Genomic DNA, 124471 nt, shown 5'->3' on the forward strand with positions numbered 1-124471 from the left:
AAAAATAATTACTTTAAAAATTATGTGGGTCACAGCAGGGATGTCCTGTGTGTTCTGTGAAGTTAGTAGAAAGATTAAGTGCAGCCTTCTGAATTAGGAGCTTGAGGTTCTCTTGCCAGCTCTCTTTGCTAGTTCTCTTTGCTAGTGACTTCTAGGATATACCTGGAGCATTCACTTATATTGCCCCCACATGCATATAGTCCCTGCCTCCAAAGCTGCACTGCTCAGACTTGCCTGTGTTCACTTGCTCCCTGTCTGTAGAGATACCTCCACTCAGAGGTGCTCCAGGTTTTGTACTGGAGTTGCTGAGGTCCTGGAAGCTGTTTCTCTAAATGTGCACAAATAGTTAAGTTCTGACAGTTTTATGGTTTTGACATCCAGCTCAGACTCAAGGCTATCCAGGTTCCAAGTTCCTCTGAGAGATTCAGTCCAAGATGCATCTCTGAGGATGCCTAAAGCGTCTCAGGGGGATGCCTGAAGCATCTCAGGAGGATCCAGTTCTTTTTGAAACACAGCAATAGCACTGCTTTCATCTGAAATATGTCTATGGTGAAGCTGTTTCTTGCCACTTCACTCTCCTTCCATACATGGTGATGTAGTGGTTTAAGCACTTAACTAGGATGGATGTGAGGAGCTTTGCTTCAAGCGCCTGCTTCTTGTTAGATGATGCAAGCCAGCATCTCCTTGTCCCCCAGAGAGGCTCTAGCCCAGGGATGACATTGGAGGGAAGCTGCCTCTCCATTCTTCCTCTGGAAATTATGCCACTATACAAAATAAATTCAAATATTTACATGCCAGGAGTACAGAAGGCCTGGGTGAGACAAAGCACTCCACAGGGAAGATCTCCATGGAGCAATGTAGCCTGAGCTCTGACCCCCAAAAGAAGTGCTGCTCATGGGTGGGAGCTCAACACAGATGATTTATTCACAAAGGTCTATGACTCCTGCATCCCAGGGGTCCTGGTGACCTGGCAACAACAGGCTTACTTTTGCCTGTCCTCACAAGAATCCAGCTCTGTCCACAGGACTGCCTATATTATTCTAGTTTAAAGGATATCTCTCTTCAGTACCTGAGTGCCTGTGACCATTCTGTGGCGTAATGGAGCTATGTAATCATAGAATCATAGAATCATAGAATAGTTAGGGTTGGAAAGGACCTTAAGATCATCTAGTTCCAAGCTTCTTGACATGGGCAGGGACACCTCACACTAAACCATGTCACCTAAGGCCTCATCCAACCTTGCCTTGAACACTGCCAAGGATGGAGCATTCACAACCTCCCTGGGCAACCCATTCCAGTGCCTCACCACCCTCACAGTAAAGAATTTCTTCCTTATATCCAATCTAAACTTCCCCTGTTTAAGTTTGAATCCGTTACCCCTTGTCCCGTCACTACAGTCCCTGATGAATAGTCCCTCCCCCAGCATCCTTGTATGGTGATGTCCTATTGTCAATAGGGATGTACTTTTTTTTAAGACAAGGTGCATTTTGGGAACAGCATATACATAAGCATGTCTTGAAAAATCATGGTATTTGTCAAATCAGGATATTGCTTCTCTGAATTCCTATGCATAGAACAGATGAAATTTCCTCAAGTATCAGGAATATGATTTTGTTTGTTTCGACTTTGGTTTAGTCTGAATGAACATTTCCAGTTTGGGCTTCCTGGAATAAAAGCGATGTAAAATACTGTTGGCCAGATTTCTTTCATTTAGTTTAAAAGTAGCTGGCAACATAATGGTAATTGGCTTGAGAATACTTGGGGAGGAAATATTTTCTTCCCTAAATTCAAGATGATTTCATGGACGGATGGAGACAGCTAAATCAAAACTTAGCTAGTAGATGAATGAACCTGGGTGGACCAAAGAGGTTCACTGCACTGAGCAAAAAGTGAATGGCATGTTTTGATCTTGATTTCGGTAGGCTGAAGTATTCTGGTGTATGTAGTAGATGATGCTCCATGCCACTGGTGTGGTCAACAGAGAAGTCTGGGAATACAGCTCATTCAGAGACACTGCAAAGCTAATTATACCTCCATCAGATCTTAAAAGTACCACAGAGCTAGACGAGACTGTGCTGCAACACGTCTTCAACCTGCACTCCCTAAACGTTTACATCTAATTAATTTTCTTAATTGCATAACAGTGCACTTCCTAATTACACTGGGGAACCACTCTTGGATTGTAACAGGGTCTTTATCTATTGCTCAGATTATTCTGGCTGTCGCTCTATCAGCATACTCCCCAGCCTCATTTTGTGCTAGCCCTTAAGTCTACGAGCACAGACTGCTTGGGGAATGCTTGACAGATCCTTCAACTGATGCAGCTACATCTCCAAGGACCAGATGGATACCCTTATTCACACTGAGTTACTGAGTAGTGCCATTGAAATCAATGGGACTACTGTGGAGACACTCACTGCTCGATGTAAGAGTTTGTGAAGAGCTCCTATATACAACAGCCAGAGGAAGCCAACTGCAACGCACATCCACAATTTGATCAGTTCTACAATACCCAGGAGCTAGACTTGTGTTCTTGAGTGCCATCTAATTTGGGGAGTAACTAAGTCCTTACCAACAGATGGCATACTGCTGAAACAAGGAGCGCAATCAGCCCTCAAATTACCCATTTTCACATGATGCTGACAGAAATGAGGAATCCATACCCCCAGATACCTCCATTTATCCCATCACTATAACTGGCATACACAGTGATGCAGGTAGGTATGTAATAAAGCCATGCAAGAGTAATTAAGGTCAAGCAGCAAAAAGACCAAACCAAAACCCCTGTGTGAGGAGTCTAGTTTTGAAGGAAGACACATGCCAGTGCTGCCAAATACATCTGACAGGCAGTAGTGCAGTATTGTTTCACTCGGCTACACAGGTGACTGAGGTTAAATACCTGAACTGTATTCCGCATTTTTCAATGGCACTGGTGTGCTTTAACACAGTGTTGGTGCCTCCAGGTTTCCACTATTAGTGGGAAGTAGCTGGGGTCTGGATCGTTTTTGCCCTATCCCCATATTTTGCTGAAAACAACAAAAAAAATTCATAATAATGCTAGGTCAATTTTAATCTCTTTTCCTCATTTGTTTCCAAATTTTGTAAAATCACTTAGCCAATGGGTTTATCAGGAGCTCTCTCAAAAAACCATCTGCTTCACTCACTGAGAAGAACATGTCCAATGTAATATCAAAGTAATACATTAAAACCTGATCAAAGGAAGTATACGTTACAAAATGCTAAGTAAAATGTGAACTTATTGTCAGTGGATATTGTTGGTCTACAGTATTTGTCAAGATGAGAAAAGGGATTAGACATCTGCATGGATAAAAAGGGTGATCAGTGTTTTAATAACTGTTGCTAACACATCTTTTGGAAACTCATGACCTCTAAAGTTAGAGATTGAGAGCAAACCTGCTGTGAAGTTTAAAATATCTCTCCATCTGTGTGGCTGCTCTGAAACACTTGCTCTTGGACACCTCGAGACGGGATGGTCCACTGGATGGGTGAGTGTTTGCTTCACGTTATATCAAATAGATTTGTAGTCATTTGCTGTGCAATTATCTCTAGTGCTTTGTACTTCACCCTCTGTGTTGCCAGGAGCCTAATGTCAGCTTCTGCTTCACTGACCAGAGAAGGAGTTGACATGTCTCAGAGCAGAAGGAACTTAATGCCCTCTCAGAAAGGTTTCACTTTTCTTCCTCCTTCCTTTGCTGCTTTAACAGCATCCTAAATCAAGGCAGCTGAGTGGTAAGTTCTATGTTTATTCTTTATTTATAGACTTACGAGTCAATGGAGACTGTGAAAGGTATGCGCAAAGCATAATTCTGGCCACTTACTGAATTGGCTGAAATGTGTTTGACCAGTAACAATTACTCTGAAACAGAGGACAACTTATTAAAGTCTAATTGTCTTTTTCTATAAAAATAACTTACAATGTGTGGGCTTGATGGCACTAAGACCTGAAGTAAAAATACTTCACATTATTGCGGTCTGTGCCCATTGTGAAAAACCTCTCTGGGTTCCTAGGGCTCCCTCAGGAAGTGCAGCATGGGAACACCCATGGACCTGGTTGCCAGATAATAATGGTGACTATAGTTCCTGGATCACCTGAAAACATCCCTTCATAACTGCTGTTTTCTAACAGCTCTAGAAAATTACCTGTGGGATTGAATGAAAACCCACTAGAATTTTAAATAGCTGTCCTGATAGAGATCAGTCCCTAAAGGGGAAGCATCTGGATACCCAAAGGAACGAATATTTCTGTCTGAAAACATGCTTCTTAGTGATGATGATACATAAGCTGTATTGCTTCCTTTTCGTCTAGCCCTTTCAACACAATCACAGCAACACACAGCTTTAGCCTGAGTTTTTGCCTGTTGTCCATTCCAGTGACCAAGATCTGAGAGACAAATCTTCTTTCAAATTGGATAAGACGTGTACCAGTGCTGCATCCATGAGCACTGCACAAACAATGAAATCCCAAAATTGCCTTTCAGCACAGCCTGATTAGAACCAGCGTTGAACAGCAACAAGGGCTGCCTGAGCCTCAGGATGTGTCTTACCATTTGCCCTCTGCAATGCTTTTCAGACTGCACTGCCAGTGACTTCCCTATCGTGCTTTCTAAGAGTATAAATGGAGGAATGGCAGACTGTGGAAGCAAATGATGGTTATGCAGTTGCTATTAGATTGGGACTTGGGAGATTCGGGTTGGACTCTCAATTGTGTCACAAATGACTTGTGTGATTTTGAGAAAGTAATTTCATCTTGGGGTCTCCATATTTATTATGGAAATAGTAAAAATTAAATAGTAAATATTTACTATTTACTTCAACAGGTTGTCTCTTCCATCTGCACGAACCAAACATAAACTGCTGCTCAGCCTGCATTTCTGCACTAGCACCATGACTCAATCATCATGTTAGGATCTCTTTCTATGCGAGATCTGCTATACTGGAAATGCAAAACCATGCCCATCTTTTGAAAATGAAAAGTTCCTCTGCATGCAGGCTGGCAGAGCCCTGTGTCATCTGTCACCCATGACATCCATACAAAATTATATACCTAGTTTCCAAGCAAAGTAATTGTTAACTTTCTCAGTGACATCCATCAACCTGGGCAAATATCCCAGACCATCATGATGAATATGGGCTCCACCGAGCAAAATAGGCCTGATATTTTTTTCAGCCTGGATTCCAAATGGCATCTTTTCTTTAAGTAAATTTGCAAAGTATACATGTTTGGGAACTCAGTACATGATTCCCCTGGTGATATACAAGGGAAATAAAATCTGGACCACATTTTTCAGGGTTTATAGGAGTTAACAGGAATAAAAGGCAATAAAACATGAGTTATCACTGGACTCACAAATTTGACTCTAATACAAGTAAAGGTCAGATCAGCTAATAAAACAGTTCATTCTTTCCAGTTCAGATTAGGAGGGTGCTTTAACCTTCAAAACATCCCTGTTGAACGTACTCACATATGCCAGTGCCCGTGGATAGCTCTATGTCCTGGTTTCAGCTGGGATAGTTAATTTTCTTCCTAGTAGCTGGTGCAGTGCTGTATTCGGAGAACAATGCTGATAACACCGAAGTTTTAGTTGTTGCTCAGTAGCACTTACCCTGATTAAGGACTTTTCAGTCTCATTCTCTGCCAGGAGAGAGCAGAGACAGGACACCTGACCTGAACTAGCCAAAGGGGTATTCCATCCACAGTATGTCATGACCAGCATAGAAACTGGGGAGACTCACCTAGAAAGGACCAATCACTGCTCAGGTCAGGCTGGGTATCGGTCAGCGGGTGCTGAGCAACTGTTTTGTGCATCACTACTCTTTATTGTCTTTTTCTTTTCCCCTTTTAGTTTTATATTCTCTCCTCTTGTTATTTCCCTTATCATTGTTATTAGTAGTAGTAGTATTACTATTGTATTGTACTTTAGTTATAAAACTGTTCTTATCTTAACCCGTGGGTTTTGCATTCTTTCAATTCTCCTCCCCATCACCCAGGAATGAGTGAGCAGCTGCGTGGTACTTAGTTGCCAGCTGGGTTTAAAGCACAACACTCCAAAAATAATAAGTATGATTCATTTCATGACTCACTACATGGAGAGGAGTGAAGGGGGTATCACTAGCTCATACTCAGATGAAGGAGTTAGCATCATGTGTTTTCAAAAGCAGTTTCAAAGCTAGAACTGTTTAACTGCAGAGATGCAGTGAATACTTGTGCATGGCAGGACTATTGGAATGATAACATGCCAGCTCCTTTTGGCAGGGACTGGACAGTTTTAAGCAGAGCTTTTCTGAATGTTTTCTTTCCACAGGCTCACAAGCAGAGGAAAACTTCAGCTCCCCTCAGGCCCTGTGTGCCAGGTGCTCTTGGCAGGATGGTGCATAGTGGCACTGGGAGATATAGGATGCTTTGCAGTCCAGAGCAAGCTGTGTCAGAGGAGAATCAAGGTGAAAGACCCTTACAGAAATGTGCACCCCATTTTTAAAGGGCCTCTGCTGAGAAACCTGTTTAAGAAACTTGTTAAGCATGAGCCAGGTGTGTGAACGATGGAGGTGGTGTTGCATTAATGTTTTTTCCTGGAGAGACTTCTGAGTGACTCAGTCTGATTTATCATTGCTGAAATGGTCTCTTTTTGGTTGTTGAAATTCTAATTATTTCAATTGTATTTTTTTTACATGTGGAATTTATGATCTCCATTTTTCTCCTGAAGTATTTCTTTGTCTCTAAAGAGATACGGACAAACTGAAAAAGCTACTAGGCACTGATTTTGTTGACAATGACCTTTAAATTAGAGTTAATTTCTGAGCACACGTAAAGAATGTCGGGAATTTGTTTAAAAATTGAAACATACTACAATTAGTAGGTGTCATTTAAAACAATAACATAAATGTAATAACCAAATTTGAATAATTTGAATAATATCCATATCTTTTCTTTTCCCAGAAAAATAAATAGGTAAAATGCCAGAGGAATCAATACCTAAAAAGTAAATTAAAATAAATCATTGCCCCTGACTTTCCAGGTGGCTGTATCCTTTATTTCCAGCTAGAAAGGGATGCCCCTAACTTCGTATTCGGTGCGGCTGTGCTGCCAGTGACATCCACCTGTGCTTACCCACTGGAATTGTCTTACAGAGATGCTTCAGTGCAGAATCAAACTGTTGGCACAGGACTGATCCCAAACTTGGACCGCTTCCCAACTCACATCCCAACTACTTTGATGCAATCCTGTGCCCAGGCACAGGCTTTGGGTGAACCCTGATGCATGGCTGGGTGGAAGGAACAAGGAGTGAGCCTGGGTGTACTCTCATTGCTGTGTGGGCAACACCAGTCCCCTGGCTTAGTCCTTCAGCTCTGCACCCTATGGCAGGGAGCCAGAGAATAAGAGACATGTCAGTCAAGATCCTTCTTAGAAGGACACATCATCCTATGGGGCATGAAAATGGACAAGGCACTAGAAATGCAGAAATTCATGGTGAGGGAGTAGGAAGGAGTATCATTAAACTAAACCTTAGGATTCTAGTATTGTTTTTTATAAGTGGTTGAATGACAATATGAAAAACGGTTACATTTTGAAGAATGAACAGGATCTTTTCTATTGCTGATTTGAATTCCTTTCTATACCTTTGTAGTCCCCAAAGGCTGACATTTCATATCCTTATATTCAACTTTTAGTCTGTTTTTATTTTGGGTTGGTTTGGAGCTTTTTTTTGTGCTTGTGTGATAAATGTTTTGTGTTTGTGACCTGAGCACCACGAGGTAAAGTTCAGCTGGATAATTTTAATGAAATCTGAGAAGTTGGGAGAAAAAAATCAGGAGGTGTTTGAAGGAAGTGTCAGTATTTCACACTGTGTCTCAACAGCTGAAATCAAATTCTGCTTAATATTGTTCACCACCAGTAGTAAATGACTGTACTGACCTTTGATTGTCAGTAGGTTTTTAATATATGTCAGAAGTCAAACAGGTAAAAGACCAAGGAGGCATGGCCAGGGGGCATGATGTGGAGAAAACAGGGAGGGGGTATTAATGTATTACATGTGGTATGTACACACTTGCTATTTAACTACAGTTTGTTCCTACTTCATACCCTCAGGCAGCCTGGAGCTAATAACCCTGTCATTTGGAGCGAGAACACAACGCTGATCATCACAATTTCACTAAATAAGTAATTTTGAATTAATTATATTGCATCCTAATAAGACCAGCTCTGGTTGACTCCTTGCTTATCTTGAATTACTCTGTCAGGACTGAATATGTGAATTTTACAGATAAAGCTGTGTGTGCTTGCACACCAGCTGATGCTGAGTGTCTCTCTGTGCAGCCTATTATCTGCACCTCCCTGACCTCCTGAAATCCTGATGAATAAGATTCACTGGGCAGGGAAAGCCACAGAATTTTTCCCTTCTCATTTAGCACTGCATGATGCCATCCCGCAGCTGTCTATGCCTCCCATTGAGGTTGTTGTGCAGTCACCTTAGCTATTCCAGTTTATCTCAGGGCAAAAAGGACTGCAATCCAAATGCAAGCCTGGAGCTTGTGACTCAGCTCTCCTACAAGTAACTGTGCTCCAAAGCACCTGCCTCGACCATTTTGATAAGCCCAGAGTCTGCTGGTTGGTCAAGTAGCCCCTTTAGTTTGATATCCCAGTGGTACAAATGGCACTGACAAGCTGCAGGCAGGAGAGTTGGAGTAATGGGCAGGTAGCAGAGAGGGCAGTTGGAAAGCTCTCAGCCTGCATCTGTAACAGCTAATTGTATAGCATAAGAGATCTCTCGAAACAGCAGTTAACTTTATAGTTTTCCCAGTAAAATTTGCATCTATTTAAGATAACTGAGCCTAATTATTTAATTGGCAACTGCTCTTTGATGTTCTCAGAAAGTTTGATCTGAATTCAAGGTTGATAGTAACAGGAGTGGATTATTGACTTGAGTCTCTAATTGAAGGAAATAGGTTTCAATTTCTCCTCAGAAGAAATCTGTGAACAGGCAGTGTAACTGCCCTGTTGATGGGAGCAAAGACTGCTTATATGGGAGGGAAAATAGTAATTTAGCATCAGAATTAAATTGTTATCTTTATTGTGTAGACCAACTATGAAAACTGTCTTACTGAGATATAATAGAGACACATATGTTGTCCCATGACAAGGAAGTATTGGCAAAAGAAAGTGTTTGCTTTCAGATTTCTTTTTAATAAGACTGCCTTCCTTTAGGCAAGGTTACTTTACACTTATTTCACCTCTGTGTATTGCCTTAGTTAAGAGACACATCCACAGAGGCATTGCACGGTTGGCTAAGCCTGCAATGTAATAAAGACTACTTTTACTTCAAGGCTGGGGAAGGATTTTCAAGATAACATGCTTTTACCAAAGCCCCTGAAGTTAAGCAAATCAACACACTCTCAACACTTATATCATGTTGATTTTTGAGTCCAGGGGAGGCCTGAACAGTCTGAATTGGAACTAAAATGGTGTTAGGAGCTGCTCCAACTTGTGTTCTATCTCATGTAATCCCACACGCTTTCTGCATCAGGGAAAGAACTGAAACAGGGAGATGCTGTGACCCTCACTTTGGACTTCTCTCTAGCAGCAGAAGGAGGAGAGGGCTGCCCTGGCCCTATGCTCTGCGGCGGAGCCTGTCTGCTGCCCAGATGCCATGGCAGATGGGCTCCGGCTACAGCTGGCTGCTCTTTGGCCAGCCCCTGGCAGCATTCTGCATGGAGGATGACATTTCTGTTGTAGGCATCTCCAGCTTTGCTTCAAAGAACCCCCAAAAACACCACAGAGTTCCATGGGCACCCAGAAGAACTGGCGAGCCTTTCAGAGAACAGAAGGTAAAATGAGCTCACTTTGGTTAAAATCAGAACTGACTCCCGTGAAGCATCGCCTTTGCTATCTAATACCATGGTGGGATGGAAAGGTTTGCATGCTCTCCCTGAGACAGTGAAAATGGAAGAAACTAAAAGAGAAAACAGGCCTAGAGAGAAGAGAGGGAAAAGAAGAGGAAGAAGAAAGTGAACATGTGAGGGGATTGAAAATAGAGGAAATGGATTCATTTTCATTGGCTCAACCGCTGTGACTCCTGTTCCTTTCCTCTCCCTTCCCTCCGAATAGTTGATGTCCAGAATAAAAAGACCTTTTATCTTTTCTGACTGTGTCTGCATATTCTGGGTTGAGGAGCTGTTGTTTTGTGATGAACACAAGGAGGAGCTGGGGTTGTCCCTTGTCCCAGCATCCTTTCCAGCAGGTATCAGGGCTGAGTTGAGGTGCTTTAGGAGTCCAAGCAAAGCACAGAGTTACACAGAAGGGTGGAGGTTGAAAGGGGCCTGTGGAGGCCATCTAGCCCAATGTCTGCCCAAGCAGGCTCAGCTACAGCAGGTTGCCCAGGACCACATTTTGATGAAGTGGGAGCATCTCCTAGGGTCAGTGCCATGAGGCCAGAGCAAGGACAAGACATAGGCAGAGCAGGGTGGCCAGGAAGGTCTAAAAGTCCTTATGCAGCCACTGTCACCTGCAGCTTGCTATCCCCTGCAGCCATCCTCCTTGCACACTGATTGCCAAGAACTTTCTTCAGACCCCCTCACTCATGGCAATGCTATAAAGTAAACTTCTGTGCCTGGGAGTAGAAATACTCCCCTCAAATGATGTACCCCGTAGTGATTTCAGAGAGCTGCAGCAGGATTTCATTCAGTTTGCACAGAATGTCTGAAGTATGTGTTCTGTTTTCTACAGAGATGTCATTTTAAAAAGGAGCTTTGAAAAGCCATGCTCTTGGGAGCTGCACTAGGTTCTTTCCCCGTGTCGAGAATGGTAATACTCCACGCTTGCAGTGAAGGTTTTCAGCTTGCACTTCATTGTTAATTTTCCCAGGTGCTTGCAATAAGAAATGAATCACTGTAAACATCACTCCTTTCCTGCCTTTGAGAACATCCAGTCAAAATCAGACACGGTGTGGGGAAAAATGCACATAATAGAAACAGAGCAGTGAGGGTGTTGATAACTGGGGACCTCAAAACTTCAGGCTTGTGCTTTTGCACAGCTGCTCAACTTAGTGCTGAGTGAATACAAAATACAGGTGCTCTGATTTTCTGTCATTTCATAGCCATTGTTCGTTTTGTGTTAGGGGCTTAGAAAACAAGAAGCAAGGGAGCGAGTCTCTGGCATGCAGGTGAAGAACAGATATACAAACATGGCTTTGCCTTGAGAAAGAAAAAAATGACTATTGCAAGCAATCAGGAGGATGCATCTGGTGCATTATTAGGAGATGGCTACATAGGATAAAATGAGCCTAGACACATGTGAGACCTTGCATAAGATGGAGAAGCCAATGATTGGTGGAGCAGTTGCAGAGGGAGACCTTCACAGCAGCATTTTGCAAAGTCTTATATACAAAGACAAGGAGAAAGAGGGGACAGGTTTGGTTTTTTTTTTTTCTGTTAGATCCAAGGTTTTTTGTCTTCACATCTGGGGGTCTGCTGAAACCTCTGTGTATGAACATGGAGAGATTTTCATTGGAATGCTGTGCCTTTGAAGTCAACTCAAAGCACAGCCTTATACTTACAGATCTGATACAATGCATAGAAATAACAGACTTTGAGAATGGCCGTAGTAACCAGCCAAAATACAAAGAGTTTCTAAATCCCAGTAGCCCAATGGATAATAATGCTGGAGGTGGGTTTATGCTGTAATTTGTATTCAAAGCCTGAACACTACAGGGAGACTATGTCTTGTACCTGGAATTCAGAACAGACCCACTATAAAGATATGGCTGGAAATTAAAAAATAGATGTGCTCTCTTATCACCTTAATATCTGAGATGAGTCTGTCCAAGGTTTAATTTTCTCCAAATAATATACAGCAATCGATGGGAGGAAGTGAAAATTGCACAAATTAGTCAGGAAAGATTGTTCGCTCTTTCCTATAACACAGGAATTAGCAGGCAGCACATGAAATTAATCACAATAAATGAAAGGAAGAACGTCTGCTCACAATACATAATTAAATTGTGCACCTCCTTGCCACAGGATATTTTGGATACCACAAGTCTGAATAGGCTGAAGAAGCAATTAGACAGAATCAGAGTAGAAAGGTCTCTCATAGGCCGTTAAGCTCCAGAAACCCCTGAAGTGGTGGCTGTCAGTAGATAGAGGGTACAGCAGGGGAAGGAGCATCCTATGCTTATCCCATTTTTCATGCTTTTTTCCTACACATCTTTCACTGTTCAGACTCAGAGGCAGGACGCTGAGCTAAACGAACCTTTGGTATGACCCCGTGTGGCTATTCTCATGAATTATACAAGGCACAGTTCCATACATGTTACGGATGCAATTCACACTCACACAGAGCATCGGCTTATGGCCTCGCAAATCCTGCTGAATATTTACAGAGAGAATTTAAGCAGAATCTAAGTGGCTGAGTTCTTGCATTCACATGATCCCTTTTCACCCTATCTGAAATTACATACTGCCTCTTCTGTGGCTGCTTTTTGGCTTGGGTGCAATTTGATACGCAATTAGTCAAACATCCTCTCCTGCGATATCTGTCCTGTTGTGAACAATTAGCGTTGCATAAGGGAATACATTCTGAGCCTCAAATCCTGGGGATTCCTGTCAATTTACATTGACAGCATGCTTACAAGAAAGGAGCTGATAGGTCCAGCTGGAATTGAGTGTTAGCAGCCACAGAGGCAGGCACACAGGAGCCCACAGATGGTCCACTTCTTTCTCACATTCTTAGCTGTGGCTCCATCCTTTTGTTTATACATAAATGTTATGCAAGCTATCGATTGTGTTTGAATGTCCAGAAATGCCCTTCTTAATGTTTCAGCTATGGGTTAAAACCACAAACATGGTTTTTAGATATTTTAATGTGCAACCCAAGGGAAGGAAATCATCGGGTTCTTAATTATATACAGGACACTTTCTTGTCAGAGAAGAGCGGACCAGCTAGTGGGAGGCTGATGTGATGCTGTTCCTACAGTGGCCAGATTGCCTGAGAGCAAGCTCCACTTGAAGAAGGGACAACCTGACTTCGTAAGGAAGATCAGTTTGCTTTTAACAGTGGTTGTCCAAAAAATTCTGCTTCATGGTGATCAGCTTTTCTCCGCATTAAAGCCTGCTCATGGGTAGCTAGGTATCTTACAAGTCCTTTATTACAAAAGAAAGCAAGATCTCTCCCAAGTCTGCCCTCATGCAGAACCAAATTTTTTGGGGGAGGGCAAGAAGTAATTCTTTTAGTGCTCGGAGCTCACATGTTGGAAAAGCTGTCAGATGCTGTCTTCTCTTAGCTTTGTAAAGCTGTTAACTGTGTTCTGGAAGAGGCTGTTAGTACTCTGGCTAATCAGATCCCTTCTTGGTTTATCCTGAACTAATGAACTCTCATCTCTTCAAATTATTCCCAGTGCAGCTGATCATCTAAAGACTTCCTGACCCTGGGAAGTAGCTGCTGTCCATGGCTGATAAGGTGAGACATTCTTCACCAAGAGATGTCTTCCCAAACAGAACTAGATCAAAATGCTAAGCTGCGCCAGAATATTGTACCAAATAACATTTTGTCTAGCTGCAAGTTTTTTCTCTCCAGGGGATACTGCCTACAGATCTGGATGCTGTTTTCCTATTATACGGGCTGCAACATGTTAGCAGAACACAAGACTCCATGCACACAGGACAGATCACCATGATGAAGTGTCTTTGCCCTTCAGCAAGTGATGATGCTTGTGTGGCAAAAGACCACAGCTCTACATGGGTTATAGCATGCAGAGTGCAACATCATTTTCCAAGCATGGTCAGCATTCCTGGGTTATATGTGCTCATCTGCATCTTTTAGACAGTGGTTTGGATGCAAAGAATGGTTAACTTAGTTTATTTACTAGTTATTATTTACATGCCCAGCATTAGAATTGTCAGTATTAGCATCTCCAGCATTGAAATCAGTTCCTGTTAAAGCCTTGACCTGAATGCAAACTTTCAGAAGGGGCCATTTGTCTGCAAACTATCCCAAAACGCAGATCTGAGTAGCTGCTGCAATCAGAAGAGTCTAAAATTCGTCTTTGGATCTGAGTGTTGCAGCCTGGCCTGCAAATCTGTCTGCTATTAACCTTCCAGAAGGCAAGATGAGGAGGCATCCCTCAAAAGACGTGTGTACAGTGAAATTTTAAGTAATGGTCACTGACCTTTAGAAGCGAGGCATAGATATGTATGTACTATGTCAGACACAGTACATTTTACCTAGAAAACTGTTGGAGTGTTGCAAAATGCCTTTTTCTGAGTTGGGACCTTTTTTTAATAAGATTTCAGTGATCTACTTCAGATTTCCAATGTTGTTTATCTGCTTTTCCTTCAAGGACCCTAACACCTTCTCGGACCTTCAGCAGACCACATCAGGATGCTTGGATGGTCCTCCAATGTAGATTGATCAAAGTCTCCAAATCTTTCATCTAGCTTATTTGTCCCAGGACACCCATAAGATGTTAATCAACTAATTAGGGTTAAACAGAAAGGAATCTGAGGGGACAGCTAAGTGGAAGTTTTTAATCTTATGTTTTGTTTTCTTCTTCACACCCTTCTATTTTTGTGTCATTTAAAATTTCAGTCACAAAAACTACTCTTCTGCACTGAGCTTTATGTAGCTGTTAGGCTTGAATGATGATCTTCCTAATACTCTATTGTTTCTATAAGCCATATGGATTTGAGCACACAGTCACTTTTCAGCCCAAGTTAGTAAGCAGCACCTTCAACTCCTCTCCTAAAGATGTTTATATCATTTTGTCATGACCCCTTGTCATTATATGTTCAGGTGAAGAGCAGTTCTTGGCTGCTTTTTGAGTCAGACTCCTAGTGAAACCCCAGATGCCCAGGAAACTTCCATTTGTTCCTGTGGTAAATAAGCACGTCGGCTCAAATTCCTTGGTCTGAGAGAGCTGGCATTTTCCTCCTGTTTGATGTGGCCAGAGTGTGTCTACTTATTCTTGTGTGGGTGGATATGAGATAACTGTCTGGTGTTCTGACCTGTCTGGAAGCCTGGGTTAATGAACTAGGTCTGTATTATTAAATTCTGCTGAGAGGTAACACCATATCTCTATGCTAGCTTGGATCATGAGTAGAGTGGATTCATTCCTGCCTAACTAAGGACTGCAAAGATGTACTGTACAGATCTCTCCCATGGAGAGGGCACTCTCGATAGCTGCTGGTGCTCCACTCTGCTCTTTGTATGACAGAGGAAGCATCCAGGCTGCTGAGCTGAGTGATGTGAGCCAAGAAGCCCGCCTTTAGAAACTGCCACGTGTCTTCTTGAGTAGGCCAACATAATAGAGTAGTTCAGAGGGTGCTTTTCTTGATTCTATTCCCCGACTCTGCCTTTTACTCCACGTCTTCCAGACATGTCAACTAGAGGGTCTGAAGTTTCTCAAGGTCAGTGGTTCTTACGGTTTTGCTAATAGAAGTGTCCAGACCACAAGGAAGCCATTGGGAAGCCATCAGTCTTGCTATAAGTACTGGGTCGCATGCCAGGTCTGGTGATCAATGTCAAAGAAAGAGGAGGGAAAATTCCTGCAAATGGGCCTATTCCACCTATTCAACACCCACAAGGAGGTACTGGGGACGCTGGAGTATTTAGTTTACAGTGAGCTGCTCCACTGATGTAATTTGCCTTGTGTGTTAGCTATGCAGCCCTTGAAGATGCAGCCATACAAATACGACAGTTTTCAGTACATGATTCCTCTTGACTGCCAATTTCTTGGATAAAACAGATGCAATTTGCACAATACCATGAAGTGAAAAATATACCTGTTCAGATTACATCTAGTTACTTGCAGTTGCAGAAGGCAATTTGAAAACTGGATTTTGGGACTATTACTTGATCCTTAGAGCAGTAACTAACTAGAAGGATCTGAATAGATAAGATTTCAACCACTATTTAGTTATACCCACCAACCTTTGCCCAGAGGGACTTGATCTATGGTGAGGGCCAGAGGATAATTAGGTATCTGATGGCTCAACTTTTGAATTGTTATGACTCAGCATGGCCAGTTCAGCTGAACTGAGTTCCCCTGGTATTTAGGGATTCAACTAATGAAAACTCAAGCTCATTATATAAAGGCAAAGTAAAATACATTGTCAATTGACACACTAAGCTTTTCCACGATGAAAAGGAATTAATAACATGCAAGCTCATCCAGTAATCTTTCTATTACAATGGTTATAACAGTGTTCCTGTTATAAAAACAAATTCAGTTCACCATATTGCTGGAGGGAAGGGATGGGATCCAGAGGGACCCTGACAGTCTTGACACATGGGCCAATGCCAGCCTCATGTTCAACAAGGCCAGTGCAAGGTCATGCACATGTGTTGTGGCAATCCCAAGCACAAATGCAGGCTGGGCACAGAATGGATTAAGAGCAGTCCTGGGGAGAAGGACTTAGGGGTGTTGATTGACAAGAAGCTCAACATGAGCCAGCTGTATGCAATTGCCGCCCAGAAACCAGCCATGTGTTGGGCTGCACCAAAGGAGCATTGACCAGCAGGTCGAGGGAGGTGATTCTCCCTCTCTACTGTGCTCTCGTGAGGAACTTTTTACAAGGACATATAGTGACAGGACAAGGGTGAATGGCTTTAAAATGAAAGAGGGCAGATTTAGACTAGATATTAGGAAATTCTTTCCTGTGATGGTGCTAAGGCACTGGTACAGGGTGCCCAGAGAAGCTGCGGCTGCCTCATCCCTGGCAGTGTTCAAGGCCAGGTTGGACGGGGCTTGGAGCAACTTGGTCTCATGGAAGGTGTCCCTGCCCATGGCAGGGGTTTGGAACTGGATGAGCTTTAAGATCCCTTCCAACACAAACCATTCTGTGATTCTATAATTCTATGATTCTGTGATTCATGCGCACACTGAGTTATCCTTATAGCAGTGGGAACAATTATACACATCATAAGAAGCTGGAGACTTACCTCCAAGTCCAGCAAATCTGCAGGACACTATCTAGGAGATAATGAAGACCAACATCTCAGCACTAGGGTAGAGAAAATATTCATTACTTACTGTAGACAAAATATTAAAGACAGAAGGAAAAGGTTAAAATTTTCCAAAATGCCTAACGACCCTGCATGATTTCAAATTTTGGATATTTTGTCCAAGGTATGTAGAAAATACCTCATTCTCCTCAAGCTCGACTAGATGAGATTGTTGAGATATATATGATGTAGCTTTTTTACTCTTTTGTTGGGATCCACAGTAGAATGTGGGGCAATGTTTTCAGAAGTTATTTGAATATGTATTAGTAAACTGCACATGCGTAATGACATTCTTTTGTACCTGGATGTCAGCTACAATTTCTTTTTAATCTGTTTTCTGATTTAGGCTTTTTAGTGCTGCTGGATATAATAGCTTGTTAAGCAAATCCTTATTTCAGTTAAGTGTATAACTACATACATATTTTGTTTGGTTTGGGGGCTTGGGTTGGGCTGTCTGCTATTATGTGTTTTAGACTGTGGGGAGTGAGTGAAGAGGGAAAATCAGACAGGTTCTCTCTCACAATGAATGCATGCCAGGCTGCTTTGTAGAGGATGACATATTCACTTTGCTGTGATTGATCAGAATCTTCAGTGATTGCACCCCAAACAAGACATAAACCCAAATATTGCCACAAAAGAATGCTGTTCTGTGGCTTGTTGAACTTTCAGTAGCAAACTTACCATTCCACAATTGAGTTTCTTCATTTTCCTAAGAGATTAAAACACTTTCAGCTTTATCTTAAGACTTGGGTATTTGTAGAAGAATATGAGTGTAGCAAGCGGATGTCAGAGCTGGTGCCTTTCAAACACGTTTCTGTGCTGTTTTCTTCAGAAACTGGTGGATTATTTCTATGAAAATAAGTACATAATCATTCCTCCCACAGCTTTCCTTCTCATCAGAGTCAAGTTTTATAGAGAGCAAGACATTTATGAAAGACATAAGCATAAGCACTATAACGTGATTTGTTCTTAATGGATTTCCTCCTGCAGTTTGAATGGGATTGCAGACTATTTCTCCTACAAATACTGTACAGTGGTCAGTATTTCTTCTGTTATGCATAGAGACTTTTATTTTACTGGTGACTATACACAGCCTTTAATTTTCCAATCTGTAATTCTAGGCAATGGAGCAGGACATGAAGCCTTGGGTTTCAGGTGCACTTTCCTTGGGAATGCCCACTCATGGATTCTCTAAGTAGGCAGCAGACTCTCTGACTTCCTTGGTGCATGCAGTGGCAATACCCACTGCGGTGCTGCTTTTCTCTTCACAGCTGGAGTCTTCCCTCAGATCCTTCAATAAATTAATCCGTTGTCACAGGAAAGTAGCAAGGAATTAATTATTGCAGTCTCTGATAAGCCAAGTTAGCAGCAAACTTTCCAGTGGAGAGCAGAGCCAGTCTATATACCAAGTGAGTTCAGCCAGGAGAGACGCTTTCTCAGGACTTTAACCAGTTCAACTTCTCAGAGTGCAGGAACTCTTCTATTTCAGAAATATTGACCAAAATTGCACCTGAAAACCAAGAAATAAGAGCTTATGATGACTGAGGAATGATTATCACAGGTGGATATGTAATTTAAGAGCCAGGGATGACAGAGATACCACAGAGGCTGTAAAGAAAGCAGTTTATTTCTGAAGGCCTATGATGTTGTCTTCGAGAGACATGCCTTGGTCCATACTCCCTACAAAGGCAGCCACACCTAGTAGGGTATACTGGCGTTTTACTTTCAAGTTTCTGTGTACATCTTCTCCCAAAATAGTTCAAACAAATCTAAACTGACTGGTGAGACCTTAGAAGAAGGCAATGTTAAAAGATCTAGGGGGGAAAATAAAACATATAAGAAAATATAGAAGGAACTGGGGATATGGGGATGTTACTCTGGAGGAGACTGAAATAAGGCATCATAACAGTCTTCAGTTACTACATAGAGAGCAGCAGTAAAGATGGTGGGAATAATCTGGTTTCTACTTCTACCATGAATGGCACGAGCTTCTGTGGGAAATCACAGAATCATATCTCAATGATCCGGAGGACCTACTGGGGTTCTTTCCAGCCCTATTTTCTACAATTGCTAGAAGTATCCTCTTTCCCATTAGTAGTGTGTAATTAGCTACTGTTTCCCATATTAGGAGGTGGCTTAATGGTTTTTTTCCATTGAAGTAACTCTAATCACTCACAGGGAGGTTCCTGGTTTGCTCTGCTATTAGAAGATCAGAAGCAACTTTGTATTTCTCCTTCTTTAAAGCCATTTGAGACGTTGCTTGACCAGAGTTGAAGGGAAATCAGTGCTAATGTGAGTGAGCAGCACTATGGATGCTGCTTAGGAAAATACTAAGGCTATGAACATCTTGTTTTCTTAAAGGACCAAAGTAGAGGCCAGATTCAGCAGCAGCTAAAACCTCACTGTTGTACAGTTGAAGTTACAGATCTGTAGGCAGTGTTAAGTGGAGGTATCATTCCTCAACGGTTTTAAACAGTATAGCACAAACATGACAATGATGAGATAAGAGGCAGATATGAGTGACAGTCTAGGAACGAAATCTGCTCTAATCTACTTGAGTGTAAATCCACTTACTTCAGATGCATAGCTCCAGAGAGTGGTTCCAGTGTGGGAAAGGAGAATTTCGCCCCAGTGTACTCTCTTTTGTGTGGTCGTGCCTTTTTTCTTTACTATTTGTTACCTCATAGTCACAGCAGAGCGCAAATAAAGTGAAACTGTAAGCTGTGTATTCTCAGATGGGCCTTTTTGGTTTGTAATGCTGGTATGTAATCAATCATAGGAAGTATAATCAAGCAATACAACCTGTGGAGTACAAACAGGAGCAAACAGAGAACCTACAGATTTCAGTAACGATCTTTTAACTACTGGGGTCAAAGGCAAATCCCCATGAATTACAAAGGACCTCTGACCTTGGTTTCCAGAAGGTACCTAAAGCTGTGTGGCAAACCTGCCTTTGCTTGGATAGCAGTAAGAATAAACTGACTTCTGAAGGCATCAGAAAAACAAAACCTCTCTCTACCTCTCAGTTGTTTCTTGTTTTGTGCATGCTGGATTTATGTGTAGAACCTGTTGCAGGTTTTGTGTGGCACCAGCAGCAATAGCAGGGACATCTGAGCTAGCCACAGCCAGGGCTGCTGAAGGAGGCAGAGAGGTGGGATACCTAGAATAAGGGACACAGATGCAACATCGGTCTCCCTGCTCACAGAACAACTTGTGAGTTAATTATAATAATCATTTGGGATATATTCGGAATGGCCTATACATTCTTATGAATGAAATTGCCCTAGTCAGCACTGCAGCATGTTAGCGTTAAATCACCATGGTATATAATCCAGAAGGTAAAACCTCTAAATCTTTTGAAAGGTTTGTTCTTCTGACTAGTAATTTAACAATCTTGTAAGAAGCTGAGATATAAGAGCTTTCTGGCAGAGAAATAGAAGAGAGGCAATGAAAAAAGTGTCATGTACTCTTCTGAATCAATTGTAGCGTCTAACTTACATTTCTAATGAATTATGAAAGGTGGGATGACTTCTTTCTTTTTCCTTTAAGCTAATCTGGGACCAGACACTGTGATTAAATCTGTAGAGAGCGCTGCTCCTTTACATGTAATTTTTTGTGGGATATGCAGGGTTTTGGCAGGATAAAAAAGAATATAAAATCAGGATTTTCATGTAATGTGTGTACTTTGTTGCATTTGTTTTTCATGTCCTGTGCGTGCTTATGGAGGTGGCTGAATAATTATCAATATTTGATGAGCAACTTATTTTCAGTGCTCCTTTACATATCTCTCAGGTTTTGCTCAGTTTAGGTTTCTCACTGGTTTTGAAGATCATAACCTAAAACCTTGACCCAAAGCCCAGAGAAATGATAAATAGGCATATTAGTTCATCCTTGAATAGCTAAAGGACTAGAAAACAGGTTAACCCAGTGCAGATCCTGGGTCAGGCAGCTTTTCGCTTTGCTTTTCCTATGCTGATATTTTTCCTCGGGGAATTGAGTAAATGTTGCCTAGAAACACCTGTGCCTCAGAAACATCTGAAGCACAGCAAAATAGCCACAGAATCAGGTATGTGAAAGAGCCCATCTGTTCCCACCAAACTGAATTTGGGGAGACAATTCCCATAAATCTATTTGTACTAATCAAAACGCTGTTCAACCTTTTTTCCCCTCAAAGCTATTTAACTGCGGCTTGCATCCCCCACAAATTTACTAGTCAACCTTAAAAACTTAATAAGTGCAGTGCATTAGTATAATATTCTGCTCATTCTTGAATCCGCATAAGTAAAGGTTTTAATTACTAAAATTATGCAGCTCTAGAAATAATTTAATGAAATTATTCTTCCCATTTACATTCATGGACTGCCTCTATTCAGGCATTATGAGACATGGTAAATTGTACTGAACTGTGGAGGAATAATTCTCATGCTGCCTGAGGACTGTGCACCTTAATGGTTTCAGTTTCCAGCAAAATCAAACTGCAGGGAAGGGAGATGTGTATACTGGAAGAAGGATTAAACATAAGGTATGGCTTTTTATTATCCTTTTGTGCTTTGTTGATGGACCTATGACCTAAGCATAGGTAAAATTCTTTCACGGTCATAATCTAAGATGACCGGTTTCTGCTTTCAGTGAAATCCTTTGCACGACATCTTTTGCCATTGCTGGTGCAGGATGTGTGCCTTGCACAGGAAGATTACTGGATGATGCCTTAATTAAAGCGCATCCTCTCTAATCTGAAATGATGTCTGTTTATTTCAGAACTAATTACTTCATTATGCTTTCCTCTGCTAAAAAAATCTTTTGTGCCTGAATGAGACTGCAAACTCTTTGGGGCAAAGACCACATCTAATGAGATAATGTTATGTTTGCTAAATAATATATTAGGAAGGAAACTTGTGAATAAAACAGAGGCTGAAGTTTTGTGATTCAATTTTGGGGTTAGGTAAAATTTTACAATTTATCCCATATTTGCAGTCATAAATAACCTTTTTCTTCAGATTCATAAATAAATCATCAGCTGAAATACAAGCTGCTACCCAAACAGTCTCAAATGTTAGCAAAATAATTTCTGACATGACCATGATGGACTGAGCAATAATTCCTGGATTCAAATCGGTTGCCATAAAAGTTCACATATACAATTCCTGTTTTCTTCACGAGCTTTTTTGTGTATGGAAAGAACTACAATAACCTCAAAGACTATTTTGAAGGTATTATTTCTGAAAGTTACAAGTGTCACACCTAGAACACCCACCCTACACCAAATCAACTCTGGACTTTTCTGTGACAGGTAAAGCTAAGTGGTCAACCAGGAAACATTATTCACTGCTTGCTGCTATTCAAACTGGGAATAAATGAGAACAGATTGTGACACATTTTTGTATGTTTCAGCAGGATGAGTTTCCCAAAGATGAAGAAAAAGGTGAGACTGATAGTGAGAAAAAAAAATAACCAGAAGGAGCAAATGTGATGGAGAACTGCAAGCTCTTTCAAGAAGAGCTCATTAAATAGCCAAAAAGCTGTGATTCCAGTGCCAAGAAAGATGACAGTGTTGCCTGAAAGGCCACCCAGACTCCGTGAAAAAAATGAAAGCAGCAATTAGGAATAAGCCCTAATGTACAATCCATGAGGAAAAGGGTAACATATAGCAATAAATTATAGATGAGAATTTGTGAAGTGGGGGGAATGGAGAGGGGACAAAGCCACATGACAACGAATTCTTTCAGTTCCTTCTGGCTGCACACAAGGCAGTTTGGGTTTTTCATTAGGAGCTTTGTAGGGACCTACCGCTCTGCAGGACAGTGGGGTCCTCAGCAGTGAAAGCAAGCCTGAAGTTTGTTGCTCCAGAGAAGGAAACACCTCCCAAAGGAGGACTGTCCGTTTCTCCCTGCCCTTTCTCCCAGGAGGAGCAAAGCCTTTTTCACCCCAGGGCAAACTTCTTCACCCCTGCACAGTGGGTGCAGTGCCTTGAGCAGGTCCTGATCTCATGGACCACCAGCTCAGGCAGCTATTGATGTGCTATTGATTTATTTGAGGGGGGAAAACTGCAGTTATGAAGGGACTCTGAAGTCCAGCTGAAAAAGGCTCTGAGAAATCATTGTTTGGGAGCTGAAATTGACAGATTCAAGCTGGATAGCTGAGGATCTTTCCCATGGGAAATAACTAGTTGAACAAACTGCCATAAGACAGCTGGATACCTTTCCAGAAACTTACATTTAACCAAACACTAACATGCTTCAGTATTCGGAATATACTGGAGGAAACAAGAGAAATGGAATGATCAGGGACACATAGAAGGTCTAATCAGATCTAATTAGTATTACATTTTGAAAGCGTGTCATCCAAAGCTTGTGCCATCATCATTACCATACACGGTCCCATCCCTGTATATAATACCTGATGCTTTATGCACCACAAATGTGTTGACATTCCTCTACCAGAAAAATTAGTTTATGTGTCAGTTTGTGTTCTACACTGTAAAGAAAACAATCACATACAAATAATATAGCCTTAACACCTAATTACAAAGAAGGGCAAAGCTTTTAAATGGCACTAGACTTAATAAAACGGAGTCATTAATTTTATGGCAAATTAACCTGTTGAGGAAGACTAGACCTAGATGGATTAATTTTTCGTTAGGAAGCATGAAAAACTATACGACTCCCATGGGCATCCAAAAACCTGAAAGCCAGCTTACTCAGGAAAAAGACAAGACCTCCTTCCTCTGTGTAGCCAAGTAGGGTTTCAGCCCTTGCTCTGAGGAGCAGTTGTCCCTGGAGGGTGCTGTAGCCCTTGTGTGGAGAAGGCAGGAACATGAAGAAGAGAAGAAGGTACATAATTTCAGAGGCTTTTCCAGTCCATGCTGATGCCACATGCAAAGTGTTAGCAGAATGCTGCCCTCTCCTTCTCCACGCTATAGAGGGCTTTCTCTCTCATGTTTTTGCTGCCAGATTGTCACAGGGGAACTCACTCCAGTTCCAACCATGCCCTTTTCTTCTCATTCCTCTCCTCGCTTCCCCAATCCTCTTTATTTGCCCAGTGGCTCTCAACACACAGTTTCCCCTGCATGGACTACAGAGGGGAGGGAGTTTTTTTGGCTGTTTGGGGTTTTTGTTTTGACAAAAGGAGAATAGCTTACCTAACCTAATCTAGTTTGGCCTTCTCTTCAATTCAAGCTACTTCTGTTGCTGCTGTGAATTTCAGGGTGGTAACAGCATGAAGTAGTGGTGATCATGGTTTTTCTAGACAGCTTTAGATTTGTTATCATCACACCTGATAAGAGCCGACAGATACTCAACTGCAGAAATGCAGCACCGAGAAGGAAAAAAAGGGTCACATGCAAGGAGAAACATGAACAAACCTGAACTGTTGCCTGTACTGAGAACCAAATGAACAGCCGGTACAACTGACATAACTCAGTGGTAAGGTGGCTATAGCTGAATCGAGTTATTTTTGTGGCTCCATGAAAAAGAAAGTAAGAAATAAACGTGGAAATTATAGATGAGAAAAGCTCAGATCCAAACCTCTGCTTCTTCAAAGGCTGCTAATGCCAGCTACTGTCTACTAAATTTTTCTTTCTGATCCCTTTCTTCTGGTTGCACTAATTTGCACTATATGGTTGTTGCTTTACATTACACATTTTTATTAGTTTTGCAGCCTGATACTGTGGTTTTTAGTATGTGCATCAGAACAAAGCAAGTTACAAACATTCTAGTGTAACAATGACGTAACTATCCTTTTGCATGGCTTTGCTATGAAATGAAGTTAACACAAATTGCTGTATTTATCAAGAAACATAAAAATGTGTAGATATGGAATATATAAGATGCATGTAAATCAGTTCTTCCCAAATTTGACCATGTGTTATGAAGTCAAGGTTTTGCATGGCATTATAAATATTATATATTATTATATTTTATTACATTTTTATTTTATTTTTTATTTATATTTATATTTTATTATCTTTTATTAATTTATATTATTATATATTTAATATATTATTATATATTTTTTAATAAAAAAATCTCAACAACTTAGGTCTGTAAGACTGTGACATTTTACCTTTTCCGTTACTCTGCTTTCAGGATTCTAAAGGTACGGGTATTTGCACTGGAAAGATTCTCAAACAGCAGCTCTATTCATGCCATAGCCTTTCAAAGAATATGCATGAACGCATTTCCTTCAGCTATTTCGTTCTCCTTTCTCATGGGGACTCTACTCCAATTCCTTCTCCTTTCCTTGTGTCCTGAAGGAATATATAAAGCTGCTCTTTATGCAAGGAAAAAGGTAGTGCAGATTTTTTTACTTCTCTACATGGTTAATTAAATGCTTCTAGGCAAACACACTGTGTCCACACAAACCCTGCAGAGACTTGAGATGCAAGGGTCTGAATCCAAGGGCCGTGGAAGCAGATTTATTCTGTACCTGAGTGGAAAGCTCAGCTAGTCAGTTTGCACAAGGGAAGGCACATCCCTTCAGGTTTGAAAGATACCCTCCTGACTGGAAGCGCCATGCCAGCTTTCATGCTCCTGTCAATCCAGCACATGGAGGTACACCACTCCCTAGGCAAGCACAAGATCCCTGCTCCAAGGTTGAGCCCACTCCCTGAAATGAACCCCCAAACCCATGGGAGTTTTTGCTAAGAAATAGTGAAGGGTCTTTGAGTTAAACTGCAGTTGAGCTGGGGTCTGGAGGTTGTGATTTGACTGCAGGTACCCTTCCTTTTGGGGAAGCTGAGTTCAAGAGATGTGCTTGTAGGCGTAAGTTCAGGCAGTGGTAGGAAGGAGTTTGAGTCTTGCTGTCCCTGTGAGATTCCCTATGCAACGGGCTGTGAAGCCCACCCCAAAGGTGCAGTGGCAGTCAGATGTGTGCCTCCTCATTTTGCTTTTGGCTGCCTCTCCCAGGCTGTTGAAACGGGCTGGAAGGTATGATTTGGGAATGTTCCCAGTTGGAAAATGGATGGGGCTGAGCACCTTCCTTTACGCAGACCAGCCTTCAGTGAGTAATGAATGAGCTGGAGGTGAGACACTGTGTCCTTTCATGCAGAACTTCAGGTATCATCATAAAATTAATTGTGTCAAGTGTGCTGTGGGCATAGAAAAATTAATCATGAGTTTACAGTGAAGGGTGATGAATACCACTCACACTCAGAATGTTGCTGCAAATCAAACACTGCATTTGCATTTTGTATTTGCTAGCCTCTTTTTGCACAGGGGGATGAAAACAGAAGCACTCATAACCTATTTGTATTGTTTCAGGTCCTGTAATAGTTTCACTTCACATTCTTCTGCTGGAAATTACTGTCTTGTAGTAATGTAGTCACAGAAGTAGTGGCAAGTACAATTTGGCTAAAATCAGAAAAGTGCAAAAACCTCCATGTGTTCAGCTGAAGAAAGGACCTCCCAGTACGTGTAGTCCAGTTCTCCCATTAGCCAGATAGCCTGTATTCTGTAATCTCCTCTAAACAATGTTGCTGTAAATAAAAACGAAGTATGCCTTTCTGTTCACTGAAACTCCTCATTAGCTATGTAGGCCAGTAGGAAACAAAAAAGTAGTTCAAGCTCCACCTTCCCTATGCTGCCAGTTTTTTTTCTAATGAAATGTAATTAGCGCTAATTGCTAAATCCGCACTGTTGGCTGGTTAGTAGTGTTTGTGTATTGGTCCCAGATGTGATTTTATGGCTGTCAGCGCTAATGGCTGAGTGAAGGAAAAGAATTATCCGTTCATGTTCCTGTCATTTTCTTCAGGGTGCCCCCCATCCCCTTCCCACTCAGAAGGAGTGATTATATTTAGGGAAGGGAAAGCCTCTTCTTAAATCCTGACTTTGCGAGAAACTGAATGCCTTCAGCTCTCATTTGAATCCGGCAGAAGTTGAAAGTTCAGCACTTAGCATCTGCAGAACCAGGGCTCAACAATTTTAGGGCTGCTTTTCTTGAGCCATCATAATTTTTAGTGGTTCAGAATTTATCAAAATAATTATCCTCCTAATTGCATACATGTTCTTGAAAGCACACTTACCAGGCACCGTAAAGTATTCTGTTTAGAATAATTGCTTTCCTGCAATTGCTGAGTGGACTGCTATCACCTTCTTCAGACACATGTAGGTGAGAAAGCTGGCCTTTTTAGACAGGGATGAAATGATGTGAAGAAAACAAGATCCCCAACACAAATCTACCTAGAGATGTGGGAGGGCGTAGCCTTTTGGAGAGTCACAGAGGAGAGGAGAGTCTCCAGGTAGAGACCAGAGCACACTTGGGAATAGATTAGAAAATATTCAGGAACTCATTTACTCCTGAATATTAACTTTAAGACACGCGTATTAACACCTAAGAAGATAAAACCTTTCCTTGAATCTGTGTATTCTCACACGGTTTAATAATGTACGCCTCCCCAGGTCACCCATTGTGCCTTACATGCCTTAGTTTTGTGAAATCTCAGCTCATTAGTATTTCTAAGTTAAAACAGAGATACAGCATACCCCAAGTAGGAAGAAACTGGACAAATGTCTTATCTGATGTATAATGGGGTTTAACAAATGGGTAAAATCAGTAGTCACGTGTTTATTTGAAACTACTTGAAACTTTGAGCCTGTTAATATTACAAGAGATGCCACATATCTTAGGCTATTACCTGCCATAAGGACACAACAAGGTCATTGTTAAATCTTAGCCCTTAACAGTTCTGTGCCTTACAAGGCATTCAGAACTCCCTTTAGCATTTTGTTGGATGATGCTTGAATCATTTTTCTTTACTTTACATGCAGAATTGTGTGTAACAATATGATACCTGTGGGCTGGAAAGCAATAGTTCTTCCTTGTGGCCAATGAAAAAGGAAGCTGGTTTGTGTCCAGGAGGCCTGGAGGATGTATTGCAATATGTACTTACAGCCTGGAATGATGTTCTGCCAGACAAATCTCAATGCTAGTGATTGCCATTTTATATTTTAAAATAATTGATTGCAGACTTCTGCCTTAAGCTCTTCTTTTCCCCATGGACTGACCACCCTATACCCATTCGGCTGCCGCTAACCTGCACTGGTGTCTTTTTTACTGCCACAGATAAATTCTCTTATTACCCTCAGTTACAATCACAACTCCATCCTTTTCACCCTTGCTGGAATCTAGCTAAAGGACTAGACTTACTTACCCAACATCTCTAGGACAATTCCTTCTGACCTTGTTTTTGAGCAGGTAAAATATGGAGAAGGAATACCTCAATGGGATAAAAACCCCTAAACAAGCCAAGCACTTAATAGCATAAAGACACAGTACTCAACATTTTGGATGGGCACAGATAAGTGCTGGTGCTTTCCATCTTTGTCCTGGGGGGTGGCTGCTAAGGAGAGCTGCAATGGCAGTGCATGGAGATGGACGCAGCTCTGTGAAGACTTACAGAGGAAAAAAGATACCAGGTCATTTGGCTGACTTGTTTCCAGGCCCTTCTGTGCCAGTGATGGTGAGGGGTTATTCCCAGGGGAGGCAATTCAGGGTGAGTCCCTACAGGTTTGAGGCAAAATCTGTGACTGTGGAACACTGGGGGGATCGTCAGGGGACAAATCCTACTATATTTTACAGTCTGTGCTGTGTAATAGCAGCTCAGAGCTTTAAGTCCAGCCCATTGATCACAGCTCTGGCCCCACTTCAGCTCAGAAGGATGCAGTAAAATTGATTACAGATGTCAGTTTTGGTCACTGAGCTGTTGTAGCCCTTCAGGCAATCTACCTCATCCAGAAATGAAGTCCAAGTGGAAGCAGAGCACCTCCTTCCACTCTGCCTCTCTGCGGTCAGGCTTGCCTCAGGCTTCACCTCTTGCTGCTCCTCACTCACTTTGGTCTTTCCTGGGCTGACAGGGATGCCTGCCAAACTCCTCCAGCACCAGCGAATGTTGATTTCCTGGTGCTGTCTGAAGCAGCGTTATTCCTGCTCGCTTGGTGGTCCTTCCTTAGGCTGAATGGTGTCAGAAGCATGGCCACAAACACATGGGGGTAAGAAGAAATGGCAAAACCAAGGGCTAAATAGCAGCTATCAACACTGATAGCTCACTCATCTCTTCCTCCTTGGAAGGAGAGGTAATCCCTCCATGCAGGTTGAAGGCAGATTTTTAATCCAGCTCTTTGCATCTGAATTGGTGCAAAACAGAAACGGCACTAGCTCACTGAGGACATTATCTTTTGCTATTTTGATTACAAAAATTAAAGCTATCAAACCAGTAATGTAAAAATAAAGATTCTCTTGTTACAGACAATAGGAATTGCTGCATTATTGCTCTGTCCTGACACTTGTAGTAGTCAACATCTTATTGCCTCTGAAAAATCATCTGTATCATATAATTGTGCTTGTGTTGTGTTTGCTCAGTTTAAGAGAGCTCTTACTAACCTGAACTCCCTCTCTGTGCTGGCTGTGGAGGTGAAAGCTAACCTGATCAGGAAACGATGCTTGGGTGGAAATGCTCTGTAGTTTCCAAATTTTCCTGTATAAAAGGAACAGAAGAGATATCTCAGAGATAAAGCACTCTCTTAGCTGAAAACTGGCCAAATACTTCTCCTTTTTAATGGAAAACCTGTGTTTCACTGTGAGATGCCCATTTTCTCCAAGGGAGAGTAAAGAGATGAAGAACTACGCTTCTTATATTGCTCTTTGAACTGATACATGATGCGCTGATTTGAGGTAAAATCCTTCTTGAATAGCCTTCAGAGTTTTAGCTCATCAGGTAGCTGAGACTTGTACAGCTCCAGCTGTACATATACCTTTACCAATATCAGCTGTTAACTTCAAAGCACCAGGATGTGCTATTTCCACATGCTCTTAGTAGGAGCCCATGTATGTTTGGATACGGGTTTGCATGCAGCCCTGATATGTTTTGTCACAAACAGGTCTTGTCTTGCCCCCGTATTCTTCCCCCCGCTATATCCAGGAGTCTGCTGCACACCTTAATCTGCTTCACAAACGTCATCTCTGCAGCATCCTCAGCTAGAAGACACCCTCTGCTACTGCTGGGCCTGCACTGTGCAGTGGGTGAAGGGGTGATACCCCTAACTTGGTGCACTGTGAATGGCACCAGGAAATACAGAGCTATACCACAGCTGTGCCACAGTGTTTCCAGTGATTTGTGGCAGTGAATTTCACAGATTGTCTAAATCCAGCTGGGTGCTGCTTCCTAACAGCAAAGTGCTTCAGCTGGCAGGCCTGGGCATACAGCCTTTCCCCACTGGCAGCTGATGGGTGAGTACACCTTCTCATTCCACAAACTGTGACTGATGCGGCACCGGCATCTGCAGGGAAAAACCTTACCTCATACCTAACACATGATGAAGCATAGGGGCGTCTTAAAGATGCTCCCTCAGAGCTTTCCCCCACGAACCCCCTTTTTGAAACGAAAACAACCAGAAACTACCAGGGGCTTGAGCACGAACTTCACGTTTCTCAGCCCTTGGAAGTGTTCGGGTTCCCGTGGAACGGGGCAGTGAGAGCCTTACCCCCGCCCCGCTTCCCACCCGGCGGGACACCCATTCCTTGCCGTGCCGTTCCATGCGCGGAGGGGCGCCGCAGCCCTGCCCGCGGCTGCCATGCGTGTGCGCGGCGGCGGGGCTGCCCGCGCTGCCGCTGGGCGCCGGCGGTCCCGCAGCGCAAGGCTCCCCGCGGACAAGGACCAGCGGCCGGGGCAGGTGCGCGCTGCGGCTCCGCGCTGCCCCCCCCCGCAGGTAGGGCTCAGCCGCGCTGCGTGTGCCGGTGTGTGTGTGTGTGCGCGCCCGGCCCCGAGCCGCAGCGGCGGAGGCAGCGGCAGCGGCAGCCGCGGAGGTGCCCGCCGGCTCTGGCTGGGGAGGGGGGACCAGGCAGGTAGCGGCGGCGGGGCCAGGCGGGGGGAAGGCGGTCCGGGGTCGACCGGCGGAGCCCCGGGCACCGGCGAGGCGGAGCGGCTCTCTCGTTGCAGGCGGCGGCTAACCGGATGCCTTTGGCGGGCAGAAGATGTGTCATGGGAAGCAGGCGAGCGGCGGCGGTGCCCTCCCGGCGACGCGGCGGCGGGCGCTGGCCGCGGCGCTCTGGATGCAGCTGGCGCTGAGCATCGGCCCGGGGCCGGCGGCGGGCGGTGAGTGAGCGGCCCCGAGCCCCAAGACGAGCCATTCCCCTTCCTCTACCTCCACAGCCCCGGGGAGGGGGGGAGCCGGGAAACTTCCTCCCCCAGCGCGGTGCCTTCCGCAGGGAGTGAAGCGCTGCTCCGTCCTGATCCCCCCATCCCTCGTAGGGACCCCTGGGAAGAGGGAGCCTCACCCCTGTCCCTGCTAAAGAGCAGCGCTATATGGAAGTACAGCATGATTTTGAAACAGCCTATTTTCTTTGAATTTAAAGAGAAAAGGGCCAAAAAAGAAGCTTTCCCCCACCGCGGTCCGCACGGCCATCTCTCAGCTGACTCGTATCCCCACGCAGCTAGGGAGAGCAGAGATTTGGGAAGGAAGCGAGTGATTTGGGTCTGAAAATGCAACGTCCTTCAGCACTCTCCTCGTGGAGGTGCGACCCAACCTCATTTGGCCTTTTTGTTTTAATTACATTTTTTTAACGCTATCTTTTTAAATTATTGAGCCTGTGAGATATTTTCAGCAGGTACTTTTAATTACAAAATTGCTTTAAATTGATTCCATAATTAGACTTGGGTTGCTGGAAAAGTCTTAAAGTAAACTGCTTTGCTGTAAAATGAACTTAGCTGTGATAATGAGAGCAGCTCCACATTTCTACTCTGGTATGATATTATGTATCTGTGTTGGGGGAATAAGCCATTTTATGATTGAATCGCATCACTAATGGCAGACTGAGTCCAATATAAAAATTGCCTGGGCTTCTTCTCATGCCAAAGACTTATGCCAAAAATTTCTAACTTGAATGCCTAAGCCCAAGCAGCTCTGATCCAGATGTGTTTTCTGTCACTGAAACATAGACTAACAGAAATGCATCTGAAGAGGACCTCAAAAGGTCGTCTTGTCCATCCTCCTCCTGATGTGATTCAGTCCTAATTTCCCATCTGGAGACAATAATGCCATTTTCCAATAGAAATCCTGTGATGGCAAATGTGATTCCAGCTAAACAAGCTTTTAAACTGTTGCAGTATCTACAAATTTCTCTTTAGAAATCAATGGCTTTTCTTTCTCCTCCAACTGCGTTACCCTTGGTTTCCTGGCCAGCTTGCGTTTCAGTGTGGTGATGCCATTCTGCCTGTCCTGTGCCTTCCTCGCAACTGGAGTTGTGTGAGCTCCTGTCCTTCTCTAACCTCCTTCTTATGGCTCCATTCATAAAAATGAGACTGTTCCAAGGCCCCCTCCTCCCTGAGGCTGTGTATATCCCACAGTTTGATTGTCGGCGTTTATTTAGCTGATTAGTGCAAGAGGTTCTTCAAAATGTGGTTTATGTTTCCCTTGAACGTAGTGGTTTTCATCACAGCCTGCAATAAATTCTTGTGTGATGTTGATCATTATCAACACTGCTGCCTTTCACCTTGGTAGCATAACTAATTCTGTGTCCAATTGCATTTGTAAGGCATTTTAGGATCTTTGAAGAATTCTTATTTCAATTTTTTTGGTCCAGAAAAGGCAATACACTGAATGATCGTGCAGGGGTAAAATAACCAGGGAAAAATATTCACTACTCTTCTGAAGTTATTATTGCTATTATTTTCCAGTGTGGTTGTGCTCGGAAGTTAGGCACTATATAAATACCAGTAAATGCACAGATCTTTCATGCAGCAAAATATACGGTCATTGGGGTGGTTTTTTTCACCCTGAGTCATTCAAGTGGTAAAAATAACGAGCTTTGTAATTAGAACAGAGGACTGTAAATTAGGAACCCTCCTATTTTAGGCTCTGTTGTATCTGTGAGCAAGCTTACTGTGCTTATGCAGCTTGCTGTGAAGGCTCAGCTTCTTGATCCCCAGCCCGTGACCCAGAGTCTGAGAACTTGTAGCAGTCATTGACATCGAACAAAGTTGTGGCTTCCCAGGACCTTTGCAAATTTGGTTTCTGTAGGGCTCTCATTTTATGGATTTGTGTATCCAAACAGATCCAGGCATTACTGACTGCTTTGGAAAAGGTAGCCCCAATCTCTTTCTCTATCTTCTCATTATCTGTTAAATAAGGATAATCATACTTCTCTCTGAGATTTGAAAAGAGCTTTGATGACATTTAATGAAAATACTATGGAAGTGGAAAGAATTTGTTTCAGAAGCTTTAGAAAAACAGCAGTGTCAAAATGCTGAAATAAAAACTATCTCACATATTAAAAAATGAAAATGAATAGTTTAGGGTTATTTTTTTATATAAACCAATCCACAGCTTATGCTTTGGATCCTGTTTATGGCTTCCTCCCTTCCTTAGCTGATACCAGGATTTGGCTCCTGTAATAATCCTGTCATGACTTGTGTGACTCCTGTTTTATATATGACTAAGCTCTATTGATTGTCACGTTCTACCATTTCACCCCAAATCAATACTACTTATAACTCTTTTTTTTCTTGTCAATAACCCTACAGAGAGTAACTCTGTTTATTACATTCTGACTTTTTCAAAAGTGAATCTAGCAGAAAATTTGCTGTAGAAGTGAACTCAAATGAACAAACCTTTCAGCTATCAATATACCTCATTCCTCCCTGGTGTATTTAACTCCGCTGATACCGAGGATAAAGTAAATCTCTCATACTTCAGCTTGTGGCTTTCATCTAAGCATCTTTGTTTAGAGAATTATAGAATTGTTAGGCTGGAAAAGTCCTTTAAGGTCATTGAGTCCAACCGTTAACCCAGCACTGCCAAGTCCACCACTAAGCCATGTCCCTGAGTGCCACAACTGCCAAGTCTTTTAAGTACCTCCAGGGATGCTGACCACACCACTGCTCTGGGAAGCCTGTTCCTATGATTGACAACCCTTTTGATGAAGAATTTTTTCCTAATATCCAGTCTAAACCTCCCCTGGCACAGCTTGAGGCCATTTCCTCTTGTCTTATCACTTGTTTCTTGGGAGAAGAGACCAGCCACTGTCTGGCTCCATCCTCCTTTCATGTAGGTAGAGAGTGATAAGGTCTCTCCAGAGTCTCCTTTTCTCCAGACTAAACAACCCCAGTTCCCTTAGCCATTCCTCATCAGACTTGTGCTCCAGGCCCTTCATCAGCTTCTTTGCCCTTTGGACATGAACCAGTGCAGTGCTTTTCTTTCAGTGAGGAACAAAAAAAAGAAAGAAACTAAGAAAGCAGGAGCAGGGTGGGAAGGCTCGTAAGAGAGAAAATGAAATACAGACTCAATGGAGCTGATGACGAGTTATTTTGGAGTTTTAAGGCACTGTGCAGGGTTTACTGTTAAACATGTAGTTTGGAGATAATAGCTCTAAGAATATATTTTTACATGTATTTCAAATTCCTGGAATTGTATTGAAGTTGTGGGGGACTGGAGAAATCTAAAAGGAAAAGAAGAAAAATACTTCAGTAAGCTTCTGGATTTGAAGTTCCTTATGTGGCCTCAGGATTTTGTCATTGTACCCAGACATCTCCCAGGTGTGCTTTTTTGTCCTAAGTCAGTTGGGTGAGCTCTGTTCTTCTGCATGTTTCTGTGGAGAGGCTCAGGGCTGCAACACATCTCTGTAGGCTTGGAGGGGGCTATGGACTGTCACCTCATCTTGCTTCCTGGCCTCAAGCAGGGTCACGTGTAATTGTGGTCTTCTTGCAAGACAGCTGTTTAATCACCTTTAAAAGTTTCCACATCTTTAAACACCCTCCGCCAGTGCTTCATCAACCTATACATGAGAAAGTTTTTCTCAAGGTCTAACTTGAAACATCCTTGCTGCTGTATAAACCTGCTATTTTGCATCTTGTTCACAACAGATGTCCAGCAGAGCTGCTGTTTTCTGGTTCTCTTTGGTGTTCTGTTCCATCTCTTTGGTCTTCTACCGTAGAAATGCTGACTCCAGTTCCTCTAAAGATGGGATGGTTCCAGTTCCTCCAAACTTTTCCTAAGTCTACATCATACTTTCTAGATTTCTGGTCATTCAGACCATGAGCTTGCTCCCATGGAGCCATGTCCTTATGGAATACACTGCCCAGCAGCCTCACCAGTGCAGAACAGAGCTGAAGGATAGCCTTATATCCTCTAGTCCATGCCTTAGAGCTCTGCTCCTGTTCAAACATCCCGGGTACATTTCCTGTCATTATACGATGCTGCTGGTTTCTCTTCAGCTTCTGATTCCCTGTAGCTCCCAGGCTGGTTCCTGCAGGGCTTGCTCCTGCAAGGCTGCTGCCTGGCCAATTGTTCCCATCCCATCTTACTGCTTTCTTTTGGCATTGCAGTCCATTTGCTGGGATTCCCTGGTTGCATGTCCTGCAGACAACATGTCTGCATGTCTGTGGGTGCTTTTAAGATGGGAATTACTGTATGTCATGTATGGCAGTAAAGAAATCTGGCATGTTACGAAGCCTTCAAACATTACATTCAGTGTTAGTGATACCCTGCGGAACAGTGGTGGGTTAAAAAAAAACAGACCAAAGCTGAATTTTTATTGCTCTGTGATTTTATTGCATTTGGTTTAAGTCCTTGTTATGCCTTGGTTGTAGTATCTAACTCTTGCGTTTGGCTATAGTGGCTACCAAAAACATATCCATCAGGTTTCTGAGGATGGTGGACTTGTTTCCTTGGGGTAGTACAATTTTTTGTGTGTGCTCACCGAAAGGTTTACTTTTTGTCAGCCTGCAGTTGTTTTTGATGAGAGAAGCCAGACAAAGATTCCCTGTAACTGCCTTGCATGCACTTACGAGATATGAAGAAGGTTTTCTGAAAAATCAGAACGTTTTCTTATACCTTCTCACTAAATCTTTAGTTAATGTATTTTACTCACTCCCTCTCAGTGCGTCTGCTTTACTTGTCAAGCCAAATAGACATTTCAGCCTTGAGTTCTCTGTACATGTGATGAAATCATCAGTTATTTTGCAGGACTGCTTTTAACCTCCAGCTCCTTGGAGAAGCTCAATATTTTGGAAGGAACAGATTTTTCCCACTGTGACACGATCTTATTCTCTATCCGTTCCTCTCTCTGCAGGCTTATCTTAGCAGTTAAGCACCATTTTGTAGCCATTCTGATTACAAGTGGCAAGGCCAGCAACATCACAAGGTGTCAGCTCATTTATCTTAGTGGCACATCCACTGCCTACAGCGTTGTGAGAGCTGGGCATCTTTGATAGATTAACCTCAAATTAGTACCTTGCAAGTGGGAGGCTTATCCCTGATTTGCCATGGGATTCAGAGACTGAAGTTAACTTCTCTGCTTTGCTCCCTTACTCCCAGAATTACCCAGAGTAATTTTGCTCCCTTACTCCCAGAGTATCTTTGATCTCTGTATTAGGGATGATTACAACTTTAGAAGGATGAATTAATTATGCTTTGCTTGATTTCCTCATCTGTAAAGTAGACAAGCAATGTATTCCATGGACATGTTATGAAGTAGTTTGAGAACCTCCCAGAGAAAAAGTTGTAACATTTGTAAGGAGTGAGAAATAGGGATTTTAACGAAGTTCCCCAGAGCAGAAGGTCCTCTAACATTTGTGATTTTTGTTGCTGTTTTTGTGTGGATTAATAATTAAATATCCTTACCAGAATTAGGAAGATCTTCTCTCTCTTGACTTTTACAGATTCTTTAGGATTTTTTTCTACATTTTCCTTCATGTTTTTCAGTTCTTTTCCAAATATTGTCTACCTCTGAGATTATTTTTAAAACAAAATACACATTATTGAAGTAGAAAACCTTGCACTTGTGTTTGTGTTTCAGTGAGGTTTTAGGCCTGAAAAGAACAACAAAGTGCAACTGAATTCATACTTGCTATATGTCAGTGCAGATGTGAATGAAAAACTGGGCTGCACTTAGTGGCCAACAAAACTTAGCCAGAAAATGAGCTGGAGGGATGTAAGCGATGTAGTGTGTACAATTTGATTCCATAAGTGTAAAAATTTGCTTTGCTAACGTATTAAGGGGACTGAAGGTACACACGTCTCACCAAATTCAGCAATTTAACTGTGACACCAACATCTCCTCACTTAGTTTCACGTCTTCTCAGCTACTTTGACATGGCACAAGGAAAGTGTTATGAAACCAATTACAGACTGTATGTACATCTACTAGGTTTCACGGTGGAGCGGTTTATAGCAGCAGTTTTTCATGTCCACACTTAGCTTCTGACTATCCTACCCCATTGCTTCTGTTGACATGAGTTTGGCTGCCTGTTTTTCAAAGGGGGCTCCCGATAGTGTTTTCTTGAACAGCTGGGCTGCTGATGGGATTTATCCAAATGGAGGTGTTTCTTTTTCCATGTACTAAAAGCACTGGAAGTAGTTGTTGCCATCTGTGCTCACTGAGCTCCTGCGGGGAAAATGTGTTGGATGTGTTTTCATGCTTGTGATGGGTGACCCCAGCATCGTATCAACTTTTAAACTAATTTGCGTCCATCCTGGGTTCGATTTGTTATTATGGGATTATACAAAGTTTTTGCTCTGTAGGGAAGTTCTAGAATTTATCAGGAATATTTCTGTATTAAGCAAGCCTTGTTTTTGTCAGTATGACCAGCTTTAGAAAGTAGTATATGGGGCTTTTCTGCTGTCATCACTGCTGACTGTTGATAAGTAAATCTTATTAAACCCATAGTTTGACAAATATTCTTGCTTGTGTTAGGTTAATAGAAACAATAGTGATAAAAATGTGACCTTTTTTTTCATAAGCCTTTCTCATCCATAGAGTTCAAAACACTTTATAAAGGAAAATGAATTTTATTATATCCCTTCATAGATGGTGAAATGATGATAGAAAGATTAAATGGCTTGAAGTCACTTTTCACGTAAGAAATAGATGTTGCCATAGACAGGGAAGAGATCCTCTGCATCTTTGTCCAGCACTTTCTTCTGTAAATAGAATTTAGGGAAATTCCTAATCCACATTTGTATGATACAGCCTTTATAATAGAATTTTTCGGCTGTGACTGTCTTCAAAATTAAATGAGCAGCAGATTTCCTATTCACATAAATTGCTACTTCAGCAAATCACAGAGGGAGTTTTTTCCAGTGTGGTTTATTTGCTCGACTCCTTTATGTCTGAGACAGCACATAGCATTTTTCCAGACATTGGAACATCATCTTCTGAATAATAAAAAAGATAAGAAAATGTTATGTTAGGGTCAAGCCCTCAAAATGCTATCATGCAGTTTCTCATCGTACAAAGCACATATCAACAGGAATGATATTTCTGCCTTGCTCAGTCATGCGGTTCCTGATCACAGTTTACATGAAACTTAGAAACATTAGAAAAATACTGACTCTGATTTTTAATTAATTCTAACATACTTGAGCAGTTAGAGAGGAGAAGAGCATTGCATGACCAGGTAGCTCTGTGCAGACTGTGGTGTGAGTCCCACTGCTTTATAGCGCCCGTTGCAGTTCAGAAATCAGTGGATGTAAAAGAATGAGTTCAACAACTGGTTGCTTGTAAAAATGTAAGGTGTAATGTAAAGGACATAAAAGGATGAATAGGAATAGTGACTGGTTCCTTACTGTTTCATTTGCTTAATGCAGGTGGAGAAGCAATGCAAAATGCAGAGCTGGGAACATACGAAGGCTAAGGGTACAGCAGAGTTTCTGTGTAAAGCCAAATTCTGCACTTATTAAAAATTGACGAAATCTGAGGGAAAAAAGTTTACTTGTAAACCGAAAAGAGGAGATGGGGCTTTACAATAGACTGAAGAAGAAAATAGGTGAGGTTACTAAGGGTTAGGTTATGTAGAAGCTGGGTTATCAAGGGTATCATGAGATAGTGTTCTGATGATAAACTTTCTTGTACACTGCTAAAGAAAAAGCATGCTCAGCACACACATAAATCAGGGGGATCGTTATATCACTGGACTCCCATTCTGGAGACCAAGAGAATACACTAGAAAGAAGAGGTTGTCTTTGAAAATGCGGAGCCTTCCGATCTTCTTTCTGGTACTGCAGGAAGGCAGCAGCACACATAGTTGTTTATCTGGCAGGAAGCTGGAGAGCACCATACAAATTCAAGACAGAAGCTCTCATATGTGCTGGGAGGGAGGAGAAGATGCTCATAAGTGAAAGCCTATAAACGTGGCGTCCTGTTCTTACTCTTCTCATTAGCACCATAGAATGCATACAATAAAAAAAGTATGGAATAAAAAACTCATTTCCATCTTTCTAGAGGTGGGACAATAGACTTGAGAGAAGCAGCACAGAAATAGGACTGGAAAAGTTCTCATAAGCTCCCACAAATCATCTTCCTGTCCAGAACAGTTGTCATGCAAGACTTTATGTTACAAACTCTACAATATCCCTATCTATCCCAGGGCTTCACTCTCTTAACCACTAAAAAGGCTTTTCTGAAGTCTAATTTGAATCTTCTTTGCTGTAACATTGGACTCCCTGAGGATTTGTATCTCTAGTGTGGGATTCTGAAGAGTTGCTTCCTCCATCGTGCTGCCTGTTGGTGCAGATCCATCAGTGCTGTGTCTTTGGCCATCCTGACTACTGCTCCCTACTATTTCCCTGGGTCAGGGAGGGAAGCATCCTGACTGCTCTAGCCCAGCATAGTGTCTCTGAAAAATTAGCTATTAGTTAATAGTCTGGGAGCTCAGGTTTAGCTCTAACTGCCCTATGTTCATGTGTTGAACCCATATGGAAGGAGCTATTGTGATTCTTCATGGTGGAACTTACATTTTCTGGTTAAGGTCACAGCTAAGTTTGTATTTAAGACGAGACCAGTCATCTTACCAGCAGCTACGAAAAAAGTCAGCTTTGCCTTGCTAGTTTGGAAGGGTGTGCAAGTATTTTCCAAAGTCACAACTGGAAAAAATTGGGAATAACTCTCAGAGCCCTCTTATGAAAGATGCTTATTTAGGCAATCTGTTCTCCTTGAGGATATTAGCCCAGCTCTTTGTACTTGATCATGATGTAAACAGTATGTTACTGTCACACTAAATTGCACTCACGTGAATTTGTGTTTTACTTCTGTAGACTGAGTGAAGTTGTATATACTTAATAGCCCCGTGGTGATAGATTAGAAACATACAAAAGCCAGTCAGCAGCTTAAAGCTTCCATTGTGTTCACAAATAAACAATTTTAACTGGAATTTTAGAAGCAGCTACTTAGGGCTGTTACCTCCAGTGCCTGAGTTCCTGTTGCTAGTAAACCGGGTGCTGATAGTGAGTATCCAGAAAGATTGTATCATTCAGGAATCTGGAGTGGCAGAGGGAGAGGGAGGGGACATTAGAGAGCATGTGGAGAAGAGTTGCTTGTTTAGGCTAAAATAGAAGTTTGAGAGGTGTAGAGCAATGTAAAGAGATGAATTATCAAGAGGAAGATTACGATTGTGTGGGGTTCGAAGTCAATAGGACTACTTGCTTGAGTAAATCTTATAGCTGTAAGAACTTCATGGCATACATTATAGTTTTTATCTATTTCTAATACTCTGTGTAAGCCTACCATGCTTTTCCTGTGTTTGTGTAATAATGATTTGTATTCTGAAAGCCACGGGTACTTACGAGACAGAGTCATTCTTTCTGTGTCTCTCCACTTTGTTGACATTTTTAGGGACATTTTGTACACATCATATTACTCAGAGAAAACACAAATGATACACTTAGAACTGAAAATAAATAATAAATAATTTGGTCTCCTGCAAATTGGACTTATAAAATAGCTTGATTGCAATCACCAGCATTACAATAATCTTGACGGAATTAAGATAAAATGGCATTACCATGAGCAGCAGTAAAAATGAGAATACACAGACGTTTGTCTTGAGCTTGTAAAACACAGAACACCCTTCTCTCTTCTGAAGGGGGACCACCACCCCCAAAAAGTACAGTGACAGCCATTCTGGGGGAGCACCACACTGCTGAGACTGCAACCCAACTCCTGCACTATCCTTCCTTAGATTCAGGGATAATTATGGCAGCTCTTCCATGGCAGTTCTTCCCATTGCTGACTTGCTCAAGCACATTGCCCTCTTTTCGCACTCCTTTTTTGCTCTCTTTGCTGAGACCTGAGGTTCTTCTGTGAGGACAGGGAAGTATGGAGGGTGCAGCCTTTCTTTTCATTAGATGTAACTCCAGGTTAATACTACATAGAGTTATATGGGTGAGCTGGCGTGTACGACGTGGTTGTGACAGCACAACCCAGCTGCAGTTAGGTGTTCCACCTCCCTTTTTGCTCCTCACAAGCCCTTCAGTCACAGCAGCAAGCAAGAAACAGAATGTCTAGAAACATCAGTGGTGTAGATTTATCAGAAGCCACAAAATCCATAATTTACACACCTTATGATTGCACCCCTCTTTTATGTGTGCCCCTGTGCAAATTATACTGCTGCAGTCTGGTCCTTTGACAGCATTCAGACACCTCTCCCACATTCTAAAACTCTCCCTCTCTCCCTGGTATATGATTCATGTATCAGAGAGCAGGGTGGTTGTTTCAGCTTTTCTCCTTTTGAAGAATGGCACTCAGAAATGGTTGTCCAGACAGAAGAATCCATCTTGCAAATCTAGCAGAGCCATTCACTGCCAACAGCCTTTGTGTCATCTCTCACTGTTGCCTTTATCCACTGCGTCTGTCTTAGAGGCCAGTGCAAGAAAGGTACAGTCTAGGACTGATTTTGTCAAGACTAGGCTCATTTGCAGAGGCTAGGATATTATGGCTCAAAGGGAATATACCAGTAAAAATCCTCACCAAACAAAGTATACAAACGATTGCAAAATATGTGTATATGAAGCCCAACTCCATTTGACTTACGATCTCTTTGAAATTGGGTCATGATGGGACACACCACTGCACAGCTGCTGTAAGAGGTGCAGTGGAAGAAATTGCAGGAAATGGCACATGGACTAGTTGATTATAAAGGAGGGGTACATAACTGTCTTTGTATGCACCCATGCACTAATGCACTTAAGCATGCCCTTACTAATCTTACATGGAGATAGAAAGATAAAGAGATAAACAGAGGTGTGCATGTATGTGGGATAAGAGTAAGATACTAAAAAAAACCCCTAGCTATGAAATTGCAAAAAATATACTACTCTCATTGACAGTCATTTCAAGGTTCTTACGCTTGTTCTTAACATTTGCAAGGTTGCTTTTCACACTGAAAAATGGATGAGCGTTGCCTTTAATGCTTCTCTTTGGGTGCAAGAATGATATTGGATTCATGCGAGGGATGGAGAGCAGAACAGTGTTGGGTATATTTAGATTCCATTTCATTTTTATTTCATATGCAGTAACATTACAGAGAAGGACTTCGTTCCTCATTTCAAAGAAATCCGTCAGATAAATTGCATTCACTGTGGGGAGAGAAATGTTGTCAAAACCAAGATGAAAGATGCCTTTTTGCAGTAGCCTTGATGTAACAGGAGGTGTGTTTCCTGGGTGCGTTTTTTAACTCTGGGTTCTGCATGTGGTAGAGTTTTCTTGGTTCTTCCCGCAGACTGTCTGAGAAACCTTGTACTTAGAGCAAGTAGGTCTATGCCGTTCTAACTAACTCGTTCATAACACGAGTATGTCAGCCAGGCCAAGTTTACAGGGATATAACTTGATAAAGCAGACTGAAAAAAATTGCATTTAAATCAGTTTCTTAGAATGCTAGCATTATTAGAATATTAAAAATGCAAGAGGGCACTCATTTAAAGTAGCTCAGGATTATGTCAGCTAAAGAGATTTTGCATTAGTATCACAGGTAAGTGATTCATTACATTTGCCCTTCTGGCCTCTTTAAAGCTGTGATTTAAAAATGCAGATTTTCACAGGAAATGGTTACAAATCTGATCTGAATTCCATGGGGTTTTTTTCCCCCAAGGAAGCAGTGTAACAGCTCCCAGTTGCAACTGTTCAGTCATCTTAGCATTTGCTGTTTGTGGTCACTTTTTGCCATACTTAATCTCAGTTTAATTCTTTGGTTGTTTTGATAGAGAGGAAAAAGTCCTTTGATAATGCATCTATACATATATTGTTAGAAAAGCCTATTTTCCATATGCTGATTTTTTTCTGTCGTTTCAGTGAAATAATTCTGTTATCAAAAAATCTCCTCTGAAGTACAAAGCCAAAGCAGCACAAGGAGCTGCAGCAGCATTTCAGGAGCCAATGAGACTGGCAGCTTACTGTGAATGTTAACACAATGCTGCTATTTGTTAGCTTGGAAATAGGATTTGCTGTTTTTTCCCTGATCCAAATGTCTTTGGAAATATGATGTAGGGATTTTCCTATTCATCAGCTTTCCATTTCTCCTGTGAATTTGCTTTCTTGTTCCAAGGCAGTCGTTCGGGCTGTGGGGGCTCTGATTGCCAGCAGCACTGCCAAATTTCCTTCAAGAGCAAATGTGGATCCTCTGTTTTATCTCCTACACCTGACCTTGGGAATGAAGGAGATAGGGGTGAGTGGAGGTTTTATGAGATGAAGAGATTTGGCCTTATGAAACATTTCTAAAGCAATGCCTCACCTCAGTTGACATACAGGGATGAAGAAAATCTCGCGTTTCTAGAACACAAGATGATGCCAGTTCTTCTGGTTGCATATACAGCCTCTCCTTTCAGCATCTGAAGACCGCTCTTTCTTGCTTCATTCTTGCTCAGAGCCCTGACAGTCCTCTGACCTATTTTCAGAAGTACTTAAATTAGAAGAAAATAGGTGGACTGGTGCTTTTTCTGGGAGATTCTCTGTTCATTTCAATGATGTTTAATATGTTTCTTTTGTAATTTGGCTCCTGTGTAGCCTTCTACAGGTCATCTGCTCTATCTGTCTAGATCAGGTAGTTTTCAAGAAAATTCTTCACAAAAAAATGAAATAGCCAAAAAAAGACAGGAAGAAAAAGAAAAGACAGGGATGTACTCCACGGGGATAAAAGGGATTGAGAGATGGACTATTGAGAGGTTTATGTATAGCTTCCCTTTTCTTCCTACTTGTAATGTTAATTTCAGTCTTGACTCTCTTATTGAACTTGACTGTATTAATTTGATATATTCCTGAACAATCCTACTGAGTTTTGAAACCTAGGGCTGGTTGGTGCCCTGTTCCTGAGTGTCCTTACTATCATTTCATGACCCGTGGTATGATGGAAACAATTCTGTACATATAAGCCTAATGACCTGAATTTGTAAAGCTAAATAGCAACGCTGCTACTGGCATGACTCACTATTATTTTTAGCTCTGAAGGGGAGACAGTGGAGCAAAGGTTCATCTTTCCATACCAGCTCTGTCTTTTGTTGAACAACCTGATATTGCTGAGAGGTTTAACCTTCATGTTTCTGTTTTTAATCAGACTTCTGCAAGATGTCATGCATCTGTTCAGTTTCTTTTCATAATAGGCTCGCTTCTTGAGAGAGTGGCTCTATGCCCTTCTTGTACAGCACAGGTCCTTGTTTAATATTTGTTAGGACAGAGACTTTGCAACTTGCATTGTTGTTTGAAACAGCCAGCCTAGAAAAGGTGACTGATTTAACTGAAACAGCAACACAGAAGTGTTTGGATCAGGTTTGTGCTAGTCAAAGCATAAGTATTTTCTCCCTCACCCTTCAGAACGTTGACTATTTTATGTTTAAAGAACATTTTTTCAGAGGTGAAACGTTTGGGAGTACTGATACAATAAAGGAAGAGTCATATTTTCCTGTGGGATAATTGATCCAAACTGATTCGGTTTGGAAAATTACACTGATTTCTGAAAGCTCTTGCTTCTAGTCTTGCGGAGTGCTGCAAAGCCTGGCAGGTTGCATGGCCTCTGCATTCCTGATGGGGTTACCTGGTCATTAAAATCCCCTGTGGCACCCAAGCTGTTCCAGTTTCTAACGCTGAATTTCTAAGTAAAGGTTAGTGGTAATACTGTCAGATTTGGAATAAAAAACCCATGCTTACGTGTTAAAAATGCAGTTAAGTGGCTTCGGAGGTTAAGAACTGCTTTAAATTTGGCTTAGGCACTAAAGGAAACTGAAAGTCTACAAACTTTCAGTGAAACAAAGGCCCTCAGCTACTCTGAGGGTACAGGGCAGACAGGGAGGTGCTACTGCCTTTGGGATACCTGCTAAAAGTATGACCAAAGCAAAAACCTGCATTCAGATTACTTGGTGTTTAGGTCTTAGACTGTAGCTCAGCTCATAGTGGTGATGCAGGATATATCATAAGGAGGTTAATGCTCGTATGTTAAGCTGAAGAAAAGATTACTTATATTTTTTTTACTCACAGTGGGGAGATACCCATACAGAAGCCTTCTCTTGGGAAAAAACCCACCAAACAACCAAAAAAACCTCAACCACGACAAAAAATAACCCAATCTACCAGTATTTAAATTTAATTTGGAGTATTTCTGAAGAAGAACATATGACGGTGAATGTCAACCGAGCGATACTAATATGTTCTCTGTAATCAAGCCTTGTTCTGCTACATATGGAAGATTCATTTCAGCCAAAAAGGGAAGTAAGGGTAGGGAATAAGGAATACGGGGGAAGAATGTGCCTTGCATTATTAGGGGATTGCAAATTCAGATAAAGTAAGACACAAACTTTTTGTCAAAGAAGTTGAGTATGTAAGTTTAAAGCTTGCTCTAGGCAGTTTTAACTCAGCCAGCACTTCCAGCAGCTGAAAACCTAAAGTGACACTGACTTTGGCAGACTTATAAGGGTAAGCTTTGCACAGGAATGAATTATTTCTTGATCAGTTCCTCAAGTATATGAGGCACAGTCCAGTATTCCTTCAGTATTGATTATGGATGTTTGTTTTATCCCAGAACAAACGTACCAATTGTACATCGGGGAAGTAGAATCAGTCTTTCTATGTATTTGAGCTCTTCTGTACTCATAATATGATATCCTGGGGCACACTGAAGCACTGAGCTTACTCTATGCCTCTCTCTCCTTGCCTTTTTGACTCATTTCTTTTTAAAGCTGTAATACACAGAATAGGAAATACAGGTTTTGTTTGGGAAGGATCTGCACAACCAGCCTTTTGGCCATGTTGGCTTTTTCCTTGCCTTGTTGCATTCATGTCCAGGAATGCTTCATGACCTTTGTTTGTGCACATACAATTGCAATTGTACAGGTAGTCTTCAAGTACCACAAGTGTCTGCTTTGAGGCTGTCAGTGTTCAGAGATAGAGTGGTGGCAATTTAGCCACAACGTCACTATTTTTAATTCATCCTCTGTGTACTGAATCACTGTACCTCTTGCTAAATCTGTCAGGGTCCGTGGGTGTTAAGTGCTGCTAGGATGTAAATCGTTTTTATGAGGAGCTACTCAGAGTCAGGAAATAAAGTGCCATGGTAGGAACAAAGCTTGATTGTACCCTCGCAACACGAATTGTAGTGGTTTCTACTAGAGGAATTGGGCAGCCCTGGAGTCACACCATAATCCAAGCCCTTTTCTGGAAGGTCATAAATTGTGACCCAGTGGACAGAGCCTTTTGTTTTCTTGAACTAACAGAATGCTGTCAAGGTCAAAATTCCCAAAGATATTCTAAGCTTAATAATATTATAAGCTTAATACATTAAATGCTTGTGGTTAAAAAAAATACACAAAAAACAAACACAACTACAAAACCACACCAAAAATGTTATCTGGTACGTTAGAGAACGTGACAGCTGAAGTATCTCTTCTAGCTCTTGTGCTGAGTGACTTGCTGGGTTCAGAGATACTTTTCGCACATGCTACTTTGCCCATCTGTTCTCCCTGCTTTCTCAGATCCCCTGAGCAGGCAGAGAAGCAAAACTCAAAGGATTTCTATTCTCTGCTTGTCAGAGAAAAGAAATGGTGTCAACTGCAATACAATGCTTGGACACAAAAACCTGAGCTGGCAGGAAAAGAAGCAGATAGTACCCCTGACACATGCAAGGCTGGTTCCAGAAAGGCTCCAGCTGCCTTTGTTTTAGCAGTGGTCACTGAGTTACAGACCTGGATGCTACCACTTTTTTGACAGTTGTTCTTTTGTTTCTCTGTTAAACGTTTGAATTAGGTATGTAATACTGTGGTGGGAAATGGATTAATTTATAGCATTTTCTTTAGCAGCACGGCCTTTAAAGCAGTAACATGTTGTAAGGCTCAAGGTCTTTGTGAGCTAATCTCTGTTGACAGCACATGATTGATTCAATTTTGCAGATGGGACAGATTTCCTTGTTGTGTCTCAACCTGTCTTTTGATTACTTAGCCACTGACAAACCAAAAATGTTAATATGGATGAATGCTCACACATATGCCTTACACATATGTGAACACCCACTTCTTTACGAATTGCTTGAGGAAAAAATATCCTTGTACACAATAATCCTGTTCTTTATACATGTGTAATATAGAATGCAAAGTTATGCAGCCAGAAATAGCAGCAGGGGTTGGAGAAGTTGACTTGTAAAAAAAAACCTCCCAAAATGAGGATTGAATGGTTGTATATTCAAGACTGCTGAGTACAACAGGGATTTGTACTTGGTCATCGATCCTTCTTCCTTCAATAAGTCACCACTTGTTAGCTCCAAATCTGAAGTCGCTTTCATCTCAAGGCCACCTTTTCCTGTACTCTTATGGGATACCAATCTGTCTTACAGCTCTAGGTGACTTGACACTAATTTCTAATAATTGCTGAAGGAAAAGATAGCACTGAAGAGGCAAAGATTGTTCTCCTGTCCCTGAAAGTTTTACAGTTGTCACACAAGGCCTCCACTGAGGTCTGTTCTGTGTATTTTCTGAATGTTACATGGTTCAGTGAAGACTACAGGAGTTATGCTTTGGATTGCATCAGAGGTAGGATGTCACAACTACATAGAGAATTCAGTTTCCAAGTTTTCCTGGAGATACTATATAGTCATTGAAAGTGTTTTAAAACACAAGATTTTGTTCAGTATTCAGTTTTCTTAATGCCAATTGGTGTTTCTGTGTTATAGACTTGCTGTGTAGGTGTTAGCCTACTACAACTAGATTTTTCTGCCCTGCCAGATCTTGTAACTTACAAAACTTACTGGGGAAGACCCTTGGTCTCTCTGAAGGCTATATTGTAACTGCAGTTTATTTGGACAACTGATGGCTTGCATTTCTCCTAGGTTTCAGAGTTTGTTCTCTAAGCATTTAGTTTCCCATTTAATGTAACGTCTCTCCCTGTGCAAAAGAGCCATGACACATGAGGTGGCATCTTAAGATCAAATGTTATTAACATGAGAAAAAGCACTGGAGACTATTGGTTTAATCAAAGGACTTCATTTTCAGAGGAGGCCTTCCCCTAATTACTACCATCTTTCAAAACTGGATCCTGACCAAAGACACCTTAATCTTATGGCACCATTAGTGAGGAATGATTTCTGGCCACTGTACTGAAATCTCTTTAAAACGCGACCATCTGCCCAGAGTTTTTCGAAGGCAGGAAATATTAATTACAGGATATTCTGACAGCCCTGGATTTATATACAGCCGAATGTGGCCCATCCTATTTACAAAACTGGTGTTGATCAGAATTTATGTAAATAAAAAACTACATAGTTAAATAGTGCTTTGTTTTCAGAACCTTTACCTTTGCAGAAGAATATTAGACAAAAGGAGTAAATTTTAAAAGCAATTCAGTACAAATTTGCATCAAAAGGGTACTGTTGCTACAGGGTGTGCTATGAACTGCTATATAAATAATCTGTTTTTAAACAGACTCTAAATGTCTGTTTATGCAATGTAGCAGTTAGAAAATTTAGTATGTTTTTTAAGACTGACAGTACTTTATTGTGTTCAGCATCTTCGGTTTGTACAGCAGAACATTTTTCACTTAACATAGCTCAAAAACTCAAAGCAAATACCAAGAGACATACATTGTGTACACACTATTTAAATATAAAGTTCAAGTTGCGTAATGAGTCAGCTACAACCAGGATATTCAATCTGACAGTTTGTTAGTGATTGTTTTCCTATGCCTATATGTTATAAAGGTTATTTGTCAATAGATAATGCTGTATATGCTATAAGTTGAGTGAACTGAGACAAAAAGGTTTCTAAACGGGTACATTTTAAGAATTGGAAGTACACAACAAAGCTACAGTCTGATCCCATTAGCCAAGCCCATGAGAGGACTATTCTTCTCTTCAGCCACACCGCTGGGTTCTCTTACTTTGTCTGCAAACCTGTTCACAGACTTGAGTGCCTGCTTACAAGGGCAGTGCCTATGTCATCTTGCATCTGTGTTAGCATTGCCAGCTGGGAAGGCTCCTTAGGCAAAAGATCTGACTGTTTCAAAATTATAATGGTACAGAATAGATATAACATGTAGAAGATGATAACTTCATCCTTTGGGCATATGTCTGCGTAGTCTGAAGAAATTAGTGGAGCTGGTCTCCTGCCTCAGTTTCCTTAATGCCCTGTATGTATTTTAGTCATCATTCTGGTTTTATAAAGAGCCATTCACACATCTGGTTTCTTTCTGTTCCATTTCTGACTCTTGGAAAGTTCTGCCTTATATAATGGGTCTGGAGTTGTTGAGTTATTGATTTAAATATTTAAATTGCGAAATACCTGAAATAAAGCATGTTTTACTTTAGAAACATCCTCAAAACTCTTGAAGACCAACCCTTTCTATGTCACTGTCTTCTAAATCTCCAGGAAGGAGGATCTCACCACTTGTCGCTTCCAGTCTGTCCTTGTACTGGGTACAGGTCTTTGAGATGCACTGAGGTCATTGGTAATCAATCCTGCATTCATTTTCCAATAAAAGCATTAATCTAACTGGTTTTCAGTAGCATTTTGCATTGAGAACTGTAGATGTGAACCATGCACTTTGGCTTTGACATTTTTAACCTCGGTTTGTCCTTGTGCATCTGTCTAATCTGTACACATGTCCAATACTAGAGCTTTCTGTGAAACACAATATATTCAAAAAAGCAATCTTTGAACATAAATGTCCCTCTTTCTGCATTAAGCAAGAGTGCAACATGGCTAAATATTTTCTTGACACATTTGTTCTCATTGAGAGAATTCCTATAGGAAAAGCTAGCTTGAGATATGAGTCTTCTGTTTCATTCTGGTAACATTAAGTTTTGCGATCACAATCATATTCCATACACGAGAGCTCTGCAGAAGAGGTGAAATGCTGACACTCATTGTCATCCGCATCTGTCGCTGTTGCAGGTCTTGTCTTTGGCATCTTGGAGAAACTGCAGCTGCTGCGGCCATAAAGTGGCAGTTGCAGGAGAGGGTGGAACCTTCTCATGTCAGGATTTGGAAGATCAGTTTGATTTTGGGTCCTGAAACACATGTGGCATGCTGGGGTATGGGGAATGTGTTCTTCTTTCTGTTAGTTATAAATGCTGTGGCTTTCTTATCTGTCACCATGTCTGTGTGATATGGTAGTTGAGACAGAAGATGAGAAAGATGTAGTGTGCTTTTGGCCGTGACTTCACTTCATAACTGACTTAACAGAAGAAGTATTTACAATTACAGAAGCCATGTGGATATCAAGTAAAGAATCCAGAATACACTCCAGACTGCAACAAACTACCTACCACTTGCCTTCGACTGAAAACAATCTTCAGAGTGTAGCAAATTCCTTAAAATATTTTCCTTTCCAAGGATTCATTTCTTCATTGGCCAGACCTGGGAATCAAGATAGCTCAGTAAGTTTCATCTGTGTGTTTAAGATGATGGATGTATAAAGTAGAGGTTCAGTTGTATTTCATAGGAGACAGAAAACCTTGTGGTGTTCACTGGAAATTTATCTTCTCTTGTTATACAGGAGAGAATTGAGTCTTATCAAATTACACCAGGGAGATGTTGTCAGTACATAAGACCAGCTGCCTGTTCTGATCCTATGTGAAAGTCTGAGAGGAATGTTTTAAATCAGGGTAGTGCAAACCAAGCTTTCCACTTTAAGTCTCATGTTTGACTCATTAACACCTGATAGTCAGCTGTAACAAATTTCACTGCCTGGCCTAGCCTAAAGTACCCTTTTTTTTTTGCTATTTATTCATGTACATCGGAGTCTGTTGCTATGTAGGCACACATTTTAAAGGGGAGTTCATTTTCAGGTACTTCTGAATCCTATTAGTTAGCTTGGGGCCAACTGGATGGAAAGCAGCTCTGCAGAGAAGGAGCTCGGGGTCCTAGTGAGCAAGCTGACCATGAGTCAGCAATGTGCTCTTGCAGCAAAGAAGGCCAACAGCATCCTGGTCTGCATTAGGAAGAGAGAGAGGCTGGGGCATGCTTCATGTGAGGAGGGGCTGAAAGAGCTGAGACTGTTTAGTCTGGAGAAGAGAAGGTTCCAGAGAGGTCTTACTGATGTATAGAAATAACCTGAAGGGAGATGGCAAAGATGAAAGAGCCGGGCTCTTTTCAGTGTGGAGATATACAAAACCTGACTAGGTACAGTCCTGGGTAGCCTGCTCTAGCTCACCCTGCTTGAGCTGAGTCACTGAACTAGATAAGAAGGTCCTTTCCAACCTCCACAGTTCTGTTATTCTGTGATATGCCAGATACTATGTTGGAGGAAGCCTCCCTGTCAGACTTGTCTATCAGTCCTGTCCAAGGACATAGGAAGTTTGAGAGACACTGTGACACAGACATCATATAGTTATAGAATAATTGAGTACGATGCACAGGTTGTGTCCAAAGCATTATGGACCTGCGGCAAGTTGGGTGCAAGGCTAGGGTGTGTTTCTAGCATGCAGAGGCAGCTGAAGATCTGAGACACACTATTTGAATTTTTAAGTGTATCCAACAAGATTTGTCTGTATATTACACACATGTGGATTTTTCTGCTCATGTTCAAGAGTCTGAATGATTCCAGCCTGAAACTATAGCCAAAGAAATCTACCTTTCCTCCCCTTCCTTCCATATCTCTTCTAACTTTAGTCCAGAATGAATGTAGAACTTGATCAAAGTGAAGCAATTTAGCAAGCCCTTCAATACAGAGTTAAAGGTCTGTAGTGCGATGTAAGTAAAAGGAATGACTGTTAAAAACTTAACAAACTATAAAGACATTATGTATGGCAGTGCTGTTGCGGTCTGTTATTACTATTATCCTCACTGTTACTGCTATTATGACTGACGTTGTTTTTAACATAGTCTGGGTACTATTCTTAGCTGAAATTAGGAAAAGCTTGTTGAGTTGTTGTCTTTATGAACACACAACATGACCGTATGCTGCCTTGGCGCAAGTAGGACCAAACTGCTTACATTCTTCAATGTCCTTGTGTTGCTGCTTTCATTATAGGAACAGATGGCTTAGCAGGAGTGTTCCCAGCTTGGTTAAGCAAAGATGCAGAAGGTCATATGAACTGGCTTTCATTGGAATATGCTGGCTATTACAGCTAGGTGTTGTTTAACAATCACTCCTAGATGTACTTTCCCTCCATTGCACTGATAGAATCAAGGGTCTCTTAGGTGTGAGAAGCATATATGACACATAAGTTAATTGAATGATTTCAAGAAGTAACATGCAAAATGGCTGATTTTGTAGACATAATTGCATTTTGAGGCATTTCTTCCCATCTCTGATTCTGAATATGTAGAGACATAGCTCTTTGTACAGCAATAAATTGACTGCTCTGTTGGCAGCACCTCACAGTTGATTACATAAAAGCCACGGTGGCCTTGAAACCTTGAATCTGGACAGAGGCATAAAGAAACAGTTGTATTTTAAGGTCCTGATTCAGTGACCTCAGTTCAACAGTGACAAAAGATTGCTGCTATCTAAATAGATACTAAATGACCTTACAAATGTAAAATGATTTTTCGGTTGCTCAGGTGTCTCAGTCACATATGGTCTCCTCATGACTGTTTGCAGTCTCAGCAGAGATGCCAGTTTTGGATGAGATCTTGGAAGCTGAATTGTGCGTGGTTGTAGAAGTTAACTACTTGGGCCCTCAGAGGTGCTGCTGGGCCATGGGAGAAATCTGCAGTCCCCCTCAGTGTACTGTTATTTTACTTTCGATCACCTCACATCCATGCCAAAAAGAAAATCCTTTATATGCTTTCTAGACTATATTCACTGATGTGTGCTCGCCATATTTTGGCCTTGCTACTAGATGTATAGTATATTAGATATGTAATTTATGTCAGCACATGATTGCTTCCTGAACTCATTCCTGAAACTTGAGGCAAAAAATGCTAGGAACGGATCTGCAAAGTGGTTTTATCGTGCTTTCTCCTTTATTGCTTTTTGCATTAGATTGATCTCCATTCTTTGCTTTGTTCTGACACATATTTCTTGGTTTCTTAATTTTCTTCATAAAACTTAAATATTTACTCACAGATCCATATATATATATATATATCAAAAGAGGAAAGAGGTCAGTGAAGACACTAATGACTAGAGGGAGAGGAAAGATGCTTTTGAAAACATGTTTCTAGTTTGATTTCTAGATCTTGCTCCTGGTTCTAACTATTAAATCTTTGCAAACTTTTAACTTCTGCAATCTCGTTAGGTTATATTCCAAATCAATTGAACCTTCTGGCCAGCATGCCGTTAAAGGGACATTTTCTAGTTCATAACTGTAGCAGAGACAATACAGCAGGCTTTGTGAGGAAGGCTTTGTGTGACTGCAAGATGGTCCATTTTTTATAATTATCTTAATTGGTTTAGCAAAATATATTTCTTTTCCCTACAAATGTTGCCTTGGTGTATCCTGAAGGCAGTCACAGCTACAGCACTGTTACTGATGCTCTGAAAGTCACAGCTGAATGTCAGTGGGAGTCAAAGTAAAAGGTGCAATAGAAATGTTATGAATTATTATTAAGATACATGAGAAAGCTCTGCAGGGAGGAATGGGAACATCTTGGGAAATGGGCTGCAGTCAGCCATCTGGGAAAGCTGGAGACAGAATGTTAATAGAAATGTTGTTTTTAAAAATCACCATGACATCAACGTTTATATCAAGTGCTTTGTGCTGGAGCTGGTTATATAACTGTGATTATATTAGGTGTGATGAGCAGCTGTGTAGTTGAGAGGAGCTGTGCTGTGTTGGGGAAGGTGGAGTTGGTAGTAATGCCTGTAGCTAAAGCTGCTTCAGCAGGTGTCCTTGTTTTCAGTGCCCTATGACTTTATAACCATTCAGCTGAAATTTTCCGTTCTTGTTTTATCTCTGGCTACATAGCTTTGGATTTCAGGAAATGTTAGAACAAGGTTTTTAAAATACCTGATTGTGCCCAACATGTAACTTTTTTGTATTAATTAATCATTAGAGTTTGCAAATGCTCAAAAAAGCATTTAGGTGCTTACAAAAGTGTTTCAGTATTCCTGTACTGCATGTTACCCTGCCCCATATATTTGGAGCATTGGGTTGAAGGAGAGAGGTGTAGCCTTGTCTCTGTAACCTAAGGGAAGGAGTAACGGGGCTTGCGTTTTAGGCAGGAACTACTGCTTCGCCCAAAGAGTGTTGGTCAGAACAGAGCTACGTAAAGCATCAGTTTGCCTTCTCAAAATCATACTCAATTAAAGTTAAGGGCATACAAGAAGAGGTTGGAAAGATACTGGACTGCAAACCCCCTCACATTACAAAATGCTGAAGTTAGGCTTCCTCAACAATTATTCCTATATCTTATATGTGAGGCCATTATAGACATTTGTGATCTTTCTCAAGAGTATCATTTATTTTAACCAGGGTTGCCTGTGTAGAGTTCTTTAGAATATATGAAGAAAAATAGCTTCAAATTACCAGTGGTATGGATTCACCAGTAGGATATTCCAGAATGGGTACGGAGTATAACCAGTATGGGTTCCAGGAGGATATTTACTTCAGTCATGGAAAAGAAAAATACAGAACTGAAGTCCCCTAGCATACAAGAGAAGCATCGTGGGAGAGCATGGTAAATACCATACATAATCTAGTAATCAGTCTGGTATGTGCTTGGCAACATTTTCCTCCACTAGTAGGAAGAGAAAGGTAAATGTCCCAGTTCCAGCCTAAGTAAACTAAAACAAGTTCTTGTCATTGTGAAGTAAAGCCCCTCTGGCAAAATTTCTTGGTTAGAAGTATGATAGTTAAGCATAACAACATACAAAGTCCTTATATAGAAAGCATCTTCTCAAAAACAGCATAAGCAACTTAGAAGTAGTTCAGAGACTGGAACAAGTGATGAATATTTCAATAAATGTACTGTTGGAGATACGAGATACAAACATACTATAATCCTTTTTCATCCTCTAAGCAATAGATGCTTTAAGGCAGATTTCTTCTAAAAAGCCACGGAAGGAATAGGATATAAAAGCAACCTGGTCTACTGGAAGGTGTCCCTGCCCATGGCAGGGGGTTGGAACTAGATGCTCTTTAAGGTCTCTTCCAACCCAGAGCATTCTATGAAGACACAGATGCTACTCTGTAGTAGTGTATTTTTGATTTCATATTCCTAACACCATTTTGCAGGTCAGCTGTCTAGGGAACATGAGAGAGTCGAGCAAGATGTTGAGAGGTCTGAGACAGCTCGGCTGTCTTCTCTGAAGAGCTCTGCTTTCATCCATCTGCTTGGCAAGGCAGCCGTGATGCATATAAAACCTGTGTACACACAAGCTTCGTATGTAGGAAACAAGCTATATGTTTTCTTTTGCAAAATCCATTTAAAAGTTTATGTCTATTCTACTACCTTTGTGTATTTATATATTAATATCTGGTTGCAGAAGGCTCTCTTGAGTCATGTGAATTGCTTCTAGCTACTCACTGAGACTGAAGAGTTGCTGCATTTTTAGATGAGGCAACAGTTAATCAAAGTTGTTCTCATCCCAGTCTGGTTCTTGTCCTTCCTCTGCATGCTTTCCATTTTGGAGGGGGCCAGTTATGCCATAAATTAAATCTTTTCACAAAACCTTACACTGAAATAGAATTCGGGTTTACAGCAAAGCTGCTGCTGCTGCTTGGAACTCAATTCCTCAACTGTAATTATTTCCATTAATTTCTGTGTCTGTTTCAATAGTTTTTCTTCTCTAGCAAGGTGTCAGAGGCTCCCTCTGGAGGATACATTAACTTCATTTAGCTTTTGGCTTTTTAAATATAAAGATGAATAAAACAGTACCTGATAAAATTGAAAGCCCAAATCAAAAGAAACAATAATAGTAGTAATAATGCAGCTGTTGTAGAGGAGCAGCAGTGTAGACTCCTACTGAAGAGGGAAAAGGTAATTTCTTGGAGAGATGGCTGAAGGATTTGCAGCACAATGTAAGTTAATTTAGCACATTTGTACACCATTGCTATTGAGCAGTATGCACAGATACGGACAGGACATGCGATCTACTGAGTGAAAACACATCCTCCCTTTTTGATTATCTAAAAAATTAGACCTGTTATCTCAGCACGGGAAACTATTTTGGCTTTTGACCTTGTTTTTTTAATAGAATTGCAATGTGCAAGGGTTTTTTGAAATAATGATGGAGTCTGTTGTGCTCAAAAAAGCATCGCTCAGTTCCCATTAGCTACTTCTTTTGTGTTTATTTTTTTCCCAGGCTTTCCAAGCATATGTAAAATAATTCAGCAGTTCAGTTCTGCTGTTTGTTAGGAATCCATCTGGCAAATAGTCTGGATGCAGGAATTTAAAGCTAATGCATTTCATCTTGTGGTCGACGAGCGTGCACAGTCTGCTGCCGCAGCTCAGCTGCCACTCACTACCTGGGTAAGGCACAGAAGCTTGATTGTACAGACACCAGCTTAAACAAGGCTCCAGGCAGCCTCTGCCAGCCTAGGAGACAGGTTTGACATCTCTCCCAGTTGCTAAAGCAAGGACTGGTTTTAATTAGTGCTGTACCCATTTCCACACAGAGAGACTGCATGATGTCCAGTTCATCTGTTTTCTGTGGGTCATGAACAAATATTAGAAAGGTTTCAGGTTGAAAGCTGCACTCCCTGCTCTTCACATTCTATCTTTCCCCTTCCACTCTCTGGTACTGAAAGCTTCCCACACACATAGCTGTCATAATTCACAGCCAAATCCCTTTAAATGGCCCACTGGGTTATATATCTGGCACATCTCCACTGATTGGTGGAAGTTTGAAGAAGTCTAGTGTCTACAATGTAAATGCAACAAAAATGGGGGGATGATTGCAGGTTATTACTGGGTTTATACACAGCCCTGATTCTCGTGAGGATTTCACAGTTTCACTGAAGTCTGTAACAGTAGGTGACTGTCCTGGTTTCAGCTGGGGTAGAGTTAATTTTCTTTCTAGTAGCTGGTGCAGTGCTGTGTTTTGGCTTCACTGTGAGAAGAATGCTGATAACACACTGATGTTTTAGCTCTTGCTCAACAGCACTTAACCCTGATCAAGGACTTTTCAGTCTCTCATGCTCTGCCAGTGAGGAGGGGCACAAGAAGCCAGGAGGGAGCAGAGGCAGGACACTTGATCCAAACTAGCCAAAGGGGTATTCCATACCACAGCACGTCATGCTCAGTATAGAAACCGGGAGGGTTGGCCAGGAACCACTGATCACTACTTGCATTGGGCTGGATATCAGTCAGCGGGTGGTGAGCAGTTATGCATCACTTGGTTTTCTTGGGTATTATTCCTGTCTCTCTTTTTGTTATCTCCCTTACCATCATCATCATTATTATCATTATTATCATTTTACTTTAATCTCAATTACTAAGCTTTTCTTATTTCAACCCACGAGTCTTACCTCTTTCCAGTTCTCCTCCCCATCCCACAGGGGTAGTGGGGAACAGGGAGTGAGCAAGTGGTACTCAGTTGCCAGCTGGGGTTAAACCACAACAGATTAAAATACTTCAGAAGCTTATTCCCAAAAGAGAAAATATATTGCACAGTATGTAATTTACCAAAAATAATGTAATTCTTCATTACAGTTATAAATCACAACAGAACAATTTCCTCCCTGGTTTGGGTATGCTGTATTTCAAAAGTGAGTGTGACAGACGTGGTTTTTGGCATCAGATTAAGTTTACCTGATTACTGATTAAATGAATTTTTAAAAATGCTGAATTCATCCCACTTCGGAGTATCTGTTCTTGTACTTGCTGCATGCCATATAGAACAGCTGGTAAAGTTGAGACAGTATCCCTTGCCACTGAAGAGAAAACTGAGGTGTTTGAAGCCAGAAATGCACACTGGGGCTTTGAGAAGTAGCAGTTTCCTCAATTTTTCCATTGATTACAGTCATTTTACTCCAATCTTCATTCCATTTCCAATTAGGCCTATGCAGTGGTGTGCTGTATGTGTGATTGTATCTATGACATAGGAAACATGCTGAGTTTTAAGATGTGCAAGGACATTGGTATATACAGTTATTTTCACTAAGATAGCTGCATTATAAGGCATTATATCTAGTAAGGCATCCAGTAAGCTATAGAGTGGATTGTTTTATGAAGTGCTGGACACAGGAGAGGAAATGAGCTTTTGTATTTCCCTCAGAGAATCAGTCACAGTTGATAACATTGCCTAGTTGGCATTTTGTATGAGCTGAAGAAGGTAAGTTTAAACTTGCAATATAAATGAATTAGCTAGGCAAAAAGAAGGGTAAAGTTCCTAGAAGAATCCTTTAACCCTCTGTTTTGATTGTAGCTAAAGCCCAGAGTATGTTCATGTACCTGAATATGTATGTGCCCATGTGGCGTGTAGGCTCCATCTTTGCCTGCAGCTCCTTTCTGAGTTGCACATAGGGTACCCAGAGTTGTGTTTACTGAGTCGAGCCCAATCCTAGCATAGCGAAACCTTCAGGTTGCTCCTCCAGGAGACTGCTTTGACAAGGGATAATAAATGACATTGGTCCTTTTAATGGCTGAGTAATATCAGGGAGAAAGGGGAAGTTGCCTGTCCCGTGTTAAGACAGCTACTAAGCACAAGGTTGGCATTTATCCCTTTATACTGTTGTTCATACATATCCTGTAGCCTTTCAGTTACACTTAACTTTGTCAAAGCAATATAGTTATCATTCCTAATTTCAACATGATGCTGATAGGGCAGAAGATGCTGCATTTTATGAGAGCAGTAGGTCTAAATGCATGGAGGACAGGCACGTTTTGTGAGTGGGAAAGATCTGTAGGTCGAGCCATACACTTGACACCAAGTAGTGATATCTCACTCAGTGTGGGAACTCATTAATACTTGAGGAGGTCATTCCCACCTGATGTGTGATGATTGATGCATCTTTGGTGAGCAGCATGTGGGCTACAAAATGGCTTGAGTTAGAAATCAGCAGCAGGGATATTTCTTTTCATACTGGGGACAAGTATTTCTTAACAATAAGACACATCAGATCAATGGAAGTCTCTCTGTTTTCAGGTACGGTAAGATATTCACAGCAAATTAATTGCAGGTGAAGAAATTCCAGAAGGGACCTGTGGGGTTTTTCCAGAAACATGAAAAGTTAATTAAAAGATGAAAAATTTCAGGCCACAGTTAGGGCAGACTACATAAAAGACAACCAAGTGTGGCAAGATGCTTTCTTCTATTTGGATTCTATAGCCTGAACTCCAAGGCCTCAAGAAGGATGGCCTTTTAAGTGGAAAGCAGCTGGGCCTGGTGAAGAATAAATGAAATAAGTGGGGTTTCGAGAATGTGTTTAAAAGAAATGGGAAAATGGACACAAATGGGGAAAAGTGGGAGGATAGGAAGGTGTCATAAAAAGATAAATTCAAGCCTGAGAAAAACAAAGCAGCCAAACATATATATCTTGGGGAGGATGCTGAAGAGTAGGGCACAGAAAGAACTAAGAATAAAGACGTATAGTGAGGAGGAACAGGATGAGGGGCTTGAACTTCCCAAAGACAAGAAAGGAAAGCAGTGAAGGGAACTGGTGTTGTTGCAAGGGTTGTTATTGTTCTCAGGAGGACAGTAAAACTGGCAATGATGAAGAGCAAAGGGGTGAGATATTGTAATGGTCAGGAAACTGGTGCAGAGACCATATCAGTGTTCTTCCACCAGCATTAACAACATTCAAGATCAGAGTTTTATTTTGAAACTGATTCTGAGTTATCAGAGGCAAAGAATACTCATGAGTTTCATGCATAATAAAACAAGGCTCTTAGTCTTTCCTAGTCCAGCCAGGCCTAAAAGAATTGCCTGACTTTCCTAAAACAGTTCATTTCTAGTCTCAATGAGGTTCATGACAGAGTCAGAGTATGAAGAAAAGAAGTCTTTCTCGGGTGGTCAGAAACTGAAAGCGGCAATATATTTAGGTATAGTCAGCTCATTTTTAACCTAATTTAGTAAGGCATATTAGACAGGGTACTATTAAGTACCCTGCCATTAAGCCTGTGATGTTTATAACCTACTTCTGCTTGTCCCAGTGCCCCTCTTGTGAACTGGTAACATATATGCATGTCTTCATTATAGAGTAATCTGTAGTCTGGTTCTAGGAGTAAAAAATCATTTATAATCCTAAGATTAGTACTGGCATGCTGTAGTCACAATAGCTACGAAAGGCCATGCCTACTTAATAAGCTGCTTAAGTAACTCAGCATTTTGGGCTACATTTAAAGAAAGAGGCTGTAGATGTAAAGTGTAGATATAATAATTAGGAGGAACATAATTGTCTAAATAACCCAACAGCTCTTTCAAGTCAGGAAGCTTGATGTGTTGCTTGTATCAGTGGAGACTGCAATTCACTGAAGATGGGAAGGGAGGCTTGGAAATCTGCGCAGTTATAAAAGGAAATGGCTGAGCCAAATATTTTGTAAAAACAAAGTAAGATTTGAAAAGAAAGACCCTGAATTAAATCAGGCAACCCATTATGTGCATGGCTGGAGTCTATGGTATAAGGAGGGAGCCAGACTCCTGCATTTATTTAAGTCTACTTACTATATAATTCAGGGTAGCGAGGTGAACTAAGGATGAAGCATTAGTTTCAGCATAGAATTTTTATTCCGATCACTGGAGCCTAAAGTTATTAAAAGAACAAACACAATTATGACATCCTAAGGGACTGGCACACATATAAATCTGGATATGCTGCCTGCTTCTCGCAAAGCATATGTATGGATCTGTGTACTGCCTGCTTTTTATTTTAACTAGGTTTGCTGCAGCTGTTGCTCTGAAAAGAGCCATTTAACACTCTGGGGAAAGAGAAGCTGCAGAAATCCTCAAATTAATATCTACTAAGAAAAAGAAGTTTTAAATAAATTGCTTATTTGTGTGGTTAAAACTCCAGTCTCTTAAACAGGAACAAAGAACCGTCACTTTGCTAGTTCTAGACCTTTCCTAGCTCCCAGTTAATCAATTTACAGTACCATAAAAATTTAATAACAGCTTATTCTTCCTCTAGTCCTTCAAAATGATGAGATTCTATTTTCATGATAGGTAAGGATGTGAATAACTCCTGAAGAACAAAAGCCCATAGTCTTTAAATTTAACCAGTATGTGTGATTTTCAGATTGGCTTTTATGAAAATATTTTGAGCATCAGGTATCTCATCATTACCTATTATCTGTGCACATGAATGCCATAACTCTCAATCTTTCAACTGCCTAATAACGATGTGTATATGTTATATAAACTGTATTAGATTTCATCTGACAGCCTCAACTTCAGTGTTGTCAGTGCAGAGAACATTGTGAAGCCTCGAGTTTTTAGAGGTGTCAGCAGAAAAAAAATAAAATAAAATAAAAATAAGGTTCTTCTGGTCCAAAAGGATGGACCGTTAACCCCTGGAAGGCTCTCATAGTGTATTGCCAGCCTCCAAAACTGTCCTGCCAGGAGTCTTTCTGGAACTGATGCCCTGTTCTTGCTTCAGGCACTGCTCATCCTCAGCTCCACTGCCTGTGACTGAGGGTTTCCCTCTCTTTTCCCTCTTGTCCCTCTCTTTTCCCTCTTGTCCCTCTCTAGCTCCCCATTTTAGCCTACTGAGAACTCCATAGAGATGCTTCTTGTGTTTCCATTTCCCTCTCTCTTATCTTCTAGTGCTATCACCATCCAAACAGCTGCCAGTTAGCTTCCAGGCTAACATATGTCACTACATCCCATCTCTGTACTGTTGCCAAGTCACTCCTGCTGTTCGTGCTATGGTTTCTTTGGTTTCTCTTCTGTCCTCAGCTTCCTCCTCTTCTGCATAAGTGCACTGCCATATCCATGAGTGAAAGGGAGTGACTTCCAGTAGTGCTTTAAGACGCTATCTGTACTACCCACAGATTAAAGAAGGAAAAAAAGAGAAGGAATCCCCATGATCTGGGCAATCAGGGACTCACTTCAATAATTCACAAAGTTTTTGATTTTTTAAGGTATGGAGATTAAAAGTCTTGGAGGTATGATATAAAATAAAGCATAGATGTATTAAAGAAAGGTTGTGTCAGACTAATCTGTTAATGTCCTGAAACGACAGCAGGTTTCCCAGGGAAGGGAAATGCAGCAGATACCGTCTATCTTGACTTTCGTAAACTGCCACCAGGGAAAGTATATGTGAAGATTTGGATTAATAGAAGAATTGCAGAATTCATAGGAAACTGGCTAGAGCAGAAGCAGATTGTGTTGAAAGGGGCAATTCTGGGCCAGAGGGAATTTACACATCGATGATTTTTGGAGGATGCCAGAAAAATTGAGAGTGTGCCAGTGAAATTTGTCATTGACATTCTGATGGGATTTTTTTTAGTGGTTTAAATACAATGGCTCTGTAATGGCACAACGTTGTAATTGCAAATGTTTCAGTCTCACTCGCTGGCTCTTCTGTGACTTGGCTCTTTCAGTTGCTTGTTCTGATGCTGTGAGCAATCTGCCATCGCTTTCCAGCTTTGGGGAGGTCCTTGGGTAGGACTGCACCAGGAAAATGGGCCCACAGTGATTTGTAGTGAAGACAGCCCCACAACTGGAGTATTTGTTGTTATAGTCCCGCTCCTGATCAGCTGCTTAAACAGAACTAATTTTAGGGGAGGTTTTACCTTGTGTTGGGGAATTAAATGGAACACAATCATGAATCAAAGGAAAAAATATGCTTCTGCATCATCTTAAGCTACTACTGATTTTCCAGTCTTCTCAGTACAGACTAACTCACAGAACAGAGCATTTTAAATGAGTAATATAAGTAAAAAGCCATTCGGTATGATGACAGTGCTTCATTGTCTGTGCCCAACTGGGTTCTTGTTTCCTCTTAGTGTTTTGAGGGTTTGTCTCATTCTTGGCAAATAACAAGCCAACTTTGTTTAATTTTTCTTCACTGAAGCATTCTCATGAAGGGAAACAACAGACTTAGCTTGATGCTAAGAGTACTAGCAGAACATGAGAGGATAAAATCACTTTTCAACACAGAAGGAAATCAGAAGCTCTTCTTGCATCCAGACTAGGACCAAAATCAGTCAAGGGTGTTTTTTTTCCAGTGAATATTAATCTGCTTTCTTTCTAAAAGCTTTACTTGTGTAGAAATGCTTTGTGGTATGATCTGAAGCAAATGTGAAAGGTGCAGTGGCAGTCTTTGTATGGAAAATAACAGGTGAACCAGCAAAACCACCTTGTCTTGCTTTACATCTGCTGGACCTGGGGGTGAATAATGTCTCAACTTTGCAAGGCTAACCAAAGAAGTACCAGTGAGCAAAATATACACAGAGGGAAAGGCAAATAAAAAATGGATGGCAGCCATGAGGTCCCCATCTAAGAGGAAAGGTCACAGTTTCACGGGTAGGTGCATTTAGAGATAAATCGCTGTAGGGCATAAGAGCTGTCAGAGTATCCAGAAGCATCAGAGGATTTGTGATAAGGATTCAAGTGCAAAAGCTGGAAACAGTGTCTGTCTGCTCTTCTGCTTTAAGTATCTACTAGTTTTTAAAATCCCTTGTCTCTCACTCTTCTCTAGTGTGCCATTTATTTAAAAGTTTAACATTATAATATTCACACGTTAATCCTGATTGTCCTTGTATCCAATTCTGCCTATTCTTGGGGAAGTATAAAATCAATTTCTGTAGCAGAGCTGAAAAGCAGAAATTGCTGGATTACCATACTGTTGTGTGCAATAAAAATATAGCATTGTCTAGGGAAGTCTGTAGTTGATTAAAGCATAAATATCAACCCCCCAACTCATGCCTCTGAGTATTTGATTCCTGCATCTTACAGAAACAAGGATCTCTGCTGAACAACGTGACATTTCATTACTTTGGATTTGTTATGATGAATAATAATATTGTATGCTATTGGCCTAGAAGAAATATTACTATAGTAACTAGCTCATGATTCATTTTTTATGTGGGTTTTTTCTGTATTTCCCAAGGGATGACTGTCTAGACTAAAAATATTTAAACTAACTCATGGTAATGAATTCTTTTTCAGAGTGCTAGAAATGTGGGACAGATAAACAACAATACTTATATACGGCTTTTGAAAAACACAGCAGGCCCATAACATGCTTGAAATTATGGGAATATAGTTTTATTTTATTTGGCACTTTCTTATTAGTAGCTTTCCGTGTTGTTATTAATCCTGGTTAGTGACCTAAGGCTGGATTCCCACATCGACAATATTGCAACTCTAATGAAATCCTTAGACATATAATATGTAAAATGTTACATTTGAGGAGGAAAACATAAGTGGGGTTGGTTGGTTTAAATCAAAGTAATGAGCTCACTTATTCATTTAAATCAGTAAAAAGGAAATCTTGGCATAAGTGATATATTAATATCTCATATTTTGGATTTGTACACATTTAATCCCTTATGATGATTCTTGGGCCACCAATCAACAAGCACATATTGGCAAATATCACCTTCGTTATTCCCTTCCAGCACAAGGAAAAAGAGGATGTGTTATGCATGTGCCCATTTATTGAAGCATAGATAAAGCTTAATGTGTATTTACTGCATCCTTGGTTTTATTGTTGTAAAAGATGTCATTTGGTTATTTTTTAATTAGATTGTTTCAAAAACTCATCATCTATTTCAAAGCATGTTTGTCTATAATTAAAATTCATAGATACTCAGGGTTCAGATAAGAAGCAGGGAACTACCATTTTAAAGAACCATTTTAAAGCAGTTAAAATTACCATAAATATAATAAATATGCTTAAAGGTAAGCTTATTTAAGCACATTTTACATTTCAAGTTCACTTAGAAACGTGAAATATCATCTGTAACGGGAAATTGAAGAAGTCATTCATTCTCACCTGCTTCTTTTTCACTGAACAGAGAAGAAAACTTCATTTTATACTTTTTAAATTCCTGGTAGAGTTTGCAGCTTGAATAGAACCAGGCATTAAACCAAACAAGCTCAATAAATGGAAATGAAGAAAATATTCACCTTCTATTTGCAGAAAGCTGAACAAACTCTCGCATCAGGTTTTTAGTTAGTTATTGAACTGGCCTCAGTCTAGGCCTCAGCATGCAGGTGTTACAATGTTCAGTGTCTTTCTTAGAAAACGAAATACCCCGTTTACGTGTTTAGAAACTAGGAGGGGGTTGTGGGATTTCTTGTGTGATGAACTGGCTTTTTTTCACCCTGAACCCTAGCCCAGGATGCCCATGGTATGTCTCTGTAAGAAAAACATAGAAGAACAGAGCTCTGTCAGCAGAACCACCAGATCTGCTTTCTGCCTTTTGTTCTTTATTTAAGTGATAGGAGGTTCAGAGGATCCCAGAGTAGCATATGACATTTCATAAGGGTTCATAAATTATGCAGTCAGACTTGTTGGATTACAAAAGGCTGGAAGCAACAAGTGCTTCTTGCATTATGAATGAAATAGCTTATTTACAAAGATGACATAGCGATATTAATTGCAAGAAGTTATGATTACAGGAAGAGGCCTGTGCTGTTTAAGATGTTAATTAGAAGAAACTCATTTTCGAGAAGAAGCAAACGCATGTTTTTAGTTTGCTGTGGGTTTACCGATGTGCTCTGCTGATTGTATTCTAAACCATCTTCCCTTTTCAGCAATTTGAAGTGGTTTTGCCTCATGCATTAGCCAAATATCAAGGCAATAAAAGACTCCTCTGTCAAGGTTCTCATTCAAAATTAAAAATGGTGATCACCTCCATGGGTAGAAAACCCAGCTTGTTCCCTGCTGTACAACACTGGTCAAGCACCAGCTGGAGTGTGCTATCATCCATGAGTGCTGAACAGTAATTGGAGTAACAAATTAGAGGCATGAACCCTGAAGTAAAGATGCTGTTATTATGTCTGCAATCATCTATGCAGGGCCCTTGTATCTGCCTTGCTGGTACTGAGGCTTTTCCTCCTTTCTCCCTGGTGAAGTTCCCAGGCAGAAGCAGCTCCAGCATGGCTCCTAGAAGACCCCTTTTGCCCTCCAGGAGTGCTTTTTCCTCCTTACGGCTCCTCACGTTCCCTCCCCTGTGCCCGCTTGGGAGGGAGCAGCAATCCTGAGGCTTTCCAGGGAGATGTCAGTTTGATTTAATACAGAAATGCCCAGGGACTTGTCATGCCTGAGTAGGGATTTTAAGGTTGAGCTCACCCTTGCTCTTAGGAGCATCTCTGAGGGACTGCTCCTTTCCAAGTGTGTGTTGAGGAGAGGAGAAAGATTGGTGGTGAGCGAGGTGGTGGGCAAGACTTGGGAGCATGAAGGACTTAACAGAAGGGTGCAAGATGAGGTGGTGAATTGGCTTGGCATATATTGGGGTGAAGGGGGACGGAGAACACAGTTGGGAGGCCAGAGTTGGCAGAGAAGAGGTCATGAAATGGAAAGATAAGAAAAATGGGGCAACCTCTCAGCCTTTTGAATAATCAGTTGCCTCTCTTGGAGCCTGTTGCCCTTTGTGCAGGGCTTGCATATGAATTTTTTGTTGCACATGGATTTTTTTGGTGCTCGTGAACTGATTTTCTTAGTTTTCAGCTATGACTCTTGAGTGATATGGGGGAAAATGAAGCTTAATGGGTGTTCCTGATTTTATAGATCACCTTGTGGCTTAAGCAAAGTATCCACACCCTGCAGGTCTTATTTGTTTTTCTGTTTCACCTACAAAGTAATTTGATCTTCTTCCTTTCTTCCAGTGTCTTGTTAGGCTGCCCTGGATAAGGCTCAGCCAAGTGAGGAGTGATACCCGACAGTGCTGGGAGCTGGGAGTATGTTTTGCAAGGATAGCAAGGGAGGTTGTGATTCACATCTTAAACAGGGCAGGGGTTTACAAAGCTGCTGCAGTCTCAAGGAAGCTTAAGCATTAGTGACCCCTGAGGGAATAAAGAGAGTTTAAATTTTAGCAGGCATTTCACTAATGAAATCACAGGTTTATAATTTCATTTCACTTCCATGGCTAGATAGTAATCGAAGCACATCCTTCCTTTTCTTGTTACAGGGCTATGTGGATAGCTCAATTAACGTCATCAACAGCAAGGAAGCATAAACAGCCAAAGGCACAGGATGCTGTGCCTGCATGGCTTTCACAGAAACAGGACAGAAACTCTTTAAGGGATGAAAATGACTTCTCCTTTATACAAGACAAGCAAGCCCTTCGGCATGTTTGCACTTGTGGTCCTTCTGCTTTAGTCCTAATACGGCTTTTTACTGAGAGCTGGCCTAAGATGACCTGCTCCTGCAGTGTTTGCAGACTCCTAAAATGTGTATGCAAGCAGTCTGGTCCTCCCACAGGCTGCAAAACCTCTGCCTTCCCTACCCCCAGCTGAGATAGAAAGGACTTGCTGATTTTATGAAGCCAAAATGCAGGTGCTGCTGTACAGGAAGCTCATTCTCCATCCTACTGAAGACAAATACTGAAAATACTCTATATCCTTAATATTATTACACATTATGTGTCACTTTTCCTTCACTTGTGTGTATGTAACAAACTGTAATGAGAGTGATGTCTCTGTTCAAGAATGAATGCAGCCATTTCTGAGCTGACATGCATCAGCGGTGTGTCAGTGAAATGTTATATAGCAGTTTTAGAGGCAAAGAAGTCCATCAAATCTAGATTAGAAATCACCTCACCAGCACCATGAATTTACAAGGAGCTGTAAGATATGGAGGTGCGAGAAGAAAGAAACAAGGAAAACAAGAGAGGAGACTGAGAAAAAGGTGAGGATAAATAGAGAATGACAGGAAGAGCTGAGGGGTTCTGCTTTTTATTAGGCATGTCTGGAGTTCAGTTACGGCTATCATCATTTCTTATCATCACAAATATGTAATTTTCCCATGGCTTCCAATATTTAAAGCTTTTCTTCAGGGATGCGATGAATCATTATATGTTTGAGAACATAGAACGCAGAGTTCTAGAAATACAGTCCATTCAAATGAATTGCAATGGTTCATTTTACACCCCACAGAGGGCATTGCTTATTTTTCAGTATTCTGATTAATTTGACGTCATTTTTATCTGACTGACTATTCCAAGTAATTTACGTAAAATAGGGACCCATATAATAAGCTTGTGTTTTACCCGGGTTAAGAGCATTGCTGTTTTCTGATGACCTCCTGTTGTTGCAAGAGTAGAAATATGAAAATACCACAACCAAACAATCTTCTGTATCAACTGCATGTTTTACTGGTCATGATGACCTTATGTACTTGTTAGCCTTATCAGAAGGTTCATTATATTTCATACAACATCCCTTAAAGGTGCCATGATACAAAGTCTGCAATTTATACTAAATATGAAGCTATTTTGAGAACTGAAATTGTCAGCTCCAGCAGTAATTGTGCAGTCTTTAGGGATTTAAAGCCATACAATAACATCCCCTAAAGTTGTTGCTGGTGATGCAGTGTTGGTTATGGTGATGGCTGCTGACCTTACAAAATTTTTACTATATAGCTAACATGAAAATTCACTGCTTTATTTGACACGTGTGCTGTACAGTTTTTACTAGCTGGTGCTCATGATTCCGCCTTCTCTCTTTGTAACCATAAGAAGAACAGTCAAAGTAAAATTTCATTCTTTTCCCCAAAGACTCATTGAAGGGTTTATAAAGAAAGAGAATCCATTGTAGTTATCTTTCATCTTATTTGATAGACTCTTTCTGCAGAATAACACCTTTCTATTAGAACCAGAAGATTGGCTTTCGCATTTATGTAAGTTTCATGATTCTTTCCAAAGACTTACCCTGTGGCTGTGTCTGAAAACTGTTTTGGCTGGTTTCACCAGGTTCTGAAGGGACCAAAGCTGTCCCATCTGTAATGTGAAATTACTCCTGCCATTAGCGAAATAGTGCATCACAGCTTTGAATAGCTGCTTTTGAATGCATAACTTCAAAAAAGGAAAGAAACTAAAGATCATGGGAAAAACCCCAAACTTAACGAGTTTGGGGAATTTACTGAGGAATTTACCGAGCTGTATTTCATTGAAGACAGGTATTTACTCATTTTTGATAAGGTGGATCTTGACTAGATGAGATTATGTGAAAAAGATTATTATATAAGGGGTCCAAGTCTGATATCATTAGGGGAAGTGGAAGATGGCAATTCTCAGGGATGTTTCAGCATTGTTGTTCTTTAATGTTGTACCAGGAATTTTATACTTAGATTAGAAAGGACTGATGGAATTAGGTCCCAGCTAAATAAGCGGTTGAAATACTCAGCGCACCCCTTGTGCAAAAGAGGAGCAACCATGGTGAAAATCATCTTTGTGCATTGGGAGATCCTCAGCACAGCAGCCGGCCTCACTATACCTTCCTCACATGTGTCCTTGCCTCCTTAGCCAAAGCACAGGGAGGGGTGGCACAGCACTGGCTTCACTGCTTTGTGCCTGGATCATATATATCTTCAAAATAGAAGCTTGCTGTACAAGTGACTTCCACTGATTTTAATAGGACTAAGATATATATGGGCCTATTGTTGATATCCATGGAGGGAAGATGGGGTTGGGGTTTTGTTTTCTTTGCCTTTACAATCTTAACATGTAAAGTTACTGTATTACATGTGTAATCTGCCTAACTGGCCATTCCCTTAGGCTTTTTCCTTCTTCCTTGCTTCAAGTACAACCAACGGAAATGTTGCATGGAAGCAGTGATCCTGTACTGATTCCATGTGTCATCTCTTACTCAGTCGCTGAATAAGAGCTGGCTACTGGCTTTGTAGAAACTAGAGGGTACATAATTCAATTTTTCCATTTGTGTTCCAGTTCCTTCTTGGAACTTGCCCTTGGAGATAGATTTGTGTGCTTAGGAACTGCACTAGAGAAAAAGAACCTAAGAGACGAACTTACTGCAGAATGATCCCTAGGAGGAAAGGAAATCTTAGCTTGTGAAAGGTCACCAGAAAAGTGGCAGTAAGCTCACAGAATTGGGCTGCACCAGGGGAAACAAACATTCTTGCCTTCTATGCTGGGTCCCAAAATCAGTAACTTTGCACGTTTGACTTAATGAAAACTGAGAAATGAGCTTGGTTTATTGTTTTACCAAGCAAATTGTGTGTGACCTCAGCAGCTTTCTTCTTTCTGTTTTCCAAAGGCATAGTAGTAGGCAGTTGCATATTTTTCCCTGATGCAGCTAGTAAGAAAGGACACTGATTTCAAGGTGGGTTATTATAGTCCTTGCCTGACTGCAAATTGAGATTACCAAAGTAACAAAATGGAGCTAAATGTCATGTTATTCCTTGTTTAATGAAAAGCAATTAAGATCATCACTGACTTTATTGAAGGATGTGGGTTTGCTGCCTGAAGCACAGGGAACTCCTTTTTAATCTTCAGTAAGAATGGACAGCCATTCTCTATTATTAAGTATTTCCTACAGCGTGTAATCCCATGAACATAATGACTGTATTTCTCCTTGTTCATGTGTCATGTGAGTAAATGATAGAGAGTCTTCGGCAGTTTGCACTGAAAGTCTTGAGCCATGCAGCAGATGCTCAGGCATGAAGAGGAGAGATTTGTTTGACTTGGTACTGCACTGACAGTAGCCAAGTCTTGTGATAAACTTTAGTTCTCGCGATAAACGTCACTGGATGGAGGAGTAAAACTGCATAAGAGCAGATTCTCTGCTGTTTCAGCAAAAAGAAGGGACACAAGTGAAACCTCTTTCAGTGAGTAACCCTGGTCATCGGAGCACTGCAGAGGGGCAGAGGCTGGGTGTGGGTGATGGTTGTCTCCAGCGCACATGGCACATAGGTATTTAGACTTGGTTCTGGCCATCAGGTCATATTGGGCTCTCTATTTGGCTACCACAGCACCACACTGAGCCCTTCAGTGTAGGAAATTATTTACCCTCAGGAAACAGATCCGTATTGAAAAGTCTTCTACTGTAATCACAGTATCACAGTATGTTAGAGATTGGAAGGGACCTCAAAAGATCATCTAGTCCAATCCCCCTGCGGGAGCAGGAACACCTAGATGAGGTTACACAGGAATGTGTCCAGGCGGGTTTTGAATGTCTCCAGAGAAGGAGACTCCACAACCCCCCTGGGCAGCCTGTTCCAGTGTTCCGTCACCCTCACTGAGAAGAAGTTTCTTCTCAAGTTTAAGTGGAACCTCTTGTGTTCCAGTTTGAGCCCATTACCCCTTGTCCTATCATTGTTTGCCATTGAGAAGAGCCTGGCTCCATCCTCATGACACTCCCCCTTTATATATTTATAAATGTTAATGAGGTCACCCCTCAGTCTCCTCTTCTCCAAACTATAGAGACCCAGCTCCCTCAGCCTTTCCTCATAAGGGAGATGCTCCACTCCCTTAATCATCTTAGTTGCCCTGCGCTGGACTCTCTCCAGCAGGTCCCTGTCCTTCTTGAACTGAGGGGCCCAGAACTGGACACAATATTCCAGGTGCGGTCTCACCAGGGCAGAGTAGAGGGGAAGGAGGACCTCTCTCGACCTACTGACCACCCCCCTTCTAATACACCCCAGGATGCCATTGGCCTTCTTGGCCACAAGGACACATTGCTGGCTCATGGTCATGCTGCTGTCCACCAGGACCCCCAGGTCCCTCTCCCCTACACTACTCTCTAACAGGTCGTTCCCCAACCTATACTGGAACCTGGGGTTGTTCCTGCCCAGATGCAGGACTCTACACTTTCCCTTGTTATATTTCATCAAGTTTCTCCCTGCCCAACTCTCCAGCCTGTCCAGGTCCCGCTGGATGGCAGCACAGCCTTCTGGCGTGTCAGCCACTCCTCCCAGCTTAGTGTCATCAGCAAACTTGCTGACAGTACACTCAATTCCCTCATCTAGGTCATTGATGAAGACATTGAATAATACTGGTCCCAGCACTGACCCTTGAGGCACTCCACTAGATACAGGCCTCCAACTAGACTCCGCCCCATTGACCACAACTCTCTGGCTTCTCTCCTTCAGCCAGTTTGCAATCCACCTCACCACCTGATCATCCAGACCACACTTCCTCAATTTAGCTATGAGGATGCTGTGGGAGACTGTGTCAAATGCTTTGCTGAAGTCAAGGTAGACCACATCCACCACTCTGCCATAATCCAACCACCTTGTTATGTCTTCATAAAAGGCTATGAGGTTGGTCAAGCACGACTTCCCCTTGGTAAAGCCATGTTGACTGCCCCTAATGACCCTCTTATCCTTGATATGCCTTGAGATGGCACCAAGGATAAGGTGCTCCATCACTTTCCCAGGGATGGAGGTGAGGCTGACCGGTCTATAGTTACCCGGGTCCTCCTTCTTGCCCTTTTTGAAGACTGGAGTGACATTTGCTTTCCTCCAGTCCTCAGGCACCTCTCCCGTTTCCCAAGACTTGGTAAAGATGATGGAGAGTGGTCCAGCAATGACTTCAGCCAGCTCCCTCAGTACCCGGGGGTGCATCCCATCTGGACCCATGGATTTATGGATGTCCAGATTGCTCAACTGGTCTCTAACCCATTCCTCATTGACTAAGGCAAACTGCTCCAATTTCCCGACTTCCTCTGGGGCCTCAGGGGTACAGGGCTCCTCAGGACAGCCTCCAGCAGAGTAGACAGAGACAAAGAAGGTATTGAGGTCCCTTCCAATTCCTAATATTCTGTGATTCTGTGATTCAGCAACTCTGCCATCTCTGTATCTTCTGTCACCAGGGCACCCACCCCATTCATCAGTGGGCCTACGTTGCCTCTGGTGTTAGTTTTATCTGCCATGCATTTGAAAAAGCTCTTTGATCCCTCTCACCAGATTTAATTCTAAGGAGGCCTTAGCCATCCTAGCTGCCTTCCTACATCCTCTGACAACAGCCTTATATTCTTCCCAAGTGGCCAGCCTCTCCTTCCATGATCTGTAAACTCTCCTCTTCCATTTGAGCATACCCAGCAGTTCCTTGTCTAACCACGCAGGTCTCCTGGCTCCCTTCCTTGACTTCCTACGTGTCGGAATGCTCTGATCTTGAGCTCGGAACAAGCAATCCTTGAATGCCAACCAACTATCTTGGGCCCCTTTACCTTCAAGCAGCCTTGCCCATGGGATTTCCCCCAGCAATTGCTTGAAAAGGCCAAAGTTTGCCCTGCTAAAGTCCAGGGTTGCAATTCTACTTGCTATTGTACTGGTCCTACCACACAAGATCCTGAATTCCATCATCTTGTGGTCGCTGCAACCAAGGCAGCCCTCAACCTTTACTGCTTCGACCAGCCCCTCCTTGTTAGTGAGGATGAGATCCAGCAGCGCTCCTCTCCTGGTTGGCTCTTCCACCATTTGCATGAGGAAGTTATCATCCATACACTGGAGGAACCTCCTGGACTGTGGCTGGGTTGCTGAGTATCCTTCCAGCAAACATCAGGGAAGTTAAAATCCCCCACGACGACCACGTCCTGTGACTGTGAGGCCGCTCTCAGCTGCCTGTAGAAGGCCTCGTCAACTTCCTCACCCTGATCTGGTGGCCTGTAATAGACACCCACAACAGTATCACCCCTGCCAGCCTGCCCCTTAATTCTCACCCACAGACTCAACCTGCTCCTCATCTGTGCCAGGACAGTACTCAGTACATTGTAGTTGCTCTCTCTTGTAAAGAGCAACTGCGCCACCTCGCCTGGCTGGCCTGTCTTTCCTGAAAAGGATATAGCCATCTATGACCATGTTCCAGTCATGTGAGCTGTCCCACCATGTCTCTGTAATTGCCACCAGATCATAATCTCCTGACTTAACACAGGTTTCTAACTCCTCCTGCTTAATAATCTCCTTCTCTCTGTACCATGGAAGCATTTCATCCCTATCATGCAGTAAGTAAGTGGCTGAGGCTCTCTGATGCTACTCGTAGGCTACAGTGTGATGATTTTCAAATCTTCCAGGCATCCCTCCCACTGGCATTAATTGCCCTCCTGCTGCTCCTGTTGCAAAGCTATTTGCTCTTTCAGCATGCAGTACTTGCTCAGTGCTGCACTAAACCCTTGTTGCTTTGCAGTAAAAAAGAAAGCTTCAGTTTATGCAAATGACATTGAAATGAGTTTGATAAAGTGATAAACAATCACGTTTTATGATTGCAACTGCTGGGGGTTTGTTTGTTATTTTACAGTTAATTTTGTGGAAGTGAAGGTCTTTACAAGCTCCCTTCTGGCATCAATGCGGTAATACAGCGCTCCCATACCAATGTTTTAAGAATTTGGTAGGGCCACCAAACCAGCGTGATAGGGGGATCACATACATCCAACATCAGAGTGTCCCTTTTCCCTATGGTCGAGCTCCCTCCCAGCTCAAAATCTCCCTGTACCTAGCAGTTCTGTTTTAGCTACTATGTCTTTGGGTGGCAGTTAGGTTTCATGTCCTTTTCTTTATTTCCTCTTCCTCTCTGTTGCTGACACATTATTATTCTTTCCAGTGACTGACCACGGCTCCAAAATCCCATAGTCCCCAAGAGTAATTACAGATACATTTCTATGCCATCCCCACTGGTAGCTTGGGTCAAGTGCTTTATTTTTATCCAGGTCAGCTACAGAGGAGTCTGGTTGACTGTGTTGTCAGTAACTGCATGGCAAGACAGGACTATTTCTGTTACCTGAGTGTTTCTGCTGTAAAGGTTGGTTCTCTGCAGAGTCTGGAGTACTCAGTACCACAGTAGTGTTGCTAGTGGCCATTAATGGAAGATATGAGGCTCCTACAAAGATTAAATGTCAAAGGGAAACAGCTAGAAAGAGCATGAATGTGGCTGCATGAGGAGTAAATGAACACAGTTTGACTGTGTCTTTGTCTCCATAGGGTTTGATGACCTGCATGCTTGTGCTGACCCTGGAGCTCCTGAACATGGATACAAGACACCCAGTGCAGGTGTATTCTTTGAAAGCGTGGTAGTCCGATTTCATTGCCAAGAAGGATACAGGCTTAATGGTACTTCAAAAAAACTTTGTGTGAGACACTTTAATGGCTCCCTGAGCTGGAAACCAAGCGATAAACCTGTGTGCCTACAAGAAGGTAAGTCAGTTTCTTAAAGCACTTCACCAGCGTCAGTTCTCACTTGTCCATGTACCATGTCTGTGTGTCTCAGCACAAAACACAAAAGGCTGGAGTTATCTCACTGTGTCTTAGGTGATATATACTTCAGTTTCCCATCCATCCCATCCATAATCCCCATTTGTCAGTTAAATATTTACTGTGAAAGACTGTGTACGTGTACGCATGCGTGTCTTCAAAGAGACATAAAGAAATCTGAAGAAAAAAACATATTTCTCCCCTTAAGTAGTTACAAATTGATGCAGACAGAAGATACAACCTCCAGTATAAGTAAACCATTTGTAACCATTTATTAAAGTTGCACACTTAATACTCCTTTCTGCAATATTTTACTAGGAAAATATAATGGATTTCCAATGCTGCTGCTCCTGCTAATGAGGAGGTCTCAACAATTATATTTTATGATGTGTGCATGATACAAGTAGGAAAATCAATACCCATGGACAGTACAAGTTTACTTTGAGATAATTCAGACGATTATGGCATAAACCAATTTCTTTTTATCGTACCGTGGTGTTGAAACTGTGTATGGTTTTAAATAATTAGGATGTTAAATTACTTCCTGCTTCTGGGAGTTATACAGATGCAGGATTAATTTGAATATCATAAGTGTAAATTTTGGCCAAAATACCTCCAAGCAGCACAAATGATGTACTTGACTAAGTATATTAAAGATATAAATTGTTCTTTTTGTTGATCAATTTCAGTCAACAGAGCTGTTAAAATCAACGGGCATGAAAAGTGTTAGTTAAATCAAGTGTATATGTTTTAGCGTTGTGACTTCTCCACTGAAGTCATTAGCCATTGCCTCCTTGTCTTCAAGGTGGAGCAAGATGAATTCTATTTCAGGATGCCTTCCATCATTTAGAATCAGATAGAATATAAGGATAAATATAAGGAGTTCATTCAAAAGTAGTCGAAGACTTATGAGGCTCATAAGCACACTTACTGCCTAGGATCATGCATCACTCCATGTGTATCAACACTGCAGGTACTTGTTTATGCTGAGCAGGGGGTGGGTATGAGACTCCTGTGCCAGGGCAGGGGTGAATGAAGGGCCGTGCCACAATGGGAGATGAACCACGCTCAGGAGATGCTCGTGAAGGGAACAACCCTAAGCAGTGGTCTGTGTGAAAGTGGTGTGTATTGGAGCGAGTAGCCAGAGGCAGCTGGTAAGTAGCCCATGGTCCTTCAGGTCGCTGCCCTGTTGGCTTTTCAAGTCTCGGTAAAATGTGGACTCCTGGACATGTGTGAGGCCACAGGCTACAGATCTGTGAGGGGCACAGTCTTGAGCTGTTTCATGGTACTCACCGAAACGACAGCTGATGTGTAGAACATAAATGCAATGGGGCCAGTAATGCCTGATCACGATGGTGGCATAGGTCAGCTTCACAGGAATAACCTGATGCCTTTCAAAATAATGTGAGTGTGAAAATCACGCCCTCTCCTGTTACAGCACCTTTCATAGATGCCTTTGTCTCTCATCCCATGGTGATTTAAGAAAAAATACATGTAGAGTGACAGCAGCATATGTCTAAACTGGGCATTTGAACCACCAAAAAAAGCTATAACGCTTGGAATATTTGTTTTCTTAACCACTACAAGTTGCTTCTAGGAATTTTGATGTGCAACTTGTAAATAGTACCTGTATCATCCACTGCAGGTGATAAAATAAGCATTAATATGTTTGATTGAGTATTCATACCTCTTCCCAGTGCCCCCCCAACCCCCAGTCCAGTGGACATCTGTGGATGAAGTTTCTGATCACAATGCTATCAACAGCAAAACTGCCACTGATGTCAGTGGGATCAACACCAAATCCAGGTGTTTTCAAGACAAAAAGAAATGGGAAGATGAGAATGTGATGGATGATGTGGCAACAGTTGCTTAAGAGAGAACCGTTACTTTACAGCACAGAACACTTAAAAAGGATTGGTAGCCAATGCTCTGATCAAGCAAAGCACTTAAGCTTGAGCATAACTGTAATTATGTGATTAGTCTTGTTAAAGTTCTGTGCTCAAAAGATGCTTTTTATTATTTGGCCTGAAAAGTAGGATCCTGATTTGGGATTTAGTGAAGCAAGTGTTTAAGCACTTTCCTGATTAATGGTATAATAATGCCTCAGGTAATACTAAAACAATCCTAGGGTTTAGCAATAGATGACAGAATTTATTCGTCTTTCCAATGCACAATACAGCCACTGATTCAGAAGAAATACCAAGCAAAGGAGCAGTAGCAACCCATGAGACCTAAGCATTTGCTTAAGTGCTTTTTAGAGTGATCCTTTTATATACTGGAGCAGAATCGGGCATGACAGGGAGGGGGAAAGTGTAGGAACACGGTACATCTGGAGAACAGTTAAGGAAGAATTATAGAAGGGTTTATTAAAAAAAAAAAAGGGTTTATTATAAAAGGGTTTATTATAAAAGGGTTTATAATTCTCAGCTGATAATGCCACGCATAAAAGTCCTCATTGCAGAAATTCTGTGATGATGTATAAAAAGAAAGTCGAAATCTGGAGCAACTACTGGAGAAGAAGTTAATGTTTCACCATCCATCATTAGCTATCACAAGGCAAAATAAACTTTAAATTGCATTTACCCATTTAAGGCAGGGGCTGACTGCCATATGTGCTGTGGCATGCTCTACACGCCTCTCATCCCAGTATATGTGAATGTCAGATATTACCAGCTGAGCTTGAACACTAAAAATACTCGACACTTTGGAGTTGATTATAAGTTCATCTCAGGAATTTGGATCCAACTAAGTATGGTTACGTATAGTTTGATGTCTCTATGTTATGTACATTTAATTGTTGTTATGCGTTTACTAGAACAATCTCTAATCACAAATGAATGCTAGTTACCAAAGCAACCTGTTTCAGAATGTAATTGATTTTAAAACTAATACATTTGCCTGGAGCTCTCCATCCAATCAATTTGATTTTATAGGTCTGTCATTTCTTGTTAAGAGACAGGAGATTTTAAGTGTCAGTACGAAAATGAAGTTGCGTGAGTACATGCCCAATAAATGCCCTGTCAAAAATCAGTGTGCTTAGAGTTATGTTCTCATGTTGATTTACAGCATGTTGTGACAGTACCTTCCATCAATTCTAATACAGTTATGCACATAAACACCAAAGCTCTGAGGTAGGAATTTTGTATTTACTGTTTAAGAGCAATATGTCATGTTGTTCACACTTTAATCTAATCTTCTCCCACTGTGATAATGTGGCTGCTGAGACTGTTGCCCTACTTGGAACAAATGCTACCTCTTTCCTTTGAGATTGAATTTAAATTTACAGTCTACAGGGAGATGGCAACCAAGCGAAGAGCCCTTCTCTCCCAGAGCTTCTGCAGGCAGACACCTTCAAGATGTCCTCAGTGCCTCATTCTCCCACTGACAGGGATGATAAAACTGCAGTGAGAGTAGTGAAGTAGTGGCTACAGGTTTCCTGTGTGACATTTAGCACTCATGTATCTTTGCCTTTATCCCTGGATCTGTGAGATGACTGAAATACCTTTATTTCTTCATCTCTTATCTGTCTTGCTCAGTGTTTGCTGCTTCTTACAAGCACTACGTAATGTTTTAGCCTGTGCTTAGCACAATGGCCACAGATCTCTGTGCACTCTTGTAATACAAGCAAAAACAATAAAGAGAAAGTATTACTCAATATGCTCTGAAGTACTGTTTGCCATCAATGGAAATACCCTGCTAACACAGTACTATGGATTTAACACTAGTGAAAAACAAGACACAATAACAATCCTAAATACGTACTTCTAAGAGCACAGAGTCCTGATGAGCTGTCCCTGTATTCAACCCATTCTTCATGCTGTTCTCTCATCCTCTCCTCTCCATTCCAGCCTGTCAGTGCTGTGGTTAGGTATAGCCAAGGCTAATTCACAGATCACTCTGCAGTGAGACACACAAGAGCACTGCACCTCTGCATTTGAGTTTACAAACAGACTAGTAAGCAAAACAGTGCAGAGCAGGGGCCAGGACATTGTTCTTCAATTGTGCACTCTGCTACAGTGTTAGAAAGGTCCTGACATGGTTTTGGCCAACATCAAGTAGTACTCCCCAAGCAATTCCTGCAGGGAACTTCAGGATTAACTTGGACCCAGGACAATTTTTGGAGTTCACCTGCAATAGACACAAGCCATGTCAAGCCAGCTGGCACCCATAGGGATAGTGTGGCTATCTTCATAGTATCCAGGTCATGCCTTCCTTGTGAGTTACCTTTATGGGCAAGGTGCTCTTGGGAGGAGGGAAGGTGGTTCTCCTTCTCCGTGGGCTGGAAGAAACAGTTCTGAGAGATGATGTGCATGTAAACTAAAGCACTATAACTATAGTGTTTAACTAAGTTTACTCTTTGGACCAATATTCTTATGATGGGGGACACACTTGGTTTGCTAAAGCCAAGAACTAATGTACAAAGCTGCATCTTCGTAAAAAGGACATGGAGCTGTTGCAGCAAGTCAAGAAGAGGGCTACAAGGATGATAAGAGGTCTGGAGCACCTCCCCTGTGAAGACAGGCTGAGAAAGTTCAGCCTGGAGAAGAGAAGGCTGCGTGGAGACCTCAGAGCAGCCTTCCAGTATCTGAAGGGGGCCTACAAGGATGCTGGAGAAGGACTCTTTATTAGGGACTGTAGCGGTAGGACAAGGGGTGATGGGTTTAAACTTAAAACAGGGGAAGTTCAGGTTAGATCTAAGGAAGAAGTTCTTCCCTGTGAGGGTGGTGAGGCACTGGCACAGGTTGCCCAAAGAAGTGGTGAATGCTCCATCCCTGGCAGTGTTCAAGGCCAGGTTGGACAGAGCCTTGGGTGACATGGTCTAGAGTGAGATGTCCCTGCCCACGGCAGGGGGTTAGAGCTAGATGAGCTTAAAGCCCTTTCCAACTCAAACCACTCTATGAATCTATGATTCATGAAAGTTAGATCAAGCCCTTGCACCTGGCAGACTGTTTGGCCTGCACCCCACCTCTTTGTGCCTCTTCAAGATCAGGCATGTGTTCCTAACTGTGGCACTCTTTTGGCTGAACTGTTCTAATATTCATAGAGTAGATATAAAGCAGGTCATATAAAACTGCCGGAAAGGAGTGTAAGTCATAGCCGTCGCTGTTCATTGCTGTTAAAGGCCTTGTATTCCCTTAAATGGTTTAGCAGCTTCCATGGATTTGCTGAAAAGTACTTAGAATAAAACAGTTGATTTTCTAGGACAGGACATTTTGAAATTCAATCACTTATTCTCAGCTTTTCCAAGCAGAATTTGTGCCAGTTAATCCAGCTGTTTGTGGAGAGGTGGCTACTGCAATTTATCCCTGACAAGTGCTAAGCAATACAGATTCAGCCAGTGAGAAGGCATTTGCTCTCAAGGTGTCAGGAAAAAGAGCTGTAATACTGTGGTCCATTGATCTCATGTTTAGCAATGGCTTGTAATAGGCCTGTTGTCAAAGACAGCCAGGATGTTACAGGCGAAGAATGGTACGGTGAGAAACTTACCACTGCTCTCTGCCAACATCTGGCTGATTAAAATGATTTGATCTACAGCTGTTACTTGGAATAATGGGGATGAAGTCGCTGTAATAGATCATTGTTACAGAACCAATTCCCCCACTTTGAAAATGAAATCTCATGTTTCACTACACTGTATATATACACACCTCTTTTATTTGTATAGCAACAGAAAGCTGTTATGCCAAGAGAGTGAGCTGTTCATTGACATTATCTTCTGGCATCCATCTCTGATCTCATCCTGTGTGGCCACAGAGCAGGATCCCCATCTATCTCATCCTACCTTTGGGAGTGCCCAGGACAGTCTCTTTGTGACACCATTCATAGCTTAGCACCAGGCATTTCATATGGGACATCCTCTGCTGTCTCTGCTGATTAACTTGCCACAGAGAGACAGAAAACTATTCAGTCATTGAAGGCGGTGTCTCCACCCTCACCACAATGCACTTTATAACCTCTCAGGCTTGGGCATTTATAAATGAATAAATCCTAATCAAACTTCTTGCTGCAGTTTCTCAAGATAGCCTGGCAGACTGACAGCCTTTCCTGTTACAGGCAGCAAGAGGTACCCGCAACAGCAGCCAAGAAACAAGAGAAATGGGAGAATTTTTAAGTAATAATATGCTCAGGCAGCATACTACAAGTTAGCAAAGTGCAATGTATTATAGAAAACAGCCCTGTAATGGGAAGATACAAAGGAAAATATGTTTAACTGGAGAAGCAGCACTCTTTCACTTCATATTAGTAAAATCTAGTGATGGAGTCTCAGAATAATAGATCCCCTAGTTCGCCTAAATTCATAAATACATGCATCATGAAATACATTTGCTGTTTTGTGTGTGCTCTGCTAAATGACAGTTTATCTTGCTTCTAGTTGTGATTCTAAGCAAACAAGTAAGCCGTTGCTATTGCTTTACTTTGTGCTTGTTCACAAACGCTAAATACAAATTTAGAGTTGCCTTTTCCTATTCAGTGAGGATTACCCATGAGAACGGCAGAAACTTTCCCTTTAATGCAAATCTCAAGGGACTTCTGAAACTTCTTCTTTTTAAATAAGTACTCAAGATAACTGTATCTTGTGGTAAAAGTGTTGGAAAAAACCCCAGCATAGAACAGGCTTATAATATTTCTACTGTCTTGCTTTTATTTGAAATACTTGATGGGTTTTGATGCCTGGAAACTTTTATCACCATCTCTTTCATGGATTGGCTGCTGGCAGACAGATGATTTTGATTATATTTTCCCAATATTTAATCTTTTCCTCTGTTCTGTTTAATCTCCCTTTGCATTTACGAGGAGGATGAACTTCGAGTCATCTGAGCTATTCCTTCACATCCTCTTGGCTTGTCTCTTAATCATTCAGTATTAGCAGAGGAATTTTTACCCTGCCTCACCCTTTCCTTCCACTTTCCAGAACATCTTTCAATTTTCAGTCTTCTGGGTTTTATATTTTAGTGTCTTTGGCACTGGTATATGCAGTGAGGTATGAGACTTTCTGATACATATTTCACAGAGAGGTAATTGAGCCTTGCCTGTATATCACTACAGGTTTGCAGCCGTTTTCCTTGCTGAGAGTCTTCTACAAGCACTTGAGATGCTGCTCAGGGCCTTAAAACCCAATCCTATACACACATGAATTCAGGAACATAAAATGATCTGATTTAAAGCAGAATCAATGAGATTAAAGTGAAGACATTCCCATAATGAACTCTGTGGAATGGAGCTGGATAAACCCTTGCAAATGTACCTAATTCTCATCTGTCTCTCTGCTGCAGCTGCAGTTTTTCTGTGTTTCTCATGCCATATCTGTATTTTATCTTTTCTTTCGTCCTGTCCTTAGTGCTGTCAAGGAGTCTGCTTTCACGTGGGTCTTTGCGATAGTCAGAGTATGCACTGTAATGGTGACTATGGCTTCCGTGAAGAGTGGAAGGATCAAGTTAAAACAGTCTTCCTAAATGCTTTTAATGTTGTTTGTTTAAAAAAGCCTGGGGGAATGAGCTATTATCGTAGCGCATCATCTTCTACAGTTCTATAGACTTTGTAACCGATGCTTAATTAGGGAAAGGACATCATTACTGAAATGGGGGTATTTTTCAAACAGTTTAAGCAGAGCACTTACATGACCTGATAACTTTTGCTTAAGAGCTTGATTATTGAATAGCTACCCATGTTTTTTTTAATTAAGTTACTATTTTTGTTTCTTTCATGAAGTCACAGATTGCCTTGTTCCACACGTTGAAGATGCAGAGGTTCATAACAAGACATACAGGACTGGCGATAAATTACTAATCAGCTGTCATGAAGGATTCCAGATCCGTTACCCTGACTTAGACAACATGGTTTCAATATGTCAAGACGATGGAACATGGGATAATCTGCCCATTTGCCAAGGTTTAGTACACCAGCACATACTCTTTTATAGCTCGTGATAGTTTGCCACTGTTATTTCCTATAGTTGTTAAGGATGTCAGTGATCTGATACAGTATTTGAACAGTGCTGCTGCTATGTACTTCCCCACTGCTCACTGCAGGAAAGAAGATGTCACTTTCTGAACACACACATACTTAAAATGCTACTTTAAATATTGCTTTTTGTTAGCCAGCCTAATATCTGACGCAGAGATATTGCAATCTAAATAAAAATCAGAGTCAAATCAGTCAGAAATGATCTGATGGGCAACTGACATTTTAGCCCCATTTCTGGGAAGAGTTAAGCTTCTAACTGCGTTTTACCTTCCTTCACCTTGTGCAGCAGGCGGGGGAGAGGGGAAAAGCTGGAACCTGTTCTTCTATCAGTTTTCAGCAGAGTTGATGATGAGGTTCACAGTCCATTAAACCTGTAGGTATTGACTGAAAATTCAGGATGTGCATAAGAATATTTTGGCCAGAAAAGCCATTAGCTGTGGAACTAGTAGTATTGGTAGCTTGGGATCACAGCTTCGCTTAGACTGCGAGAAATGGATGGGGTAAGCCAGCTTTAGTGATTGGAAATTCAATATCTTTGGGCTGCCACTACCTCTCCATTTCTAATACGCATGCCTTAGTACCATTGACTTGGGTTTAACAGCATTGAGAGATTTTGTCTGTGCTAAAGAGAATACTGGGTTAGTATTAACTGTCCTCAAACCCATCCATCCTTTCCTAAAGGTGACAGTTTCTGTAGGCACTTAATTACACCATCACATTAATTTGCAGAGGCAGGGCAGGCAGGAAGGAGAGCTGGGACACCTCTCAGGAGTGATGGTGGCACGGTGAGAGATGAAAGTCAGAGCCTGGCATTTCAGCTGTAAAGTTAAGAGACTGATGGGCACCAGAGTCAGAAGTTACAGGAGATTAGATTGTATGGGCCTCCACAGTTAGGACCCTCAGCCTGGGGCACATCAAACTGTCCACCAAGGTCTTGTCTTAGACCACAGTACACAGACATGTAGAAATTCACATACACTACAGGGCTAGCTCAGTGCTTTAGATGCACATGTAATTGAATAGATCTGACAAGAAAAGGGAAGTTTTCACAAACCTGTAATAAAGTGGACACAAGTTTTGGGGTATCTTATTAGCAGTATGAAATATACAGCCCATTTTTGAAAGTGGGTGCACCTCACACTGAATTAAGGTAAATTAAGACTCTTGCAGTTAGGTGAGATGAACACTCCAAAGATTAATATGCAGATACTGTGTTTGCCAGAGATCCAGGTGGAAGTTTTGTGTCAGCCAGTATGAACTGGGTAAGCAAAAGAACCTGAAGTACTCCTTTGGCTTTCTTCTGTTGCTGTATTTATTCTATGCAACACAATCAATTGCTGCTGCTCAATATTTGATATTAACGGATTTCAAAATAAAGCAGTGCTAACAAAAGTTAAGAAATCAATTGCACAAAACCCAAGTGCTGTAACTACCAGACAGGTAGAGAACAGGCATTTCAGATTAAAGCACCTGCCATATTTTGCCAAATTCTGCAAACCTGTTCCAAAATTGCCTCCAGAATTTTCCTTTTGCTATGTCAAGCACTAATAATATCAAAGCCACTTGTCTACATGCACTAGGTAGGCGGTCAATTCCATTTCCATGGCCCTTTGATTACAACAGGCAGGGGAGCCTCATGACACTCAGATACCTTTTTTTCCTGCCGGAGCAGTGGGAAAGGATTGTGGAGTGTAAAAGAATCCAACCTCAGACTACTTTTGCCACAAGGTAATAATGATAATTACTGATCTGAAATGATGAGGATTACTTAGCAATAAAAAAAAAAGTCAAAATGAAGTTTTCAAGCAGCTTGAGATGTTCGGAGATGCAGGGATTTTCACAAACACTTGGCTCATACAAATTCAAGCACAAGGAGCCCAACAAGCATTAAAATTCTGAGCCAGCAGGACAAAATTTCCCCTCATACAGTTCAGAGAAGAGTGAGCTTGGTCTTGCTCAGACAGTCTGTGCTTTTTGTCCCACTGGAGGCTGCTTATATCGCCTTGCTCAGTGGGCTGCTCAGTTCGCAGGAGTCAGTGTGCTACGTGTGGGGCATTCTTGATCAGGGGTACCAGCAGTAGGTAGCATACAGGATGCTTGAAGTTTTATTTGAGCAGGAAGATAACCAGCTAGTAAAAGCAGCTATCAAACCATTGCTCTGGTAGCCCAGTGTGCTGTAAAACTGCTTTCAAGCTCTTTTTGTTGTTTTCTTTTGCTTTTGTCCCTCTCTCAAAAGACCATTGCAACAAATAACCACTTGAAGTGGTGTCAAGACTTTTTCTTTTAGATGCTAGTATCTGACAAAAAGTTCTGAGGCTGATTTTAGTTTCCCCCTCAGGCTTAAAATTATGAGCATCCTACGGACATCCTTCACAAATTCCTAGCAGCAGCAAGGTACCCATTGATGGATTGCCATAATGCACCTCCTGTTATTCTCATAACTTTATGATATTATTTTTCATTTCCTGATTACTAATCATCTTTCCTCCACATTATTGGAAATTAAAAAATCAACAGTATTTAGTATTACCAAGAGGGTCATTTCTAAGGCCACGAGGAATTATTCTTTTCTCTAGTACAAACTCTTATCTAAATACCAGCCCAAAACAGACTCTGAATGTGAATGACATGTTATAAAGTCATGTTGTCTATTAAATTCACTGCTTTTTCTTGCACCAAATATGGCTGATGACCATTTAATTGTTACTGCTCAGCGCCATCCATGGTACAAACCCCTCGGTAGTAAATCCAGAAGCAGAACGTAGCCTCTGACTACCTTTACAGTTTCTGATGATAACAGGTACCTTAACTTTTTGATAATGTAATCGCAGACCTCCTTCAGTGTTTATCATGGGACTGCTCAGAGGAAGTCATGTCCCTTTATGACTTCTCAAACTGGAATTTCAAAATCATTAATTCTGTCTGCAAATCTCTTGCACTTTTGTGCACTTTGCGACAGAAGCAGTCTTAATATTAAAGATGGTTTCTATGACTGTCAGTTTTAAGAGGAGGAATAAAACTCATGGTTTATATAAATGACAATCTATATTTACTAAAGATTCTACCTCCAAAAGAAATTGCCATCTGCTAAACCAGTGAATGTTTGTGAAACAAAATACTGTCATTTTCAGTAAACCTTTCCTGGATTTGCTGAAAGTGAATCCCACACTAGCAAAATGTGTGGGCTGAACAACAAAAAGGGCTTGAATCAGGATAAGGAGGTATTTGTATTTGAGGGAGCTCATGCAGACATGCCATTCATAGGAGGGAAAATGATCAATAAATACTGCACTCCTTAATTTAAGAATTAGAACCAAGATGTGTGAAGATAACGGAGATAAGCACCTTATAATAAAGGATACCTCCCTCTTCTTAATTTGCAGGTTGCCTGAGGCCATTGGTTCTTCCTCATAGTTACATTAACATATCAGAGTTCGAGTCCTCCTTCTCTGTAGGAACAGTGGTGTATTATCAATGCTTTCCTGGATATAAACTAGAAGGGGCAGAGTTCCTTGAGTGCATGTATAACCTTATCTGGTCAGATAGCCCACCTAGGTGCCTTGATGTGGAAGGTAAATGTCTTATTATTTGTTTATCTTTCAGTTTTGCAAAATCAGCATGCTCTGTATGATTTTAACTCAGGGCTATAACCATGGTTGCACTATATGTAATGTCTATGCTGGCCATGCAGAGCCTATCTGGTTTCTCCTGCGTAGCTCACTGCACCATTAGCTCTTGGTGTTACTTAACCTTAATGTTTGCTCTCTTAGCGTCCAAAATGCAAAAGGAGAAGCTTAATGATGAGTGCTTTGCCCTTACAAAGCAAATACTTTGCAGCTTTTCTAATAAACATAGTGAGGAAGTTATGGAATTCACATTCATGTGCAGATGGTCAGAGTTTATGGACAGATTTCCATGATAACCTAAAAAATACTCTGTAGGAACTCTTAATTTGGGCTGTGCCAGCTGCAAACATTATTCAGTGCTACACAGTGCTGCACGCTTGAGTATTTGTTATCTATCTATCATCATAGTTAACCTTAAAGAAGGATTTGCAACTCAAATGACTGAGCTAATTTATTGATTAGGAACATAAAAACCGTCCAGCGTGAAACAGAGGTAAACTGCACCAAGCTAAACGGAAAAATCTGTGACTATAGCTGCAGTGCTGGAATGGAGGGTATTGTAGTGCATTTATATTTGCATCCCATACATTTAAAACAAAGATATCAAGTGGATTGCTCCATAAAATGTCAAAACCTTTTGAACTACCTTCCTCCGTCTTCATACTGCATCTTTAATGAAACATCCTCAGAAGCCACCACAATCCAAATGCACCCTCTGCACTTCACTTCCCTAAAAGGACTACATTTTTGCTCTATTTCAAGCCTGTAAGGAAGCTACCTATATGTAGAATGTAGCTAAAAGTAATTACAGGAATTCATGTGTGATACTTATGTCACTGAGCTAAATGCTAAGCATTCTGGAAGTGCAAAAATTTGTCAACTGCATCAACAAAGTGATACACTGCACAGAAATAATACAATGATCCTTGTTATTAACTGACAGTGCAAGTTCCAGAACTCAGAAATGCCTTTGCAGCTTTAGAATGACATAACGTGATTTCTGTTTGCTTGTTTACTTAGCACAGCATAAAAGATTAAACCCAAATCTGCTCTATGTAAGCCACTTTTGGAAGGTTTGTTTGTTGCTGGAAAATGTTGCATGGAAAATACAGTAAATATCTAAAATATACTAAAAAACCAGAAGGGCCCTGTTAGGCATAATCCAAACAGTGTAACTGATTTGATAAAAATGACAATTCTGCAGTTAGGAAGATAAGAGCAGTCAAATACAGAAACTCGTGTATGAAGCAGAAGTTGTGTGTTACTGTCACGTAACACAGGTGAGCATTCCAGCTCCTATCCAAATACCCAAGAAAACTCCTGTGCTCATTGTTTATTGCTTGCTTTATAAAGTCATAGAGAGGCTCATTTTTCTTGATAATTTAAAACATGAGAATTGATGCCCTGACAGTTCTGTGCTTTAAGTAACGTGTCAAAAGTTATCATCCCTACTCAACTATGATGATCTGCAATGGGGGCATCAGTGTGCTCCAGACAGTGGGTCAAGGCCATCTGGAAGGCCTCCTGAGTTTTGATTTTGATCCTGCCTCCCTTTTAATCTCTTTATTATTGCTCTCCCTAAATGTTAAAACTTTCCGTAGTGATTTCGTGTTGGCGCCCATCTGCACATGTGTTGAATGAACCCCAGGAGACCCAAGCGTAGAGCACAATGCTTACGAGAGCAGGTTCTCCTCAGCTTTGGGGCTGTCCTTGCTTCTGTTGGGGCAGAAGAGAGAGCAACATCACTAAAAGCATCACCCTTGACAGCTCCCCTTGTGAACTCTGTTGTAGGGATGCTTCAGCTGGTATACAGAGAACTTCAAAATGATATCCAGATAGGGTAAATCAGCTTGAGATGCCCTTGTCTGAAAGTGTTTGTTCAAGTGATTTATGCAAGGAGTGCCAGTCTCTAGGAATCTCTTACAATCCACTACTCTTAATTAGCAGACAGAACTCCCTCCCTGCATATTACTTTATTCTGTACCTTGCATACCAATGTCAAGCTCATTTTTCAGCATTCCTTTTACACGTAAGGTGTAATCTCGCCAAGCAGTATTTTTTTCACAGAGAAAAATTTGCAACTAAGAAATTAGTTCCATTTATTGATTTCCATGATCAATTCGAAATTTATTCTGATGACATTCCCTGATCAGTATTTTAAGGGTGATGATTAAAAGCAAAATGATTGTTAGGAAGCTTATAGGAAACCACTGCAGAGCTTTTATTTGGCTATAAACAACACTGCTTACAGCTTTCTTATTTTGATGTATGTTCTTCTTGAAGCCTTCACAGAAAGAATTTAAATGTGTGTGTAATCACACAAATGCTATATGCCACTCTCATGAATTCTTCCTTCTGTCAGGATATATAAATTCTGAATGGAGGGTCTGTAGCTCCATTTAAATAAATGGTTACAGCAGGGGTCACTCAGCTCCCATGGTACAGCATGCTTTCTAATGCTCACTCCAGTCTTATTCTCGCTATTGCCAAGTGCAGAGTTTCCACCAGCTCTGGCAAGAGACTATTTTTGCTGATAGGGAAGAAGATTTTTCTGACAATTAAAATCATGGTTGCTTTAGTGCATGAAAATTGTGATACCTGGTACGTGAAGTACAGCCAGCACTGCAGAGTTACACAGCAGCTTCCCAGAAACAGCTGTTTACATCTGATCAGGGAAGTTGTTATAGCTCAGGCAAATAAGGATGCCTCCAGCTCAGATTGCCAAGTATTTACTGGTATGAGATCCTCTTCTTAAATGTTTGTACCTGTGCCAGATTTAAAACATTCAGATTGATTTCTGAGTGCCTGCCTCAAGCTGAATCATTTGGGAAGCTTCAGTTGAAATGGTTCAGCTATATCTGAGGATGACGGCAGAGGAAATGGTGTTGTTTTACCAGTGCTAGAAAATTTTACAGTCATTTTGAGGTTAAGATGAAACATCTTAACACTGAATTTTCTTCTCCTTTAAGCCCTCAATTTACATTTTTAACTTTCTTAATATCCCTTCTTCTACTGGAATGCCATAATTGTGCAGAAGTTTTTTAAACTTCTTTTTGTTTGTACTGAAGCTTGCTAAACACTTCAAGGATATACGAAAATCTAAGGAAATTTTTATATACATATACATTTATATGACTTTTGAATTACCAGTCTGGGGTTAATCAGCCATCTGTAGAAATCGATTAAGTTAGGGATTGCCTTCTATAAAATCAGATATGCAAAACATGGGTGGAAGGACCCTTAACTTGAAGATTGCCACATGGGGTATATAAACATCAGTTGTAAAATCAGATGGCTTCCAAAAACATCGGGGAAGAGTAAACACTTGAAAGGATACTGGTATGCAACTCTGTGAAATAAAACATATAGAACTAGGAAATGTGTGTGATACAATACTTTAAGGTGGATAAAGACATTAGCACAGAATTCAGCAGAATTCTTAAAATGCCAAAAAAGTGTCCGTTAGCACTTTGGGAAGGTGATCTGCATGCGATTACACACCTTGCCATCTGGAATCTGTATTTTAATCTTTCATGTCCTTTGGAAGAGTTCCAAGAAGATGTAAGGAATAGTTCTGATGCAGAACTGGGGGGAAAGCAGACAAAGACAGGAAATGTTGGAAGAATTTGATTAAAGTGCTAATGCGAGAATATAAAGCAGTTGTATGGATATAACAGTTGTAATTGGGAATTCCTGGCTTTGTAAGTAAGAGTAAAAGGGAAAACAGGTTGATTGAATTTGCAAACAACAGACATGATCCTATTATCTTGAATGTCTGATTTCAGCATCATCGCAGCTTAACAGAAAAGCAGGAAGTCAGACATATTGTGATATCAAGACTTCATTCTACATTCTAGGATCAACAGATTCTCAAGCTGAGGTTAAGCTTGAAAGAATGCAAAATAGAAAATATTTCAAGTTTTTGTAGGTAGATTCAGAATCATGAGGAACAGACCTCAAAGGGGAGAATCAATGAGTAGAAAAGGGGAAACCAGAAGAAAACTGAAGGCATTTCAGAAAGTAAAGAGCGTGAAAGAGCACTGGAGGAGGGTGCTATTACAGGTGAAATGCCATAGGCACCTAATATTTCAAAACAAAGTAGCTCACACTTTCTGACCAACTACACGCAGGATCGTTTGAAGGAAAGCTTCAAAAATCTTCATTCTTACAACAGTTGCTGACGCCATGAACAGTGATTGACACTGAGCTGTATGTCCAATCCACTATGCCCTTAAAATATTTTCAGTTCCTGATGGAACTTACAGCAACACACCAAGAAAAAGATTCCAGTCAGTCTGTAGTCAGTTTATGTTCAGCAGTCAGAATAAAGCAATCCTCAGCCTGAGATATTGTACACTGGTACAAATAGATTTCTCTGTGTTTCTGTGTTGACATTGAGAAGGCTTTAGATAAATTCCAACATGACAGATTGGTGCGTATCCTCAGGGAAGATAATGTTGATGCAGCACATTTCCAAAAGATACAAATCCCATAGAGGGAGCAGAGGGCAGCAATACAAGCAAGTTATGAAACACTGTGGTATTAAGAAATTAAGAGAGGTAGATACCAGGCTTGTGTTCTGTGTTTACACCTACTCAGCTTGCAGGCAGGAGGAAGAATAAACTAAATATTGTTTGGCTGCCAAAGAGGTCATCCAAGTTAACTGAGTTAATGTTAACATAAGTCTCATCGATAGCCTTGTTTTTAATAGCTCTGACTAGAATGGTGTTCCAGAATATATTCACTGCCTACAGCAATACTTGCAACTCAGGAATGACAACCAGCAGTAAATGCTCAAATAGCAGCAGCAAATTATATTTGCAAGCATCTTTACTTGGGCAACACCTTTACACCCATGACACCTTTAGCCTGATAGCCAAAGGATGAAATAGTGTTTCACCCCAGGGACAATTAAGTTGTGAAAAGCAAGTGTGATGAAGCTGTTTAAAAAGATAGTTTTCTTTTTAAAAAGTAATTCAATAATTTTATGTGTTTCTGCACTGTAGACAGTTAATTCCATCACCCAGGCGCACAGGAATGGTATGCATCCAACCACCCCTGTATGAGTGCAGAAGTTGAACACTTTAAAGGAGCTGCTCATAGTGACTTTGAGTATCTGGATTTTTATGCTGTTAGAGAACGCTGAAGTTTATCTGTACATCTTTACCCACAGCTGAAGAGGCACGGAAGAGAGTTCAGAAAGAGGACAGTGACATGAAATACTAGGCAGACAAACCATGTTCTTCTGTGGACATCCTGCTGCTTAATCATCCAATCTCTTAACTCCAGCAGGTGTGCCACAAAGTGAAACAGAAAGAAAACCAGACCACATTTAGAGAACAGGCTCCAAGTTGAAGACATTGTTTGCAGAAGATAAATAACATATTTCTAAGTGACTGTTCCTTTTTTTACATTGCAGAAATCTTTGATCTTGGCTGTGATTGAAATAGATGCCTTCTCCACTGTTCATAGTTTTTCAGGAAAGCAACAGAACAGTTTGTAATCTGTTTCTTTTATGTCTTCTGTTTCTGCTTGATGCACAGAACTGTCACATTAAATCACTGTTTTACACCTGCTCTATCACCTGTGTACTTTTCAGATACCTTAGTACTTCCAGAATCAGCCAGACATCCCAACTTTTTTATGGAGCCATAATTTCTGCCCTGAAGTTCCACATTAGATGCCAGATGCATGTAGTGTTTTATCCACACTGCTTTAAATTTGCTGAGGATTAGGTGGGGGAAAGCAGAGAAAATCTCTCCCTGAGGGCTGCTTTATAATATTCACCTTCACCTTTATCTTGCAGGACTCCTCGGAAAGAAAAAGCACACTACATCATCTACCTTGAAATCAAATATCTCTCTGCTTTATGGATGCGTTCATTAAATTTGGCTACACAGTGTAATCACAAAACATCTTCCATAAATGGCGGGAACTGTAGCTACAGACTCTATGCATTAGGAATTCTATTCACTGCATTGTTTTTTTTCTCTTCCAGGGATAAAGCCCAGTATTTAAAGGGTGGCTGTTTCACCAATAGGCAGGCACTTGATAACTAAACTTCAATAACAGAAACAGATACTCTTCCACATCTTCCCACATCTTGTAAACTGGTTTGTGGTATTACAGTGCTAAGATCACCTGCTGGTTTTCCTCATCCTCTTCTTCTTCTGGTAGCACTCCATTGGGAATGGGACCTTATGCTTTTCTTTCTCCCAAGTGGTATAGCTTGATTTCCTCAGCCTTCAGCTAAGTCCTGGAATACAGCTTGTCTATTTCAGCATTCCTTCTCTCCGTCAATCCCTGATGACAGGAACACCACACGGGTTCAAGGGATAACTGCTTAAAAACAAAGAGGAAGAAGCTATTAAAGAAAGAGGGACTAAAATGACATAAACCCACCAGTATGTCCAGCTCACAGTGAGCACTGGCTTCTTCAGACATCCCTGTCAGGTTTTTATCTGTCTGGTTTTCTCAGCCAGCTTCCCAACAGCTCTCTCTCCCTCCTCCATTCTACTTCTAAGCACTTTGACCTTTTCCAGGTCTGGAGTTATCCTGTGATACTTGTCAAATACCCAAGCCTTGAATTAGTCTGAAGCTTTCTGCTTCCTGTTATGTGTCTGTGCAGTCCCCAGCATCTGCTTCTTGAAGCCCTAAAGGACTTATTACTGATCAGAAAGTCAGCTACTCATGAGAAAAGGAAGAAATGAAGCTAGAAGCGAGTGATGAAGAATGCTAAACTGATCTGCTGTGAGACCACAGTGGTTTAAGTACTTGCTTCCAAATAATGAGCGTAAATACTTCCTTAAAGATGGGCCTCTGGATAAAATAACTTATAGCTCTTTATTGCTGCGAACTTATCATATTTATTTTTTTTGTAGTTTAAATGAAAATCGCACTTTTAAAATTTACAGGCAAAAGATCACTTGAGGTGTGTTTTACCCCACATCTGCTGTGAAATGCCATTTGAAACTAATGACTTTGGCATTAAGATCAATGTTTAACAGGTTGCTGTGCCTGGAGTGGCAGGATTGTTGAGGATGAGTGTGAATTTGGCATGATGCTCCCGTAGGAGCTCAGCTGACTGGAACTGCAAAATGGGCTCTATAATTTGTAACTCTAGTAACAAGGAAGCTCTGTGTATGATAAGTGATTGTAAATCACCTTCTGTTACCATTTGGGAATCAGCTAATGCTAAGTAATTATTAAAACAGGGTTGAAACTAGTTTTACACTGGTTCATTTAGGCTTATACAGCTGGTATCAGTGATTCACAAAGATGGTGTTTGTCAAAGCTAGACCAGAGAAGCAGCTTTTCACTAAAAACTTGATTATTCAGCTTAACTTCACACTTTGTAGAAAGTGAAAAGTTTTATCACTGTGTGCACATCGAGAGGCTCACCCTGCTGTTGTAGCTGGTACAGAATTACCCAGGAGTGTTTATCTAAGGGCAGAGCAAGCAGCTTGGAGCCATGACACCTGGGGTATGTTCCTAGCTGCTTGAACGCTGACTTGCTGGATGGTGGAGAAGCTGCCAAAGTGTTCGGTGCCTTTTCAGAAGAAAACGTGTAAGTGGCATAGTGAAGGTTTAGTAATTGAGAAAGGTTAAGATTGAAAATAATTCAGAAAATATTGGCTAAGAATACAACATTTTTAATAATTCTTCCTGTAGGCTGTCAAGAAATAAATCTGCTGGCAACTTCAGAGCTCAGCATGAGCATCTTGCATCTTCACTTCCAATGAGCAATCAGAGAAGTTCCTCAGAGCATGTCTTCACTTTCAAAACACAAATGCAAAGTTTCTCTCACTTGTTCCAGTACAGCTACAACCTGCACTAAGTCTCCCTTGAAAATGCCAGCAACATTTCTTATAGGAATGTATCATTAGGATATTGTTAAGCTGATGTTCACAATAAATGAGAAGTTACTCTGGTAATGCTTCTTGTTCTGCTTACATTTCTGATAGTGCCATTGGAAATACATTCAAATTAAGCAGCTGGTCTAGACTGAGATGTTTTGACAGGACTTATTTTAAAGCAACTGGGTTTGCTACTTCCTTCCTTCTACAAACCTCTTAATTTCTTCTTCAACTCACATGAAGTAAATAATGGCTCAAGTTGGTTGGAATGCAGGAGCCAGATGACAGGCGTACAGATTTCTGGTGTTAGTGTCCTGATATGTACAAGAACAAGAAGTCAGGAAAAGCTCTTTTCTCTTCCATTTCGTGAGAAACAAGACAGTGTGTCCACCCCTCCGATTACCATCTAGTGAGATACACCAGCATTTTCCCAGCACAAAACATTGTCAGGTTTTTATCTATGTCTTTCTCAACATGAAGTTTCATCTTAATCTTTTCTCACCCTTCCTAATGAACAGGCATTCATAGTGCCTTTGAAGAAGCGTTCTTTTTGATTAGGTGTAAATATGGCTAAGCCTGTTCATCCCTGTGTCAAGCAGGAAGTGGCTGGCCTTGCCGTGGGCTTTTCTGCTAACCCAGCTATCTGAGCAACTAATGTCCTACATGAAAGGCAGACTAGTAGTTAGGGAACAAAACATACTACGCAAAATAAAATAGAAGGTGGAAAATAAGCTTTTTTATAAGCAAGTACCCTGTATTTCAAGTCATTTTTTGCTTTTATTTTTTGGCTCATGTACAAGAGCTGGGCAAAACCTGAATAATTTACCTCCTGCCTGCTTTGACCAAAGACAAAACCAACCAGGTGTTAAACTAATTGACTATAAAGAAGGTTTTGAGTACTGTAAATATCTGTAGCTCTTTCATCTCTCTACCAGTAGCTATTAGAAAAGTGATGGGAGATCTTTATTCTGTGCCATCAACGTTAATTGAGAATATGCTAATGCCAAAAATCTTCCCTCCCTCCTACAGTTCCAGTGTCAACAGTGCAAAATTACTGCTACATCCTCTGGGCAGTTTAAAAAGCTTCTTGACTGTAGTGGGTAGGAAAAATTACTGGGTGAATCTCATTTATTCCTCCACTGTCTGGGCAGTAACTGCCACAGCCTGCATCACCCTCGTGTGCCCCTGGTCCAAGGGATGTGGCAGTTGCACTGTGGAGGCTGTGACAAAGGGGACACAGAGCGGGGCAGAACTGCCTCTGCTTGTGCTCCAAGCCAGTATGTGACAGTGTGTGTAACATGAGGCTTGACTCCCCAGGCTTTAAGCTCTTTCAGAGAGTGCTAGTCTTTCATTACAATGAGTCAGAGCACGAAGCCCATCGCTGATTTCAGAGGACAGCCCTCAGCTCCAGCAGCTCCCTAAGAGCAGGCAGGGAAGGCCATCAAATCAGGAATTCTTCCCATCAACTTCCTTGAGTAACAGGTGCCTTGAGCATCCCAGAAAGGATTTGTTTACCATAGAAAACACACTTGTTTTTGATTCTTGATGAACAATTCAGCTTTTCAGCTGAGAATGCTGAGCTGTAAAGTTTCTATAAGTCCCCTTACAATCTGTGGCCAATTGCTCTATAAAGATGTATCCGGAGACCCAGGATCATGGGCTGCAGAACCACCAGCAGACACTGCCTGAATTGTGCCCATCCCACTGACAAGCTCAAAAGTTAAGGACATGCGTGTATGGTTTTTTAATGTTGGCTGTCAGAAGATACTGCTGGATGTTGTAATTAGTGCATTAAAATCCCACAGGCCTTATAAAGTGAAGATGCTGAAAGGTATGGGTAGTAGAGATTTGGTGTCGTATTTAAGAACAGCAGGTAAGGGGCTTTTTTTAAGCTGTAAGAGCTTCCTGAAGTACAGTTCACTCGTTCCTATGATTATTTATCATTCATTCTGCTGTCAGCTTTGACAGTGGAAATGTACTTGTCAGACACATTTTTATAGTTTGTGGCTATTCCCATTCTGTAAGTTTGATGCAATTGCCTGAAGTCCATGGCCTGTAATTTCCAAATACAATTTGCTGGGAATGCTAGAATTTTAACTGTGTTAGAGAGCTGCAGTGGGCTGAGGTTTGCCACCCCAGTTTTCTTCCATATTTGACCTGGCACACTGCTTTAATCTGTGCAACCAGTTTCATACACTGGTATCCAGCATAAATAAGAGATCTGAAAGACAAGTAGCTCTGAACTAAAAATCTGTCTTTGGGAGTCAAAAGTGTTCAGTGGCCCTTCAGATTTTCATCATCTTGCATTTCTGTGATCAAAACTGAGGCCACTTCCTGGCTGTCCTTCCACTGACTTTAAAGGGCCTTGGGCTAGGATGACCATGGGAATGGAGTGAGTTGAGAAAGGGACTGGGTGTGTGATTGAGCTCAAAGTAAGTTCATTTTTGGTTGTTTGTGATGTATCATCTCGTTTGACTTGATTTGGTAAAGAGGCTCCGAACCTGAGCATTAGTGATGCCCATGCAAGTGTTGAGGGATCCTGAAACTTGATGAACACAAAGCTCAGAAAAGGTGGTGAGGGATACCCCAAGTGAGTGAGAACCCCTGATTCTGACAGTCCAGTTGACATAAGAATGAAGCACTCTTTCAGTTGAGCTAAACAACCTGATTTTGAAACCTGCTCCATTGCATCTGCTGGTTATGAGTGTTTAATGCAAGAGCTGTTGGCAGGAACAGCCGCTTAAAACTTGACTCTTAATTCATGACTAATGTTCAGCAGTGCATGAAATGAATGTTTGCAGACATTTCCAGGCTGAAATGTGGAAGGATCCTGAAACTGGATGAACGTAACCTTCAGAGGAGGTAGTGAGGGACACCCCAAGTGAGTGGCAGTAGAAGGGGTTGCACTGGGGACATACCCTACACCGAGTGTTGCTCTTGTTTTCAGGTTTTATAAAATACAAGTCTATTTGTAAGCAGATTGAGAGCTCCAAGTCTGGGTTGTTCCCACAGAGTATAATTTTTAATATGCCTGGAAATGTGTCCTTCCTGAGCTGATCCACATTGCTGTGACACCAGCTTTGCGGCTTTCTTTTATTCAGCAGCCTGTTTTGGATCTGAATGCCATTAAGAGGTTTGGGATGAAGCAGCAGCTACATTGCTGGAGAGAAAAATCTGTTTCTCTGTTTTGTGACAAGGTGTGATCTACTTGCTCATTGCTAGAAAGGTACTGGGCATCTATGCACCTCTTGCAGGCTGCCATAGCTTGGCAAAACTCAGTTGCAAAGAAGCTTAAATTGCTGTCTTCCTTTGTCCTCATGCTGTAAGTAATAACAATATACCAGGATTCCTTATGGCAGGCCAGAATTGTTGTTTTCACTTATTGTTTTCTTTTTAATAGAAGAATGATCCCTGATATGGACAAAAGGTGTTTTTCTACTATGTCAGTCTGACACCTTTGCCTAGATTGTTTTCAGTCTTGAGTTGACTTCCCAGTAAAGCATTCCTCCTTCCTGTGGGCCCAGAGACTTTGGGAAGTATGCAGAGTATTAAGGCTGTGAATTTTTATGTGAATTACTTGCTCTGATTTCAAGTTATTATTAAGCCTTTCCAGTGAAAATGCAAACAAAGCCATGTCTCCAGGGGATGGGGAGTAGACACTGCTGCACATTGTAATCAGCCTCTCTTGAAGATTCATTTAATATCTTGTGTATCCTTTTTTTTATGAAATGCATTATTCATGGAAGAAGATGCACAGAGAGCAGCAGCTGAATTGTAATTTCTGGAAAGATTCTTCTTCTGAGAGATGGCATTTTCATTGTTCAAAGCAATGCAGTAGGTCCTGCCTGAGTGAGGGAGGGATGAAGTGGAGGGAACAGCCTGTAGATGGGCACTGAGCCAGTTAGTTACTGCCCCTGAAGGGACATAAAACAAGCCATCCAGTACTTCAAGCCCCTTTGGGTCAGTATGTAGCCATTGGAGACATCATTACACTTTCGCAGGGGCTTTTTTAAGCCTGTGCTAGAAGCACTTAAGAAAATAGTAATCAGCGAACACTTGGTGGAAAAGTTTCCTCTCTCATAAAAATACTGCTTGCGAGCTGCCTTTCTGCTGCTGTTTGCTAGAGAGCGCTCCCTCGGTTCTCCATTGAGTTCATCTGCCCAGCCACGTGAGAAGACATTTCTTCTCGTTTCGGGGCCTACAGTAAAAGTTGCACGTGTTTATATTGCAGTTCTTTCTTATTTACTTAACCTTATGTAAACCACTGTACTTAATTACCACAGGCTCAGCCTTGGTTATATTTAAGACCTCACTCCACCAGTGGCCCCACTGAGATCAGTCAGGCTATTCATACATTGCAAAATGCAAATAACACCAGTAGAGTTTAAGCTTAATAATATTACAGGCTGTAAGTGCTTAAGGAGCACTGTGTGCTGTGCATTTCGTGCAGCACAGTTCATGGCAAACTTGTTTTTTAAAGCAAATATTTAGAAATGAGAGCATATGAACACTTTAATTACATTAATGAAACAAAAAATAGGATGTTACAGCTGAATTTGAGATGTTTCATAAGGAAAGGGATTCTCTCTCTCTCTTGCTTTGACTGTCCCTCTCCATCCCCATACAGCCATCTTATAGGTGTATGTGTCCCCTTTTGTCTTACTTTCTCCCTCCCCTTCTCCCAGAGGACAGGAAGCTTTCCAGATCCCATCTCTCAGGCCTTTAAATAAGCTGGTGACAGCAGAGCTCACTGAGAGACAAAATCGACCTCCTGGCACATGTTGCTATGTTGGAGGAGTGTGCATCCATCTGCTGGTGGGCTGGTACCCCAGACAAACCCAGTGCTACAGAGAGCCTGAAAGGGATCCTGAAGTGTGTGCCCTGTGCATTTGACACAGTGGAGCTGCACAGTGGTGGGTTGCTGGAATTAATGTCTTTCTTCTTTTCTCTTCGTTCATTTGCCCAAGTTTGTCCACTACCTCCAATGGTGAGTCATGGAGACTACATCTGCCACCCGCGGCCTTGCGAGCGTTACAACCATGGGACGGTGGTGGAGTTTTACTGTGATCCTGGTTACACCCTCACCAACGACTACAAGTACATCACCTGCCAGTACGGAGAGTGGTTCCCCTCCTATCAAGTATACTGTGTCAAAACAGGTAAGGGAGCAGCAATGGCATTACTCCTGTCCTCTTACAGTCCCTCTTTTTTAGAGCAAATCTGTTGGTCTGTAATGCCTGGTGAACTTCATCTGTTCCATGGTTAAGTGATGGACATTGATTTTAAGATGCTATTAAATTTAGTTCATTTCCAAGATCCTGAATGATACTAAATCATTTCAATTGTTAGCTCTTCAAATGTATTTTTTAACATTTTCTGGATATTTTTATATGTACATAAGTTAAAATCATGATTGCATGTAGAAAAAAAAGTCAAGGGGAAAAAACAAGGTCTGTGGCAGCTTAATGTTAAGGTTGGGTTTGGTATATGGCACTGGGTTCATGTGTTTTTACAACAGATGTATAAAAGATGTCTTTGCCTAACTGGCACTTCTGAGTATTGTTGAAGTATTAATACAAAATAAGCATGGTAATAACGAAGCACAACTTTTGTATTGCCTTTTTGTTACAGAACAAACCTGGCCAAATACACAGGAGACCCTCCTGACTACATGGAAAATAGTGGCATTTACTGCTACCAGCGTTTTATTAGTACTGCTACTGGTTATTTTAGCCAGGATGTTCCAGACCAAATTTAAGACGCATTTCCTTCCACGGTTTGTACTGTTTTCTATTACCTTTTGAAGATTAAGGGCCTTGATTCAGTTTTCACATTCAGCACTCCTTGCTGAGGAGACGGAGCAGCTCACGAGCCTGGCAGATACCTCCTGCTTCTGCTCTGAGCAGAAGTCTCTGAACCACTGGTGTGGATAGGCACCCCCAAAAACCCTGCAGTAGAGCTCACTGCAACTGAGATAAGAGGCAGAGTTTGCCAGATTCACTTTGGGAGTAATTACAGCTCTGCTGTTGAGAATTGCTGCTTCTGCATAGTAGAAATAGCTGACAATATTTTTAAATACTCATTTTCAGGTGCTGGGGGAATTAACGTTTTAACTACTGTAGGCTTAGTAATGTGAGTTTTAAGAAATAATTTCTTTTTTCTCTACGGACAAATTTATATTACAAGTTTGCTTTCTCTTCATGAGTATTACTTTCATCATGATTCACAAACATCTCCTACATCTTCCTTTATTCCTACCAAACACCATGCAGCTATGAGCATTTGTCATTGATTCTCACAGCAGTCCTCATAAGACAGGTAGGTGGGCATTATTATCACCTTACAGCTGGAAAAACAAAGGCAGGCATGCTGAGTTTTAGGCAAAGCTAGTACTCTATTGGGGTTTAGACCCGTTTCTAGTATTCAGTCTGCTCAGTTTGCTATGGACCTCGACTGTGTGACCTCTCTCCTGCGCTTGCTTTTTGTCGTGTCTTTATTCTACCATGTGCAGAAAGGAGAGGTGGAAAAAGTGGGATGTCAGTAAACATGTCTACATGCCAATGCAGCAGAAAGGACTTCACCATCTTAATGTTAAATAAGCATGTGTACATAAAAGCATACAAATTATATAAGTAATGTGTAAATGTTTACATATGTATGTGCATGTGTACAGTATATGGGGAGTAGGATACATATACATATACGTACATGTACATATGCATACCCATATATGAAGCTCTTTGGGGTAGTGGGTCGCACTACAGAGAGCCTTATAGCCTGCACTTTCTAGCTGACGAAATGGCTTTCTGTCCTCTCCTTTTCAGACATTTTCATGTCCCAGAGGTACCTGGGACCAACTCTCTCCTGTGATTTAACTGGCTAGTTATAAACAAATACTTTAGGGTTTAACAGACCTTCCCAATTAATAGAAATGTTTTGTTAAAAAAAGAAATCAGCTTATTACCAGTTAAGGAAGCCTTCATCCTTTGAAAGGGAGACCTGAAGGAGGCCACAGATCTGTCCACCAAAGCCCTGTCATCCAGTAGCAATCATCTCAGTGTCTGTTTACACGGGTTGTAAACCTTTCTGTGCTCTGGCACACATCTTTCCAGGGGTTCAGACACTTCTGACTGGTGAACTACATGTGTGATCTTACATCCATGACACCTACTGTGCACAGCACAGCAAACGGTGCTTCTTATCTCTTCCAAGCACCCTTTTTCCTTTCCTTCTCGGAGTTGTTCTTCACATTACTTGTTTCATTTCTCCAATGGTAACAGATTCCACCTGACTAGCAACCCGAGCAGAGCTTTGCAGCCCTGTGAAGCAAACATTTCTGTGAATGTTAATGACCTTGTAGCTTCATTTTGCATGACTACAAAGTGCTGTGTTTACTTAAGTTTGGCAGTTGCTCCGAGATGCTTCTGACATGCTCCTGCTTTCTGTGATAACTCATCTGTGTTTGACATAGAGGCAACCAGGAGGGCTCCATGGGTGACCCCGACTTTGTGGTGGTGGATGGTGTTCCTGTCATGCTGCCTTCCTATGATGAAGCTGTGAGCAGTGGCTTGAATGCTCTGGCACCCGGATACTCAGCTACCGCAGACCAGGGGCATATTTTGCAGACAGAAGACCAGAACCCTCCTGCTTACCCCGGCCCCAGGATTACAGACATGCTGCCTAGCGAATCTGAGACCTGTGACAACAGGTCAGACTCCTCTGAACTGCTCCAAAGCTCGTACCCATCCCCAGCATGCCAAGCGACAGCACTTCCTGGTTCCGATAGAACTGATGTATCCCATGGCACTGCTGGGGAGGCTGCGTCCACGAGTCCACGGGTTGATATTGCAGATGGTGAGTCTTTTGCAGGGGTGCAGTAGGTGAGTCCATAAACAGGAGCTATCATTCACTTGTATGGCCAGAGCAGGAATAAACCCGGCTGACTTGCTCATACTTTCTCGGTGGTTTTGTCCACATCTAAATTTGGATGTTTTTTAAACCATACTACTCCGTGGCATATAGCTTCGTGTCTGTGATATCCTTTCTAGCTATGGTGCAAGGATTTGAATCCCAGACCAGAAGCTTCCTGTCCAGACCCCAAAACAGCAGCCTTATCAACAGGGATATCAGCAAGCACCTGCGTACAGCAGCAAAGCCAATCATCATCTTGCCTGTGTTGGTCTGTTCATCTGCTCCTTGACTCCTATGCTCACAACTTCCTCACATGCCATAGCTTTCACAGCAAAAACCAGGATTTTCTCCTTAAAATGGAAAGCAAATCATGTTTTCATTCTCAGCCAAAATTAGCTTTTTTATTATCAAACTTCTCATGCCCACGTGTACAGCAACTGTTCATCTGAGGCATGTACACATTAAGCCATGGCCACGGGAGTCACAGCAGAAGGTACCCACAGGACCATGTATGACAAGGGAGATTGCCATATACTATTGTCTGCATTTAAACTGAACATGAGCATGCACTGATGCCAGTTCATTGAGTTCTAATGGAGCTGTATGGTGTGCTGCTCAGTGTGCTAAGGAAACTAGACTGCTTTCCTTGGAGACATTTTGAAGGACTGGCTCTGATCCTGCTCTCCACAGTTACTAGGCAAAAAGCTGAAGCCCAGTGTCTTAAATTCTGTGTGGGTAAAGGTCTGGGTGGAGGAAGTCCCTCTTCATAGGGTCAGGGCTAACTTTTACTGATATGACAAGGGGAACAGGACTATAGGAGGAGGAGGGAGAAATGACAATGATGCCAGTAAAAGTCCCTGCCTGCTCTGAATGCTGTTTCAGTGATTAACGTAAGAAAGGATGTTTGCAATTAGGTTTTTGTAGGCCTGGTTTGTTTTATTAAAGCTAGATAGTTTTAGAAGGTTAATTTTCATCTAAGTGTTAGAGCAGGTCTAGAATTATTGATACCGTATGTCTTGTTCAGACTTTTGCAATGTCCATTTGTAGCACTGCTAATACGAATGTCCTGCAGCAGTATAAAGGGAAGTTACAATCAGCAATCAATGCTATTTCTTTTTTTTCCCTAGAGATTCCTTTGATGGAAGAAGACCCTTAGCCTGCACAGAGAGCGGTCTTCATCGAATTGCACTGTTGGGTGATGTGAATCATGAGGATCTAGAGATAGAAAAGACTATCTGTGGATTTGGGGAGGGTTTTTTCCTACATATCAATCTTCCACGTGATGATGTCACCAGGTTAGGTGTACATCTTAATCCACAGCAGGGATAAGAGCATCAGCATTTGGAACAGCAGCAGTTTTATGAATGAATCCTGGGGATTTGATGTGAGCAGATGTAGAAAAAGAACTGTGGCTTTTTAGAAATGAAATGTATCTCTGCATCGCAGAAAGTCATACGGTTCTGTAAGAAATGCTATTGGATTTTGATACTAACTGCCTCAGCATGTCAAAGTATGTAAATTTGCTTATAAAGACTGCTTTAAATGATCTATGGACCTCTAGTTTATGAAGAATCCTTATACGTTTAAAAAATACTAGTACTGAAACACACAAAAAGAGGAAAGATCCTCTTTGGCTTTCCTGCAGTGACCAGGAAGCTTTTGATTTAGCTGTTGGTGATTTTGTTTCAGACCATGTCTGCAGAAAATATAACAGAGATGATGGGATTCCTATATACTTTGATGTATGATAGCAAATATATAAATATATATATATTTAAAAACTCTTAAAGAGAAAGAAAAGGGAAGACTCCAAGGTCACATAATGATCTGGAGATTTTTTTAAAGGCAAGGCAGAATTTATATCCTATACAATATTCACGGTAAAGTATCGGTATTTGTATTTATGCAAGACTTCTGTGACTACATTGCATTTGATAAATCCTGCTATAATATGAGAGATCTAGAAAATGTCAAACTTGCTAAAATACGTGCTTAAGAAATGTTGAACCTCCCTGCTTCAGCCTTTCTTAAGCTCTTACAGAATATACATACATATACCAGAGTAATCTACAGTCATAGCCCAGAGCACTGCCTTGTCCCTGTACATTGTGGTAGTATTCTGAGCCATTATTGTAGAATACTTTTTAAAGAAACAATAAAGTTCAGTTTCAGTTCTTTTGACTTACCTGGCTGTGTGTAGTTGGCCTTTCTTTCCTTCCTCACATTTTCACCTTTATATTTATTACCCTGCTAGAAATGGAGAGAGTGCTTTTGGTTAAGCAGAGCACACGAAATGGGTGCAGCAGCAGTGCAGCTTCTGTAAATGCTACATGGCTTTTCTCTCCCCTACATGCGATGCCAGAGCACTGTGCTAAAGCCTGTATGAACAGTTCACCTTTGTGGTGTTACAGGCTATTCATTATTTGTCAGGAAAAATTCCTGGCTGCTTCATACACTTACTGAAAGCCAAGCACATTTCCTTGACTTATTTTGGGGATTGCGCAAAGGAAACATATGTTAAACTAGCAGCGTTTGAAGGAAGAACTCGCCGTATGTTAATGATAAGGACTGTCATCATGGGAGCCAATCCAAACGAAAGGATGAGACTGCATTCTGATTGCATGTACAGAGTAAGCCAATAGTATTTCTATTGCCCTAAGCAGAGGATTGCTGCAAGTTGCTCTGTTATGTTTTCATGATTGTTTTATTATTTGTTGGTATTGTGGTAGCATCCAGTGGCCCCACTCATGAGTCAGGCTAGTAGAATGATGGATGTGCTGCACCCATTCAAGAAAGTGTTTTATTAGCATCCTGTCAGCAACTGTATGTGACAGCAAGATGGAAATGGAGACCAGAACTGTGTGATGGAGAGGCAATTCTTACAATTATCTCAGTTATTCTATGGTATCGTTGCTGAGAGCGTAGTGATTGGTATTGAAAGATAAGACATATTTCACATTTCCTCCATACTTGCTTACATAAGATTTGCGTTTTTAATGATGAAAGTGTCTCAATTGCAATCATATCTTTGGGTTTATTCCAGAGCCATATCTATCGGGCACTAGTACTTTATTTTCTACCCATTCCTTTTCAGGTCCCAAGCTTTCCAAAGGTTTTTGCACTGCCAACTAAAGTTCAGAACTGTCACCCCAGCAAAAACAAGACAAGAGTGCTGTAATACCACCTTTGAATTGAAGCACGTCTCAAGCTCAAGCACGACTCAAGTCAGTTAAGTGATTTTTGTTTCATAATGTCATTGAAAAGTATTGAATTTACTTGAGATGCACTATAAAATATTATGAGATCTGTCTTTGCTGGTTTTTTAACAGCTTGTGAAATTTCATTCCTTATTAAATTTCTAGACTTCCATTTATTAATTTCTGTTATGAAGGATTTTGATTAATACTGGGAGCCCTGCGGTTTTACAGATTTATACTGCTGTATGTATTGTATTGCAGTCATTTTGCTAAGGAAGCCAGACAGGCTAACTTAAGAAATGTAAATTTATGGCTTATTAGACCACTTTTATTTTAGCAAGTGCAGAACTGCAAATACACTGGAGAACACTGATGTATTAATATTGCTTGATAGTCCTTTGATAGCACCATACTAAATACAACTTGCAAAGGCAAAGAGAGATTCTTAGCATTTTTTTGCTTATGATGTGTAAGACTTTCTGAAAGGGTGTTATGGGGGGATTACTTGTGTGGTTGAGTTTGGGGGTTTGCATGCTTGGATTTGGGGGGGAAGGAGAGGACTGTTTCTTTATTTCTCCACATGGGGCTTGAACTCTCATGAGTGGTCTGCCTGCCCCCAGATCCGCACCTGTGTATGGACCCACAAGCTGATGCCCCACAGCCTGCCTCAGATCAACCTCAGTGTTCTCTCAGCCTTGAGAACCCCGCAGCTCCCTGGCCTAAGAGCTCAGACCAACATTGCACACACCCTGAAGGCAGCAAAACCTTGAGGACGGTGGACGCTCTTAGCGCCTTGAGAGACCAGAGAGCTGGTAAGATCATGTCAGCGTGTTTGCCGTGCAAATGAAACCAGATGGGAGGGTGAGCTTGTCTTATGCAGATCATAAGCTGTTTTCACTTGAGATAACTGGATGTGAATAAAAAAACAAGCCCAGGAAACCCTCATTTGTGAAAGGAGAATGTTAGTGAAGGCAACCCACGTGCCTTCAGCAGAGGGAGGAAAGAGTGCATAATACTGAGAACTCCAGGAAAGACAAACAACAGTTGGATTCACCCTGTCAATAGCTCTGAAAATGAAAAAGGAGGAGGAGAAATGAGCAATGTGTCAGCCTTCAACACTGACTTATGAACGAGGGCTTGACCTGCAGAGTGCTAGGGGAAGGATGGGGATCTAAGGTCTCACAGCAGCGCTGCGGGGAATGAATCACAACCCGAGCATGAGTCAACAGGACCTGGCTGATGTGAAAATGTTAAATGTCAATACGAGGGTGTTTACGTGGAAGTATAACTTATAAAATGAAGGAAGCAGCTCTTCAGCTCCACTCAGCACTAGTGAGGCCTCGGCTGTGCCTAAAGTTGAGCAGATTTTTTTTCCTCTCCAAGGGAGATGTGAAGCAGCTGGATGGAAGCCAAGCAGAGAGAATCAAGAGTTATTAGAAGTCTGAAAGAGCCTGTCCTCACAGGTTATGACAAGAGATTATTTATGACAGATTAAGACAGCGTGTTCAGTGTGAACAACAGAAGACCAAAAGGGACACAGGAATGTAGTTTGCTGTAAGAAGCATATTTTGCATAGAAGAAGAAATTTATCCATATAAGTAGGACAAGAATAATAGCAAAAAGCAGGGAGAGTGTCAAAAACCTCTTGTTGAGAGACTTTGAAGACTTAAATAAACAGGGACCAGGAAAACACAGAGGTGAGATGCACTACATGAGCTCTGGGGCTTCTTCTCATTCCATTCCCAACATCTGAGAACTAAATTTGGCTGATGCGCTACTGGAATTAGTCTATACAGGTTCTTTCCATATAGACTAATTCCAAACTGATGGTACTGGGCAAACTGGCCAGCAGTCATCAAAACTACAGCCAGAAATACTGCCTATTCCACCAATAGAAGCTTTCTGAGTTGCATGGGCTGAGCTCCAGTAAAATCCTGTGAATTAAACCCTGTTGCATTAAAGTGACATTAGTTTCAGAATTCTGTTGTGTGACAAATCCAAATTTGGGATTTTCTGGTCTTCATGCCTATCTTAGGCAGCGAAATGAATGCAGCCCTTCTAATACTCCGCGTGCATTAGGTGAAGTAAATCCTCTCTCAGCAGTTATCTGAAGACACCTATTGTGCTCAAGGGAAAACAGCAGCTCAGGCGCTGGAGCACAGAGCCCATTGTCCTGTTGATGCAAAACTTGCTTCCTGTGCCTCAGAAGCTGTAAGTACAGCTTACAACGTCAGCTGTCAGAGGAGGAGTACCACAGATGAGAGAAGTGCGTCTCAGGCTCCTGCTCTTGGTCTCCTGTGGATTCTCAGAGAGGACATGGGAGCAGGGAGAAGTAGAAAGCTGTCGTGGCTTAAGCCCAGCTGGTAATTCAGTACCACATAGCTGTTCACTCATTTCCCCACCTTCCTTCACCTGCTCCCGGAGGGATGAGGAAGAGAATCAGAAGAATGTAACTCCCATGGGTTGAGATAAGAACAGTCCAGTAACTAAGGTATAACACAAACCACTGCTGCTACCACCAATAATAATAATGATGAGGGAAATAACAAGGGAAGAGAATACAACTGCTCGCCACCCACCGACCGATACCTAGCCCGACCCGAGCAGTGATCTAGCCCTTCCATGCAACTGCCCCCAGTTTATATAGTGGGCATGATGTGCCGTGGAATGGAATAGCCCTTTGGTTAGTTTGGGTCAAGTGCCCTGTCTCTGCTTCCTCCCAGCTTCCCCTCCTCCCTGGCAGAGCAGGAGACTCAGAAAGTCCTTGGTCAGACTGAACATTACTGAGCAGCAACTAAAAACATCGGTGTTATCAGCGCTGTTCCCAGGCTGAAAGTCAAAAACACAGCACTGCACCAGCTACTAAGAAGGAGAAAAATGACTGCTACTGCTGAACCCAGGATTAAAGCAAATAAACATCTGCCCCAAACCCAGGAGCAACTCCCACTGTCGAGGGCAAGTCCAGTCCCTTCAACACAGTTCCCAGAGGAATTGCACTACTGCAGAGGGGAGGCAGTAAGGCAGAGGGGTGGTAGACCCTGCTTTGCCTATGGCTCTCCTAGGCCAGGCTCTGCAGCCAGAATAGACAGACAAATCCTTCTCCCCCAAAATAATGTCTAGAACTTCCATCATGCATTAGAGATATCTCTTGTCGTTACCACTATGTAGAAGCATACAGCCCATTCTTCCAGCCCTACCTTTTCCAGGTAAGATAAGCATAACATAAATAACATAAAGATAGTTATTTAACAGTAACAGAGGGCATTAGCTTGAGATTAAATTATTTGCTGTCGAGGTGTCAGAGCAGACACATAGTTCATATAGACCCTATCACAGAAATTGGACATCTAAGGCTGACTGGGATTCTTGAGGCAAAGCGACTGTCCTGCAGGGCAGGGGGAGCTGCTACATGAGGGTTTGTAACCCAGAAAAACTGGGTTTTCCTGGTATAATAAAATACATTAAACAGAAACTTGGAGGAGGAAGAAAAGACATTTTAATAAAGTACAGGGGACATGGATAAGTTCCCCATTGTTCTCCAGTAAGAACAGAAGGAGCTGTTTTCTTAATAGAACTGGTTCAAAAGGAAGTCAAGAGACAGGGAAGGAAGAAAAGCTTCCTGGATTTAGGGTCCAGCAGCTCTTTCCCTCACCTCTGCATTTCAATGGTCAGACTGGTTCTGCTTGCAATAACAGCCTTGGTTTTAATTTGGATCCACATTTTCTATTTTACTGTGTTTGTCTTCTGTTTCCCCTCTGCTTATCTTTCTACTCTGTTTCTCCTTGGTTTTATTGTAACTAATACTATTGTTCCAGTTTCATCCTGCCACCTCAGTCATGCTGGGAAGTGAAGCAAGTTGCTTAATTGCAGTGCTGCACTCAGCAGGACATGTCCCCTCCCTCACAAGAGGTTGCTCTTATTTGCCTTCCTCATTTACTGTCTCAGCAGAGAGGACAAGAAGGGACATGTTGTTCCTCACTCTGCTGTCAAATGGTCCATGAAAATGGTTAGAGAGGGACACTGAAGGGAGCCCACATTGCTACATGCCCCGGTCCCAAGCCTGCCAGCTTATGATCTTTCATTGGTCTGTATTCACTGCTGCACACAGATGCTCCTATACAAACACAGATATTGAAGAATCAACTAATACTTCAGGGTGCTTCAAGGTAAGGCATTTTAAAGAGACCCTCATTCCTGAAACTGGTGAGCTCACAGCTTCAGAAAATGGGCACTGGCACGGTCCAGTTAGGTAACACAAGGCTGCACAGCAGGCCGCTGCATCTGTCCGCTTCCTGGTGCTCCAGTATGAGCCTCTTGTCCCTGGGATAACAGCTCAAACCAAACAGTCGCAGTTCCTAAGCTGTCAGGTCCACATCTCTTTTTTTCAACCTAATTAGGCCAGATTTATTTTTAACACTCCTTGTTACCATCCACTTCTGACTTCCATCCATCTACTGCTGAGTACATGCTGCTCTTGCCAAAGCAAGTGTCTTTCAGCAGCTATCTCAGCCCCCCTGGAACTGTACCACTCGGCGGGAGACCGCACTTGCCACTGTTGTCCCTGCTATTAATTCCATGGCAGCACATGCTGTTCGTTTGCCTTGTTCAGTGCTCTCGTGTTAATAACTGTGCAACCGGTTGTTATTTTCTTTCATAACCATTACCATTGCTGCCTGTCGTTGATAATTCAGGGTTAATTACTCACTAGAAAGTTTAGCAGAGCAATTTAGCTTCGCTTAGCCTGTTTGCTGATGAAGACTCTAAATGTCTGCAGTCTATCCCTGATACAGATGTTACTGGAGTTCAGTATAATTGGCTTTTACTGCAGCAAAAATAAGGGTTAGTCCAACTGGCAAGTCAGCTGCCTGCTTGTACACATACCGCTTGGGTTTCCATTGGATTTTGGGCAACCAACTGGGAGGAGAACTGCTGCAGTAACTTACTAGGTTCAATTCTGTATCTTTGCAGCAGTGTGCAGCATAGGAGCAGCTACAGAAGTGCTGAAGCTCAGCATTAAAAAGGACATCATGGCAGCCGTGAAGTGTCCAGCAGTACAAGTAGGCTAACGGTGCTAGTGTGATCTATCACAGATACGCCTTACCGAAGACTGACATGCCTATGACATGCCTATGACAAGACTTGGATGATAATGGTCTCTCTGGTTTATGGAAAAAGTGAGGAAAAAATTGCCAAGAAGCAGCATTAAAACTGAGGATGCCTCTCCAGTCAGTTTTCTGTGGTCTGGCTGTCTCCTGTTTCCTGAAACTTTGAATCTAGGAGCTGTTACATACAGCAGGCTTGGGATATATGCACTGCTCTCAGTTTCCAGCGAAATGGATGGGAACTGGGACCACTTTCAGCAACAAGCTCCTTCTGACCATGCACTGGGAGTCCCCATCTCCTGCTACCCAGAAGCAGAAGAAAGGCCACGTGCTGCCATCTGAGGAAAGGTGGGGTTTAGCATTATACTCCTTTAGAGCAAAACTGGACCCTGGAAACTGCACCCAGCTCTCTGACTTTACTTGCATTACGCTCTTTGCAGTGAATTGAGGCTGACTGGACTGGGTGCACTGTTGTATTCTGCATTCATTTAAGCCTTCACAACACAAGCCATTGATAAACAAAGTGGCTGTTCTCACCACTGCCAAGCAAGTGAAAGCAAGATGATTGCTCTGGCAGGCGCTTTCTAAATCCAGCACAGTGCTGTCTCCATCTCTGGATGCCTGAGTATCCTCAACATGCCTGGATATCTTACTATTAAATTATGAGTGAGAAACTGATTAATTGTTCCCTGACCTTCAGTTTCTTCATTGAGACTGTGTCACCAAACAATATTTTATGTCACTAGGAGACAGAAGATATAAATCAAATACCTGCCTGCTCCAGAATATCTAACAAGGGAGGAAATTACTTCCATCTGTTAACATAGACAGATTTTAGAGAGGATTTTCTGCCTTCCGAATTCAGTTTTAAAATGCAGGTTCACTTCACAGGCACAGGTCTGCCTGTTGGTTTGCAGCACAAGGGGCATTGCCTCAGTTTGCCTGCAGCACTGGCAAGAACAACCTGCCGCTGTCTCCCATCTTCTAAATGCTTTTTTATGACTATGTAAATTAAAACCTGTAACTAAAGAAGTCCAAGATGAATTTAGGTTCTGGGTTTCTCCAGAAGGAAACGCAGCGGGTATCTTTTCTCAGTAAATTCTAACAAAATAAAATATAACATATAATAAATTCTCAATAAAATCTAATTCTCAATAAATCTCTTCATCAGGGACTGTAGCACTAGGACAAGAGGCAACTGGTTTAAACTTAAACCGGGGAAGTTCAGGTTAGACATAAGGAAGAAGTTCTTTACTGTGAGGGCAGTGAGGCACTGGAACAGAGTGCCCAGGGAAGTTGTGAATCCTCCATCCTTGGCAGTGTTCAAGGCCAGGCTGGACAGAGCCTTGGGTAACCTGGTCTAGTGTGAGGTGTCCCTGCCCGTGGCAGGGGGTTGGAACTGGATGGTCTTGGGGTCCTTTCCAACCCAAACCATTCTGTGATTCTAAATTAAATGATACTTTAACTGGCTCTAAAGAAGGCTGAACTCCATGCACTTCACTGCTGTTGTCCAAGACATGCAGTAAGTAGAGAGGGGACTTTCTCCCCCAAATAATCAGCAAGAAATGACAATGGGCCTTGGGTCTCTGAGAGCACCTGTGATTGCAGCACATAACATCTGCATACCTTAACTGGGATGCCAATGCCTTTGCATGCAATGGGGAGAGAGCAGTGCTCTGCCCCCCATGCTATCTTGTGTCCCTGCTTTGCTCAGATACACTGGGCATAACAGCCCCCACTGAACCTGGTGTATTTACCAGGTGCCCTGTGGCAGTGCTTTGCAATTTCTTTCCCTTCTTTTGTCCTTTTAGGTTTTTGCATTGGCAGCATTCAGCACTACCTGGTCACTGTATTAGCGTGTTCTTTGGGCTCAGCTGTATGAGGTAGTATTTTCAACTCACATCAGCTCCAAAGCAAGTGCAAAAAAACCCAATAACAACAACAACAAAAGAACTGAGATGAAAAAAAATCAAGCTCAGGAGCAGCCTTGTTGTTGTGTTATGCATGTGCATTCATTTTTCAGTTCAGATTAGCCATGTACTTAAGGGATAGGAAGTTCACAAAAGGGCAGCCAAATCTCATGTTCAGAACTGGGGCACTGGAAGGAAAAACCAGCATGTAAACCAGACAAATATGAGCCCATGATTGCACTGAAATCTCAAAGGTTAATGCAAGATGTGTTCAGAACTGCTTTTGCTGGGGAAAAAAAGCCCAGCCTGTGCCATGCAATTACATATTTAAGCTCTGTGGAAAAGATTTGTTTACTGAATGAGAAAGGCATACACGCCAGGCTGCTGGGCTGAGAGTCTTGTGTAATCATCACAGGCTGCAACACAAACACAACAGTCTGAAGACCTTTGACATTTGAGGAGTGCTTTTCTCTTACAGAGTGAAGAGAGTTTGGACCTTAAAAAGAAAATGAGCTAAGTTGCTTTAATTAGTAGGGCCAGAGAGAAAGAAATGAAGAATGACTCTGGAGAGAGGTAAGTATATGCTAAAGCTTACAGGGAAACTGATGCCAAGCAGATTGGAATAAGTATCAAATATAGGTGGACTCACATGTGCAGATGCCAAAACCAACTGTTTTTATGTAATTCCAAGAAGGAAATGCAAAAGAACTTCAAAAGCACAAATCTGTGATAACTGGGAAACACTCGAGTATATTTACCTTTTGGCATGGTCATAAAGAATTGATTCTGCTCTCTTAGAAACAACAGCTGTTCACTGCTTAAGGCTGTTACTGGATTTGCACCATGTACACTAGCGCAAAAGAGACCCAAGTTTATGCTATTGTGGCCCATCTGTACTGTGCCTTGATCCACACGGCTCCGTCAGTACGATTAGGGGTGCGCTGGCCAGCAGTACCTGTAGCAAATGTGGCTAGACAGAAAGTTGTCTCAGATGTACAGAGAGAATGAAAAATACCAGCAATCCGTGGGGCTATTTTCATGCTATTTTCAGGCAAACATGATTTGTGAGGTGGTGGTTGCTCCATAGGCAGCGAGTCACGGAAGCTTAGCCTCTGCAGCATCTCTCTTTTCCTTAGGCAGCACTTTCCATGGCAGTATCAGGTGTAGATAAGAGCAGTGCTTTAGGGCTTGTGCTGATAGCACAGTGAGCAGAACCTGCTGTCAAGCCAGAACAGGTAGGGAAAACACAGGAAGACGCTATACAAAAGGGAAACACACTTCAGGTCAGAAAGGTTGGACTCTCAGATGTGGATGTAGCCAGAAGCAGTGTGACATCCTGCTCCAAGTTAGTCGGCATAAAAGCAGGAGTGGAAGCAGCACTGGCTGAAGCTTGACTACACTGGGCATCAAGTGAGATGGAATGAGATGCAGCACAACTGCTGTATCTTTCTATCCTGATATTCTGGTATAAAGACTTGTTTAGGTTATTATTCTGATGCCTGCAGGAATCTTCCCATGTGAAGAAACAAATGGGTTTTCTCAATTATATGCTTTGCTAATAAACCACTTTGAAGATTCTTCGGTTAACATTCCTGGGAGTGCAAGAAGTGATGTGCTGTCTTTGTGCTCTCCTCGTCCTTTGTGTTTTTGAGTAGTACAACATGATATGTTGCAATTCATCTGTCATTTTCACATTTGGAGAAGTGGTCAGAATGGAGCAATCCAGCCATGTCAGCTGAATGCACTGTTGTTAACTGACAGATGTCCTGAGTGCAACAAGAGGCATGAAGCTGTTGTGGAGGCGCTGACTTGTAAACCCCAGTTGCGTGCAGAACCTTGGCATACTGTCAGCATGTACAGTTTTCAATTTCAAGGGACATTTCCTTTGGTGTTACCAGTGGGTTTTGTTTAACCTTCATCTTCCCTTTTTGTTAACGTTGCAGGAATTATTTCTTGAGGCTATCTCCTGTCTGACTTCATACTGCATGCGCCCTGTGATTCCCAGGGGGTTCTGTGGGTACAGACCTGAGCTTACACCGGTGCATTCACACACAAATACCAGACAATGCAATAACATGAAAGCTGTCACAGGCCACTTTACTACAGCCCCAGTGTTTGAAAGGTTAGTTAGTTTAGTTATTATAAAACCAGGTTTCAGCTTTTATTTGCACAATACAGGGAACAGCGGCCTGGCCAGCGGGTGCTGCCTCAACAAAGGTCTCCTCCTACTCTTGAGTGTCCCCAAGGGGAAGCTGCCCCTGCATCTGGCTGGCCTGGCAGCAGGGCCCAAAATAGGGGTTTGCCCTGTACAGCTGTGGAGGGCAGACAATCCAGGGCTGTATTTTATATTTTTTATTGATTTATGTATTTATTTTCAAGTCTGGGATTACATTTTTCTCCTACAACCCACCCAGACGTTATCCTTTGGCATAGTTTTACCTTATTTTTAAGAATCCAAAGCAGGGTAAGCACAGCCCTGAGCCTTTCTGCCAAGATCCGACCATGCTAATTTCAACAGATGACACCATGTGTTAAAACGAAAATATGGACGTTTTCAAACTAAACTGCAATATGGTGAATTATTCTTATGTTGAGTGATGAAGCACTTTCTTCAATTGATCAGACTTTGCTCAGTTAAACCTTACTGGTCTTGCTTGTCTCCTTTGCTCAAATTAACACCGACATATTTGTAATTGAACTCAGTGGTAGCCAAGGCTATAAAGGCACATAAATGGAAGAACCTGCCTCTCCAAAGCCTGCAGCCTCGCTAGGAATGAAGCTCACAGAAGCACATTCAAATCAAAATCAATGCTACTTGCACCAGCAAGAAAATCACTCGCAAAGGCTCATTTTGGAGCCTTCTCTATGCACAAAGAGAGAATAATTATCTTTGTCCACAGAGCGGATAGAATAAGAAAGGATAAATTTCTACATGTAAAACCGTTGAGTTCTCAGCTCTGCCAAAAGCTTTCTGAAACACGTCAGTAATTCCCCACATACTCAACACACCCCATGCTGGCTGTTGTTGTTACTGTTAAGCTGGAGGTTTATTAAGGAGATCACAGATTTCCCTATGTTTGTTGTGAAATCCAGGTGGGGAAAAAAAAAATCAAGTAATTTTTGGTATTTAATATGTTAATTCTAACTGAGACTCGTGCCATAAAGGAACTTAATGGCATCACCTATGCAAGATATGAAATACGTGTCTCCAGAAATAGCAACCTTATTGCAGTGCTGATCTTTTATGGGTGGAAGCCTGCTTTAGAAGAGCCTGTGGGAAATGCTCATGTATTTCACCTGCCTTTTGTTCACACTAGGTGAGCCCAGAAGTACAATAAAACACAGATTTGGTAAGTATCTTACATGTAAGAAATCAGTAATTTGATGCATTAATCACTAGAGTGCAATTATAGACCTTAATCTAGGAGGTGTAAGTCCTTCGCCATAGATAACCTTCAGTGGCTATTAGAATTTCATAGTCTGAGTTCATTACAACTGGCAAATGTTGTTTGCACAACCAGCATACACAAGGGCCTGGTTTTTGGCTGGAAGCACATTTTTCACTATTAAATCCACTCCATTAAATACAAGAGAGAGCACCTGTTCAGGTCTTACTTCAATAAAGATTATATCCCAGTTGCATTTTAAGGGGGCTTATAAAGATTGCACATTATTAATGTCTTTTATTAGTATGTTTAAAATGGAGTGGGATACACTGGAAATATTACAAGCACATCAGTAGAAGACATCATAGCTGGTGATGAACCATGGCAATAAATAGCCTCTTGACCTATTGCAGTCTTTATCAAAATATGAGGCAAATGACTATTTGTTACAAAATCTGTTACAGCATTTACAGACCCTCCATAAATAAACCTTCATATACACTATGTTCTTGAAATTAGTAATGTGATTACAATTAGGTATCTACAGGCTTGATTTCAAGCAGCTGCATAAATCTAGGACATGGTAAAATTGTGTGCATAATAGTTCCTAATTGTTGATGGCTTCATGTGTAGAGTGGAGAGGATACACTTTCTTTTCCCTCCTTCCTAATCCATTACAGTATCTACTAGGTGTCTAGCTCACCTTGTGTATGTGACTTGCATAAGATAACGGAGGAGCAACAAACATCTCTCTGCTTAACACAGACACCTTGACAGCAAGCCGGCTTTTGTTTTAGTTTGCATCATTTCTTCCAAGTGACAGAACAACACAAGATGCTTGTGTAGGTGTGCCTTTTGCCACCGAAATCTATCACGCTCCTCTGCATCATTTGGAATGACATTACTTCCTCTGTGCAGGAAGGCACTTAGAGATGTCAGAACAGTGCTACAGAAAATACAGGTGCAGAAACAGACAACTGCTTCTTTTCTCTCCAGTAGCTGAATATATTGGCATCTTTTATAGAGTTCTGTGATATACACACTTTAAACTTGGGGGGTTTCAATAACCAAATCAAAAAGATTTAATCCAGAAGCAAGTCTGCAGTTGTAACAATAGTGGGTGAGCATTGCTCGTGAGAAATCAAAGTCAGGGCACCAAACTAAAGTTCCAGGCTGGATTTTCAACAACCACAACCTGGCAAGAGCTTTTGCAAAAGACACTTCAGTAAATTTCTGACCACTTGCACAACAAGCAGCAGTGAATACCTTGCTTCCGTGCTGAAATGTACATGAAACAAAGAGATGCTCAAAAACTGCAGCCATGAAAGGACAGCAGCCCTGCTTACTTGCTGCAGCAGCCACTTCTAAAGCTTTTACTGACAATCTGAAACGGGCTTAGCTGGCACCTAAACTGTCACTGGCTCCTAGGCCTTACTTAAGTATAAAGTCCATATAAAGTATCTCAATCTTTTATATATGTGGGCAAACAAGCTAACAGGATCCACAAAACCCCTAGGTGTTTCCCACCTCCATCAACAAGCTACAACAACAGGATTATAAATGAAGTGTTCACATTAGACACACATTGAGAAGTGTGTAAACCAGGGGCAAATTTGTCTAAATCCTGATGCTGGTTCTTGCTGTCACCACCTGGAAAGAGGTGCTGTAGTGGTAGGCTCAGGAGAAATGACACCATAGACTCACTGTCTTTCCTTTTAAATACAGCAGAGAGTAATCCTGCAAATATGCAAAACTTCAGGTATCCAGTTCCATCTGTTGAACTGTAAGTAAAAGAGAGAAGCAGGACTGAACAGAAAGTTACTGTTATAGATTTGAGTGTAAGTATCACAACCATTTCCTTACACTGTAATTTTGTGCAAAACAATGGGTGCTTCCAGATACTTCCCGACTATCCCATGTGACCTGACAGAATTCTGCAGGACTTTTCCTAAACTGGTTTATTTGGTTTTGTCCCATCTGCTGTGTTTCATTTAAACACAGTATTCCAGATTCAGCAAAATTACTTCTCTCTAGATACACAGGCCCTATTTTCAGTGGCCTTCAACCTATTGTTTCAGTGCCTGAGTGTGTTGTAATCTCTCCCCTGATTTAACATAAGCAGAATACACCACACGCAAACAGAGAGGTGCACTGCTACCATTAAAATACATATATATGCATCACCTATAAGAACTTAATACAGGAGCAACATAAGTACCAGTAACTAAAGGTACATAACCCAGCTAAGCATGAAGACAGGCACTTCGGTGTCATCTCTGGCCCAGTTGATTCCATGCAAAGCAGAACAGTTTAAGGAGCAAAGAGTGAGCATTTCCTGTCTAGATACTCTCATGGTCTGGTGGGATGTGAGGGGACACCTGGGACAGAAGCAGAGTTCAGATCCTATTAGGAAGTGAAAGGCTGCAGAAGGAGCGAACTGACCATTGAGTGGAGGATTAGGAGGAGGGTCTGCAACTTTACTGGGAGTTGTGAGCAAGAGCTGCCTTAAGTATGTAATACCAAGAAGTTGAGAGCTGGAGTGGAGCCCTATTTTATTTAATAGGTGAATTTTAAGATATGACCCTCAGTTCTGCATTTCCAGCTGTCCAGACCAGATCACGCTTTGGTTAACATGATGTATTTTGTAAGACGCAATGCTTTAGGCAGCTATGTCTCCCATACAGCGTTACTAAATCCCCAGCTCACTGCTTGCAGGCATGGCCAGGAAGTAGAGTGCTTAAGAGTTAGCTCAGAAGCAGCCACTTTTCCAAACAGCATCAATTTCCAGACATTGTACTCGCATGCAAAATGAACATTTAAATTGCACGATTTTTTTAAATAAAGATAGCCCTGTCCTCCCCCCTTCATTCCTGGATTCCTCTTTGAGAATTACAGTAACAGGCCAATAAATCACTTCAGCTACAGATCTATCATTCAATCTTAACCTCTTTAGTAAGCTTAAGTATTCTACTTAGTATAAGGTAATGTAGAAAATTGAACATAATGACCTTTCTGAGGGTCATTATGTTCCATTTTCTACCAATTCACATTTCTTACCCATATATAGGGTAAGAACGCGAGCAGACGACCAGCCACTTACAGTTGCTTCGGATCGGATTAAGTGCCCATCAGAGGGTCAGCCATACTGCAGGTAATAGACAGAGACAAATCGTCTCTTCTCACCTGCAAAAGACCTGAAGAAAGAGCTCAAGCACCGAGCCACCCGCCAACATGAATTTTCACATTGCTTGGACTGCAATGAGCTGGTGTTAGCATCTACAGATCAAAATGCCAACACTGAGGAAAGCCTGTAAAAGCTGGCTCCTGTGCCCAGCTGCACCCCTCAGCCTGGTTTCTCCTTGCATGACCCTTCCTTGGTATCTAGCAGCTGGTGCTATAAAGCCAGAGAGGATTTCCACCCTGCTGAGGAACTTACCTGTCATTGTTTCCTTATTGCTATCTCTACCTTTCTTCTTTCAGGGTTTTTTTTCCATTCCAGATCCACATAATCACTGCTTATCCCCATTCACTCCCCCACATCACCCCACCTCTGCATGGTGCTGGCTTTTGCTCACCAATGCTTTGCGCAAGTAAGCACCTGAAGAACCTTTCCTGCTTGTGGCCACTGTGAAAGCTGGCTTCTGGGGCTGCCTGCTCCAGCTGGCAAGCCCCAACTACCCAGCCGCCAACTACTCAACACCTCAACCTCAACTACTCAACACCTCAACATGTGTTAAAATGAAAATATGGACGTTTTCAAGCTAAACTGTAATATGGTGAATTATTCTTATGTTGAGTGATGAAGCACTTTCTTCAATTGATCAGACTTTGCCCAGTTAAACCTTACTGGTCTTGCTTGTCTCCTTTGCTCAAATTAACACCGACATATTTGTAATTGAACTCAGTGGTAGCCAAGGCTATAAAGGCACATAAATGGAAGAACTGGCCTCTCCACAGCCTGCAGCCTCGCTAGGAATGAAGCTCACAGAAGCACATTCAAATCAAAATCAATGCTACCAACACCAGGAAAAAAAAACCCCAACACTTGCAGAGGCTTGGTTTGGAGCCTTCTCTATGCACAAAGAGACAATAATTATCTTTTACATGTAGAAATTCATCTTTTCTTATTCTATCCGCTCTGTGGACAAACTGTTGAGCTCACTGCTTTGACCAAAGCTCTCTGAAACACTAATAACTCACCACACACTCAACACACCCCATACTGGCTGTTATTTGGGGTATTTTTTGTTAAGCTGGAGGTTTATTAAGGAGATCACAGATTTCCCTGTGTGCTGTGAAATCCAGGTGAGAAAAAATAAAGTAATTATTGGTATTTAATATGATAATTCTAACTGAGACTCATGATATAAAGGAACTTAATGCCATCACCTATGCAAGGTATGAAACACGTGTTCCCAGAAACAACCTTATTGCAGCGCTGCTCTTGTACGGGTGCAACCTGCTTTAGAAGGAGCCTGCGGAAAATGCTCATGCATTTCACTTGCCTTTTGCTCACGCTAGGCGAGCCCATGGGTACGATAAGGCACGCACTCGGTGAGCGGCTCCCCACAACACCTCCGCTGGTCGCACAGGCTGTGTTTCAAGCCGACGGCCTCTGTGTGAATGGCGGGGCATGGCGCGCAGGGTGGCAACGGGGAACGTCCCGCGGCCGCCGCAGTACCCCCCCGCTGCTACCGCCCCGGTTGCATTCCCGGCCGGGCCGCTCCGCTCCGCTACGCCCCGCTCCGGGGCGGGGTGACCGCAGGCGGTGTCGGCGGCGCGGGCTGGACGGGGGCGGCGGAGGTGAGAGCGGATGGCGTGAGGCGGCTGCGGCCCCAGCCCCGGCTTGGTGGGGGTCCCCGGGATACCGGGCTGGGCTGCGGGTGGGGAGCGGGAGCCGCAGGGCGGACCGGGGCGCAGCGCAGCGCCCATCCTCGCAGCCGGGTGCTGTCAAGGAGTCGGGCTGCTTCCCCTTCCACCCTGTGTCGTTCCCCTTCAAGCCGCGTTTTCCACCCCAGCGGAGGTGTTTTGGCACCAGAGCCGCATTTCGCGTTTTTAAGGCGGTGTGTTATTGAGCATTCATTTTTCCCCGAGGCAGACGGAGATTGTGACACTCATTTTATGACGAAGAAATCGATAAATGGGGTATAAAGTTCATAAAAGGCACAAAGGCATCTGAGGTGGGGTTTGATGAGGCACAGCCTCACCTGCACCTGAACTTGGATGTGTCCAGCCCACTGGATGCCAGCGGGGTTCCACAGCCCTGGCTTTAGTGTTTGAGCATGGAAGAGTTTGCTGTTGTAGGTATGCAGCAGTGCCCGAGTTAGCCAGCAGCTATCCAGCTCTATCACACGGGTGTTTTGATGCAGGCAGGCTTCTAGCTCAGAGCCAGTCTAAAATGCAGCAGGAGCTGCTGCTCTGTTTTAAAGTGGAGGGGTGAAGGGTTACTGTACACCTTCAGTTCAGCAGCTTATGGTGAGGAGCATTCACCTGGGTCGTGGGAGAGTTTGTTCAATTCCATCGTCTGCCTGAGGGCTAGTGAGACCTGCAGTCTTCCTCCTAACTGCACCAGGCTCTTTTTGGCACTTCTCAGCTTCCTTTTGAAGCTGTGTAATCATTGTGCAAGAACTTCAGGAGTTGATTCAGGTGATAAGAGACAGGAACTAGAAGGGAGGGTCAGAACGGCCTCTGAGCTGTTCTCTGAGGATGGTTTCTGCATTGAACATGTGCAATAGTCATGGAAACCATCCACAAACTGTCATAGAGCAGATCTCTCGATCTAGTCATGGAAACTACACAGAGCAGATCTCCTCCCTCCTCTCCCTTGGCTCCCATAAAAAGCATCCCCCAACCCCTCACTAAGGTAAAACGTATCTGATTTAGTGAACCTTGAACATTATTCACTCAGTTGGAAGAACTGTAACAGGAGAGTTACTATCTTGGATAAGGGTAATGAGTAGGTAAGTACTTGACCTGGGATATATACATGCAGGTGAGCCCTAGGACTTTACTACCATGCTGTGAGTCAATGAAATAGCTGTGACTCACACAGGAACTAGGTACTAGCTACTTTTCTACCTTCTTCACTTGTTAGGTCTCCTTTGCACAACAGGTCCTGCACTGTTTGCACCTAACTTTGAGAAGTAGTTCTCAAAAAAGAAGTCAGTATGGATTCGAGGTGTGAGGCATGAATACCTGAGTGGTGTGTGGGACTGCCATGGGTGGCTTGTGCAGCTTTGAACAACCATCTCTGCTGGGAAACAGCGGTAGCACCGAGTTGAAAACAAATGCACCTGTGAGGGCATTTTTCCCCTCCACTGACAAGGGAAGAGTTAACTAAAATTTATTCTGATCTAAAGCCTATTTCAAACACATTCAGAAAGTATCCTGCCAACATCTTCATACTAGGAAAGAGTGGCAGACGTTTGTAACCTCCCTTCAATGCCTGGCAGATTGGCTGTCTCTCTCTTCTGTGCTGTATTTATGGTCCTTTTGTCACTGGACATTTGCTGCTTTTTATCTTTTGATTGCTTTTTTAAAAATGCATGTGCAAAACCCCCTATTTGCAAAGGCCAGCAGCTCTGTGTTATCAGATGGTCCATTTGGCTCCACCTATTTAGGCACCATACTCTTTTGATAGTTCCTTAATAAATCACTTGCCCAGACTGGGTCCCAGGAGTACAGGTGTGGCAACCATGTGGTTTCCCCTCGGGTTAGCCATTTAGTCATCTTTGCTGACTTCAGCTACCCAACCATTACTGTTTTCTTATTCCTGATCATTATTTCAGTGGCTGATGAGCTTTGTTCACTTTGCAGCTAAGGCAGCACGAAGCTCTGCTCGTGCCCTTGGGCGTTAAGCTCTGAATGCTGCTTCCTCAGGAATTTCTGTCCTGTTTGTGAAAGGCGGCTTCCTGTAAGTTAGAAACTCAGCTGTCATTCTTGAGAGTCCTTTCCTATTATCACTCTTATCTTTCTCAGGTGAGAGTGAGTTTTAATCCTGGCTGCTTCTAATTATCCTGCAAGCACAAAAAAAGGGGACATTTTATCTTTGGACTAAATCCACTTTGTGAAAAACACAGGCCAAAATTACAGCTAAGAGGGAAAGGAAGCTAACAGGAAGGAAATGCTACTTGCCTGGAGTGGCTTCTAGACTAGACCAGGCAGCTACCACATGACAGTTCTCAGAGAAGTCGACATGAATAGCTGAGTGGTGTGTGGTACTGCCGTGGGTGGTTTGTGCAGCTTTGAACAAGCATCGCTGCTGGGAAACAACTGTAGCACCGAGCTGAAAACAAAACTAAACCCAGGAATATTCACTGTCCTCACTGAAGCCTCAAGAGGTTCATTCCTTAGGACCTGGAAGAGCACAAGAAACGTTGTTGGGCCTATTCTCAACCCTAGCTGAGGCACTCTCTGCCTTCACCATCCCCTGCCAGACACATGAGCAGAGGAGCTGGGGCTCACAGCTGGACCAGTGCCCAGGGCTGGGATGCTGCCTTGGAATGACAGGCCCAGTGGGCTACTCCAGAGGGAGGCACTGGAAACTGTGCTAGCAGCTAAAATCAACTGAGCTGGGGCCAGGGGCTGGAGCGGGGCTACAGCACCCTCCCCCTGCCTCTCCTGTCCCCTAAAGAAACAGCCCACAGCATGTTTTAGTCTATGCTTTCCAAGTTTATTTTCCTTCCTTCTGGAGACTGCTTTCTTTTAAAGAGCTGTTGTAATACTAGAGGAATCCCATTGTCCTTGTGAGACTGCATTTTGGCATATAATCTGAGGGGATATAAACCCAAACAAATAAACACAAACACATACATCCAGATGAGGAACAGAACTAGATCATTATGTCCCACAGGTGGCTTCTAATTACCTGAACCAGCGGCTGTTTATTATGGTCTTTCTGCTCTGTCAGGCTGTTAAGTGCTTTATTGCTTTAGATTTTCCCCATCAGTGACAGGACCTCACTTGCCTTATAACATGCTTCTGATTTTAAGTTGGAAAATGCTGTATTTGAGCTAAGCATCCTAGCAACTTAAGGGAGAGGCTGAGGGGTGGGAAGGGACATACTCATTACACATGTGATGAATGAAATTGTTTCTCTTTTAGACTGCAGTTGGCTAAAGGGTCCCCATGCAGAAAAGCATGTTTACACTGCACAGCTTTTACGAGCACAAATGCAGATACGATGATGGCTTAGAGCCTGGCAAAAGCTTGGAGCTTTATCTTTGGCTCGGTAGGTAGATTTGATCTCATCACATAATAACAGCAATACAAGTGTTCACAACAGCCAGTTGGCCTTTATCTGGCCAGTGTGAGAACAAAGACTTACTGTTGGTGATATATTGTTCAAGATC

The 124471-nt window shown here is 41.9% G+C and overlaps 1 protein-coding gene across 1 annotated transcript; it reads left to right on the forward strand.

Annotated features, from left to right (window-relative positions):
• Positions 1-30976: 30976 nt before the first annotated feature.
• SUSD4 (sushi domain containing 4) lies at positions 30977-103681 on the forward strand (the record flags this gene model as incomplete). Its single annotated transcript, XM_080616937.1, has 8 exons — positions 30977-31097; positions 74898-75110; positions 82878-83057; positions 86516-86704; positions 99582-99773; positions 100246-100390; positions 102086-102468; positions 103653-103681. The coding sequence occupies 8 exons, from the start codon at positions 30977-30979 to the stop codon at positions 103679-103681; spliced, it is 1452 nt and encodes a 483-aa protein (XP_080473063.1).
• Positions 103682-124471: the final 20790 nt, after the last annotated feature.

This window comes from Psittacula echo (genome assembly GCF_963264785.1).
Source record: "Psittacula echo genome assembly, chromosome: 4".
Classification (NCBI taxonomy): Eukaryota; Metazoa; Chordata; class Aves; order Psittaciformes; family Psittacidae; genus Psittacula; species Psittacula echo.